The sequence below is a fragment of the Epinephelus fuscoguttatus genome, linkage group LG17 (genome assembly GCF_011397635.1).
Source record: "Epinephelus fuscoguttatus linkage group LG17, E.fuscoguttatus.final_Chr_v1".
NCBI lineage: Eukaryota > Metazoa > Chordata > Actinopteri > Perciformes > Serranidae > Epinephelus > Epinephelus fuscoguttatus.
The window spans coordinates 11,263,004-11,397,412 of NC_064768.1; the positions used below are offsets into that span (position 1 = coordinate 11,263,004).

General features: G+C 40.5%; 5 protein-coding genes across 8 annotated transcripts; 2 read left to right on the plus strand and 3 right to left on the minus strand.

Moving 5' to 3' along the window:
* Positions 1-16,664: 16,664 nt before the first annotated feature.
* On the minus strand, positions 16,665-66,656 carry LOC125904692 (CCR4-NOT transcription complex subunit 3-like). 2 transcript variants are annotated; one of them, XM_049602278.1, is made up of 19 exons: positions 66,492-66,656; positions 58,560-58,622; positions 50,204-50,271; positions 49,144-49,218; positions 46,916-47,005; positions 42,953-43,081; positions 41,968-42,063; positions 37,531-37,653; positions 37,177-37,267; positions 36,786-36,919; positions 32,834-32,890; positions 30,238-31,243; positions 30,040-30,145; positions 29,503-29,650; positions 28,301-28,397; positions 27,740-27,941; positions 23,917-24,049; positions 23,434-23,559; positions 16,665-22,104 (listed from the first exon to the last, which is right to left on the minus strand). In XM_049602278.1, the coding sequence occupies exons 2-19, from the start codon at positions 58,582-58,584 to the stop codon at positions 22,006-22,008; spliced, it is 2,805 nt and encodes a 934-aa protein (XP_049458235.1). In that variant the 5' UTR covers positions 58,585-58,622; positions 66,492-66,656; the 3' UTR covers positions 16,665-22,005. The 2 variants fall into 2 exon arrangements, with proteins under 2 accessions (XP_049458235.1, XP_049458234.1); XM_049602277.1 differs by having other exon boundaries at positions 37,531-37,659.
* Positions 66,657-70,108: 3,452 nt separating this feature from the next.
* On the minus strand, positions 70,109-79,922 carry LOC125904674 (coiled-coil domain-containing protein 106-like). Of its 3 annotated transcripts, none has more exons than XM_049602254.1 (8): positions 79,779-79,922; positions 74,733-74,897; positions 74,230-74,421; positions 73,827-73,979; positions 73,482-73,688; positions 73,204-73,266; positions 72,883-73,043; positions 70,109-70,894 (listed from the first exon to the last, which is right to left on the minus strand). In XM_049602254.1, exons 2-8 carry the CDS (start codon positions 74,887-74,889, stop codon positions 70,739-70,741), a joined length of 1,089 nt encoding a protein of 362 aa, XP_049458211.1. In that variant the 5' UTR covers positions 74,890-74,897; positions 79,779-79,922; the 3' UTR covers positions 70,109-70,738. The 3 variants fall into 3 exon arrangements, with proteins under 3 accessions (XP_049458211.1, XP_049458210.1, XP_049458212.1); XM_049602253.1 differs by having other exon boundaries at positions 79,576-79,848; XM_049602255.1 differs by lacking the exon at positions 73,204-73,266 and having other exon boundaries at positions 79,576-79,848.
* A 46-nt stretch (positions 79,923-79,968) lies between these two features.
* On the plus strand, positions 79,969-84,924 carry tmem238a (transmembrane protein 238a). The gene is made up of 3 exons (XM_049603253.1): positions 79,969-80,122; positions 83,400-83,557; positions 84,480-84,924. The coding sequence occupies exons 2-3, from the start codon at positions 83,407-83,409 to the stop codon at positions 84,641-84,643; spliced, it is 315 nt and encodes a 104-aa protein (XP_049459210.1). The 5' UTR covers positions 79,969-80,122; positions 83,400-83,406; the 3' UTR covers positions 84,644-84,924.
* Positions 84,925-97,197: 12,273 nt separating this feature from the next.
* Positions 97,198-104,123, plus strand: LOC125904712 (recoverin-like). Its single transcript, XM_049602310.1, has 4 exons — positions 97,198-97,230; positions 99,447-100,033; positions 102,363-102,474; positions 103,198-104,123. The coding sequence occupies exons 2-4, from the start codon at positions 99,653-99,655 to the stop codon at positions 103,281-103,283; spliced, it is 579 nt and encodes a 192-aa protein (XP_049458267.1). The 5' UTR covers positions 97,198-97,230; positions 99,447-99,652; the 3' UTR covers positions 103,284-104,123.
* An 8,409-nt stretch (positions 104,124-112,532) lies between these two features.
* On the minus strand, positions 112,533-124,913 carry LOC125904735 (germ cell-specific gene 1-like protein). The gene is made up of 7 exons (XM_049602345.1): positions 124,192-124,913; positions 120,691-120,885; positions 118,149-118,208; positions 117,813-117,971; positions 115,506-115,617; positions 114,785-114,987; positions 112,533-114,553 (listed from the first exon to the last, which is right to left on the minus strand). Exons 1-7 carry the CDS (start codon positions 124,385-124,387, stop codon positions 114,366-114,368), a joined length of 1,113 nt encoding a protein of 370 aa, XP_049458302.1. The 5' UTR covers positions 124,388-124,913; the 3' UTR covers positions 112,533-114,365.
* Between the last annotated feature and the right edge of the window lie 9,496 nt (positions 124,914-134,409).

Below are 134,409 nucleotides of genomic sequence, written 5' to 3' on the forward strand. Positions count from 1 at the left end.
TTTCCTATGGTCTCTGTTCTAGAGCCTTTTCACCCTGAATACTTGTGACTTTTGGCACGACAATTATGAGATTTAAAAATAATACGCTACAAACCTTCTGAAATATGTGAGCATTCATGTCAGCCTGATATGTGTATAACAGAATCTCTGCTGCACTGTTCACCAGATCAAGCCATTCTCATCAAGTTTGCTGTTTTTACATCAAGTTGAACTTTAAAAGTTATCATCCATTTTCATGCAAATGAATATTTTATTCCAAGTCTGTAGGTTTAAGCGGAGAGAGCGGCGCTGACCTCAGTTCAGCGGAGGAACCGCAGATGGAGAAGCTACATGTTGGTCTCTGCAGAAATAGCCAGAGGAGTTGGCACACATCTACCCAACCGTTTGCCAGCTGTTCCCTGACCAAAGACAACTCTGGTAATCCTTTAATATATATCTCGTAACATTATATTCATATAACAGCTCACAGCAACAACACATGACAGATTCATAGTAGAATAAAATCCCTGCAGATGTTTTATACAGTAACAGTATCACCGTGATTCAGCTTCAGCTTGTCTGCAATGGGTTCACATAAGAAGCTTCAAGTATCAATAGATCAATACCTTCACTTAACTTGCAATCAATGCACAGCTGGAGATCAATCCTGTGGAGCACACATGCAGGGGGTTTCTGTGTGTGTGTGTGTGTGTGTGTGTGTGTGTGTGTGTGTGTGTGTGTGTGTGTTCAGACATCACCATGAGTTGCTCATAAGGAGATTTGATTTCAAACCATTATTTAAAAAGCATTTGGACAGATTTGGTTTCAGTTGTCAGCGTTAATCATGTATGGTACTCATGAATGTTTAATGACGAGGAGGCTTTCACTGGTCACATTCTTTAAAGGGAATCTATGCTCATTGGTTGGTTGTACTGAAACAAAGCTGTCACCAAATCGCAGTGTGAACAGAAACCTTAAACTTAAAAACAGTCAGAGATCTCTTAAGGCCATCTGATCTCTAAACATTGTGTGAGTCTACTTCCTGAGGGAATAGAACACCACTGCTTTTGAAGAAAAATTAATTATTAATTATTATTAGAATTGATTTATAAAGAAAACAAATATAGAAAACAAAAGATTTTGATAGTTAACAAATCACAAATTCAGCATTTGAGTCATGGAAACATTTGACTTTTTATAAAAAGGTAGACATTAAATCACACACACAGCTACAATATGAGATCTGAGATAATACAAAAACATCCAAAACTTATTTCCATTATACCAGTTTACGAACAATTCTATTCACATTCTGCAGTGCACGATTATTGTAGACTTTCCTGCAGGAAACAGAGAGTTCAAATCCTGTCATAATCCAGCCAGCCTGGTCTCACTCCCTAAGCATCAAAATACACCACTTGGGCAGTGAACCCACCGTCACTGAAATGACACAAGGGACACCATTTAGTGCCTGTGTGAGACACCCTGGGCTTTCAACCAACCCAAATGTAAACCCATCTGTGTCATTATTAGAAATTCAGAGCAACGGTTGTAGTTTGAAGAGTATGAAAGTGGGTGGGTGGATGTGTCCAACAAACACCAGACTTTGATCCTGGACAGCAGAGTTTGAAACTAACAAGCAACAACATCAGTGCAATGTTTGTGCCACTCAAAGCCGGGTGTCTTTTAGCAACATTGAGATCTTTTCTAAACCATAACCAAGTTTTGTTGCCTAAACCTAACCGCCGACCTCTTCTTACTGCTGACCCCTTCTGCGTCCACATATATAACCTGATATTAATCAAAAGTTTTCCCAGCGTCACTTTTAGTAACTCCTTGTGCCCAAGTGGCAAAATGGTTATAAAACACCCACCTTTCTCTACCTTTAAGAATGCACTCAGAAAAATAAAGGTGCTTACTGGATCCAAGCTATCACGTGACCAATGTGCTGTAAGCTCTACGAATTGAATTATGATGTATAAGGTATCAAATAAGCATACAAGATCACTGTAGTTACCATGTGTACGCTATACACTGTAGACAGAAATAAAGTTAAAACATGTTGGCATGGTACATTAAAAAGACATTATCATCAAACATACTGCAGGGCTTTGCAGAATCATTCAAATGCCAACAACTTGTCTGGGGATGTTTGATGTATCCTCACACAGCGATTTGCGTGGTCCTAACGAATCAGCACCCCATGAATGGCATTGTCACGTTACCAACTTGATGTAAAGTTACATACTGAATGTAAACTTAGGTTAGGTTTAGGAAAAAAAAACATGGTAACGATGTACCTTAAAAACAACTCAAAGTTGACTTGTTTTCGCACGGAACACAAACACCAGTCTTTTGGGGGAAGTCCTGTGTTTGTTTGACCCATCCACCACCCCAACCTGCCTTGTTATAGGGACTTTGATTGTTTATACTTCTTTCTTCTTGACTCCTGATTGCAGCCTTCCAGATTTACGTGGCTTATGTACGAATTTTGGTGCATTACATTTTGTAAATATATGTACGAACAGTGCTGGCAACAGCCTGGTTTGTTTGTTGGTTTGTTGTCTGTTTGTCAGTAGGATTACAGAATAAATTCTATAAAACTTCAAGAGAGAACCACTTAAAGTTAGTAGTGGACCCACATCAAGGGGCAGATATGAGAAGTATTTTTCCCCTTCGATAACAATGTGAGGCATTTACCCTTTAGGTTGTTGTGTTAAGTGCAGTTATTTCAAAATAAACGGATAGTTCTTGTACCAATAAAGTACTGAATGTTGAAAATATGTTAAAGTTTTCTATTGCTGTATATTCTAGAAACAAAAAAATCCCTGTAGAGATGATAGTACCTTTTGTGTTTTATGAACTGAATGTAAATATCTTATAAGAAATACCATTGATCCTGTAATGTTTCATTTCCATGATGAGGCATGATTAGCATCAGGTCTTGTCCTGATTACTGTGCTTTTTATTATTCAGCAACAAATTATTCAGCGTTAAGTATGGTTACAAGTGCGAGGTACAGATGTCTGTTAAGCATGTCACAGAGCATATCATAGAACATGAAACAACAGTTTATAGATCATCATCAGTAAAGAAATGTGGTTGAAAATGATGTTTCTGTGCATGAAAATGCAACAACAGAAAGCTGTAAAAGAAAAAAAGCCCAACAGAGAGGGATTTTTTTTTTTTTTTCAAGAGCAAAATTAGAGCATGTGGAGGAGGAAGATATGGCCGAGCAGATATGATTCAGAGGGGGCAGCATGATGTGAGGTACTTCTTGAAGAAATGAACCTTTAATGATCCCCTTGGGGATTCAGTCCGCCCGTCAGCAGAGGATGACCACACGGCGTTAGTGGACACCTGATTTGTTTTCTCTGGCCTTTCTCAACCTCCTCACTGTCTCCCCCACTCTCTCCTCTGGACAGGAAATCAGTAAAACTCCCTGGAGGCTTTCTGCTCTCAATACGGCTGCTGTTGGTGAGTGTGGGAGAGAGAGAGTGCCGTCGTCTGCAAAAGATACGAGGACCTAATCTGGACTAAATGAGGCCTATATTAGAATGTAACTAAATATCTGACATAAAAGGTGTTTTATTACCAAGTTTCTAATTTAAGTTTATGGTAGGGACACATTATAACACCAGGTAAAATAGGTGGACATTATGGGAAATAAGCTTACTGAATTCATGCAGAGAGATAACACCTTTGCACACCAAGTCCGTATTATTTGTCAAAATAGTTAAAAACATAAATATGACCCAAGGTTGTGGTGATTCTGCAACTCCTTTATCGGCAGATAAAACTGTCCTGGCTCCAGAAGCCTTCTCTGGATGGAGCCAATATTTTCTCTGTGAAGGGACCACAATATGCTCCTCACTGCTCAACAAATCCACTTTGCCTCGTATTGTACAGTTTCATAAATAATAAAACAATACGATGAATTGGACTCAGTTTGCAAGGTTTCTGTGTGTAATGATTTTTATGCAATAATAGATTGGAAAAACATAGAAAAATATGGAGTGCAAAGGTCATTAGAAGAGAAGTTCGGTGTCAGGTACGGTTACATGATGGCTTCTCATTCGTAATGAAATCAATCTGAATGAAGTCATTCAGAATTAAAGTTTCTCCAGGTAGTTTACATGGGAAATATTCATTCCGAATGAGGGTTTACACGGGAGATCAGTTTAATCGCCTTTATTCGGGTCCACGCAAGGTTTGGGGCAGGGAAGGTTTCTGATTGGATAGGGGGCAGGGCGGATGTTACGTGTTTATGTTTACTGGAAGAAAACACTGTAGTCCTTGTTCCAGATAACAAGATGCTTGACGACGCCGTTCTTAGTGCCATTTTCTGGCTTGTTTTGCTTATATTCTCGAAGCAGCAGTACGACAACAACCTTGTTCTGCTAATGTTTCGTCTGTTGAGGAGGAGAAGGGAGGTAGAAGGTCGAAGAAGGGAGATGGAAGACCATGCTGTGGCGAATGGAAACCGGTTCATGCAATGAGTTGCATGCATGCTACATACGTCATCGTGCCAGAAGGGCAAGGAAACGAGCATGCGCAGAAAGACCAGAATGAACTTAAAGAGGAATGAGTGTATACAAGTGCGAGAAATTCTTTCATTCAGAATTAGAAACGGAATATTCCAGCCCCTTGCATCGGAATGAATTTTCAATCGCATTGGCCATTTTCATTCCGAATTAGGTGTTTACAAGATCACTTTTAATAGGAATGAACTTTCATTCCGAATGAAAAGAGGATTAAACTGTCCATGTAAACGCACTCACTGCTTTGTCTGTATGTTTAGCATGAAGCTAGAGCCATGAGGCAATTAGCTTAGCTTAGCATACAGACTGGGAGTACGAGGAAACAGCTAACCTGGCTCTAACCAAGATACAAAAATTTAAAAAAAACTCTTTTATACAGCATCTTTGCTAGTTGCATAGCCAAATGTTGATTGCCAAGAAATAGTTACAGTACAAGTGTGAAAAGACTGCTGCTTTCCTGAAAAATAACACAGGCGATGCGTAGGGTGGTTATGCCTTGAGAAGAGAACACCATAGATCAATATGATTAGAAATGAGGCTTTGCCACACACAGCTTTTAATTGTTTGCCTTTGTTGCTGGGGCAAACAATGCTAAAGCTAGCTCAGTTTGAATAAGCTTCTGTGGCTCAGTTAACCATCAACATTTCAGGTAACAGCAACCGGAAACACATCCCTGGTGTTACTACCAGGCACAATACCAGCCAGATTTTAATGTTCACGGACCTTTAAAACACGATAGAAGTAAAGCCTGCCAGCCCAAATCCATTTTTTGGCACATCTAGATTGTACCCAGATTGTTTTTCTAAAAGTGTGGACAGACCACATTTAGAGCTGGGTTGAAATGTGGATCAAATTGGATTTCTTGCAATGCAGCACACAACTATGACGTCAAATCCAGAGTGACGGAGGTGCTGAGCAGAACCCATGCTGCTACTATCACAGTGCTGTGGAGATAAAAACATAGAGAACAACAGTCTGTGAACAGATGACAGAATGAGTGGTCTGCAGGCAGCTCCAAACAATCATGCTGCAGGCAAAATTGACAAACCTTCATTTCTCATGCGTCCACGCTGGAACGCCTGTCACCAGCATAAGTACTTAATTACCGACGTCTACGTCATTACTACAGCAATTCATGCACGTAGGTTGGTGATGTCTGGACAAACACAGCCAATCTGATTACTTGCAGCTGTAAAACACAATTTAACACAAATGGGGAAGAAAAGTTAAGACATAATAATTTCATATTTCTAACAAAAGAAAGCCTACAAGAGTTATTACCAGAAATGCTAAATATATATCCAGCACAGAAAACAATGAATTTTGAACCATTATTTCAAAACCTCACACAAAAAAAACAAAAAAATAATAACTTTGTCAGCCAAGGTCTTCGATTGACTCATAATTTCATGATGTTCCACAGTGTTCTTTTCTTTTGTTGCCATGTTGTCAGAGCAGGTATTAGTTTTTTACAAGGTGCAAACAACCCAGGTGTATCTCAGATGCTGGACAAATTTCAAGATATAAACTCTTTGGTAATCAAATTACAGTACATGTAGTACATGTACTAGATGGTGATGTAAATCTTGTCTTTGATCCCACAGATCCTTTGTGTTTCTCTTGGTCATGAAAGAAATCAAGGCAATAAATGAGTTGTGTTATTCAAGCATCAGTAACAGCAGAAGAAAATGCTGGAATTGTACATTTCTACACAACACAACTATGTTACATTTGTATGTAATATGAGTATTCTAGTAAGCGTTTGAAAACTGACATAGGCAGCAAATTTGGATATTTTGTCTACCCATCGCTTTTCCACAGACGTTGCTGCTTTTCCTTGCAGAATAGTGGCCCCCAAAAACAATTGTTTTTACTAAGACATCACTGCTTTTCCTACTCAGATTGTGTCCAGAAAAGCAGACATCACTGCTTTTTTAGCGAGACACTGCAGCTTTTTCTCCCGGGATAGTGGCCCAAAACTTGTCTGTTTTTTATCCAAGACCTCACTGCTTTTCTTCTGGGAATAGTGGCTCAAAAAGTCTTTGTTTTACTGAGACATCACTGCTTTTCTCTTGGGGATAGTAGCCCCAGAAGTGTTCGATTTTTACTGAGACATCACTGCTTTTCTCTTGGGGATAGTAGCCCCAAAAGTGTTCGATTTTTACTGAGATGTTGCTGCTTTTCCTCCTGGAATAGTGGCCCTGAAAAGCGGATGTATTTTACCAAGACATCACTGATTTTCCTACCCTGATTGCGGCGCAAAAAGTGGCTGTTTTTACCAAGACATCACTGATTTTCCTGCCAGGAAAGTGGTCCCAAAAACTGATGTTTTCCTACAATGACATCACTGCATTTCTTCCCCAGATAGTGGCCCAGACATCACTGCTTGTCCTGCCAGGATAGTGGCCCCAAAACAGTTGTTTTCCTTTTCCTGCAGTGACATCACTGCTTTTCCTGCCGTGGTTGTTTTTTTTTTAACTGAGGCATTGCTGCAATTCCAGCAGGGACTGTTCCACCCAAATGGGGTATTTTAAAGCCAAAATGTGATCTTTTCCCTCCCATAACCAAGTAGTTTTTGTGCCTAAACCTAACCAAACTTTAACCACAGCGTTGTTGAAACAGGACGTTTTAAGGTATCGGCTACATAACAATGTACAAATGTAACATATTCATAGTTTGCAGAAATGTTCAATGCCAACATTTTTTTTTTCTAGCAACTGGGTTGTCAGGAGACTGTAATGGGACAGCTTGTTGCTCTCTCTGCCGTCCTGCTCTGATGTGATGTCCTGTGATTGAGTCATAGTTTAGTCTCCCCTGCAGGCTGTTTTCATGGCACCCTCCGATCAGAGACTGGAATAACACAGTGCGAGCCTCGACGGTCTGAGGTGCAGACTGAATCTCGACCTGATCCTATTCTTCTATCCCCCTCTGTCTACACACCGTCTCATAAAGCTTAGAACCGGACTCAGAGAGGCTGCTGAGAGGATTTGTGGAGCTGTGGTTTTCACAGTAAGCAGCTGTGCAGAGCCTCCGGCAGCTCAGAGTGTGATCGCTGGGCTGGGAAACTTTCTCAGGGCATTTTCCAATGTCTGCTTCAGCACCACTACCTCCAACGCTCATCTCTATAGTAACATGTATGAACGGATGAGCGTCAAGACAATAGAATGTAGGTCAAAGCAAAGATGGCGTCCATTAGCACACAGTAAGGTATGCATGAGAGCAATGTTCTTGAAAATTAAGAGGCTTTTTTTAGACACGTGCTTTCTATATTTGAGACAACATTAAATCTAATTACCTTTAAGCACTGATCACCTGTGTTGATACAAGCAGTGTTCTCAGTCACAGTACAGTGCGTTCTGCTTTGTGTTTCATAAAGCGTAAAGTGAAGGAGGAGGAGAATGCGGTCTTTGTTTCTGTTCCTCTTGTTTTCTCCTTTTTTTTCTCATTATATTCAGCCTTTACATCACTTCCTGCGGGGCAGGATGGAGGAGTGGGGGGGTGTTTGACGCTGCAGTCGGCACAGCCCTGCTCAGTGGTGGACCTGCCAGACCTCAGTACAGTCAACAGACAGGGATGAGTCAAAGTGTCCTCTGGCCAGCACAGAGTGCGTCACTCATACACATGAGCAAGCACATAGATGCATGCACACACAGATATACACAATACAATACATATGAAAGGTGAAAACCACGTATCTCCACAATGAAACCAAAATGTTGCTTCGCTTTCATTAGGAGCATTGTGAGACTTCATTGTGTTGGTTTTAAGCAGGTTCTCATGAAGCGCGCTGGTCTTTGAAGACAATTTTAAGTAATAGCCGAACAGCAGAATTACAACTTCCAGTGTTGTTGCATGATGCCATTGATCCAAAACAGACTTTTTCCAACAGACTTATATTATTAAAGAGAAGTCTGTAAACCAGTAGTTAAATTCTTTTGAGTGCCACAGCCACTGGGAAATGACACGTTTTACATTCAGCAACATTTAGAAAATCTACAAGAACCGCAAGATTGAATCATTTTATCCTCATTCAAGGTAACAGGGCGCTAAACCTGAAGTTAGTTGCTGGACTTGAGAAAGTCTGCGGTGTGCTTGCTCTGCGGGCCCAGTGATGTGAAAAATCTAGAAAAATTTATACCCAGGAAGTCCAAATTTTTGGCTTCATGCACCACAGAGCAACTTGACCCTGACCTGAACGCTATATCCAGTTTTTTTTTTTGTACATCCATGATATTAGAAGCAAATGAACTTAAATCTGAGTGAAGACAAGTTGCTTCTCAGAAAGAAAAAAAACTTTCCATCTATGCACATTCAAGGGCACTTATTTTGTTTTTCCTAATTTTTTATATTATAATGTTACAATGGCCGGCACGGTGGTGTGGTGGTTAGCACTCTCGCCTCACAGCAAAAGGGTTTCTGGTTCAATCCTGGGTGCGGGAGCCCTTCGGTGCGGGGTTTGCATGTTCTCCCCGTGTCAGCGTGGGTTCTCTCCGGGTACTCCGGCTTCCTCCCACAGTCCGAAGACATGCAGATTGGGGACTAGGTTAATTGGTGACTCTAAATTGTCCGTAGGTGTGAATGTGAGCGTGAATGGTTGTTTGTCTCTATGTGTCAGCCCTGCGATAGTCTGGCGACCTGTCCAGGGTGTACCCTGCCTCTCGCCCAATGTCAGTAATCTGCTCGCAACTCTCAAGAGGATGAAGCGGTTAGAAGATGGATGGTTGGATGGATGGATGAATGAATGGATGGATGGATGGATGATGTTACAATGCAAGATGTTCATATTAAATATGGCCAAAATTTCGAATAAAAAGTTAAATGTCTGTAAAAAATAATTTCTGTGAGCACAAACCTCCGAACACTTTGTTTCCAACCTTTTCCTACTTTCATGGCAAGCTAATGACAGGTTGTGACAGATTTCTTTATATGGTATTCTGCTCTAGTCAAGTGTTACTGTATATTACACAGCCTACACTGCTACATGTAGCTACATGCCATCATCAGGGAAACATGTAATCTGGGTTGCCGATGTTGTTCATGTTCGATGTTGTGGATCATATTCCTGCTGGAACATGTCTAGTTGTGACGATTTCGGTGAAAAAGCTTTTAGTGGTTATTTCTCACAGTAGAAAGTACTGCTGTTTTCTGTTACAGTCATTCCCCGTGTGCTATGACAATACAGAGACACTGAAATACGGAAGACCAGGAAACGCTGACCAGTCAGAGCAGACTGGACATTTCTGGTTGCTCCATCATTTTGGGGGGCAGGTATCAGTCCGTGTGGAGAGCAAAACAGGCGGAACGTATTGGACAAAATGTATTCCCAGAAACCATCACTATCATCTGACGACAGTTTAACTTTTTAAAAAAGTATCTGCATTCAGTTGCATCTGTTTATAGTGATTAGCCAAAACTACTGGCACACAGAAGAGGACGTCTTAGCCTGGATATCCGGTTGCTACACCAGATCTCCTGCAATATTGGCAGTTGCTCTCAGAGGCTTGTCGTCATCACGCCGATAGCCAGTGGGCTCCAAGATTGCATTACCTCTAATAACAAGTCAGATAATATAATATTTTAGTTGTTTTCGGGAATGTACTGGTACAGAATCAGCCATTAATGCTCTGAGCAGTAAAATACAACACATCTTCTCTGTAGCATTGGTGTAGTTTCCACATAACCACTTAAAACCTCATAAAAACACAAAAATCGAGAGATCAGGAAATGGGACCATCTGCGTGGCATAGTTGGTCGCGTCATGTCACATAGGCAGAGCAAAGCTGGGTTTTTCACCTGCTCCACAGACTTTTTGCAGCATGTGGCTGCTGCCAGCTTCACTATGTGTGTATTTTGAGTTTTACCAAGTGATAATGCAGTTGTTTATGCAGGGTTTGGAAGCATAGGCTATATTAACTGGTACTAAAGTAATGGACTGGATTGTTTAAACTACAAGATGCATGAATTTGTTTGTTTTATTTCTATGTAAATGAATGTAATAATCTAAAAACACATACAGGGCTGCTCTGCTGCTTAGCATTGCCTCTGGTACAATCTGGTTTTCATCTTTTGTATCGTTTTGAAACAGATTGTGTTCATTTTTTATACAATGTTATATAGGTTTTACCTGTTGGAGGGCCGGCGAGCCACGAATAGAGAAGGAAAAATAGACCAGCCGCATAAAAATAACATTGAGCAGTGTGGTGCAGTGCCCGTGCGGCTTTCGTGGTCAGTGTAGCAGCTTCAGTTGATTATAATGGACTTGCTCTGGCAGACGTGTCATACCGTGACCATGTCCCAAGTACTTTTGAAAGCAATGTTTTCCTCTGTCTTGGCCCCTTGTCCACACGCCCTTTCCGATTTTTCAAAACTCTGTTACTTTGTATGCATGTGGACATTTAAAATGTAGTGTTTGTGAAACAGTGAAGTCATCGCCTCAATTTGCACATGCCCATTGTTGCTCTGTGTAATGCGCCACAAACAATAAAAACATGCTTCATGCTTATCTCATCATCCGTCCACACGAGTCACATTTCAGTTTCACCATAGCACCATGGAGATGGTACCAGACAGATGCTGAATAAACAGGTATGTTTTAAAAAAGAAATAATTTACTACACATGCTCAGGATCTCTATCTCTGGTATTGGATGTAGTGTTGACATTGCCACCCACTGGCCCAGCGAGCGTTTATGTGTTCTAGTGTGGACAGACTATACATTCTTTCAAACTAGGGGAAAAAATATCAGTTAAAAACATCCATATACAGGTGGACGGCACCTATAAGAGTATTGCTTTATGACCTCAGTAACGTTCAGACAACATATGGCTGCAACATCACCTCATGTATGTAGTGTTCTTACACACTCCCCTACAATTTCACACACACACTCCTTCTTGATGATCCCTTGAACCCATTCACGCATTCACACACACACACACACACACACACACACACACACACGCTTATATTTTTGCCAGCGCCCCTTAAAGTCCACCCCCTCCCAAAAAAAGAAGATATAAAAACATCTGCAGGCGGTGACCCAGGGTAAGTCATGTTATGATGTGGCGTACATGCAGCCAGTCATCCAAGAAAAAGGGGAACGAGAGCCTCTGCAGCAAAACACGTCCATATGGCGGCAACATCTCCATATGTTGCGGTTTACACGAGGTAAAACAGTGTGAGGAGTAAACAAGCGTCGCTCAGGCACATGAAAGCAGTCAGAGTGTAAATAAGTGGGGCGGTGGAGGCCCAGAGGTGAGGGAAGAGGTGGAGGAGGGAGGGGCAGGGGGGGCAGCATACCACTGAGGTGCCCTTCAGCAACACAGTTAACTCCTGGTAGCTGCGAAGGAGTCGCTCAGTGGACGACAGAGAGCGCTGCAATGTGTTCTGGGGAAAAAAAGATGTGAATATATGTGAGGAAGAGGAGCATCTCTTTAAAGGAGCTATATGTAAGAAATCTAAAGCAAATAGTCATAAAATCATCCTAATATGTCAGAGACTAAGGAATAATGATCATATAACATACTGATCTCACCGACAACAATAGTACAGCCAGAATATTCGCATTTAAAAAAATATTTTACGGTCCGCAAATCATGTTTATGTTTTAAATTTGTGTTTTGGCCTGTTGCACCACCCACCGCCGTCTACCAGTCACACAGTCAGTAGAGTCTCAGCATCAGTTACAGTTACGACTGAGCTACAGCAGCACGGCAGTGGCAGTATTTTGAATTTGAGTGCAGTAACCGTTTTGGCCACATTCTTACATATTCTTACAGCGCCTTTAATGAACGAAGGTTAGGAAATGATCAGAGTTTATCACTTAAAGCTGTAGCTGCTAACTTCTAAATTTTTTGTCACTACATGCACACAGCAGTACATGAGACAGATAATCTGCGAAAAACAAAATCATGTTTCTCTTGTAGTGCTTCTAATGGCATTTGCAAGAATCCACCACACCTGAACATAAATATCCAATCAGCGTGGGGAAGTCTCTAAGGGGCAGTACACATGCGGCGCCTTAACCGCCTGACATATGCAAGGTCAGGTGCCAGGTGCTACTTTTGTGCCTTTTCTGGGCCAGCTTTCAAGAGCGTGATGGCAGGTTGCGTCTGAGGTTGCTAAGCAACCTCACCAAGCACTATATCATAGCCTATTTACCTGAAATCCTGAGTGCAGAGCTGATCTTCTTCCAAGCGCTGATTATAAGGACAGATGTAAAGCTCTGGCAGCTCTGCACTAAAATGATCAACTACTTCTCCATATTTTTGCACAGACTGATACGGATAAAGGGAAAGATATCTGGAGACTGTGATTGGTTTGTCCTCATCACAGTGTGCGCACTGCGATGGCATTGCTCTGGTGTTTAACCCTTTGAAGCCTGAGCAAAGTGGCTTGATTTCTTTCACAAACATGGGAAGAAGGCAATGAGCAATGAAAGAAGAAAATCACCCCAAAAAAATTGTAAAAAGAGAAAAATAAAAACACAAAGTTAAAAAAATAAAGTTAAAAACAAACTAACTAACAAGGGAATGACCTGGAGTATTCCAGTTGCTTAAATAAGTTGCAAATTGCCTTTTTTTCAAGTCTCTGAAAGAAATCGTATTAATTTGCTCAGGGTTCAGAGGTTTCAATACTTGCAAAAGGCATCTGAAAACACCACAAGAAAAGTGATGTCGCTCCAGGCTTTGAAGGCTTAAATATTTGTATATTTATATTACATACAGACATAGATACCTTTTTTAAAATAAATTATAACATTTAATAAAGGTTTTACAACACACCTTAATGTAGCTGTGTGCTGAACCTTTAGGGGATTTGGAAATACATACAGTATCTTTTAGTAAAATTCTGGATGAATGATTTAGAAACACGTGCTTGACTATTAAAAGTAAAAGAATACAGTATGCAAAATGGTCTTGGAATGGAGTGTCACATTACTAATGCATTACATACTGTGTAAGTACATTTACTGTACTGTATGTTTTAATATTGCAGCAGGTTCAAGTAGAGCTGATTAGAACTGGGGGAGACCAGGGGCGTCAGTGGCTTAGTGGTAGAGCAGGCGTCCCATGTACAAGGCTGTTGCCGCAGCGGCCCGGGTTCGACTCCAGCCTGTGGCCCTTTGCTGCATGTCTCTCTCTCTCTCTCTCTCTCCCCCTTTCACACTTCACTATCCTATCAATTCAAGGCAAAAAACGGCCATAAAAATATCTTAAAAACAAAAAAAGAACTGGGGGAGACCAGGGTTGGGTGTCACACTTTTTACTCTTGTGTGAATTGCTCATCATCAAAATATTTCCTACATTAAATGAAAGCTTAGGGTCTCGGCTCTGAATGGGTATCTCTTTTGTTTTTACAGCTTATTGTAACAAGAAGTCATTAACCATCAAAGACACTCTGACACATTGTGACAACCAACCCCACCAAAAGATTAAAAAAAATGTAACTTTTTATTTTTTTTAAGATAGAAGCACCAAATAAGTTTTGAAATGAATACCACCTCTCTAATAGTACTTATTGGTGCCCCTTGCGTTTAAAGCATGAATTTAAACCAGGTGATTGTTTGTTTGAATTGTCCTCTGTCATGGCAAGTAACATGACGGAATTTACAGTGCTGAAAGAAGTCTAGTCTTTATTAAAACCGTTGTGTCATAACAATTTATTATGAATATAACATTAAATGAAACAGTGAGATTGGAACCAATTAATCTCCGTCACAATATGACCAAGAACTTTAGTTAAAATGTCAAACAGCCTAAGTTAAAATCAGATCAAAGCTATTACCTTCAAATTTTTAATAGTTTTAATAGTTTTTAAAAGTGTTTGATTTATAAATGACTGATAACCTACAAGCTTGTAATACAAAAACAAAATATCTCCTCACCTCAGTGTTTGTGTGTGTTCCACAAAATGACCAGTGCAAAATAAGCAGGATGTCAGGTAGGGCTGTCAACGAATATTCTAAATTCGAATTTAAATTCGAATTTGAAAAAAAAAAAATGGACCTTCGAATGTGAAAATTGATATTCGATTGTGGAGGAAAAAAAAAAAAAACACCACCGCAACTGTCCTCTTTGCGAGTGGGCGTTGGCATCAGACGCGCATTTCTCCAGCCTGGTCGACAAGCGGTTCTGCTCCCAGCTGTTGTCTCCGTCACCCAGCTTGACACATTCGCTCGCGGTTCGCGCAGAAAAGAGACCAGACACCGAAACGATTGCTGCAGGGCGCGAGCCAGTCACGGTCCGGCGCTTCGAGGCTATTCGCAGCGCTTCCGCTGGTGTTGTGGCCACGGGTCAGAGAGGGGGGGCGAGCGAGAGGTCCGCGGTCTTTTATAACGTAATGTTATGTCATGTTATCATGTTAATGATATACAAGTATGTTTCCTTGTATTAGTTTGCCCTCTTGTGGACATAATGCGAAAAAAAAAAAATATTCGAATGGTTCGAACCTATGAGTTATTTTTAGAAGGAATATTTGAACGTCATTTTTGAGCAATTTTGACAGCCCTAATGTCAGGCCAACTGTTTGACATCAACATAATGTCACAGCGCCCTCTAGTGTAGCTATAATAAGTACTGTAACGACAAACCCATGTGACAACCAACCTGTGTGACAACCAACCCCAGTCTCCCCCCTACTTAACATAGTGTTTTACTGTATATTTTAATGTCAGTACAAGCAAATGCAAAAACAAATGCAACAAAGTAACAGTATAGAATAGGCGTACAACAGAATACAACTTTATTGTCCACAAAAATTGAAAGACGTCTTTGGGAGTGAAAGCATACTGTTGAACAAGGGGGACACTGCTACATGTAGCTACATGATAACATCAGGGAAACCTGTAATCTTTGTTGGGACAGGTCCAGTTGTGTTTAGAAGCTTTTATGGCTTATTTTTAATGGGAGAAACCCTCTGTGCTCCCTTTCAGTCATTCCCAAGCTGAAAGTACACTGCTACATGTAGCTACATGCTAACTTTAGGGAAACCTGTAATCTTGGTTGGTAAAATTATGAATTTCTTCACAATTTTTGAATCATTTTCCTAGGGGAATATGTCTGGGTGTAAAGATTTTGGTTCTTGTCACTACTGGTAGCATGAGGCGGCACCTGCAGCCCAGTCAGGTTGCACAGGTAGTCCAGCTCCTCCAGGACGGCACATCCATATGTGCGTTCGCAAGAAGGTTTGCTGTGTCTCCCAGCACAGTCTCAAGAGCATGGAGGAGATACCAAGAGTACAGGTGTTAAATGAGGAGAGCTGGACAGGGCTGTAGAAGGGCCCTACAAAATGACCTCCAGCAGGGTACTGGTGTGCATGTTTCTGACCAAACTGTCAGAAACAGACTCCATGAGCGTGGCATGAGGACCCGACGGCCTCTAGTGGGACCTGTGCTCACAGCCCAGCACCGTGCAGCTTGACTGGCATTCACTAGAGAACACCATGACTGGCAGGTATGATTTGTCGCGTTGTAAGATTTAAGGGCTCCCTTAATTTTTTGAGCAGGGTATTTTTTATTTTGAGAGTGTAAACATATTCGAGTAGAAATCCAAAATACAAGTATGAACCTGGAAAATGAATGTACATTGCTACTTTCCACTTCTGTTGACAACAAACCATCGGTGGCTGCAGAAAAGAGTCAGAGCAACAAAGATGGAGAAATGTGTCCTGCTAATGTGTTTCTCTGAGAACAAGCAGGATGTTCCCAGCCTCTCCCACTAAAGCTTCATTAAAGCTTTATTGTTCCATACAGCACCACATAATGCAGTCACACTTACAGTATGACAGGTACAGTATAACGCTCTGCTGTTCACCGGTGAAGTGACAGGTGCAGCAGTAATGTGCTGCTGCAGAGTGTTTCAGAGCCAGAAGTGCAGCAGCAACAGCAGGACCATTGTTGAGTTAACATTAATGCTCACTGTTGGAGAGTCAAACGTCTCAAAGGGCTGAGAGCTGTGTATCACCTCTGATGGTCACTGTAGAAGGATAAGACCTTTTGATACAATATACAATAGTCATCAAATTAGCAGTCTGAAGTGTACGTCATGTGACTGACGTCCACACATCTGCTCTTGGCAATCTATAGACCTGTTACATCTCTATATGTTTATCTTATTAACGTGAACATATGTGAAACTGATCACAAACCATCACACGAGTGCGGTTTTCTGAAAAGTACTTCTTTTATTAATATTTTACAATCCTTTATTCACGGTTATGTCATTATTTACTTTGTCAGCGCCACTTTGCAAGTGTCATTACTCCATGCTGTCTGACGACAACAACAAAACAAAAAAAAACAAAGGAGAGGTTTGAAGAATGAGAGTCTATACAACACTTTTTCCAAGGGGCAGAGAGAGATTCACATTTCACCTCTCGGATTGACCTCTCATCCCTTCCACTTGTTTTTTAAAAAAAAAAGTAAACACAAAGGTTAAAAGCAGGACTGTCAGTCAGTCAAGTGAATAAATGTAGAGTTGTCCGTCTGTCTGTCTGTCTGGCTATAAAAACACCCCACACTCCTCTTGAGAAGTTATTGATCTTTTTAAAAAAAGAAAAACACAACAGGGGTCCTCACTCTCTGGGTTTTAAAATGCTTTCCCCGTCTCTGAAAAAATAATCTACTACAATTAATCCAACAAAATATAAAGATGGTCTCTCGTCCAGGTGCTCCAAACATTGGAGGATAATATTTGCATTTCAAAAAAAGCTTTTTTTGGTGAAATGGAAAGGGACACTGGCAGGTCAAGAGAGTGATTGATAACAATTAAAATTTTGGTACGAAATTGTCAGGGAAGATTAATTTATTTGTTGTTGTGCTGTGGAGACGGAAGCTGCTGGCGGATACATTTCCTCGTTAAATTGATCTATCAAATACTTCCTGAGAAATAAAGGAAATATCTACCATGAAGAGAGGAGGAGGGAGCTGGCCCACGGAGAGAGGAAGAGGGAAAAACTCAAAGTGTTTGGGGTGATAAAAATAACAAAATACAGAAAAAATATGCTGCTATGTGTTGGCAGCAGAGTTCAGGATGTGGAAAAAAGCTAACACCATGACTTGTTGGTAGTGAGAACTGGGCAGTGTGTGTGTTTATTGTGTGCCCAGTCAGTGTGTAAACATGAAGCAGAGAGCTGGAGGACAGAGGAGATGTGGGCAGCAGTGCTGGTGTTGCTCAGTTTGTGCTCTTCAGCACAGAGAGAAGAGGAGGGAGGGAGGGAGGCTGGTGGGAGACTAACAGGACTAACTGTCCATCCAGCTGCTGGTAGCATCCAACACCCACGCACACAAAATAATCACCAAAAAATACTGACGGTAACGTTTTCCTACATACTGCTAGTTGTATGTAATCATGCAGGTAATTCTGCTTTTATTCGTCCAGGTTTGAGATACAAACAGTGTTGGCATGTCAGCAGCAGCATGATGGGATTTGTCTGCTCTTTACCGACTGATTAGCAAATGTTAAAGGGGTAGTCTGGATTTTTTTAAGTGGGGCTGTATGAGGTACATATCCATAGTCAGTGTACTACATACAGTTAAAGGTGGTCAGAACACCCCCACTTTGGAGAAACAGGCATGCATGCTGACACAGAAGCTAAGCAATGTACTGCTGCGGATGGGGGCCAGCAGCAAAACATATTTTAGCCACCTAAAAAAAAAAATCCCAGCTAAAACAATCAATGTCAAAGTGTACGCAACACTGAGAATACTTTCACCGCTTTACCTTTTTGTCAGACAGCCGGTTACGACGAGGAAGCCAGTAACGGCTTTAGCTCCCCATCTTTTCTTTCTTAATGCCAGACTCTATTGACAAAAACAGTGATTTTACTGTGTGAACACGGGAGCTGCTGGTCTACCACTGCCTCAATCTGTTTGTTAGTTTGTGATATTGTGTGACATTGGTGCATCCGAATTAACTCTTTTAAATGCCAAAGTCACACAATAACACGAACAAGATAACAGATTGAGGCAGCGGTAGACCAGCAGCTCCTGTGTTCAGCAATGTTAAATCACTGTTTATCTCAATGGAGTCTGGCTATGAAAAGAGAGTAATGTAATGGCTTCATCCCATTGGAAATCACTGTCTCACAGAAGGGTAAAGGAGTGAAAATATTCTAAATATAGCATACATTTAATAACATAAGAACAGATATTGACTTCTTTCAGGTGGCTAAAATAAATTTTGTTGCTACCTCACGTCCACAGCAGTACATTGCTTAGCTTCCATGTTGGTACTCCAACCTGCTTCTCCAAACTGGGGACACGTCAACTGACACTTAATGTATGTGATACACTGACTATGGATAAGTACTTCATACAACAGTTAAAGAAACAGTTCAGTCATTTTGGGAAATGCCTTCATTTGCTTTCTTGCCAAGAGTGATGAGAAGATCGATATCACTCTCAGACATGAGAGAGATTTCAATCTACTCATCTATCTCGCTTGGCAAGAAAGAGAGGACAGATTTCTTCAAGATGACCTCCACTGTGTTGCAGACGAGGGAGAAATCTCATAAATACCCCAGTTTGTGTATGACGACATACCACTGGAGAAAAATGTGTTATATGTTCATTTTTTTAATGTAATTTGGGTGAACTAACCCTTTAATTTAAAGCCCCAAACACTTGTGAAAGCTTGAGGACCAAACGCAGAGCTTAAAATAAAATTCTGACATACATCCTAATTTTCTAAGTGTGATCTCTTTCTTCTAAAAGTGCTGTGACATAACACTGCCCACCAGGTAAAAGACAGTTACTACCAACACCTCTCAGGCTGTGTTGTCACACTCCTCCACTGTGGCTCGATGGGAGGAGGCAGGGCGGGATATTTTTACACTGCAGCAACTGGAGGATTCACAATATGAACTAGCCACTTTTACCACTCCACCTCTGAAAGATTAAGAGTTAGAGAGGCCTGTGGTGCCACCTACGACCAACATTTACCCACATTTGGCTGGTGGTGGTGTTTATTTTTGACCCTGGTGAGCAGACGGATGTGTCTGTGTTACGTCTAAAGGCAGTCGGGTTGAGTCGAGGCGAGGCAACTGCACACCAGAGGCAGGTTTGCTGGTTCAAGGGTCAGTTGTGATTCATTAGTGTTGAAGCGATGAAGCTCAACAAGCTCTCGTTGTGGCAGCGCTAGGAGGGCAGGAGAGCAACATTATTTAGGTACCACAGAAGTGTAATGCATTCACTTTTCTGAATTGACAAGATTATTATGTCAGAATACTGAGAAAAGTTTTTATAGGGGAGGAAAATTGCCCTTTTTTTCCCAGAATTAATGAGATCTTGATGTTTTCTAATTTAAACCTCAACAAAAAAGCCTGTGCAGAGCCACAGAGATGATTTGCGCAGCCGAGATGCACCGCACAAAATGTGACTACACGTCTGGTACTGCAGACATCACAGAAGCTTGATTGGACATCAGAGCTCCAAACAGTTCTGGTCCCATCACGCATGTGTGAAACCACGTTACGCAACCTGTCACTGTACCACGTATGCCTGGGGTGCACAAGAGGAGTCTGCACTAGGCTGCACAGCATGCATAGGTGCACAGCTGCAGGAGTATAAATCAAGCATCAAAATGCTGCTTGTTTATTTTTTTTTCCGAAAATGAGAATCTCAAAAATGCTTGTTGTTGTTTTTCTGAATTAAAAAGATTATCTCATTAATTTAGAGAAACAGGGCAATTTTTTCTTTTCAAATGAACGCATTAGACTTCCGTAAGCTTCCTTTTATCTACCTCAACTTGACATTTACCAGCCCACAGGGACATCTGAGCGCAAGGTTGATCATGTTTTGTGACCTGAATCGCACAAAAAAAAACCCTCATTCACTTTATGGATGATTTGTTTAGAGATCAAACTTAGAAGAGAACCCTTATAAGAACTTAACAACCCATAACATAAGATGTAGACGCTTTAGGGAGTGACTGCTCAGGAGGCGGTACTGACGGTTCTCTCAGGAAGGAAGGACTGTGGCTGTGACACAGCAAACACTACAATTAATAATACAGGATATGTTTTTAGATGTGGAAGTTTAAGGAAGTTTAGGTTTAGGTGTTTTGATGCCTCGATATGCCTCTCTCCGTCCAAACTGATTGTTTGCACAGCGTTGGAGAGTCCATTATCTACAGAAGGGAAATGCATTCACATGAGAAAAAATAACTTATGCTGCCCCTGAAGTCCTGAAAGAGGATATTTTGTGTGATATTTTCATTTTGTGCGCACAAAATACAAAAATATCACCTTTTGGGATTTTAGGGGCGCCGTCAGATCTCAGAATTCTTTGTTTTTTCTGTATCAACAAGATAATAATCTCATTATTCAAGACAAAAGCAGATTTATTTCTCAAGTGAATGCATTATACTTCCGTAATAAAGCTTATTTACATTACTCAATGATGTTTGTGCATGAGATTTTTCAAAAATTATGTAACATTTCCAACAGCGAGCTAGTTTTACCGCAGAGTAACAAGTAACTTTTTCGAAGTTTTAAAATGTTTTGACTACTGAGAGAGCTGTTCTATTGATTTAATACTTAAGCCTTAAAAATCAACAAATGTAAATGCAAAAGAAAGTTCATATTAGCACCACATTTCTATTGTCTGTAGCACCGCTGAGAAAAATGATATACTGCGTTAAAAAAAACACAGTTAGCCCAGTTATTCCTCGTGGCATCGCCTTTCCAATGACTCACACTCAGATGCTGGTTTAATAGCAATGTGTGGCTCATACACTGGCAGCTGATCCTCGACAGGTTACGGGTCGTTAAGTTCCTGTAGTGGGAAAGACCTGGCTGATCTCGAGTCAGTTCACATCATCTGATCATCGCCGGATTTACAGAAGTCACATTTTTCAACTGAATCCTACCCTGCTGCTGCAGACATACTATAGCACCGACACAGATTTAGTGTGTGTGTGTGTGTGCGTGGAGGCTTCTACACTCGCTCCCTGTTTAAGTCTGTTCAGAAAGGGGACAGAGTCTGTACTGTATGATTAACCAATTATCTTTGGTTCCTTAATGGGCTAACATAAGCAAACATTTTAAAGCCAACACAAGAAAATAACACAGAGGGGAAAAGCACACGAACGTCTGATTATTAGGTGTGTTTTCTTGTGTCTTAACTGCCAAAACAAACCAAAGTCTTGTTGTTTTAAAGAGAGTCCCAGTTCATGAAAACATGGAAATAAAAGGCCTAGAGGAGGGGTGGAGAGGAGGAGGAGGATGGATAACAGGGTTGGAGGAGTAATCACTGCCGTGGTGAGGATGATGAGGCAGAGTTGGAGGGTCGGAGGGAGGGGTTGTCTTTGCAAACCCGCTCGACCCTCTCCATTGCGAACATCTCCCCAACCAGCTGAGGTCAAATCCAGGAATGTCCGCAGGTGGAGCACCCTTCTTCATTCGTGTGTTCTTCATCCGTCTGTCCCTCTCTCACTTCCTCAGCTGTCTGCTTGTCTGTCTGTACGTCGGTCTTCCTCTCTGCAGGTCACTGGAGGTCTCGGTCTTCTAGGTACCGGTACTCAAACGTGAAGCCTTCCTTCTTCCGCTGGCCCCATTTCTCATAGTCAAAGTAAATGTATGTTCCCTGAAGAAGAATTTAAAAGCATGATTGAGTAACTGATGAACGACCTGGCAGAAATACAATCAAACCTGCTCTGGAAAAAAAAGTTTTACTATGAGTAAGATAACTCCCAGCAGGGAAACACTGGACATTAACAGTCGATCGCAGGACTTCAATTGAAAAAATGTAGGAAACTGCACATTCTGTGTTTGCACGATTTATACAGAATGCCGAAGTGGAATAACTACGCAACACTCCCACCTTCAGCAGGATGTATTTATAAGGGGCTTGCGAGAGCCCTCTCGTCTTTTCTCATCCCCCTAAAAGGCAAATACACTTGCACCGTGTGCATCTTCCCCCATGCCACCTCTACTGAGATTTGACCTCCTTCATGTTGCCGGCCTCGGCTCTGCAGTATATTGAGCACGGCCTGTCAGACACTGGTGGTTCTATGAGTCAGTTTATAAACAAAAACATTATATAAATCACGTTGTCATATTGCTTTTTACTAATGCAATACAAGTTGGATTTAGCACTGTGACGCCATCAGTACAGGCTGATAACTGTAGGCTACTTTTTAATTTTGCCAGAATGTGTCATGAGAAATGTCGGTTCTAAATAAAATCTAACTGGTTCAAGCTTGTACATCGGATGGGACTGGCAAAAAACATTTTCTTATTTTCAAATGAATGCTGTGCAGCTTAAAATTCTGAAAGTATTTTTTCTTCTGTTTCAGACAGTCATTGGTTTCCATTCATAACCACAGAGTATAAAAATCAATCAGCAATCAATCAGTTCATGAGGTGTTGTTATCCATCTGCATTAATTGTTGTAATGGTAAATACATTTATATATAGCGCTTTTCTAGTCTAAGCTAGCAGTCGCTGCCTGTGCCTGTGCATTACAGACAACATTCACATCATTCACCCACATTACCTAGTGGCCGACGCTACTATGCAAGGTTCAACCTGCTCAGGAGCAATCTGGGTTAAATGGCTGCTCTACCTCCTTGGCCACAGCCTCTCCAAAATCTTATCAATCTTATACTGTGACTGGTTAGTAATGCAGTTTATGTGCAAGGTTAAAATTTTAAATGTTAAATATCTGCACTGAACAACTTCATATTCTCTGTGGCACACACAAATTGACATATAGCTCTATTGAGAGGCTCTTAAGAGATGTTCATAATGCACAGAAATGGACAGAAACCAGCGACTGCCTACAACAGCAAAGACTTCATCAAATTTTCTGAAACACCACAATATGGTTTAAAAAGGCTTAAACATGCAGAAACACTGGTGTGGGCCTGAAATGATCTTTCTTATCACTAGAGGTGGAAGATGTGAAGCTGACCTGCTCAAACTCATCTGTAATGGTCTTGGGTTCTTCGTGCCTCTGAAACCACATCATGTACTTTGTATGGAACCTCCATGACTGCTTCTTCAGGGCTTTGGCTGCCAGATACTGGGCCTTAGTGCCCTGCAGAGAAGAATAAGAAGAGGAAGAGGAAGAAGAAGAAGAAGAAGAAGAAGAAGAAGAAGAAGAAGAAGAGGATGGGAGAAACGGGAAAAGAAAAGCAAAGATAGGTGGCAGAGGAAGAGAATAGATGCAGAGAGTAGTACAGAGAGAAAAAATGTAATTAGTAAGAACACGAGCAAGTTTTGCATAAAATGTTCAATAACACATTCCATTAATTATTTGGAGATTAACATCTGTATTGTGCATCTTTGTACTCTGACATTGAATCCTTTTCTCTTGCAGCAGAACATTAATCTCTAGAACGATGCAGCTTGTGTTTTGATATCATGACTCCGACACTAAATCACACAGGCTTACCTCCAGGTAGTAAAAGATGAAGAAGAGAGTTTCTGTGGAAAGCCTCTGGTAAAACTCTACAGTGTCAGAGTGGGGCGGTGGCACCTGGTGGTGGAAAGGCAGGGTGGGGCACGGGTTCCTCATCAGGTACTGCCTGTAATATCCACACAAGGGGACGGTTAGTGGGACATCACTGATGAAAAGGAAGAACATGGGCGTTTTCAACAGGCGTGAAAAAACAAGAGCACGCAATCTGTGAATCAAACCTGCTGGTTCAGGATTTAAATAAGGAGTCCAATCAGTGACTGTTCAGTGATGAAATAAGTGCGCCACGCAAGAAGCAGGTAGTGTACATAGTGTTGTACACTGAAGTGTACTAATGTAAGTATGATGCGATTTGAGACACACTCGAAGTCAGTCCCCAACTGAAAGTACACCGATACACCTAGCTACATGCTAACACCAGGGAAACATGTAATCTTGGTTGCTAATGTTGTTATTATCTCCAAGACTTTGTATTATATTCCTGCTGGTTGTGAATTCACTAACAACAAAAGCTGCATTACTCACAATACGATGTGTTTGAAGTGTGTTATGCTAGTAGCAGCTAATGTAGCCTGGAGCCTGCAGCAGAAATGAGGTGTGACCTACAAAGTCAGGTGAGCTCACTTCTTTCTAACCCCACAAATTTTTTTATTTTCAAACTTAAAATCTTCAGTTCAACCAACACTGACTGAGTTTATCAGTTTTAATGCAGCTGGGTCATTCTATGACAAGACAAGAAAGGCTTTATACAACTTTTTAGTGCTCCCCAACACCTGTAAACAAACTTTAAGAAATCATTATCAAGGGTTGTAATATTACAGTGTTGTGACTTTACCTGTGAATCATGATTGCAAAAACAGACTATAGACTGTAATTAGATTTAAAAAGGCTATAAAAGAAAGCAGACTATATATCATCATCACACTGCCTCAAATCTGAGGTAGACTAATTTGCTAATCCAAAGCCACACACTCACTAAATGTCGGTCAGGCTGTATTGAATGTTTTTGATGAATGTTTTGGGACTAATTAACTGATCCATTAGTCAGACGGTCAGACAGATTCTCCTCTCTGATGGGAGCAAAAGTAGGAAAATTACCTCAGTGGAACTCACTCTGCCCAGATGCACTTTTCCATCCAAACCATGTATTTTTAGATCAGTGACAAACCCAGTTTGTCCTTTCTGCTTCCATTAGGCTGCCAGGTCAGTGTGTACCAGTACTAATGATCTAGTGCCATGAACAAGCAGGAAGTTTGAGACTGATCACTAGTGAGTTAAAGTATCTGACTAACACACTCCTCGTGTACCAATATGATTACTTAAAATTAAGCAGTATGAATAACAAAGTGTGTTGAAAAAAGTAGTCAGAATATCTCACGATACGATATGTTACAGACACAAATGTAACAAATACTCAGGTACCAAGTCAATGACAACATTTGGAAAGCATGACGGTACTAGACTTTTTTTCCCTCAAGTGCTGTAGTTATGGGGGATGCAATTCTTCTGAAGCTGATCAGACAGCACATACGCAGACATGTGTTTTAGTCTGCTGTTAAATGCCAGAGGAAGAGGAAGAACCCCCACCAGCACATAAGAACATGCAAAAAATGGCGTCAAGTGCAGCTGCAGCGACAGCTCGGCCCCGACTCAAAAAGCATTTTTCCTGAGGCCTGCATAGTTTGTTAATTCTTTGCATTTGTGAGCACCATGTGTTTACACAATGCTACAAACAGCAGCAGTGTGACGAGCGCTGTATGTCTGCAGTTGTTTTTCCACGTCAACTTTGTATGAAACACTGCGTTCATCCCTGTCATTTTTTTTCCCAGCCATCCAATCACAGTAGAGGAGGTGTGAGACTAAAAACCTACCACAAAGACCAGCCATCACATCTTACAGGTAGAAGTGCTGAACAACAACAACAATGGAGGAAAAATATGTTACCTCACATACCTTTCTGACCTACAAAATCTCATGAACTGTACTGTACTACTGTATCTATAACATATTGCAAGAGGAGGTGATACAAGATGTTCATGTGTAGATATTTTGTCCATCCTTGAGTTGGAAATTAAGCAAAGTTATTAAGAAACGTGGGAGATTTCACTCGACTGTCGACACCATAGTCTTGTTTTAACACCAAAGAAGAAATCCCTGCAGGCTGTGTGTGTGTGTGTGTGTGTGTGTGTGTGTGTGTGTGTGTGTGTGTGTCTCACTCCTCTGGCTGTAAAACAACAGGTACTGTGGGACAAGAGGGTTTGAGTGTTCAGATTTAAATGTCAATTGTATCTGTGTGGGCTGACTGCACTGTAGATACAGAACCAGCATAATGTCCTCCGACTGTGTGGAGGTATCTGCATTACTGCATACTGAGGGTATTAGACAGCACTAAATACATATCAAATACAGTGGTGTGATTTTCATTATGTCCACATTATTCCCTGTATTAAATAACTGCGTGCTGCGACTGATTCGAGCTGTGGCTCTGTGATTTCAGTTGGATGACAAAGAAAAGCTGCAGAGTCTGGAACAAGTTCTCTTTAAATCTCTGCATCATGAAAGCTTCGACAAACAATGGAAATTCAACAATTAAATGCAGAAGATTTTTCAAGGATGTGTATTTGCTCAGATCAGTGATTGAGGCTCTTTGTCCTGTCTGAGGACAGATTTTATGTTTCATTATCTGAGTCAAAATGAAACAACAAGGTCCTGTAACACGTGTAGCTCCCAGTAACAGAAAGGGAAATAAGCTGCCCAAAAAAAAAGTAAAAAACTTCAGTAACTATTAAACTGAAACACAATTTGAGACGCTGTGTTGTGTTTATATCATATATCATTTTTTTTTATCAGACTCTCACACATTCTTTTAAAATTTAACATTAAAAGTGATGAAGTCTGGGAATTTCTAGAATAAGTTAGCAAGTTAGCAGTATGTTAGCTGCAGCTGTTTCATTAGAACGAAATGACCCAACGTGAATAAATAGAACATGGATAAAACTTTAATACATCAACTTGTCTGTGAAGATGATTTCTCTGAGTCACATCAGATAGGAGGTAATTATCCCACGCTACTTTACGATGTCATCAAAGTCCATCTCTTTTTTTTTTTAAATTGAGAAATGGCAGAAATCACACACTGTGCATTTAAAACTACGAGATACTGAGCTTTTTCGTCTGTCAAATCATTTTGTTAAAGTTGTCAGCTTAAACATTTTCAAAATGTTTTAAACCATCTGTGCAAAGACTTCACATGCTCCTGATCAGAATTAAAATTTCTTACATTTGTTTTGAATCTACCTCAGATTTGTAAAATGTTTCACTGTTTGGCAAATATTTGTTGTGTTCGGATAATAAATGAAAGTTAGTTAACAGTATTGTTAACACTATAGTTTAAGTTTCCTGTCCTTGATGATATTTCTGTTGTTCTACGTATTTGGATGCATCATGGTATTGATACTTTTATTCAAGTTAAGAGTCTGTGTACTTCCTCCACAACAGTTTTACCTGACGAAGGCCTAAGGACTGAAACATTGTGTTTTTCTAAAATAAACTTTATTCCAAGTTAAAGGACAATGTGCAGGAATTCTCTCCTCTCTTCCCTTTGGACGTTCTCTCATATGCAGCTGTCTACAACAAACGTGTAAGGAGCCTTCACAGTCAAGATTTGACCTCATCCTGCTGGCAAAGAGTGTACTGTTTCCAACTATTTTGGCTGAGTGCAGTGTGTTTATTATATATGTTGTTATTATTATTTTATTTTATTATGTGTGTGGGGGAAAATGTAAATATTTGACTGCACCTGATCCTCTCGGAGTCGGACGGGTGGGGCATGTGCGTCCACGCTGCCTCCTCCATGGCCTGTTGGTAGAGCTGGTCTTTGGACAGGGGAACCGGCCCCAGCGGGCAGACCCCCAACGATGGGGGGATGCTGACCTCTGACTGCGAGGGCTGAGGTGCTGACGGGGGGCCTGAGGGGGCCGTAGTGCTGCTGGGAAAGATGTCTGAAAAAAGAAAGCAGGAGACAGAGACTTAAAGTCAGAAAAGCAACAGGGAGAGGTGAAAGGGGTGATGGTGAAGGAAATTAGGTATTTGGAGAAGTGAAAAAAGGATGTGCAGAAGGGGGAGGGATTTGGGATTTGAAGTCAGAGAGACAAAGAGTACAGAAGTTGAGTCAGGGCTGATAATATCATCAGCAGTTTTTGTTCAGAGGAGGCTGAGAGTGGGAGGTGAGATGACATTTTGTTCCATTAAACTACTGCTTTTCTATTTCTGCTCTGTGGCAACCCTCTATCTCCTTTTATCAAGGTACGTGTGTGTGCGTGTGTGTGTGTGTGTGTGTGTGTTGGAGTGTGTGTGTTACCTGGGGTGAGGTGCAGAGAGGGCATGTCTCCCTCCATCCCTGAGCTGAGTGCTGCTCGCTCGGCCATGGACTTCAGGCTGCTCAGAGGCTCTTGGGGCTGATGAGGACAGACAAGGAGACTCATGGGAAAACAGATTCTACTGGACTGTGAGCACACTGTTAGCGTACCTGCCCCTACGGAGGAACTCCAGCTCCCGCACCAGTGATAATGTTGTCATGAAAATCACTTTTGCTCTTCGTTGTTTGTTTCTTTCTGTCGTCTCCTTTCAAAGATGCTTGTGATGTAACATCAGGCACCTGAGGAGCGAGAGTATTTCATACCCGAATGACACGGAGAGCAAAAGAACTACACTATATGGCCAACAGCAGACAGTGATATTTTGGACACAATTGTGCTTCCAACTTTGTGTCAACCTGTCTGGGAAGTTTCCTTTCCTGTTGTAACATGACAATGCTTCTGTGAATAAAGATAACGGTTTAATGTGGAAAACTTGACCGGCCTGCACAGAACTCCATCCAGCACCTTTGGGATGAACTGGATAACCGATTATGAGACAGATCTGATCACCCAATGTCAGTGCTGCACCTCACTGATGCTCTTGTGGTTGAATGGGAACAAATCTCTGCAGCTAGGCTCCCAAGTCTTCTGAGAAAACTTCCCAGAAGAGTGGAGGCTGTTAGAGCAGCAGATGAACACTCAGGGTTTTCAAGTGAGGTGTGCAATGCTCACACATGGGTGTAATGCAAAGGTGTCCACATACTTTTGGCCATGAAGTGAGCCTGAATGTTTAATATGCCAACTGGAAAAATAACCAATGACACATAATTCTAAAATGTTTTGACATACAGCACAAGCTCTGAGCCGTCAGAACTGCTAAAAAAACCCATACATATAAAAAGTTGTTTAAAGGGACAGTTCACCCCACAAATCAAAGACACATTTTATTCTTAGCTGTAGTGCTATCTATCAATCGCAAAACACAAAGATGGAAAAAAAAAAAGTTAATTAAAATGACATCATTATAAATCAGCAGTTGTAAGACTGTGAGACAGTAACACAGAGTTTATGTTAGTTGCCCCATTTACACTTGCCATAAAAAACAATCTGTATTTGGATTATTTGGATATAGAAAAACACGTTTTAATACCAGTTACAACCGGGGCCTGAGTGTGTGTGTGTGTGTGTGTGTGTGAATTCCCACCTTGATGCTGTCGGAGGACTGTGAGTAGGACAGTGGCCCGTTCAGAAGGCTGCCGCCGCTCACCGTTTTGGCCTCGCTGTAGAAGGCTGGCGACGGGGAGCTGGATGACAAACTTAGTGAGCCCAGTAAACTGGGACCAGTGTCCTTACTGGAGAGAGAGAAAGAGAATGAGAGAAAGGATGAAAAAAAGGGGAGACCCAAATAAAACCCAAGAAGAGTGGGAAGGTGAACCTGGGAAAATGATGCGTTTTTTTTTTGCTCACGCTTAAGTGATATGGGATGTTCACGAGATTTATTTCAACATGAGATTTTTAACCCATATTCCCATAATTCTATATGACAGTTACCTTAGCTAGTCGGCACCAGAAATACTAGTATATTAAACTTATTATTAAATTTTTTTTGTTATTAATGTACACTTTTAAATTATATAATAATACATGTGCTGATGACTGATTCTTTCTTCCTCTTTAACATTGCGGACATAAGTTGTTAGAAACATCCCTACTGACAGGTAACTTGTTTTGTCATACTTACGGCTGATTGGCTGTAGAGGTCAAAGATGAGGGTTGGCTGCTTTGTGATTGGCTGGCACTGGTGAGGGCGGAGTCTGTTGTGCTGTCTGCTACCACAGCGCTGTAACCTGTGATGTAAGAAGAAGAGTAAAAGAGAGAACAAATAAATGTTAAAGAATATGAAAGAGCACTGATCGTTGTCCTTTAACTCGATACTCACTAGTGCTACCGTTCTGCTTCTGTTGGCTTGGCGGCCTGATGGAGAGTGACGAGCTTCCTCCCACCACTCCGCTCCCCCCTGATCCCGAGCTGCCTCCGTTGCTCCCGATGACTCCCACTCCGCTACCCGGCGCTAAACCTCCTACTGGGCTCAGTGACACCAAGGAAGACACCTGCACCCCTGACTGAACGGAACTCAGACCCAGAATCCCTGAGCCGACACTGGTCAGCCCTGGAGCTGGGCCCAGCAGACCTCCTGTTGAGGATGTCGGCCCGCCGACTGTGATGCTTCCGCTGCCGATGGAGCCCACTGTGCTGTTGGTTGTCGTGGGGCTGATGCCAATGCCGCCAAGAGAGCCAGGCAGGCCAGAGCCGATTGCTCCTGAGGCAGCTGCCTGAGCGTAGGGTGCCGGGGTGGAGCCCGACAGAAGGCTCGCCATGGTGCTCAGGGATGCCGGCATCCCTGACAAGCCAAGGCTCCCGGACATTGGGCTGGTGGTGATCGAGCTGGACATGCCGCCTTTCCCCAGCGAGAGGCCCAGACTGAGGCCAAGACTGTTGGAGGTTGGTGTGTGCCCAGAGAGAGACTGGGGCTGGGAAGTTGAAGTGAAGAGCCCCTGTGTGATGGCGTTGGGTGGAGAGGGGGCAGAAGAGACCAGATGGCTGTTGGTGGAGGTGATGGGGATAGAGATTGGAGTTGAGGAGGTGGAGCTAACTAAGTTTTTGGCCTGTTGTTGCTGTGCTGACGGGTGCGGCTGCTGCTGGGTGGCATTGCTGTAGCTGCCAGCGGAAGTGTTGGAGAGGAGACCCCCCGAGCTGCCGTGATGACTGTTGCCCCCAGAGCTGCTGAGCCCTCCTGCCGCGATGGTCGCCATAGAGACAAGTGAGGATGAGGTCAGTCCCGAGACGGAGGAAGAAGAAGAGGAGGAAGAGGAGGAGGAGGAGGAAGAGGAGGAGGAAGAGGAAGAGGATAATGAGGAAGAGGGGTTTCCGTTCTTCACAGGTGACTGAAAAAGAAGTAAGAAGACATTAACATGTTTGTCTTGTTGGAGGTGCGTCATGTTGTTAGTTAATGATATATTGTTTTCTACAGGAAACATCAAAGTTAAAAACACACAATGTCCAACTCAGACTACGTTTTACCAGCAAATTACGTTTTTATATCGGCTCATTATAAAATTATCTAAAATTTCACAAAACAAAAATAAGACAACACACACACACGTATATAACAGGCTGTCTACAGGTATCAGACACTTAAATTTAATGCTTCAAAAGACGTTTTTAAGGTAATTTTTAATCAAACCTGAGACTGATTTTTGGGAAAATAAATTTTTGTTATTCTAGCATTGCAGGTAAGATAAACAGTGAATACGTGGTTAAACTCACTCTAATGACTGTATTCCTACATAAAATCCTTCCTCTGCACAGTAAGTGTATGTATAAAGTAAAAGACAGTATTAGGTTAGAGGTAGGTTTTAAGATTTGTAACATCAGAAATGTGGATTTTCACACAGAAGACTTGACTCATTTTGACAAAAAGAAATTTGAATGTGATTAATATCAATTTGAATGAATCTGATGAAAAAAAAACAAAACAAAAAAAAACAAAAAACAAATTGGAAGTGCCAAAAGCTGTAATTCCTTTGATGGCCACTTGAGGCTGGCTCCAAGAGCAAGTCAATCCCGTCCAACTTTACAGCAGAAATAAACAGTTTAGCCTGGTACAAAAAATGTTTTTTTCTCTATAGGTAATTTTCTCACTCATGACAACTGTATGGGGTGTGAATTTTATATAACTCAACTGTTTAAATGGTAATAAGGCTACCAGTTATTGCTGGTGTAGCTGCTCTGAGTGACAGGTGGGTAAGTCGCTAACAAGGCAACAATGTTGGTTTGGTAACATAACCATAGCGTAACCCCAGATTAACAGCATAGGTGTAGCCATAGCTGTCATTATTTCAGTGTGTTTTATAGTTTGTAAAAGTTAATTGTATCATTTAGGTTGTCTAAAAAAAAGTCTTGTTCAGACTTTGGTTGTACCAAAAGACCCTATAAGGAGCCAGATGTTTATTTTTTTCTGGGAAGTACATTTTGTTGTAATGGTTTTAAACCTCTTTTTGCAGCATGCTACAGGGTTAAACTTGATAACTAAAAGCAGTAAGGAGAATTTTAGTATGCTGTAGTATATTAGTGTATTAGGGCTACTATATCAGGACAATAATTTTTATTAATAATTGATCTATCAAATAAAATGCCAGAAAATACTTTAAAATACTCCTTACACATTTCTCTGTCACCACGGTGACAAACTGCTTTTTTGGTCCCGGCATTAGTCCAGCCCCTCAAAATATTCCATATATATTATCACAATACTGAAAAAAGGCACCAAAATCTCAATTTATGAGCTTGAACCAGCAAATGACTATTCATAACTGACTTAATCAACAATTATCAGACTCTTCTCATTACATACAGTAACTCCTTGTCATGATTAGGTACATGACTTACTGGAGCTCTGTGTTTCTGGGGGCTGAAGACATTATGCTGACATGATCTAACAGGCAAAGAGGTAAAATAAGTGTCATCAGACTCACCTGACTGACTTCACTGTCTGTTGAGCGTCCCCTCTTTTTGTCATCTTCCGAATTCTCCTGAAAACCACAGATGAGGAACAACATGAGGCCACAAAAAAACACGGAGTTTATGGTCATTATGCTTAAAAGCTGTACCACAAGACTGTGGGTGTAAGACAGGAAAAACAAGAATTACCGCCTCACAGTTGTATGCCTCCGTGAACCAGTCAGGTTGCAGTTACAGTTTACATCCAGACTCATATGTATCCATGACAGAAGACAACGTTTCAAAAATGGATGTGTCTGAAATTAAACTATAAACTCCAGAACTTGGATATTTCTCACATCTTCAACCTGGCAGCACAGTGGATTTATTCAATCAGCACAGCTTCAAGGTAGGAACCCAAGATTAGTGTCACCAGTTCAGCACCTGACCAAGTGTCTCCCCTTCTGTTCCTGAGATACGATGTCGAATAATGACCAGAAAAAAACAAAACGTTTTTGCAGAACATTACGATGTCACAGTGAAGTTGGCATTTGACCTTTTGGATATAAAATGTCATCACTTCATCATTTTATCCTATTAGACATTTGTATAAAATTTTGTTTTAACTAACATCGGAATTCTTGGGTTCTGGCCAAAAACATGTTTTGTGAGGTCACAGTGACCTTTAACCAATAAAATCTAATCAGTTTATCTTGAGTCCAAATGCATGTCTGTGCCAAATTTGAGGAAATTCCTTCAAGGCCTTCTTGAGATACTGTGTTTACAAGAATGAGACGGATGCAAGATCACAGTGACCTTGACCTTTGACCACCAAAAATGTATCAGTTTATCATTGAGTTCAAGTGGATATTTGTAACAAATTTGAAGAAATTCCATGAGACGTCCTTGAAATATCGGGTTTACAAGAATGGGACGGACAGACAGACAACCCGAAAAAATAATGCCTCTGGCCACGCCTATCGCCGGTGCAGAGGCATAAGAACGAAGCCAAAAGAAGCCAGATTGACATAAATTCATGATTTTCCCAAATAGCTTGTGTCTACGAGGGTGCTGATCCAAATCCCTAGCATATAAAGTGGAATGACAACCATTCCCATAAACTTATCTCGGATAATTAAAAGTTAAACAATACCAACTGAACTTCACATTTCTCAGGAATCACTGCGGCTTAGATCCTGTCCTTTACATTCCCTTTCATGTCAGCAGCATTTATCAAAACCACGCCTTCTATTCACACATCACCTTTAATAACTACTCTCACTACACTTCCCATGTGGGCGGAATAACAGATGATATAATGACAGTAGAGCAGAACAATGAGAGCAGATGGCAGGGCACTACAATAGCAGATACAAAGGCAATTATCTCACGTTTATATTTTAGATATTGACCTGACTTGACTTGAAGTGAACAAAACAATACGTTTAAATTTCAGATATTACCAATATTGCATCATTATAGGGCTGGGCAGTATGGAGAGAATCAAATGTCACTGTATTTTTAACCAAGTATCACTATTGTAACAACATTGCAGTGTTGACTACTGGCACTATAACAAAGTATTTACACAATGAGATTTTTAAAAATAATCCTAAGTATTGTGGATATAATGACTAGGTGGGGAAACGCTAGAACAGTCTGGTGAGTTCACTTAACTGTAATGGAGCCTTTAAATTCAGGGAAAGACAACACTCATGATACTGTGTGTACAAAATCTATGACGATATCTAGTTTCATATCACCATATCAACATGATATCAATATATTACCCAGACCTACATCATTACTGCTATTACTGACTATTTTAAAAGGTCAATGAGAGATAACCTGACAGGTTGCTTGTCACTGATGGGAAAGCAGTGGGTTGGTTGTTTTATCATTAATTTAATTTTAAGGATTTCTACTTTTCAAGAACAGTGAAAAGAGCAGATGAAAATATGTGGAATAGTTTGACCTGGTGAGCAACTAGTATGGTCCAAATTAGTTTTAATCTATTACAATTTGATGAAAATCTCCAAACCTTTTTTACAATCACTGAATTTTAATCTCTTCGACTCCCCCTCCCTACCATAGACCTATTTTTTGTGGTAGGGTATTTTAGGGAGGTAGCAGGTCAACAATCTATGTCACATAGAAGTGGTATGAATCATCTGAAAGCTGGGAACCTGAAGATTAACTTTGAGATGCAGGTCAGTGTTATGTGTCAAGTATGTTTTGGTTGGCGCTGATTCAAACTTTAAAAATTTAGAGTATATAGGGGCTCAGAACATTATGACAGAATATATGATGGCCATTCTCATGCTCAATTATGTCTCATAAGTTGTCTCAGCATTTTTTGGGTTGATACCATTTGTTACAGTATTGCTGCTGAACATAAGCATTTCTTTTATTACTCGAGAATTAATAAAAATTGTCAAAAATCCCTCAGAAATACCACGCTAAGACATCAAGCTGTGATTTGGTATCAAAAGCTTCTGACATCTCAGATTTCTGTTAGAACTGCAGTTTTTGGTGACTGGATGGTGAGCACTTCTATTCTGAAAACTGCAGAGAAGCCACGCTATTATCAATACACCTATTAAAGCTAAACATTCTCTGGATGCTCAAGGTCTCTACTTTGTGGTTGTAAAGTTTCACGAGGCTGTGATTATCTTAGAGGTCACTATAGGTCATTTTATACAGTTATGTCCATTTAAAAAAAAAAATTGCCTCACTACCATAAAATGGCTCATATCGGGGCTAATAACATCACACAGGAAAAAAAAATATACTCAGTGAAGCCACAATTCCATACATATCAAATTATGCAATTCCAAAACTGGTGGGTTGTGGTCTAAAAGTGAGTCTTGGGTCTATTCTAAATAGACCGCAAGTGAAAATGTGTTTTCAGTGCAGTGAATATCCGACACAGAGCTTTTATTTTGAAGTGCTGTTTTCTGCTGTAGAGTGAGTGACTAATGAACAGCAACTTGACAGAGACAGCAAACTAGCTTGTGACGACATACCCAGCCTCAAGTATGACACTGAACACATTTAACTGTGTGGACCTTGTACTAATGACTGTGGAGAAATCTGCACCCTGTGGCTGGACCAGTTAGGAACCACTGGTTTAGGGACCCTTCATGCAATATTCAAATACAGCGGGGAAAAAAACACATTTGTACTGCATGCAATTAACTGCATGGTTTTTGCCCAATACTGCATGGGACAAGCATAAATTGGGCATGTCGGTAAAGGGGAGACTAATGGGTACCCACAGAACCCGCTACTTCCGCCTCTGAAAGACAACAATGTCAGCTGAGGACAAGTCCTGGTGGAGTGGAACAGGTTTAAACCCGCAAAATTCTAGGGTGTCCCCTGAAAGTTGGAGATTAGAATCATCAGTCAGAGACCCTTCTGTTGACTGAGACTACCAGTCAGTGTGCTGTGCAGTGTACTTCTGGTTACATTTTGGTCCCAGATTGAGCTACGGAGTGAGTGCTCTTGACTTTGACTATGCTCTTTGGCACAGTCAGCTGTGGACAATATGCAGCAGCACAGAGGAGGAGACTCTTAGAGATACCATCATCTTGTCTCTTCTGCTTAGAAGTGGTAAATCTACAGCTCACAGCAACTTATTACGTCACAGTCTCTGGCTTTTGTTTGATATCTAGTGTCGAAAAAATTTTATAACATATTTCTGATCCATCTTTAGCGGAGTAAGCTTGCTTGCTGTATTACCTGAATGCTGCTATCACACTGAATGTACAACTGAGACTATTCAAAACCTAATATGAAAAAAGAAAGGAAAAAAAAAAAAAGAACAGTTATATACTTACGTTAAACTGTCAAATCTTATTACACTGACGTAATTCTGAGTTGGGTACAGCCCTACAAAATACATCCTAACACAAGTGCAACAATGTCAATTTACACGCTGACAATAAGGTGAAACTTTTGGGTTAAGTTTTGTTTTTGTTTACTTACCGTAGTGCAAGTGGCAGGCGAGGGAGGGATGGGTGAAGATGAGGTGGTGGAGGTGGGTGTGCTGCTGGAGTGCTGGAAAATCTCATCCTCCATGTGTGAGTGTCCCGGCGGGGAGGTGGCGACTAGTGTCTGAGCTGGAGGTGAGCAGAGACACAGAGGGAGAGGAGTTCAATGACAGTCAACTCTTAAAAGGAAAAAAATGGCACCAATATGATTATATTTATAGTACTGACTGTTAGTTTGGTGAGTTTATATCTTCAGTTTACTTTGGCATTTTTATTACATGACAGAAAATGAGGAACAGCTAAAGGCTCCCTTTATGACTACTGAAGCTTTTTAAGTTTTTCTTTTCTTACATTAGTCATCACCAAAGATTTCCTTCTCTACTTACGGATGTCTTCCAGGTCCAGGTCGTCGTACAGAAACTCATTCTCCTCAAAGTCTGGATCCTGTGACGAGTCTAGATAATACTCCACATCATCCTTTATAAAGGGAGAACATAAAACAAGAGAGAGAGAGAGAGAGAGAGAGAGAGAGAGAGAGAGATAAATAATGTGTATGTGGTTCAGTAAACAGACATATTGTATATGATCTTTTCAGAAACAACTCTTTAATTTTCCACAGAAAAATAAATCTTATAACGTGGCACTTAACAAACTGCTGTATTTACATGTACAGAAAAATAAAATCACTACAACTAGTAAGAGCCGAAAGACTTGATAGTCTGATAAAGACATGAGTGAACCTTGATCTTCCTGATGGCGTCCACCTGCACTGAGTCATTGTCCAGCATCCTCAGTATGGTCTCCAGCATCCGGATGTGGTGCCGATGTTTCTCAATGAACTTCTTCAGCTCCTCAATCCGATCCTGCTTCTTTACAACAAAAAAAACAGGGGGAGGGGTGGGAAGATAATTCCACTGTTAGTTTCAAACAATTTTTCAGGCAATAAACACATCTGCAACCTCTTTTGTTCCTCCTCAGAAACAGCTACAGGAAAACAACCTGTTAACAGGGTTCCTACACATTTGGAATTTCAAAATTCCACACTTTTCTGTGTATCATATTTCACATCATATTTAATTATTCTTAATAGGCGATTGTAGCCAAGTACCATAATGACATGCAAATAAAAACTCAAGTAAGTTCAATGTCTGGGCTGAGGCAAAAAAGTTGGGACTCTGGGTGCAAGTGGTGCAGTAACAAGACGTCTGTGTTTTTTCCTTTCATGTGGCTCAGAATCGCCTTCTCCCCAATGTTGGCGATGTCAAACGATTTCACACAAAGCTTGCATCTAGCTCTGTGTGTGAACTGGGAATCCTTGGCCAACCAGTATTTATATACGGTATTGTCAAGCCATCCATCCAAAAACTTGCATCTACCCATTGTGAACCACGTGAAACTCGTCTTCTTGTTGAAGGTGCAGTGTTGGAGTGAAACTTGATACCTTGGGGGGCTGGAGGAGGGTCATGGGGCAGCGGACTGGACGTACCACTTGTCAATCAGGTAAAAGGGGCGGGATGTTTTCTGAGACAATTGCTCTCACACAAACTGTGCTTGGCCCGGCATAAAACACGATCCCGATTGATTAAATTATTTTTGGAAATACATAATTTTCTATTTTAGAAAACAGTATTTTAGAACAGTGGTAATAGTCTGGAAACATAAATATTTTTCCATACTTTATTTTTCATTTTCCATACTTTTTAATACCTTGAAATTGATCAAATTTATTTCCATACTTTTCCATACTTGCGTAGGAACCCTGTGTTAATGCTGTAGTCAAACTGTCTTGTATTCACACTAATTGCTCAGTTGGGTCATCAGTCTGTATCTCAGTGGAAAATGTAATGTCCCTCTTTGGTCTACATATTTGAGTTGAATGCCTTTCCACCCAGATAAAAAAGAAATTAAAGTAGAAACTAGGGATGTCAACAGTTAACCATTAATCGGTTAACTGTTGAGAATATTTTTAACTGGTTACGCATGTTGGTCTATACGTTAATTTGAACACACACACACACACACACACACAGCAAATGGCTTGAGAGAGACCCGTTGCCGTTGGTGTAAACTGGCAGCTCCATCATGCAATTTCTGGGATGGAACAACCACAAACTGGTGTATCTCAACCACTTGCCTTTGACTCCCAACAGCCACAGACAGACAGACACAGTCAGAAACAGCCTCTGATTGGTTCGACAAAAGCATCATGGACAGCTAGTGGAAAATTGATACATTTTCACAGATGACATTCAGTGTTGGATATATTATTATGGATATATTCTACAATGTCTCAAGAAAGACAATGCAGTTCAAGGCTGGATTAAAAATCTTTTGAAAGGGATACCATTGCACCGGAGCCCTTGTCAAAGCGGCACTACAGTTATCTTCTTGTCAAAAAAGTAAGTCTCTTTCACGTGCAGTGTTTCAGACATACTTCACATAAGTAACGTGTGTAGTGTGAAACATTGTCAACCCTAGATTTATCATCTAGTGTCCAGTGTGTCAGACTTTTCTCATGAGTCTGTTCAACACTTGGTAGTGAGACAGATGTACGCAGCTCAGCTGGAAAAGCGCAGTTTCAGCGATACAGTACGCAGGGTTTTTTGTGTTTTGTTTTTTTTCTTGCTCCATCGGACAACTTCATAAGGCACAAAGACAGAGGCTACTTGAGGCTACTAGAGCCCTTGCGCTTCTTTTATTCCACATCATTTTGCATTTTTTTATTGTTACAAATTAAGTGTTAAGTCATCTGCTAATTGGTGTCGCACTTTTTTACTTTAATATTAGGCATAAAAAAATGCTGAACATGCTGGGGATATATAGGACCTTATTCCAATGCAATACACAAACAGTTGAATCAATTATTAATTGTAACAGCAAGGAAAGGCATTTTAAAAGAAAAACTGTTTACAAAATGAAGAAAAAGCCATGTTAAAATTTTAAAGTTATACATACAGACGTTAGGAAACACATGAGAGGTACAGCAGCTACATGTGCACTTTATGGCTTTATGCATCGTATAACACAGCCGCAGCACCACTTCTGATTTCAATATTTAATTCTGCTTTTCCTCCACAGTTAATTCATGCATGTTCTGGAGCACTCAAGCACTTCAAATTATATAGATTTTTTTTATGTTGATGTTGCCATATGTGTTCTAAGAGTTACTTGGACAAAACTAAAAGTATCAGGATGTTTCTTTTGGATATTAACATTAACAACTGAAACACGTGTAGCTCTGTGGGTCACTGGCTGAACTGATGTGATTATAAAAGCACATGGGCATGACCACTTCTGATGTATGTTGTTCGGCTGCTGCTGGACTGCATTAGTGGAGGCAGCAGGGTGGAACATATTAATGTGTTTCATCACAATACATATTAATGCTGCAGCAGCACATGTCAGGAACATGAGGACCTCTCTGTGCTGCTGAGTGCACTCAGGCTCGAAAAGGCTAAATTTGATCTCTTAATGTCACAACGGGTCAAAAATACAGTACTAAGAAGTAAGGAAAGTATGCAACTGAATAATGTCTCATGCAGGCTAAAATGGCATGGTTTTATTAGGATCTTTTTAACACGTGACTGTCAGCCACAACCAGAAGAAGCTTCTAATAAACATTTATTACTCACTGAGTTTGGACTTTTGATTGTAGTAACAAGCTTTTTTTTTATATCCACACTGAACCAATGATCTGTTCATCTACTGACTATAACTGTGTTCAACCAACTAATGATGTTTATGAGTAAACACATCAGAAACACCATCTCTCAGGGCTGCAGGAGTCCAGTAACTCTGAAATGCAGAAAATAAACTCCTCATTTATAAAATATGTTGATGTGCAAAACAGTTTGAAACTCATATAAAATGTAACTCTCCCCACTATTTTACTGGCCTAATTATTATTATAAACTTTTCAGGGAATATGCTCAGTTGGTCTGAATATCTTGTATGACGGGCACCACTAAATGGAGGACTGCAGTCCAGACCCAGACTGAGTGACGCTTCTACCTGGATCTGTGACCAGTTTAGTCTTTTTTACCGACAGTCGCAGCAAAAGAGTGCTGCAGGAGTAAGCCCTAAAACCATAACAATTTCAAAACAATAAAACCTAGTCAGCACAGCAGGTGATGTGATGAAATATGCGCCGAAGAGAAATTTCACAATGTTTTCGGTTGGCCATTTTGAGGCCTGTGTGTGAAACCTGAGACCAGAAAACTCATATCAGCACTTCAAGATCTCCACTGAGAAACACGGTCCTACGCTTTTGGCCAGCTGAGCTAACTGCAAAAGCAACAGACAAAAATAAACCCCTCTGGCTGTCATTTATAAATTGCTGCTTTCCACAAATTTTAGACATAAGCAAATTACAGAGGGAGTGATCCTGATGCCAGGAAACAGGCTGCAAATATTTTCTATGACAACAAAAGTCACTTTCCTGACACTGCATGTGCGAGGTATGAACAGTGTACACAGACCTGCTCGTGCTCGTGTTCTTTGAAATGACTGGCCTTTCATCAAGGATAAAGTCAAAGAGGTTTTTCTATAAATAAGGCCCTTGGAGAGGACGTTAGAGGTAAAGTGAGTAAGAAAGAGAGGGAGTGAAAGAAGAAGTGGTCAGCAAGGTTATCCTCATCAGGGCAGAGAGAGAAGATAACTGTAGGACACACTGTGTGACCTCACCACTAGAGAAGAGAGAGGCTGAGGGCCGACTGACCGACTGATCAGTGTCAGCTTTATACTGAGAAAAATAACCAGCAAGGAAGAAAAATAACCAGAAAAAAAAAATACACTCGGCAGAGAGCTGATCTCCACCAGGCAGCTGCTGGAGCCGATAGTGGCCACTCTCGACAAAACAGACTGAGTTGTGAATAAGTTACTCAGAAGGATATGCAAGTAAAAGTAAAAGTAAAAAGGGCCAGTATAATAAGTTTAAGCTTCAGCCTACACCTTTTTGGTTTCTATATTTAGTTTCCTTTTTTTGTGATGCATTATTGTCATTTATTTTATGTGCATTGTCGAGGTGTACCGGCACAAGATTCATAGTTTGATTTGATTCGACATAGAGGTGTCACGGTTCAGTGCGTTTTCATTACAACAAAAAGCAGAAATACCAGAAAATTTTCCTCATTTTTAACATTTTAAATGTTTAATTTACTCTGGAATAACAGACTAACCTCCTTGTCTCCTTTCTTTTTTCTCGTCTGGACTGAAAGAGACTCCACTTCGCTCTCAAACTGGTCCACCTGCATGTTCAATGTGTCTATCGTATTCTGGAGGAAAGAGAGGAAGAAAAAGTTAATATCACAGTCACAGTGTCATGACACTCCTAAACAATTGGTTAAGTCAATTATTTATATTTTATTAGTCATTAAAATCTTTGAGATCTGCCGCTGGACAAAACAAGCAGTTTGAAGATATCAGTGTATCTTTCAGATATTTCTTTATTTTCTGACTTTTTTGAAAAACCAAATGTTTAATTGATTAAAATAATCTACAATGATGAACACAACAGTTGGTTGCAGCTGAAGTTCTGGATGATGTAGGTAAAATTAAATTAAGATATCACTGATGATACAAAACTGTCAGAATTATGGTCAAAAGACATTTTTATGCATAAAATTTATGAGAAAAATAAGGATATGAGCTATACCTTCAATGCAGCCTGTGCAACTACAAAAGGAAACATCTTAATAAATAAGCAGGAATGCAACTTAATCATTTTCATTACCATTATTTTTTATGTCTGCATGTCACTTTAATGTTCAGTCTATAAATGTCAGAAAACAAAACAAAACAGAAAAAGCCACATGTACACTTTGACACAACACAAAGAAATTTCAGCATAATTTGTTTTGTCCCAGTATATCACCCTTGTTTAAATAGAAGTTTACGCTTTGTGAAGACACAGCTGTGATGTATTAATGTCAGTGGCTGCTGGTTAATGAGGTTTTCAGTTCTTGTTTTTGTGAAAGTCGAGACAATGTTCTGTCTTTATTCTGGTTTTGGTTCCACTTTTACTTCAATCTCAGTTCCAGGATTGTTTAAAAAACAAAAATTAAAAACATTCCCAGCAACAAACTCTCTTATGAGAAGGGTCCCCTCTGACTCACACCACTTTCTTACTGTTAAAGATACTAATTCTGAGACACTACCACTCACCGTTAGCCACGTGCCGACCTCCTCCTTTTCCTTCTGGGCCGGGTCCACCTTTTGGGCCAGACCCAACCCTTCTTTCGAGTACGCTTTCGTCTTGGTTTCTCTCTCCACTATTTTGAACCGCTCCATTTGCTGCAAGCAGATACAAACACAGACAAAAAGATAAATCAGACAAATCAGCCATACTTGTTGACACAACAACAAAAATACAGAAGAATACAAGGGGAAATACATTCTCAGAGGAATTTCAAATACCTTTCCACTCTACATAATAAAGGAAATAACATTTTTTCCCCTGTTCTTAAATAATCTTAATGATGGAGCTGTAAAATAGAAGAACTCAGCAATAATAAATGGAAGTCTGGCATCCAGAGGAGCCATTAAAGCACACTCAGCAGACCAGAAATAGGGCAAGACCACATGCAGTCTGTTACTGATGGTCGTTAGAGCCTCCTCTCTCCTGAGGGAAAACCACAGCAGTTACTTTAACACCCAACTTGTATTCTACATGTCTGCGGCTCTAAACTGAGAAAGTCATTTTATGTATCTGTATCTCTGTGTCAAAACCCTGAGGAGTCTGATGTTCTTCTTTCCTGGCCAAGACAAGATGTTGCTAACTAACCCCGGCTGCTTCCTGCAGGATGCATAATTTCAGGTCGACCAACTGAACCACAGGAAGTCTTGAAGAGCAGCTTTTAGGATAAAACCGACTCATTGAGATCAGAAGGAGCTGGCGAGTTGCTCTCATCCCTCATTGTGCAGGCAGGTGGCTCACATTCAGTCCATCTCAATAACCCTCATCAAAGGATCATGTGGCTCTGTGTGCTGATGGGCAGATGAGCTAAGCTGAAGAACAGGTGTTAGATATCGGACCAGATCCCATGTTTACCAGCTCCCTGTAAAGAATGCCATAATGAATCTCCTGGGTGGAGTTCTTTATTTAAAGGGGTAATCTGAGAAATTATTTGACAGCATTTTCAGTCTCTTATTCTGTATCTTAACTAGATTATGATGGTGATTTTGTCTTTAACTGTGTCACCTTGGTGGCTATCTCTGCTCACGCTAACTGCCAAGTTCCTTTTCTTTAGTGAACAAACATAAGTGCCTTAAATACATCGCTTCCTGGGCAGCTTTTACTGAAATGAGTGGGTGTTGAGGACGAAAATGTAAAAGCTTTAATAACTCCAATAGCGAGGCCGTGTCCCTCCCTTTACAGTGGACCAACATGGGAATTGATTTCAAAATTATTTTTGATCCCATTTGATTTGTGTCATGCATTACACATATCATTCCTGTCCATTTAACAGAATCTTTTGCAAGACTAGAAAGTCGCATTATTATTTAAAAGGCTCTTTCTTCCTGGGATACAGGCTATATGAAGCTAAGATTTGCTTGGACAAAAGATTAGCTTTGTTTGTTTTTTATAATCATACGTATTAGTCCATCACTAGGTTCCTTGTGATGTGGACTCCACTGTGCATGACATCATTAAATAAGTTTTTCAAGAATCCAGACAGACTCCTGGAGAGCGTTCAGTCCAGTCAGCTATAGATCACAGAAGGTTACTGCCAACACTGACGCTGTACAGTGACACTTGTACAATAGGATGTGTAATTTGGTTATAGCTCTTGATTATAAAATAGATATGGCAACTAGAGCTTGCTCTAAAATTAAGAGGTTTAGAGGCTTTATTTAATGACGTTTTCATGTACTGTACTTCCCCAGAAAGAGCGAGAGACAGAAAGAGCATGTTGACAACTGAGAAAAGCGAGAGGAGACATCCAAGTATGGACAAAAGTGTAGATGTTATACAAAACTTTCTTTGATCATGAAGCCCAATGTTATATCCTTTCCCCATGAAAATAAGGGCATGTATGTGGGTTTGGTTGGTTGTTTCTTTTCCAGCTGTAAAGGGGCTTTGCTATACAATGGCCCATAGCTGTCAAGTCTCCCATTTTGGCCGGGAAACTACCGTATTTTACCCCTCTTTCCCGCCGTCCTCCCGTATTAGTATTTTCCTGTAAATCTCCCGTATTATAATATAATTAACAAAAAAACAAACAAACAAACAAACAAACAAACAAAAAAAACATTCCTCTGCCTCTCCAAACTGAACTCTGTCAGTAGCCTCGCGAGAACTGCCACCTGCAGTAGCTTGGGTGGCAGTTGTCGCGAGGTTAGTGTCGACAGCGGGTCTGTTTGACAAGTGGTTATTTTAGATTTCCTGTACACCCAGGGACGGGTTTTGGTATGGCAATGTGGGCAACCGCCCAGGGCGCAATCTATGTGAGGGCACACGAGCGCTCTCCAAAAAACCCCAAAACAAAACAAAACAAAACAAAACAAAACAAAAAAAACCTCGCCAGTTTTCTAGATGACCGCTCATTTCCACGCCAAGTTAGTGGAGTGGGCGCTGGGGCGCCCCTATTAGCAGAATCCTGGCGGTTGTGGGTTGAACAGGGGTCACAGACAGGAATACGGCGGAGGCTCATAGTGCTCTGCGGTGCAAGATAACGGCTTACCGGCGACAGAGAAGTCCGACTCCAGATCCAGTAATTTCCTCTTTCGTGGGTGTCATGACTGCCCAGTAATACCTGGACAACCGAGCCGTGGCGGCACACAGGTATGTGACGTGTAAGAGGAGAAACGAGCCGTTCACATTTCTCTCTGTGGCAGGTAACGGCCCACAAACCTCACCGCACTTTAGGGACTGTTCTTTACTTATGAAGGGACTTGTCAGGGGAGGAGGGTGGCTGGTTAATTTTTATTTTACTTTTTTATTTTATTTTGACCCCCCCATGTTAATCACTTATTGATGCTGTTTTTGAAGTATGAATAAGTCAGTAAGTAATTTATTCCATTGAAATATCATTGATGTGTTATAGAAAAGTGATTTATCTTTTTATAAATGACAAAAGGCACATCTGCCTCATTTTTGTCGTGGTATCGTGATACTACTCAGAACTGAGATACTTTTGTACTGTTAATCAGTTCAGTGTATGAACTACACTGTAGACTGGATTCTCTACTGACTCACCTAAACAGTCCAATATGGGTTGAATCTGTGGTCTACATCGTCACTGCTCTGCATTGTTATAATCTGTGATCACCTGGTCATGGGTCACAGATGACCCGTGTGTGTGTGAAGCACACACTGCCTCTAGATTTACATTCAGCAACTACTATTTTTCTGCTGGGATTTTTTCAGGTTTTTTGACCATGGAGGCTCGCCATGACCAAATGTTACTAGGGAAAACACTGGTTCAGGAACATAGATGAAAATAAAACACCAGTATGCTGACTGTTATCAGTGTGTTAATCCAGTTGTTCTCAACCTTTTTTCATATCAAGGACCCATAAACTGATACAAATGAGGTCACAGAGGTCATCAGAGACCTCCAACAGAAAAGATTTTGGTTGTTAGATTTGATTAAGACCAGATTTGCAGTTGTCTAAGACAGTTGAGGAGATAACTGTGGAGGAAGTGAAACCAATGATCTAAATATTCGCTTAAATGATTCTTACTAACACTAGACTCACTTCTACAGTAAATTAAATAGTAAAAATAAACTATTTCCAATTGTTCTGGGGACCCCCTGGAACTCCCTCTAGGACCCCTGGCTGAAAATCCCATTATTAGATTAAAAACATTTTTTGGCCAATATTTGTCTTGCAGGAATAAATGGGTTTTATAGATCCACAACACCCTTTCATTACAGGAAGACAAATACTGGTCAAAAACTTGTTGATTACCTGGTAATCTATAACCTGATGTATCAATGCTATGTAATAACCTGATGTATCAATGCTATGTAATATATAGAATACAGAATTCAGACCTAGAGTTTGTTAAATACATTTTTTAGACTCTTGAAGACTTTCCAGAGTTGAGAACAAACACAATCCTCCAGAGTAAACACAGGTCCTGGAGGGAGTGTTATAATGAACGTGATGTGTCCTACTCACCGTTTCTATGAGTTTGCGGTTCTCTACTAGCTGCCTTTTGTCTTTGATCTCGTTGGATGCCACCCACGTCTTGATCTGGTCTCGAAGACGCTGGGGGACCAGAAGAAGAAGGAGAAGAAGAAGAAGAAGAGGGAGAGATACAGAGCGGGGGAGGGAGAGATATTGGGAGAGATACAGAGAGAGGGAGATGCAGATACATCAGTGAATACATGCAGCGACTCGTCCTCAACAGTTATGGATGGTGAACTTGGTGTCTGCATGCAGAAAACAGGCTTGGCTTGGAGTTTGGTCCTCATGAAAACACTGTGATGAAGCACACACTGCTTCTGGCTGACCAGGGTGATATTTAATACTCCACAACGCATGCACGCACACGCACACACACACACCTCTCTGTGTGGGCAGGTTAAACAATATCACATCAGCAAACAATCAATGTCCTTTCATCTAATTTCAGGACGCAAACTGAAAAGACGTCAGACCTCAACCAGTCAGCTCTGGCTGTTTCTAGCTGTTTGTGTCACCTGCTGATTGGATAGAAATTAAGACCTGATTTACACCTGGTATTGACAAGTAACCTGTATCTGGATATCTGATGAAAAACACGTTTACACACAGGTGTAAATTCACACAGAGTGCACTGCAGAGTGGAGTATGTCTAGTTCACATGGTGATCAGATCTCAGCTCAGTGTAAATGAAATGAATTGTTATTTCCAGGCCCAATGAAATCTGTACAGTTTAGCTACTTATTAAGAAAATATCCCGTGTACCAGTTGAGACAGAAAAATTGCTTCATTTTGTTAAATTCTGTTTTTCAAAGTCAATGAGATAGAGTGAAGCTTATGTTTACATTTACATTTTTGGGTGCTTTCCCTGTGTCCTCATTTACTATTGCTCCGCAAATGTATTAAAGCTGATGTAGGCAGTTTTATTTTGACACCACTGGGCAAAAATCCCATAATAAACTTTGAGCACATTGTACACCAATTGGTCAGAGAGAAAACTACTTCTGTACCTCCTCTTGGCTCTGCCTTCAGGTTTTAGAAAATCTAGTCCGTAATGGGAGACTTTGGCCAATCATAGGTCATTTAGAGAGAGGGTGTTCCTATTGGCTGTTTTAACAAATGCAGATGTGTGTGCACGTCCCCTCTGTGAAAACCCGATTCAATGGTAGAGAATCCCTAAAGAGAATGTTTCTAATCAAGCACTGGTAACAACTGCCTACACTGCAAATCAACTCAAAAAAAGGAAGACAAACTCATCAAAAAGAGAGTCTGACAATAAGCAAAATAAAGCAGCAAAGTGTTTCTGAGATGGAGAGAAATGTTGCTTATAGTTTCCCCTTCTGCTAAGTGTAGCCAAAAGCTCATGGCTGTGGCTTCAAGTTCACGTTTGTGTATCTAACGTTAGCTAGAGCTTCGAATCACAGTGTGTCCTCCCCCTCACTCCCCGCCACTACAGACCAACTCGCTGGTAGGAGAGCAGGCAGCAGCTCCGCAGATGGAGCCCCAGTCAGCTGCCACAGCAATATGAATGTGGTCAGCACAAGCCCCAGGTCTGGGGAGCCTGACAGCCCTGACAGACTAGCAAACTTTCTTATGCTGCTGTTACACAGGTTGGACCCAGTGCTGCTAGTGGCCACCAGCCTGCTGTGACACCCAGCGCTGGCTGAATTTGAACCTCAACAGCCGCTGACCAAAGGTCCAAAGCTACTGCCTGCTCTCCTCCTAGGGTGGCAGTCCACAGCGGTGGGAAACAAGGCAGAGGGACAGTGGGGTGGCTAACAGCTAATTCTTGTCTCATTTATGGTCTGATACACAGAAAGAGCGAACAGAGAGGCTGTTTGCAACTCTACCATTAGGCTAAGTAAGATTACATAAATCAATGTATGGGAAACACTCGGTTACTGTATGAAGCACCTGCATGTGCCCATGGTCGTCTGGTGGAGGGGCTTCGGACAGAGAGGAGGGAGCTGCTGGAGGAGGGTGTATTTTTATATTCTGCCTTTTTTTTTGTCTTTTACAGATTTCTGCAGAGCCCAGCTTAAAAGAAAGCGATCAGCTTTACGGACTCACAGTGAGTCCAGATACTGTGAGTTACTTATTTAATTTTAGGGGGAAGACCTGCGAGCACTTAAGCTCCATCAACTCTTTGATCGGAAATCTTCATTTCCAGGTGTTTCAGGACTTAAATTCTCATATGTACATCATCTCTCTCTGTATATTACCTGTAGCTTTTTAATCTCTTTCTTGAGGTCTGCTTCATATTTCTCCTTCTGGTTTGCATTGGCTGCATTGTGAAGCTGTGGAGGAAAGGAAACAAAGGGGTCAAACAAGTTCCAGTCAAAAAAGGATGCAGTGCATGCCCTTGTTTTGTCCACTCTGTAAATATCGATTACGCAATCTATGACAAGTTTTACAAGCCCGTCAATGAGGACTTTGTTCATACTTTCAAAATTCTGTGATCTGTTTTAGCTTTGTGCCATCAATTAATTTCAGGACATATAATGGTCTATAAATTAATATAGAGAAACAATAAATGTAAGACAAATAGAACATGAATATCTGTGGGGGTAGTGATCAGCATTAAACTCTGACAAATACAACCACAGCAGCACAATAAATACAGGACAGGATAATGAAGGAAAAAGGGCAGCTGGGATATTTGGTAACTAAAACACTGCCTCTTTTTGCCTCTTCATTAGCACAACAGATCTGCACTCTGTGCCTCTGTATTGCTGTTAGGTCAGGGCCCAGCGCCGTTTTAATAACAGCTCAGTTTATAACCAGTATCATGAGTATAGTTAATTCTGTCCTAGTGATGGTAAAATGTTTTTAACTACTGTGATCGCAGAGGCCTTTTGCCCAGCTATCAGCAGTCTGATGAATTACACTCAGAGGCAGATAGGGCAAGAAATTCAGTTTATTCTATGACAAAATTCTCTGGTTCTGGCCTCTAAAATGTGAACATGTGTTGGTTTTCTTAGGCTTAGATAATTTTTAACATAGTACTGTCAAGTTTTGGACACAACAAGACATCTGAAGAAGTCACCTTTGACTTTTTTGAAACATTTTCACAATTTTTTTGACATTTACAGACTCCTGGTTCCAGCTGAATGTAATCTGTTTTTCTCTGTTTTAAACCATTATAAATGTCATATTTCTGGAGTGTGGATTGGACATAAAAAGGGCTCTGGGAAACAGTGATGGGTGAGTATTCTCTTACAATCTTAATGATTAGTCCAAACAATAATCTATGAATCAATCCCTGTGACGAGCCTTCCTCACCTTTTGCCAGATATCTTCAAACTGTTCCACTCCCTCCGCTACTTTTTTCAGACATCGATCTATTTCCCCTGCAGGAGACAAAGAAGGGAGCAATAACAGAGGATTAAAGAAACTACGAAATGATATTACCCATGTGAAGGTGAATGTAAACATGTCAGAACAGTTAGGGCCAACTCAAAGTAGATTAGCTGATTATCTGGAGTAAAAATATGTATACCCAACATGCGAAGTAATCCAGGTACCAAAGTAAACCTACTTCAGATCACGCACGCACGCACGCACGCACGCACGCACGCACACACAGCATTCCATATAATAGCAGCGCATTTACAAATTGTGTTTGACATCTAATAAAATATGCATATCTTAAAAGGTACATTATGCCTGTAAGTGAGAGGTTACACACAAACAAATATCCTGTGCACACCCAGCTGCCAGTTTATTGGGTACACTGAGCTCAATCTAATGCAGTCTGCTATAAATCTTCCCTTAATATAAAGGTCATTAATTAATCAATATTTGCCACATGAAATCATACAAGATACAACAGTGTGAAATGCAATCCTGTCAGCTTCCTTAACTTGTGCAACTTGTGGAATTCAGGTTGCTTTCAAACCTAACCTGTTTGGTTTGGGAAAAAAACTCAGGTCCGTTTTGCGCAGTTAGTATGGTACGTTTGGCTGTTTCGAAAGCTGTCAGTCGAACCCTGGTGTGGATCAAACAAACAAACCAACATCGCTTCTAAGTGGGTCTTGGCCCACTTCCATACAGACTCTGGTGCGGTTAGTTTGTGGTGTGAAAGAAAACGAACCAACCACAGGATTTTATGACAGCAGATATGTGATCTTAACATGATTTCAACAGCCAAACTACTACTAAATCCATCTGCTGATGGTGAAATCTGTCCACAATCTCATAATTGATCCGGATATAGATTACGTATATCCCATAACCTATTTAAGCTAATGCATACATGCAACCATGGCTACACGTATGCACATCAGTGTGGGTATTTTTCCTGATTAAAAAGTCCATTAAAGTCCATTACGAGTCCATCAAAAAGTGTGTGACAGTGACCTCACAGTATTAACCCTGAATCAATACTGTACAAGCAACCTCCTTTTCATCCTGTGGTAGTCATTATTCATGCCATGCGACTGATTTGCAGTCTAATAATAGCTCACTAATGATGCTTACAATCAGTTATTTCTCTATGAGCTCTTTGAACATAAATATAAACACTGTAGAAGCATTAAAGTGCTGTTGCATAAATTTCTGTCAGTCAACAGAGTTTGATTTGCCCACATGGGTCCTGATGCAGGATGACGAACACCTCAATGGTCCACTCAACAAGTTAGGTTAGGAGTTTTGTAGGCTGCTGCTTTATAATTGTCCATGGCTCCACACAGGCTGCAGAGTGTGATTTTGTAGCTTCCTGGATTCACTGATGTCATCAGTGATGTTGACACTGGTGTCCTGGAATGCGTTCCAGACTCTGATTGGCTCCATCTCTTCCATAACTGGAGGGATGCGCTGCAGATTGTTATATATCTCCATCTCATCAAGACCGCTGCATGGCTGCTCCTCCTGAACAAGGGCAGCAACTCCGCTCTGCAGCCACCTTTAAAAGCGTATAGCAGTGATCCAGAGCAGGAGCAGTACAACACCTCACATTCCGACTGTCACACCAGACCTTATTCACCATAAAGCACATGCTTCCTCTCCTTTTCTCTCCATAGTCCTCTGCTCAGTTGGATCAGCATATAGAAAAAGAGTCACCGAGTTGAATGGTGCTGTCCAGGATTAAGCCTAGTTGTGGTGAATCAAAGGACGTTGCAGTTGTGGATATACCGCCAGAAACTGATGGGGGCATGGAGTTTGTCCAGTTTATTATCCCATGCCTGTACAATGGCTTGCAGGATGCTAGTTTGGCTGGTGCCCATCCTCTCCAACTTTTCCTCAGTATTTATTGATGTTTACATTTGGCCAGCTAGAAGAAGTTGGCGGGGGGTGAGTTTGCAGACTGGTGAGTTGAGTTGATTTTAATCCCAAAAAAGTGACTTGCAGCCAGACGCCACCACCGTTGAATGCCAACCACAAAAAGCACCACCAACACTTGCAAAAGAGACATCTGTTTCAGAGAGGTGTTAATTTAACTGTATGATCAATTTGGAGCATGCAGTTTGTGGTGCATTATGCAGAGAAGTGTTTGTTATTTTGCCGATCCTCACCGATAAAAACGCCACATAAAACTGTTGAATCTGCACCCCAGTGAACGGTGAAGACTGTGTGCGTCAGATAAGAGGAGGACAGATGCCCCAGATTTATGTTCACACTCAGCACGTGACATACATCAGTTCTTCGCTATTAAATGTACACAGGGAAAAGCTCATTATTTTTTAACTTTTCATATTTCTGACTTGGACCACACCAAAGCAAGTATTTTTATCTTCAACACGCCACAGAGCTGACGGCTTTTTTCCTGCATTTCGCGCTGCGCCGACTATATTCTAGAATTGAAAAACAATGGTAGGCATTCTTGTATATGATCTAAACTGGAGTCCTGGTCATGTGACTGCAGTCAGAACAGTAAAATTATAAATTGCTTGGTTCTTAGGCACGCTCCACAGTCAGGAAAAATGTTTGTCCTTGTGATTTCTTGATGACAGAAAATCCTGACATGTTATGTCTTGCACGTTCTTTGAGCTCATGATTCTGAAATTTCCCACAGCACCACGAAAGCAACATAATGTTTATTAGTTTCGTCGACTCAGTCACAGTGTGCACACAATTATCAGTCTGTCTCTATCAACATTTGTAGACTAAAAAAAAAAGACGGAGGCACAGAGCCTGACCACTACATCACATGACTGATTATCAGTAGAACATACATCACATACATCATCAGTGTAAATGGTGTCAGAAAAGCAAAGTGAAATCACGTATGTGCATATCTGCAACCCACATCTATGTTAATCCAAGCTTTAATTGGCTACAGACAAGTTTTGTGCTGTAACTTCTTCACAACGTAATGGCTATAAAATAGTGACACCATCTGCGTTTAGATTGGTTCCTTCTAAACTTTGCTTTTACTGCACAACTCTGGCTGCCACCAAGGATGATCTACAGGGAAAATGAAGGCTGACTGGTGATCAACTCAGGCTGGCGCTGTTACTGTCTTCCTTAATGTTGTCATTACAGACATAGGCTGCATTCCTTTTACCTGAAAAGTCTGAGGTTGGCGGTGGCTAAGACATCATCTCCGTGTTGACCTTGTTCCAATGCAATGAGTTGGCAAACCAAGAAGTTGTTTGTAAAACCAGTTCTAGCCAGGTTAGTCATTGTTATCAATACCAGTTGGCAACAACGCATTATGCTGTATTTTGTGTATAAAAACACAGTAGCAGCATGTCCACACCCAGGTTTGACTGAGTGCACAACTTTTTTTATGTGACCAAAATAAACTTCTACTAAGAATTACTGTTAAGCAGTGTTCTAATACTGTTTTCACTACTGGTGATGTGCAGGGCAGCTATGTTAGATTCTGAGGTCGGGAATGGTGAAGTTTCTCTGACTTTTCAAGTCAGACATCCAACTTCAGGGGGTGCTCAGATATTTGGATGATAGGACGTTGATTGTTTGCTGATGTGATATTGTTTAACCTGCCCACATAGAGAGGTGTGTGTGTGTGTGTGTGTGTGTGTGTGTGTGTGTGTGTGTAGTAAATTACCAGTTACGTTGTTGACTTTGACATTAGGAAATAAATCTTATCTATTCTTGCTGCCATCTTTAATAATCTTTATTTTCAAACTGTCAGAACTCTTTATAACAAAATCTTGGTGTGCCAATAATGTGTGTATATAAACTAAGTATATCATTATTACTGCTTTTTTAACTCTGACCGTTAAGGTGGGCTAGCAAACTTCCTTTTGTTTGTGCGTGTTCCTCTGTGATCATTCTGTGTCCCCTCTCTAAATTCAAAGGTTTTTGCAGGTCCGTGAACAGGCAGAGCACTCAGATCGGTTGATTAGAGGAGCAACTGCTGCAGAGGTGAGTGAAAGCACACTTTATTTTGCTGATTAGACCCAGCACTGGACTACGGGGTGTGTGAATTCCATGGGAACGCAGATGGTTTCATCAAAAACTCTTGAAAAAATGATAGACGGCACTAAAATAATATGAATTAATGAACTGTTAACTTTTACTTTGATTTCGCTTGGTGCTCTGCTGTGCTGTCTGTGCCCAGAGTAGGCTCTGCCGTGCACACATAGTTTGAGATAGAGAAAAACGCAGCTCCAAAAAAAAAAAAAAAAACTAAATGTGGTGGCATATGCTGATAATATGGTGTCGTGCCACAGATAAATGAATGAGTGGGATAACCTGCACTGCTATTTACATGGGGGATTCCCCAAATTGGAAAAGCAGGTGGTTTCCTGCTGAGAGCAATGTAGAAGGAGCAGTAATGTCACTGCAGCAAATATTGTGGAACTCTTACGCAAAAAACTAAAAACTGTAGTTTTAAACTTAACAGAGGAAAAAGAACTAAACTTTTAGCTTTTGAAATAATCAGTAAAGTTACGCTGTTCCTTTAGACCAGGTTTTTGTTGGTCAATGGCACAATCACTTTCCGCTGCCACAGAACAACAACATGCCAACAATGGGCCTGACCACACCTCATTTAAAGACCTACACACCCATGGGCACACAGATGGGTGCAAGTACATCTGCTACTTAAAAAACATGGGCACTGGCCGTGAACATGACAACTGCGTTGGTCTAAAACTAGCCATGACAGTTGCGCTGCGCTATGTGCCGCTATGCACCAGGTGTCAGATAGGGTCCTAAATGAAAGTCTGTAGGGCACCAGAGTTCCTGTGTGACAACCTATCCAACTCACTAAAAACAGCAGATGCCAGGTCTCAATACTTTTACTATCAATACTTCAAATCAATACTTCAGTCTTATTGCTTTTCTAATTGTTCAAATTGTATCAATGATGCTGTCGCTGATGGCGCAACGAGGAGTGACAAGGAAAGATGCAGCAGTCGGAGGAGTAGAGAACAGATTAAGTTATGTGAACAAACTCTTGTTTGACCTTAAACAGCCTTGATGTTAAGATTCTGCCGCGGGTGAGTTATTTTTAGATGAAAGTCTACATCCTCGGTAATAATACATTACAATTTGACAGAGCCTAGTCGGTGCTTCATCTTTTCTTCTTCATGCAAAGATTTTAGGAGCGGTACATGTTTTGTTTTTATACAGACAGCCGTTGAGTTGCAGAAGTGACAGGAGCTCACGTGACAGGGTGAGTGATGGTGACAGAATCATCAATCCTGTCAAAGAACAGCACGTTTTCAGCCTGCGGTGACAAACGTCACTTGAAAATAACATCAAAGTAAGGGAAAATTTCTGTGGGACAACAGAGCCTCGAGGTTTTCTGTCTTTACACAAAGGTCTGGGTTGGGTTACAGAGCTTGTTGTGGTGGGTGTGAAGGTTTGGAAGCATTATCAACGGCGTCCTGTGAACAGTTTCAGACATCAGTCAACACCAGCTTCACTGGAAACGGTCATGCTGTTTAAATTTTTAAAAAGAAAAGCAGTGAGAGCAGAGCAGAGGAGCAGCAGAGGACTCAGATCTTGACTGTTCTCACTAGAAACACAAAGTGAGTCTGTCTGAAGTCTGAAACATGCTCTGGTGTCTGTGAAACTCTGTGAAAGTGTGCCAGCATCATGAGCAGACTTTAGCACAGACGTCTGCCAAAACACACGGACACAATGTCACCCTGTGCACAGTGTCACATTTACCAAAGAAAAACAAGAAAAAGAAAATAAACAGAAACCTTTATATAGAGATGAACAACATTCTCAATTCTCATTGAATACTGCAACATTGATAAATATCATAAAATGCTACATTACCTAGAAAATAAATAAATAAATAAATAAATAAAAAACCTTTTCATGGATTTTCACTGTTCCACCTGACAAATCAAAGTACTTATCACATTAGTTGGGATTTCACCGAAATGAAGTGCAAATTTTGACCACATTTTCAGAAAATTGGTGAGGAAAATGTGCATTTACGTGCTTTTCTATCCACTACTGTTATGCCAATTTTGGGGGTTGGTTCATTGAGATTAGCGGTAGGTAGTGCTAATTTTCCAGTCGGGTGCCAGGTTAAAAGAACACCACTTAAACATCAAACTAAGCAAAACAATAAATGTACAATAGCGGAGAGTACAGTGGACAACGGAAACAGAGAGTTTTGAACTAATAATATTACAGCTATGTGCTCCTTGAAGAGTCCTGCTTTACCGACAAATACTGGATGAATACAATGAACTGTATCTACAAATGACAAGCAATGGAAGTGTGCATGACTGCTTACCTGCAATCTCTGGACCTTCTGTTTAAGACCTTTTATACCAGTTAAGGCCTTATTTTTTAGCTTAATTAATTTTATGACTTTTAAGACATTGTAATCTGGGGCTACTCTGTTATAGCACACTGAAAATGCATGTTTCTGTCTTCTCCTACACTAACTATGGTGCATTTTTTCGGGGGATAGACAGGGCTAAAACAATTCCTCGATGAGCCTGGGTAAATCCATTAAATAAAATCATCAATTCAAATTCTTTGCATCGAAGATTCATTTAATCCATGTGTTTTGCACGGATGATGATTACTTTTGATGACGTGGTTGCAAAATGGAGCAAGAGAGAGAGAAAAAAAGAAGGTTAAGGAGTAAAGACAGGCCGGGCAGAAGACAGAAAGGTCAAAGGGTACAGTTGACCCTGGCCCAAGGCCAAGGGGGAGCACATGAAAAGGTCTATGGTTGTGCCTTGAATGAGATCAAGCACAATTTACTTACTGACTTAAATCACTGACAATACAAGTTACATGTATTGTCATGATAAATAAATATATTTTTATCATTAAACCACATTTCAATGTGCCGTCTGATACTCCCACCCCCTCATAAGTATTGTGAAATGGTGCGGTCCATCTGACAAAGGGGGCAGTTGCACATCTATGTGCAAAACACACAGCTGACAACGTTAATGTAAATCGGACTGCAGCCTGATTATCTAAGTCGGAACACAGGGTCACACAGGAATCAGGGTCCCACTTTGGAAAATGTTGCCCAAATAGCTGGCCTGCCTGTCACCACATGTTAACTCGTGTTGCCTTCCAAGAAAACAGTAAAGGCTCATGTTATGCCTGAGCTGTAGTAAAGCTGCACAATTCAAAAGCAACTTTCATGTGTAATTCATTTTTTTGTGTCTTTAATTTTAGGTACTTAGTACTTTAATTTGCTTTTGTGTTTCATTTTTGCATGTTTTCTTTAGGATCAATAATATAATCCGGCACTTAAATGCACTGAATGGATTTAGTTTTGACAGGTAACATTCCTGTACGTAATTCAAGCAATACAAAATGTGGAATTAAAAAAAAATAGTAACCAATTACTTGTAAATTTTAAGATAACCTGTCTTATTTTCCCTTTTATGTGTTTACTATTGCTCTTTCATAAAGCAAAAGTTTTTTTCTTATTCAATTACTCCATTAACCGATGGAATAATCTGTAGAATACTCAATTACTAAAATAATCTACAGCTGCAGCCATAGATAGAACGTTATCCAATCCCAGTGCTATAAACAACCACAAAATGCAACGTTTTTAAGGAAATATATCAAGACATATAGATGCAGAAAGAGTGAGATACTGAAACTGGAAGTCCATGCATTACAAAATCCACTAAAGACCACTGCTCCTCTCCAGTTTTTTCTTTATGCGTTCTTATTTGAGAAGGTAAAAAGTGTCAAAGAGTTCAGGTAAATCCATCATGTTTGAGCTGAAGCTACAGAAACCAAAACACAATGTATTTCTCTGACTCCCTCTGCAGCCAAAAACCTCTAACCTGGCAGCTTGCACGACTCGGTAAACAAGCTACTTGTGAGCTCATGTGACTTCTGTTTACAACGCCCTGCTTCTCTTTCAACCACGCAGCGTGAAACTAAAAGTATTTCTTTCTCTTGAGGTCACATAAAAAGACACAGAGTAACCAAACAGAAGTAGGTGTGATCACAATTGAGCTGTAAACAATTTTAGACATTTGTCTTGACCGACTTTAAGTGACAGATGGGTGGAGTTCATCAACAAAGATGCCAACAGGAGACTTTTAAATCAAAGAAACGTAAATTACTCTGAAATATGTTTCTGTGATTGTGATGCTACCTGTTTATATAATTTGTGGTAAACCTCACCCACTTGGCGCCTGATCAAACCACAACAAATCCTAATTTGCATCGACTCAGGTGTTTGATGCAACACACAAATGCTCAGAAATCTCACCTTGAAGTTTCCTTTTATCGGCCATGACTGATGACTAGGATGATGTCTTCATGCCTTCTTTCACTGTAGAAAATAGAGACAAACTGGGTTTATTTGTGTGTTTACTCATTTATTTAATCAAGGACAATGCACATTAATAAACACAAGCAGTATTTTTCCATAAACTAAAAATATCAAAGAATATGCACTGACAAAATGGTCACGAGGACAAGCGGAGACTGATGGAAAGATGGGAAAGAGGAGACAAAAGGGTAGAATATGCAAACAGTTTTTCTCCTTATTGTTAAGTAGCTGCCCTGCTGGATTAAGTTTGGGCATCACACTGAATCCTGATGATAGAGGAGCAGCTCTGCGGCTCAATCTGACCTTTATCCTCTGAAATGTCCCTACAGGAATGAATTGTAACTAAAGGAAACATCCTCTCTTAAATACTTTTGTTTCATTAATCTGTGACGTTCAGAGTGCCCAAGGACTCATTCAAGTGTTGCAAAGTAGCGTATCTGTTGAACAAAACCTGCCGCTCATCGATGATTTCTACATACATTTTTATCACGTATTTTTCAACAACACAAGGAAGCAAGTTTGAACTTGTTGCATTTAATGCTCCATTTCCTCTGCCTCAGTATAAATGTGTCAGCTGCATCATGGAGTTCATGATCATATGCATATCAGCTGATTTGTGAGGACTGACAACAAAAATGTGAAGATAATTGTTTATGTTTATAGCTGATGAATCCTATTCTGCAATCCAACTCCGATGTGGCTGCTGGAAATTTTACAACATGACTGATATGACATGATATGCTTGACTAGTTTAGCTCAAGATATGTCATCAAACGACAAACTGGACCAATGAATGAACTGCAGACAAGAAAGGTATGACAACAGTGCTTTTTATGGACACACTTTTGAGTACAGAATTCGTGGCTTCTTTAAGTAGTTGGAAAGTGGGCTTCAGGCGTGAGGCATCAAAGCTTAATAGTTCACCCCAAATCAAAATTATATACCGGTATGTTTTATCAATCAGTCGAGACTGTTTGGTGTGAGTTGCTGAGCACTGGAGATATCAGCCAGACACTGCTGTTGAGTTTTCCAAATGTTTTTTGAAACAAGCCGAGTGCCATCAAGTTCCATTATATTGGAGAGAAGGCAGACATCTCTGCGGCCCATATCTCCAACACTCCGCAACTCACATATGAAACAATCTAGACTGATTAATAGCACTACAGGTAAGAGGAAAAATATGTATTTTTCATTTCTGAGTGAATGGTCCCTTTCAGAGTCTGCAGGTTTTCAGACGGTGCTTGATAAATTCATAAGTTAAACTTGAGTCTTCCTTCACATTTTAACATTGTCTTCTTTAAGCTAGCATAGAGTCAACTACCTTAGTCTCAATTACTTCACTGTGCGTGCAACAGTATAGAAAGTATGCAAGCAACATGCACACCAGCACATGGCCTGAGTACCATCAAGGGTCCTTGGAGGAGTTTCAGTTTATGATTTAATTTAATTTAATTTAGTTTGCTGGAGGTTAAAAGACCATGCAAACATGTACAGAAGGCTGCCACCTCAACATTAACCATATCTTCCAGCCAAAAAGACTACTTTTTTGGGGGGATAAGACCCTTATGAAAATAGCAATCCAAAGCCTAATCTGCATATTGGACGTCCTTAAAAGAAACCACCAGTTGTTTTATGTTACAACTTGCTTGGTTTTCTGAAATGCAACTTACACAGTGTGAAATCTGTGGCCTTGGCTCACAACAATAAGGTGTATAAAAATATGTGGATTCAGCGGTAATGTTTTGTAAGATGACGCAGTTTAAGACGTGGAGTCACTACTTGACAAACACTTCAATTTTTCCCCTGTATGGTGTTAAAACACTCAGCCGAGGGACAAATACTCCTAAAATAAAAACACTGAGCACCTCATGAAGGTTTCTCATTTGCTGCCTGTGAAAGTTTGATTTTCTTTCTGTGCAGGAATGAGTTTCAGCACATGTTTTCTTGTGATGAGATGAGCCTTGAGATGTTTAACTGTGCAAATTCCTGCTGATGCAGGAACAATGTACAACCCGCAAAACTGAATTTAACTAAATAAATACTGCCGTTTAAATAGGTATGTCACTCAAAGAATTACTGTATATTTCTGCTGTTAGAAATATTTCACATGAATATAAAGTCTCACTGTTAAATGTATTAAATTTGACCAAACTCTGTTAGTATGAAATCAAGAGCGCATACTAATGTAGTCACAGCCCTGTGTTGTTTGTGGTGCTGCTGAAATGTGTTGTGTCACACTGAGAGGTGTTTCAAAAATTTGGTCCAACCCATTTAAGTCAACGAAGGCAGAATAAACATGTGCACATATTCACAAATGTAGGATTTATTGCAGGGCTGTCTGTGAGATTAGTTTTAGATGGCACTGTGCCGCACAAGACCAATAAAACGCTCATGGGTAACATTATACGACTTGCCTGTCCGTTAATAAAATGGCAGCTAGCTGGTAACAAACAATCTCCAATTAACGTAAAACTGTTTTCTGAAAACATTTTCAACGAAAAATACGAAATGCAGTATCAGAATCTTTCACATTTTATCAGTGCTGCTTAGTTTTACCGTTTGATCTTATTTTTTCAGCCTGTACGTAAAACAACACAGGAAACAACATGGCGCCCACTTCATGTTCACAAACTCTCATACTGAGAAATAGACAATTAAGTAACAGAATCTTGGTTTATAGTTGATCAGCACTGCCTAGTTTCACCCTCTGGACGGAGTTTGGTCTGAGTTTGAGAGAGAGGAAAAAAGAGGGTTCCCACATATTTCTATTTTCAAAACTTTTCCCAAATATTTGATCCCATTTCCATGACTTTATTCAAATTATAAATAGTTAGGTCTATATATAAGTTCATCTTGGTCTGGCCCCAGGCTACGTAACAGAATTGATTGTGCTTTTGCCATCATGGCCCCTCAGCTTTGGAACGACCTGTCTGTGGACATAACGCTCAAAGAATCTGTGGTTTCTTTTAAATCACTTCTTTAAACCCATTTTTATAGACTTGCTTTTATTTGTATCGTCTATTTATTTATCTATTTCCTTTTAATTTTGTCCTTTTATTGCTTTTGGTCTGTTTATTTGCATTTATTTCACTTCAATTTAATGTAAATTGTATTCTTTAAGCCCAATATCACACATCACAATCTAATCACAAACTAAAAAAAAAAAAAAAAAAAACCCTTTAACAGGGGGGAAAAAAATAACACAAATATTAATTCATAATGAAATCAATAATATATACATACAGTGGCGGAAAAAAGTTTTCAGACACCCTTAAAATTTTACACAATCTCAAATATTATCATGAAATATTTGTGGAAAAATCTTTTTTGTGTTTCAAAAGGTGTGGCTGCATTAGACAGATACAAACAAATACAAATTATATTTTTTTGTTTATTGTTTACAAGAAAAACTAACAAAACTAAATTCCTGACAGTTTCAATATGTCAGTTCTCAACATTGTCGGTATCAAAGTCAACAAATAACAGAGAATGTGTTCAAAACTGAACAAAAAATAAATAAACCATCACATCATCAAATTAATATTTAGTAGTCCTGCCACTGGCATGTAGTAGAGCTCTAATCCTGGCTGGCATGTTCCCCACGAGCCTTTCACACTGTTGAGGGGTAATCTTGTCCCATTCTTCTTGAATTACTGCTTTTAATTCTTTTAAATTCTTTGGTTTATGCTTTGAAACAGACCTTTTGATAATCCACCACAGATTTTCAATGGGGCTCATGTCCGGGGATTGAGCTGGCCACTCTAAGACCTGGATACTGTGCTCCTGCAGCCAAGTTCTACTGGCCTTGGATGTGTGTCAAGGGGCATTATCTTGTTGAAACATCCAGTTTTTACCTCAACGGAACAGTGCACACGCAGAAGGGAGCATGTGGGTTTCGAGAATGGTACAATACTTGGTAGAGTTCAATGTGCCATCACAGACAGTGAGATGACCAACACCAGCAGCACTCATGCATCCCCAAACCATGATACTGCCTCCACCATGCTTGACAGTAGGTACTGTACATGCTGGAGATAATGCTTCGCCTGGCCTTCTGCTACCCTCACATTAGTAGGAGGAAGATAAAGCTGGAAACTGGACTCATCTGACCACAAAATCTTCTTCCAGTTCCTGGCTGTCCAGTTCTTGTGTGCCTGGGCCCAACGACGCCGGGCTAACCTCTGTCTCTCATTGATCAGGGGCTTCTTGATAGCTTCGTAGGACCTTAAGCCATGATCTAAAAGTCGGCCACGTACAGTGCGGGTGGAACACTGGACACCAGTTTGGTTTGACCACTGCTGCTGAAGCTCCTGTGATGTCATTCGGCGGTTTTGCCTGCACATGCGGATCAGGATGCGGTCATTTCTTACTGAAGAAACCCTTGGACACCCAGATCTTGGTTTGTCTTCCAAGCTGTTGGTTCGTCTGTATTTCTGCAGAGTGTATCCAACTGCTGAAGGACTGCATCTGCACTTCCTGGCTATCTGGCGGCAGCTGTACCCTTCCTGGCTGAGAATCTTTATCTTCAGGCGTGTTTCTTGTGTTAGGTTCCTTGTTTTAGCCATTTTTGTGTCTGAAGAACTTTCAAATGTGCTGGCTTTATGTAGACATGAAGCTTGGCAACAAAAATTGTGTCTTTTAATAAAAAGAACGACCTTCGTCACTGGTACCAAAATGACCCAATACTCAAAATTTCTTATGTATTTTTATGGAACCAATCAATTTTTAGTTTTTAATGGCTTTTTTAGGATTTATTTAGTATTTTAGCTGTGACTGTACTAAAAGAAATTGCTCTTGAAGACCTAAGAGTGATTCTTAATGCAATATTTCACAAATGCATGGGGTGTCCGAAAACTTTTTTCCACCACTGTATTATTTATACTGACATTTTGTGTCCTACATTTTGCATTTTTTGTCCTCTTGTTCTTTATCCTCACTCAACCCTTATTTTGTCTCACTTATGTTTGGTAGGACTATTCGGCGTTCTGTTGTTGTATTGCCTTCTGAGTATCTTGTTTAGTCTCGTACTTTGCTTATCAAAGCACTTTGTAAACTCAGTTTTTAAAGGTTCTATTTAAATAAAGTAACTAGACATTCCCATCGCCAACTAGCTGCATATGCCAGTAGACCAGACTTGCACATACGCGCACTTCATAAAGTCTTGGTTAACCTGCTACACAATGGCTTTTCATCATTTTCCGGTTTTCCTCCTGATGTGACAGCATGTTTCTTTCCCTCAAAAGGGGGTGTAGCCTTGGCGATGATGCGATAATGCGATGACGGTCTGGTCCATATGTATCACGTGACACTAGTGATATTTCAATGTTCATGCAGCATAGCACGAGATTTCAATGAGCAATACAAGGAATGTTTTTCCCTTAAAGTTTGACATGTTTTGAGGATTTTGATGAACATAATTTAAATAATAGCCAAAACAATGTATATCCAAATCTGTCCCAAAACATTCTATTAATACTAAACCTTTCCAGGCCTGGAAAACTGTTTTTCTAATTTCATAACTTTACAGAACTTTTCATGTCTGTGCGGCTTAGGGATGCTGCGATCCAACTTTTTCACTTTCGATCCGATACCGATACCACAGCCCTAGTACCGATCCGATACCAGCGCATATTTCTATCTCTCTGTTCTGACTCTCTCTCTCTAGGTTCACTTTTTTTTAGTACTTATTTTGTAATGTGGAATAATAGAAAAGGCTTGATCAAGTGCTATTACTCAAAATGAGAATAGCATACTTCCCGGGATGAGTAGTCCACAACAGTAGGTTATTTTGACAAAACATGAGCCATTTATTAGATACTTAAATTTTTACACATTTATACATTTAATACACGTTTTGCATTCGGCCATTCTGTCTTTTTCGCTTTTCAGAAGGAAGTACTGCCACACCGCTGACATTTTTTTCAACTATCCACGCTGTTTTTCACCCGGTTGTTGTTATCACGTGACCTCCCCTCCCGCTCTCCTCTCTTCTTCCTGTGTTACAATGAAGTGCTGGACGGAAAAGCTGGAGCGGATCTGTGGAATTGAGTGCTAGTATCGCAGTGCTAGCATCGCACTTTTCCCCTACAGTGCGATCCGATCCGATCCACGTTTTTTGGCTGGATCGCAGCATATTTTCGATCTGTGATCCGGATCGCAGCATCCCTAGTGCGGCCCTCATTCTCTATCTCCCTCTATCATCTCGGTGTCCATGGTGGCGGCAGGCACACAAACATGAGGAATTACAATTAGTGGTTTGAGCAACAGCCTCCAATGACTGTAAACGCGCCACCCAGCAGATGACTGGGCTCTGGTAAGACAGCCTTGAAAATATCCCAGTGCAGATACATCCATGGTAATCTCATGTCAGCTGATAGTGACGTCTAGTGGGATACATTAAATGGTTGAATTTGGTCTTTCCATGGAATTTGTTGATAAGAAAAATACGAAACACTGCCAACCTTTTGCGTTAATTTCTGATTGTATCAAGGTGTCCCGATGGCCCAAGCATTTAGGATGATGACCATATAAGCGCAACGTCACTGGTTTGAGTCCTGATGTGAACTTTTGTTTCCTGTCACCTCTTGCCCTTCATTTTCCTGACTCGTCTCTACTGCTGCTGTCAAATAAAGTAATAAGATCCCCAGAAATATACAGAAATATAAACTGAGTCCTATGTTATAATCATACAGATGTGATCTTTCCCATTGATAGCACTACAGAGTATGATAATGGAATGTATTATGATGGCTAAAACCTTGGCCTAAATTACTTTTGTTTACACCCATACACTTTAGGTAGTAAAATTTAGATATTTCTGTTTTTGTCTTGATTCTTTTATGGTTTGTCTGATATAGGCCTGCAGCTCATTATTATTTCCATCATTGTTTAACCTGCAGTATAATCTCAAATTATCCCTACTGCCAATAAAATATCAGAAAATAGTAATATGCCCTGTGTAATTTCTCAGAGCCGAAGGTGATGTCTTGAAATAATACTGACCAACACTCCAAAAATCCAAATATTTTCATTTATCATTTAAGGACACGAAAAAGCTTTAAATTCTCACATTTTAAGATGCAGGCTACTTAAGAAGAAACTATTTTATTTTACTCGACTAATCAGCTCTGGTGTGATGTGTAATTAACTTAATACACTGGTTCTAAAGAAACACTTTGTCAGCTTAGCTATTTTCTTAGAACGGAACTTAGCTTTGAAACAATCGTGTAGTTCAAAGTGTGACTTTGACACAAAGCACACCTGCATGCCCTGGTTTTGTAGCTGCACCACAGCTAGGTTAAGAAGACTTAAACAGACAGAACTAAAGAGTAAGTTAGCTTTAACATTACTTTTCCAAACAGGTGCAAACATCTGGACACAGGCCCCCGTGTCCTGCTCACATACGTCCACACTGCCCAGTTGAGTTTGGACTAACTGACACTTTTACTGCCTGATTCTCGGACATTTTATTGCCTAATCTAAAAGTAGACCGTTCTCCGGAGAGCTAGCTAACCCCAACAACCAAGCCATGCTCTCGGACCGAGGGACAAACATTTGTTAGCCCGGGATGTTTATAAACAACGCGGGCATCCTAAGTGCCAACAGCAGCCCGAGGGCACCAACATCCGAGCACATACACTTCCAAACAAACTAAAGTTTACACACGGCGGCGCCGCACAGGAAGTTGTGCTTTTCCGTTTCTAAAGTGCAAACACACAAGTTGATGTGTTGTCAGTGCAAAGAGCTGCAGCTTCCCACCGGCTGCGCTGTTTGATGTAGAAGACACAATTTGGAAAGGAGAGAGAGGCAAAGAGTGAAAGGGGGGGGAGACACATAAATTCATCACCTCTGAGTCCGCCACAAATTTACCTTTATTTTCCCGAGTTGCGGAGTATCTCTTTCCTGAGTCGCCCCACTCCGGCGAATCTTTAGCGATTCGGTGTAAAGGATATTCTTCTAAAAAAATAAAAAATCTTCTCGCTAAACAATCACTCCGCACATCCAAGATGGCTACCAGGAACACCTCCTCCTCCGATGCCCTGTTGGACAGGAGTCCCGCCTACCTCACCTGTGATTGGTCCGCTGCGGCACTCCCGTACTCCTATTCGCTGAAACTCGCTGTCCGTCAAGAGAGGACGATTTTACTACTTCCAGGATAACTCCCGCTCTGATTGGACTGTTTGGAAAGGTTAAAGGGTAAACTCACTGAGGCTAGGTTCACGCCCCCCTCTGTCGGCCGCAGGGTGTTGTGGGAGATGGAGTTCCCCTCTGCTTTAAGTTCTTGATTTTAGATAGATAGATAGATAGATAGATAGATAGATAGATAGATAGATAGATAGATAGATGTAGCAGGAAATGTTGCTCTGAGTCCACTTGTCTCTGAGGACAGAGACGACACAGTCTGTCTTCTCTAAACAGCCAGGTCTGCCTGTGTCTGCCGGTCTCTGTGTCCAGGCTGTGATCACTGAGTCAGTATCTTTCTCAGTTTCTGATCTGTTTTGGGCTTTTGTGGTAGATGTCCAATAATTGATGTAGTTTTCTTTTTTTGTTAATAATAATTTTATTAGGCTCTTTCTGTGACAGAGACACAGCAGCAGGGCTGAAGTAACCACAGAGGTCAACAACTGTCAGCACAATGGAGCCTTTAAAGTCTGATCAATAACTGGCTATTTTCATCAATCACAATAACATCCAGCACCTGGCAGCTGGAGCACACAGGTCAACTATAAACATGTGAGTTCATGAATCATAATGAGGGTCGCTGACTGCAGGTTCAAAACCAAACTGGTTAACTATGACACTAATTTTCTTAAATGACTCCATTATGTCTCAACATGGGAATAGTGACGGTGGTCTGAAACATCCCAGAGTTCCTGCTGACAGTGCAGTTCTGTGCAAGGCATCCTATGGCGTCCTATGACTCAGTGTCAAAGGTCTCTGGAAGCTCGTTCATTCATGCATTAATTACAAATTCAGGGAAGTCTAGTTCGTTTTCATAGTAAAACACATGCCGTTTAAATAAGAATAAAGATTAAAATATTAGTATTTGGTCAGGGGGCTAAATTGCAAAATTTCAGGGTTTTTTTTTTCATTTTAACTATCCTTTTTATTATTTATTGTTATTATTTATCTCTCATATTATTTTCCCTAACTGGAAAGTTTTAACAGCATTTTTTTTTTAAAATAATGGTTGTTTTCCTTGTCTTTGTTTTTGTAAATGACTCAACATGATTGGAAATGGTTGCCCCTCAGTGATCCCTTGATTCTAAATAGAAGTTGAATGAATGAATGATAAAACCCCCAACCTATTGAAATAAATAATGAATGAATAAATAAATGCTACTACTGCTACTACTAATAAAATAATTTTTAAAAAAGTAAATAAATAAAAAATCTACTTAAAAATGTAATTTCTAAAAAGTTTCACTGTGTCATGTTCCTGCAGTGATTTATAAACCTTTTATAACCGACTACAATGTATTGAAGTTGGTGTTAAAGAAGTTACATCTGTTTTGGGTCCCAAATCATAATTTCAGACACCATTCATCAGGTCAGCCTTGACTTGTTTGTTGTAACCCTGTGAATTGAACCTGTACATTTCTTCCATTGGAGGGCGCTGCAGTCTGCAAGCTGCCATGAAGTACACACTGACAACTCACAGTAGGCTACACACCAGCATAAATAAGATATTTTCAGCAAAATCTGGCAACCTCATTTATTTCCTCAGATCTTGATCACTGATAAATTTTCCAAATGTAAAATCTGGTTTCGTGATGCCGCCACTTCATATGGATGTGTTGTCTGAATCACTGCCAGTTGTTGGAGTCACCTTCAGAGTTCCTTGACAAGAGCAAAATGTAAAATGGAGTCTAGCGTAAAGTGGTTGTGGCATTATTACTCATATTCGTATTTAAATGCTAGACTCAAAAGGCTGAATCCATATTTCCATTTATATACATAAATCAACCATGAAAAAATATTGGCACCATGGATAGTTACATTTGCGCATTATTATGTAGCACAATTGTTGAGACTGTATGTTTCAGTATTGCTGTGGTTAATGTGTGCTTAGTTTTAGGCACAAAAAACACTTGGTTAGAGTTAAGAAAAGATCATATTTTGGCTTAAAATACTGAGATTAGGTTGCACAATCCTCGCTGGAAAAGCAGCAGTGTCTCTGTAAAAAGCAACCTCTGTTTGTCCAGTAACAGGTCCTTAAAAAACCCAAATCTGGGGTCTGAAAAGCTGCTGGAAACACAGCAATGACTCACTGAAGACTAACTAGTTTTGTTGTCTCTAACAGTGGTCTGCAGCATGGCAGGCATCTCGTCTAGGTGACACGCAACCCACCATACCCCTCTCCTCCTGATGACTAAGTCAGCTCATATACTAATGAAGTTAATTTGTTAACTTAGGATCAGGAGGTCCATCTATGTCCCAACCCTCACCTATGTCTGTGAGCTCTGGGTAGTAACCGAAAGAATGGGATCGCAGATACAAGCAGCCGAAATTAGTTCCCTCAGAGGGGTGTCTGGGCTCAGCCTTAGAGATAGGGTGAGGAGCTCAGACATCCGGAGAGAGCTCGGAGTAGAGTCGCTGCTCCTTTGCGTGGCTAGGGGTCAGTTGAGGTGGTTCGGGCATCTGATCAGGATGCCTCCTGGGCGCCTCTTGTTGGAGGTGTTTTGGGCATGTCCCACTGGTAGGAGGCCCCAGGGCAGACCCAGAACACGCTGGAGGAATTACATAGGCCTATCTCATCTGGCCTGGGAATGCCTTGGGGTCCCCCAGGAGGAGCTGGAGGAGAGGGATGTCAGGGGTGCTTTGCTCAACCCCCCGCGACCCGGCCTCGGATAAGCGGATGAAAATGGATTGATGGATGGAGGTTCAGGAGCAGGGCCGTGCCTCAACCACAACCCTGATTACCTGCCCACTTAAGCCTACTTATACCTTGTCAACCCATCCTGCTCTGTTTGTCTCAGACTTCTTGACCCGCCCTCCGTTTCCCTTCCCTGAATCTATCATCCACCCTCCCTAAATTCTTCATCCTCTCTTCCCCTCCTCCATTATCTCGCCATATTCAGTCTGGTGCATACCTCTCCCATATCTCATTCTAGGTACCGTCTGGGGGCCTGTAATCACCTTGGGTGGGAAAAATGCCTGAAATGGAACCTTCGAACTGAGTTTCCCTCCGCCCGATCTCCAGTTCATCCTCCCAGACCAGCCTAACACAAGACATCCCTCTTCCGCCTTCATCCCCACATTGCTCTGATGTGCATGAAACTTGAAAATATAACATAGTTGTGGTTTGCTGAAATGTACAATGTCAACATTTTCTTCTGGCGACTGGGCTGCATGAACTGTGTCCTGATTTAAAAAACACCCCACAACAACTGAACATTTAAAGTCATTTACTTTCTTGCATAATGTGACATTTTAAACCTTCTAATATCACACAGTTCAGAAAATTTGATCAGCATGCTCATCTGGCCAACTCAGATTAAATATATAATTTGTATATTAACATATGTTCTTCTTAACGATACATATTAAATGTACATATTTCCCAGAATAATCATTCTGACACAACAAAATTCTGTTGCAAAAATTAATAAAGCAAATAAATATTTCTCCCTCTTTTAATACAAAACAAAAAGATGAGGGCCAGTCCTTCTAGAAAACAAACATCTGAGCTCTGTAAATACTCCCAAAGCAACAATATTCTACAAACTCAAAAAGTCAGTATGCTTCGAAATGAACATCATAATTCACAATATACTGTGTCTTCTTTGACTTTGTTCATTCCTGAGGTAAAGCAAAAAGTAACTTCAAATAATTTCAACCTCCAGTGAAAATCACAATCTTCAACACAAAAAAAAAGGTTCCCACCATATCAGCTGCACGAAAAAGAAATAAATCACAAGTATAAATCAGGCAGCATGTTGGTAGAAATGTTCAACTGTTAATCCTGTAATTTGGCATCTCACATTTGTATTTTCACATTTCCTACATCTTCTTACTGTACGGAAACAAAAAACAAAAGTTGAAAAAGTGCATAACAAAAATCTGAAAACAAAGTTGAGTGCAGAAACCTTCCTCTTCCTCATCCCTCCTGTCAGTCAGTTTCTGAACCTGTAGGAGATCGGCAGCAGCTTGTGGGTCTTCTTCATGGCCTGAACCTTGGCGTGCGTCTGGTCGTCCATGGTCTTGTAGCACCGCCGGGCGTAATCCAAAAGCTTCTCCTTCGATGCCTCGAACTCCCCGACCTCCACCATCTGCAGGAACAGCACAACTGTTCATTAATTCAAGGGAAATTTCAATTAACTGGCTATAATCCTGCTGCGGAGGTAAAAACTTGACTTTGTTTAAAAATGTTTCAGTAGAATTGCGGTTTTTATTCTTCTGCTGCATTCATCATGAGCCACTCAGAATCAATGTGGGCATATTTGCTGAATCTGCTTCCATAGCACCTAGTTGCATTTTTATTGCTTTTACTGATACACCAACTTTTCCACCTCCCCCAAACATGAAAATAGTTTTACGATATTTCAAGTTATTTCTTTGAAGGTTTGTTGTTTCTACTCAGATTTTTTATGCGCACATTGCCTAAAACATGGATGGAAACAAGATGTACTTGTTAAAGAAAGTTAATTTAATAAAGAAAGACTAACTAATTTGATCCAATGAATTTGTTTTTTTCAAATTGAAGATTTTGTTGGAGAATTTTTTATTGTATTTGAGGTGATGTCCTAAAATATGACGACAGACATTCAAAACTTTATTTGAAAACCTCAATAGAAATTTCAAATGTTGAAAAAATGACAGTTGGTACAGCAGACAGTCAAATATTTTAAATATTCTAGCAACCAGGAAAACACTCAAACTCTGGCTGTAATGAAGACAGCTTCTTTATAGGGAGCAATTGTAATTTAAGGACAGAAATTGGGCTCAGTTGAGTATTTAGGACCCTTTTTAGCAGCCATCTGTGATATGACAAGTGATTAGAAAACTTTAGTTGTAATTTACTAAATAATATGGAAGCCTTGGATAAACTAAATGCCTACAATGTCACATAACCTAACGCAGAACTCTAATCGAGTAATAAATCTGCTCCCAACTACAAAAAAACAACATTTTTCAGTGTGTACTTTTGTATGAATGTACCTTCTACCTTCTACCTATGCCAATCCTCAATGCCTATGTGCAGTTTCACATAGATTGACCACATCAGTCAGTAGAAAAACATGGGACACACAGAATGACTGACTGACAGAATGACACACTGTCAGTTTCTGTGATTATGTACAGCAAACCATACCATGACTTAATCATACCAAAAATGAGAAAAAAACGCCCCCCAAACATTTGGCCACAGGGGGAGCCACAACGATCAGTCGCATTTGAGCCATTTTTAAGCATTTTTCTGTTGTTATAGCACCACCCAGTTGCCAATTAGAGTTAAATTTCTCCAGTCACCTTGAGGCGTCCTGTTCTACATATCTACCAAGTTTAGTAAAAATCGATATGGCGGTTAGGCCTAGATAAGAAATTAGCTCTCTAGCGCCCCCATTTTGTTTGATGGGGTCAATAATGGAGGGGTCCCCTCAGATTATGTGTGGTCATATGCCTACAAAGTTGCGTGGTGATCAGTGAAACCCTTGAGATGTTATACACCTTTATGTGATACCCTCCGCAATATTCATTGCCTTATAGAAGCTCAGTTTTAGTAAGTTTTCCAGCTTTTGCCAAGAGGGAACTTTAGATATTGGTCCCTAGATTATGTTCACCCAGTTTCATGCAGATCGGTCAAACTTCCTAGGAAGAGATCGATTTTAACTGTTTTTCAAAAAATTCAAAATGGCGGAAAATCTATATAACCGGAAGTTATGGGTTCTTGAGGCAAATTTGTTCCTCATGAGGAGAGGCATCTCTGTGCAAAGTTTCATGTCTCTGCAACATACGGGGCATGAGATATGCCCATTCACAGTTTGCAATTTCAATCGGTTGCTATAGCGCCCCCTTTGGCCAATTGATGTAATATTGCTTCATTCCCATCCTCCCATGAGCCTCTACCACTGTGCCAAATTTCACATGGATTGACCAAGTCAGTGAGGAGAAAAATGTGGAACAGACACACAGAGTTTTCGTCATTATATAGTAAGATGTATGTAGGTTGCTAGCACTATAAAGAGTAATTTTAGTGGATCACTTAGTCCAAATACGTGTCAACTATCATGAAGAGGAACATTAAAATAATCGAGACCTTCTCTGGAGCCACCAGCAGCAGCTCGGCGATGGGGGAGGTAGAGGCCATGGTGTTCCTGTCGACTCCGTGGATATGGAAGGCTCGGGACATGCTCCTCACCCGCTGGTAGGTTGTCAGGATCTTCTTATAACGAATCAAAACCCCCTCTGGGTCTTTGACTGAGGAGGGGGACAGAGAGAGGAGAAAACATAGAGACTGAAGCCCCTTTCACACATGTGGTGTGTCTCTGAAATGTTCAGCAACATTTCCTGGATGTGGTCATGTGTGAATGGGAACAGGGATCAATATTCAGAAAAATCTGTATCACCAATTTCCTACCTTTTGACCTACATTTCAGGGAAAATGCTGGTACATCTGTTGTTGTGAATGAAAGCAGTACCACTGCGGGGACAAAACAGTCATTTTACCTTGCTGAACACAGGAGCTGCTGGTCTACCACTGCCTCCACCCAGCGGAGGGGCGTAAGAAAACAATTTTCTTCACAAATTCAACACATCAGAGGGTGAGTAACTGATATACAAATGATCATTGGTGGGTGGAAGTCTTCCTGTAAGCTATACTGTATTGGGTACACAGTACAATAGTGTAGTACCCACCTCTCTGTCTCTCCCTCCCATGGGTGATCCTGAAGATCCTCCTCATCTTCATCCTCGGCTCTCCGTTGGCTCGCCCTCGGCCCTTCTTCTTTGACCCCTTCTCCAGTGACGAGTCCTCGTCTTCCTCCTCCTCCTCCTCCTCCTCCACATACTCGTCCTCAGTGTAGTATTTATCCTCCTCCAGGTGAAACTCCTGCTTCACTGTCGCTGTGAAATTTTGAGCACATCAACAAAAAGTCAAAACTGGAGAAGAAGAGTCAAAAAAGAACTTTTGGATGTCAAAGTTAAATATTTCTTACAAAATAAAAAGCAATAAATGATTATTTAACTTGTGTGTCAGCTCACCAGGGATGGCGGTGCTGCGGCGGGGCCGAGGTCCTGGTCCCTGCTGCCGTTTGAGGGTCATGCCAGACCTGGTGGTCATGGGGGAAGGAGGAGAGGGAGAGGCGGACGGCTGGACCTTCACACCACGCTGAGATTCTCCACACCACTCTGTCACTGTGTGTTTGTATAACAATACTGGTGAGAGGTCCAGCAAAACAAAATACATACATACAGAAAAATCACCTTAGTCTCTAAGAGTAACTCTATATATTATAGAGTTGTTAGTGTTATTGTGTGTTTTCTGTAGCTATGTTTATTGTTCTGCATTCCCATCATATTCATGTCTATCTATCTATTTATTTATTTATTTATTTCTATTTCAGTCTAACAGCTTAATATGACAGATGCAGTGCTGACTCCTCACCCTCCGGACCTCTCATGCTGACAATGAAGCGGTCCAGCTGACAGCGCAGGAAGTTGCGCTCCTCTTCGAGCTCTTCGATGCGTTTCTGCAGCCAGGCGTTCTTCTCCAGAGTGACGTACAGGTGAGCTCGCAGGTTGGAGACCAGGATGAAAGGGCTGTATTGAGAGTGAGGGGGCTCCTGCACCACGGGCTCTGCAGGAGGAGATCAGATACATTAATATACTGTAAGTGTTCCCCCCCGACCTCAGTGACAGTTCAAGAAAATATACGTGCACACATCCATTCAGACAACAGCAGAGCACAACAATGTCACAGTATCATCATTATGATTCTCTCTGAAACTATTCCCAAGTTTCCTTTTTAGTAGATGACCGAATTTTATTTTCATTAATTCTGTTGAATGCAACATTAAAAACTGTTACCTGCTGATTAACCACCTATCTCAGTATGTTACTGCTACATTATGAAACTGGTCATAAACATGTGTAGTAGCTGTGGCATACCCTCCATCACCTGCTGACCCTGGTTCAGGTGATATGCGGGCGGTCTTTCGATGCTCTCCTCCAGAGGGAAAGAGACCTCAAAGGCATCCAGATACAAACCACCTCCTCCTCCTCCTCCTCCTACGCCTCCTGATGATGATGATGATGAGTGGGGCATGTAGTGCTCTAACAATAACACACAAGACAACAGAGAATTAGCACATTAAACCTGCCACAACTAACAATGATTTTATTAAAAATTAATCTGTTGATTCATTTTTTAATACTTGATTTAAGTCTAGAAACTAGAGTTTGCCCACAGTGTTTTATAGCATGAAACAGAGACCACCTCCTCTGCTATCATCACAGAGCACAGTATCAAACATCAGTTATTATTTAGGCTAAAATCTACTCAGTAAATTGACTGTAAGACAAGATGTATCGTGATCTGTGTTGCTAAACACCTCTGCAAAACTCATGAAATGTCCAAAAACAACAAAGATACTGGTCATCACAATTTCCTGGAGCCCAAGGTGATTTACTTTGATGTCTTGTGTTGTTCTACTGTGCTCTACCATTGATGAGTAAAGAAGAAAATCCTCACATTTGAGAAGATGGAACCAGAGAATGTTTAGCATGTTTGCAAAATGAAATCACTGACTTAAACAATGACTCAGCAAGTTGTGTCAGATTAATTCGCCCACTGTTTACTGGCTAATCATTTCAGCTCTAATAACAAAGTTAATAAAGTTATAACTTATCAAGGTCGTTCCTTTGGTGCTCATGATTCACATAAAATAGATAATAAAAGATAGATGAAATAAGAGAAAACAGAACTTTATCTAGTGGGGATGTACAATAATATCAGCACGTCATCAGTACTGGCTTTAAAATCAACTATTAGAATCAGCCAACATGCTTTTGCTTACTTTGTACAATGAATAAATATTACAAACATTGAAAAGCATTGTATTTCATGTCTCCACCTGCTGGTGGGCCATCACAATAAGAGTATGCATGTATAACGTAATGCCACTAAAGCAGACTTGATGATCACTAAAATTAGGTAGGGAAAGAAGTGGATGAATTGATATTGGTATCGGTTATTCGCCAAATGAGTTGAAATATACTGGCAAAAAATCCAATATCGTGCACCCCTATTATCCAGAGCACTAGGCTTTGCAAATATAAATAATGCAAATATAAATTATCAAGTAAAGGTGCAAATATAAAGATAGCAGTAAACAGATAAAAATAACACCAAATAAAAATACTTAAAAAATGTATTTCAAAAACAAAACATGTGGAAATAAATAAACAAAACAGAACATTGGTAAAATAGCCATAACATAGAAAACAGTGAGATCTAAATGAGATATTAAGGCATAAGAAACGTGGCCTAAAATTGATCAGCTTATCAATAGTGATGATGTTTGAGAAGCAGTTTAGAGGCAGAAAACGATTATGATGAGCCCAACCTCACCGTCACAGACCCCATTTAATGAGATTTTGCTTCATGGACCTTCATCTTAAAAGATTTTGGTTGTTAGATATGATTATGACCAGAACTCACAGGCAAAATACACTCAATTAAAAAAAATGTGTTATGATTGGACCTTAATTGCACGCTGTCAGCCCTAAAATACACCATTCCCCATTTTCTGGGACACCCTGGAACTCCCTAAAGGACTGTTGGGGCTCTAGGACTGCTGGTTGAGAACCAGTGAACAGGGTAGGGTAGCCAATAGATGGCGCTAAATCTACTCTCAGCACATGTATTAAGTGGCTATGCTCTAGTAGTGAATTGTGACATTTCATCTGAATTGCTGCATTCTTTAGATTTATTCCACCAAAACCATTTGAGAGTAACATGATCTGTTTTTTTGCAACTGGATGATACTGATCTATGTATTTATATTAAATTGTACATAAAAAGCTTTTATATATAAATGGTAATCAGTGTTAGGAAGGATGCATTTAAATGTTAATAGGTTACAGATCACTACTTACCCTGTTACTTTTCATTATAGTAATGTAACTTATTACAATTCATTAGCCTACTTTTTTTTATTACTTTTCTAGTAAATGCTTTAAACTGGGCAATAAAATTGAAAAGTCCTAACACATAAGTGCATGAATCCTGTTGTCTGGAAATATGACGAAAGGAGGCATTCCTGCACGGCAAAAATAGCAGGACAACAGAATGAATGTTATACTCTGCATATTACTGAGACTAAAAAGAAAATTATTTGTAATGTAATGTAATCCTTTGGTAATCACCAATATTTTGTTAAGCAACTGTAATTAAATTTCATATTTTTTCTCAGTAACTGATTACAATTACATTTATGTTGTAGTTAAATTAGCCCAGATAACTCTGTTACATGTAACTAGTTACTTAAAAAAAGGTAAGTTAGACCCTTGGCAAGAAGCACCCTTAGAAAAGGGCCCTTTTGCCCCTATAGCGATCATTAGTATTGCTAGCTGTCAAGACCAAGCCAGAAACCTTGGTGTAGTCATGGTCTCACACCTGAACTTCAACAGCCACATTAAGACAATTACAAAGTCAGCCTATATCACCTGAAGAACATATCAAGAACAAAAGGACTGATGTCTCAGCAGGATCTGTTAAAACATGTCCATGCATTTGTCTTTACTAGACTTGACTACTGTAATGGGGTCTTTACAGGTCTCCCTAAAAAAATCTGCAGAATGCTGCTGCTCGAGGCCTCACTAATACCAAGAAAGTGCATCACATCGCTCCAGCTCTGAGGTCTTTACACTGACTTCCTGTCTGTCAGAGAATCGACTTCAAAATACTGCTGTTGGTTTCCAAAGCACTGAATGGTTCAGAGCCCAAATACCTTTCTGACCTTCTGCTACACTATGAACCATCCAGACCTCTCAGGTCCTCTGGGACAGGTCTGCTTTGTGTCTGCAGAGTCAGGACTAAACATGGAGAAGCAGCGCTTAGTTCTGATGCTCCACATATCTGGAACAAACCCCCCAAAAACTGCAGGTCTGCATCATCTCTCACTTCTTTTAAATCAAGATTGAAGACTTATCCATTTGCCGCTGCCTTTTATCAACTCCAATATTTATTCATTTCTTGCACTGCACTGTAATTTTTTTTTACTCTAATACTTTTATTGATTTTAACCGCACTGCAACTTTGTTAAACTCCATTTTAAATCATTTTAAATAATCTTTTTATCTTTGCACCTCTTGTCTGCACTTTTGCTTTTTTATGGTGATTTTTTTTTTTAAATTCTTAATATTTTAGTAATTAATTTTACCTTACCTTTTATTGTAGATCTGTATCCTTTATTATGTTTTATGTTTTATTGCTATCGTAAAGCACTTTGAAATGCCCTGGTGTATGAAATGTGCTACACAAATAAAGCTGCCTTGCCAATCTAGAATTAGCCAACATTTTTAGCAAGCTTGCTGGAGGAAGACATCCTGAAATGAAAACAACGTGCCTGAAGGAAAGGCTTCAGGGCCTCTACATAATAAATTAATGGGTCAGGGTTGGGATTTTGGGCATCTTGTCACTATAGTGGGGGAAGATTTTCTTATTTCTCCAACAGTTGGTTTTGCATCATCATCCTGCACATGCTAAACTCATAGCCTGTCCAAATATTTTTAAATTTGCTGTAAATTTAGCCTACTTTTTTCTTAAGGGGGTGTCTTTCCCTATATTATCCTACATTATTGTCACCCGTAGAGCACCTGTGTCCCTGTAGTGAGCAAATCAATGATTGGATGCATCAAAATTTTCTCCAACTCAACATACGACCAACATAATTGTCTTTGGGCCACAGAAAGAAAGACAGAGCATGAGCTCTCACATTGAGGCCCACTCTCTTACAATTAAGAGTCATGCAAGGAACCTTGGTTTTAACCTGGACTCTGATTTAAATGTCTACAACCACATCAAATCCTTAACGTCATCTGCCTACTAACATCTGAAAACATTGCTACAGTCAGAGGAATAAAAGCAAGACCTTGAAAGGCTCACCCAGGCCTTTATTTCCAGCAGTTTAGATTACTGCAATGGTCTGTTTGTAGGCCGTTAAAACAAGCTGTTTGGCAACTTCAGCGTATTCAGAATGCTGCTGCTTGGGTCCTAGGAAACATGACCACAGTAGTCCAGTTCTACAGTCCTTACACTGTCACTCAGAGAACTGATTTCAATATCCTGCAGCTTGTGTATAAATCACTCTGTGGCTCAACACCCAGATATATCTCTGACATGCTAATGAACCTCCTAGGACCTTGAGGACATCTGAGGCCAGCCTACTGACCGTCCCAAGAGTTAGAACAAAACATGGTGAGGCAGCGTTTGTTATCATGCAGCACAAACCTGGAATAATCCCAGGTGATGTTAGATCAGCACTGACTCTAACCACTTTCAAGTCAAGGCTGAAAACATTCCTTTTACACAGTCTGCTCCACTCTGTAATGACTGCAAACTTATTTCTAAACTCAATTTGAAATTATTTTAAATAATCCTTTTTTAGCTTTGCACCTCTTGTTTGCTGTTGCTCTTTTCAATGTTGATTTTTAAGTAATTAATTTTACCTTTAACATCTTTTTTTCTTTACCCTTTTATTGTAAATCTGTACCCTTCATTAAGTTTCATATGTTATTGCTCTGTAAAGCACTTTGAATTGCTCCAGTGTATAATATGTACTATACAAATGAAGCTGCCATGCCTGACATTATGGAGAGAATTTCATCAGACAGACAGTCTATGAACAGAAGTTACATTAAGGTTACATTTCAAAGTCATTTAAACGCAGTGAAACTTTCAGTATGTGTGTAGCACACGGTGGATACGCCATTTAAATGCTGCTGTTACCTGGCGGGTGTGTATCGTCTCTGTTGGTTGGAGGATTCATGACTGAGAGCTCCGTCAGGTGAGCAGCACTCAACAGTAATAAGTGAATTAAAGTGGTAACCGTGTTATTATTAGTCTTGAGTAGTTCTGTGTGCAGTTATACTCCTGTAATACAGCCTGAAATAACCCTCAGCTACTGCGACCACATCCGCAGCAGCAATTACCTGATTATAAGTGGCTTCAACAGGTGTACCACGACCCGGTATGCGCATGCGCACAAACGGTGTTTCCCCTGAAGAAGAAAAAAACTTTTAAGTTCTGTCTAAAACACCTTCAACACTGACTCCACCCTATTTCTATCTGTCTGTCATGAAAAGGTTAAAGGGTTGAAAGTATATGAACGCGTCCGACCGGAAACGCGTCACCGGCGGGGCGGTGCTCAGGTAGGTGCAGAAGGTGACATCTGAGAAGGTAAACGCGGAAGAGAAAAAGAGGAAACCTCCACGGGAGAGACGTCAGAAAAAGACACAACGGTCTCGGTTTTATGCTGCTGGTCGAACAACAATAAGTGAGTCACAGTGGGAGTATTGATTAAAGGTTTTGTTTAATTTTATGACAGAATAATTTGAACGTCCTTGTGAGAAACCTGAGGGAGCTGCTCTGCAGTGATTGTGTTCATGGAGCTGAGTGAGAAAAAACTTTAAGGTGATCAGGGCCCTATTTCTACGGAGACCGGGAGGTGACATCTGTAGGCCTATGTTTTTTTTTCTTATCGCGCGCGCGTTTTTTTTTTTTTTTTTAAAAAAAAAGATAGTTGAAAAGGCTGTGCGTGCAATATTGGTCCATTTGAAAGAGGGGGATGCTACGGAGCAGAAGGAAGTGTTTGTTTTAAATGCTCAGGTGGACCTGATTAATGTGAATGATGAGGGTAGAGTGCGGTAATAAAGAAACATCAACATGTCATATGAAAGTTTTTTTCAACGTATTTACTGAAAAGCTACACTCAAATCCAGGTTACAAAACCTGTACAGATGCTTCTGCCAGAACCACAGTATAAGAACATACATGTCAAACATGTAAAACAATGGACTACACAGTGAATTAATGTATCTGTCTATGCTCAGGCATAGACAGATGGTATCCGTCCTCTTGATGTCCGTCCTCCTGCTGCAGTTGGTGGGAGTATGAGGCGTTGATAGCCAGGCACGCATGCGTTTTAATAAATCGCGCGATTTATTAAAATGAGCATGCCTTTTGTAAAACGCGCCCGCGAAATAGTAATAAAACATGCGAGCGAGCTAAAATGGGAGCGTATCTATGTTTCCAGGGTTCTATGTTCCCCACTTAACCCTGCAAAAAAGCTTCTATGTTCTCCACTTAACCAAGTGGGAAACATAGAACCTTTTTTGCAGGGTTAAGTGGGGAACATAGAACCCGGGAAACTTCGAACCCTGGAAACATAGGGATGACCCCATTAAAATGAATGCGTGCGTTTAAAAAAAAAAAAAACAAAACATATGCATGTCTGAGAGATCTCTCCTAATCCTGAGCCTGAGCTGAGCCTGAGCTGGGAAACTCTGAGTTTTCGGTTGCAGAACAGCTGATCAGAATCAGTTCAATCAACTCTGAGTATGTTCACATGAAAAAAAAATCTATTACGTCAGCTGCAGCTAAACAGCGTGAGGTGTGATGGGAGAAGACTGTAATGTGATGTGCAGAACTGGTTTTGTGAAACATTAAAACTCAGAGTTTCCCTCATCTCAGGCTCAACATACTCAGAGTTTTCACTAATTCTGCCTTCTGAAATAGGGCGCAGGTCATTATTTGGACATATGCACAATGTATTGTTCAGAAAACCTACAGACATTATGAGGTCCTGACTAAATCATTTCATACATCAAAACTATCTAAATTGAGCAGAATCCCAGTGGAGTTAGGTAGCTGGTAGTCCATTAATGGTAGCTAATATTGATTCGAGCTGAAACAGTTAATCAGTGGTGGAGAAAATTTTCAAATCCCTTTCTTGAATAACAGTACTACTAAAAGTACCACATTGTAAAATGACTTTGTTGCAAGTAAAAGTCCTGCATTTATTTAAGTAAAATCAGAAAAAATCAGAAAAATAAAATAAATAAATAACATTCGATACCACAGGAAAAATTGACATTGAGGGTATAAAATGTATAATTTTTAACAACAGAGAAATACATAGTGATAGTGCGCAAAATGAGTATTGAAATATGAAACATTCAGAATCGATATGTATCGATAAATCGATATTTCTTTAAATTAAACACTATTGTGATGACGCTGGACACTTCCTGTTGGAGGTGTTCCAGGCACGTTCCACTGGTAGGAGGCCCTGAGGTAGACCCAGAGGACACTGGAGGGATTACATATCTCATCTGGCCTGGGAACACCTCGGGATTTCCTAGGAGGAGTCAGAAAGCGTTGCTGGGGAGGGGGACGTCTGGGGTGCTTTGCTTGGCCTGCTGCCTCCACGACAAGGCCCCTAATAAGCGGATGAGATGGATGGATGGATGGACTCTTGTGAGGATATTGTAGGGTTGGCTATTGGTGCTTTCAAAAATATTAACATGGTGAGAGTTTGTAAAATAATCACCAGTAATGTGGATATAATGACTGAGTGGGTAAGGCAAATAATGTCAGATGAATGAACAGCCGCAACAGTCTGGTGAGTTCAGAAAATCACATAATGTAGCCTTTAAAACCAGGAAAATACAACACTTCCAATAATGTATATATATATGTAGTGTCAGTGTAGCGCAACATCATTTTCTCAGTCATGCACAATGCAGCTTCCCTGTTATATCATATTTAGTGTAACAGCAGTCTGTTTCTTCCCACCATTTTAGTTTTTTCCACTGTTTTAGTTCATTTTTAGTAACTCTTGTACCTGTCTTACCCCTACTGTTGGGGCGGCAGTAGCTCAGCCCATAGGGACTTGGGTTGGGAACCGGAGGGTCGCCTGCTCAAGTCCCCGTCCGGACCAAAATATGGAGCGTGGAATGGTGGCTGGAGAGGTGCCAGTTCACCTCCTGGGCACTGCTGAGGTGCCCTTGAGCAAGGCACCAAACCCCCCAACCACTCGGGGCGCCTGACCAAAGGGCAGCCCCCTCACTCTGACATCTCTCCACTTTGTGCATGTATAGGTCCTGTTTGTGCATGTGTGTGTCTTTCGGACCTGTGTGTAATTGACAAGCAAGAGTGAAAACATTGAATTTCTTCTCAGGGGGATTAATAAAGGAAATAAACTTAAACTTAACTTACTCTATTAAGCAGTGGTTTTTGCCTCTGCTCCTTGAAAACACATCTATCTTGTATATTTTTTGACATTTGTTTTTAATTTCAGATATTTAATACTAATGTTGTTCTAAAACTGGGCCCATTGAGTGACCAGGGGAACCCGCTGGTTGTTACAGGTTGTGAATTGTTAAAATTGTGGTTACTGTACTTAGTGTTATTGTAGTGTAGTAACTGCTTAGTGTATTTGAAGCACTCCTGGCACAAGAATTTCCCTTGGAATAAATTGAATTGAATTGAACTGAATGCCCAAAATCTTGGACAATATTCTGTTTCATATACTGATATTGATATACTGTTTAGCCCTAGTCTTTAGGTCAGGAAAAGGCAGGTTTCATTACAGACTTTTTTAGATACTAGAGTCACACTTTCAACATCATACTGACAACAACAGATTGGCATTTTTCTATGTTCTGATAAAATTAAATTGTCCTAATAAAGCAGCAGAAAGCTGCAGTTTTCATGTGTTTCCAATGTTCTGCTTATAACAGTCTTTTTTCCCCTTTTTCTCTCCTCCAAAGTTTCATTATGGGCCTGTGTGACGGCCTCTCCCACTGTAAACTGGCTCTGGCCTTTGCTGTGTTCATGGATTTACTGGGAGGAGCCTCTCTGTTGGTGGGAGTCTTTGCCCCCCTGGAGATCAAAGGGCAGGACTTTGGAGACTTACTGGTCTATACAGGTATGACATAACGGCCCCAGCCTCAGCAGTTACAGTATAAAGCAAGAAAGAGTGCAAATATAACATTTTATTAAAAAGAAATCCACAATATTCAAAATAAACCAATCAGCCACAACTTAAAAACCACTGACAGCTGAAGTGAATAACATTGATCATCTTGTTATAATGCAATGTTCTGCTGGGAAACCTTGGGTCCTGACATGCACCACCTCCCCAAACAGTGCTGCAGACTAAGTACAAGTCCCCTGATGGCAGTGACCCCCCCAGCAGGACCATGTGCCACACCACACTGCAAACACTGCTCAGGAATGGCCTGAGGAATGTTACAAAAAGATCAAGACGTCGACCTGGCCGCCAAATTCCCCAGATCCCAATCTGATCGAGCATCTGTGGGACGTGCAGATATCCAACCTTGCAACCTACAGTGCTTAAAAGATCCCTCACTCCTCACTCGACAGTCAGATGCCCCACTGTTGATTGGACTTGGATCTGACCTGGTGAGGCATGGACACAGGACCTCTCTGGTACAGGCACATCCCATAGATGTTAGATCAAATTGGGATCTGGGCAATTTGGAGGCCAAGTCGACGCCTTGAGCTCTTTGCAGCAGAACAATGCATTGTAACGAGATGATTCATGATATTTACTTCACCTGTTAGTTGTTTTAAAGTTGTGGCGGATTGGTGTATATACATTGCCACTACCGGCGGAAATAATAGAACAAGTAAAATTACACATTTTAATTAAGCTACTCCATGAAACAGGGATTAAGTGGTGTTTTTTACTGTATTTACTCATGCAGATGTATTATAATGATGTTTCTGTGTTTTTTTTTTAACTACTTGTCATGTTATCCAACTGTGTGTATAGTGATTTATAAGATGTGCCATCATACTGATGATCTGATCTGAACTGTGTGCAGGAGCTCTGTTTGTGCTGATGTCTCTGGCCGGCTGGGTGTTGTGGTACAGCGGAAACATCGAGGGTCTGACGTCCAAAAAGGAGCTGGGACACATCAGCAGCGCTGTCGACCGGCTTGCTCGCAGACTCAGCCGCAAGATCCGCACGTACAGGAACCAGCTTTGAGCCATGGACAGGAAGTCTGAATACATTTCAGTGTAAAAGTCTGTTAATGCCTATGTTTGTGTCAGTATTAATATGAGACACAGGCACTGAATGAAACTCTTCTGGTTTTAGTGTTAGAAGCATGTCAGAAACATTTCAGTTACAGATGTGCACCTGCTGTTCTGTTACATAGTGGTGAACTTGATGTTTTATTTTTATCAGTATTTGTATATAGTTTTAGATGTGACTGTCATTCAGCAAAGCTGTGGTCTCTTCTTTCAATAAATGCTTTTTTGTAAATTATAGAAATGTCTGTTTATTCCATTTTCAGCGATATAAAAATTCACAAGAAAATATTTAAAAAATAGACTTTTTACAATTGGAATTAAAAACAGACTGAGTTTAGTTTTAAAACCACAAAAATATGAGAATTTAAATATACTATATTATAAAGGACAGCTCCTGATTCAATGAAAGTTTGGATGCTGTGTAAAAAAATTAAAATAACATGCAATGATTTGCAAAACCTTACTGACCTATATTCAATTGAATAAAGTGCAAAGACAAGATATTCAGTGTTAAAACTGATGAACTTCATTGGTTCTTTTTAAATATACGCTCATTCTGAATTCAATGCCTGCAACATCTTCCTAAAATGTTGGAACAGGGGCATGTTTTGAAGTTTTCAAAGTGAAATTTCTCAAGATTCACAATCTTCTGTAATGTATATATCTATAACCTGTATTGACCTCTGCTGGTGACCAGCAGGAATTACAACAACAGCAATTAGAACATGTAGTCATTTGTGGCCTTTGTAAGAAACATCAGAGCAAATATTAAATCAGTAATATCAGGAGAAAGGGTCATATATCGACTTGTAAATATGATGCTCGTAAAATGTGTTTGTTTTCTATCTTCAGGTCACAATTTTCACTGCAGCTTCAGGGTGGATTACAAAAGTAAATTAAAGTTGTTTTTTTCGGCACAAGCTGATGAATGAACTCCACCTGAACTCAAGATTACAGCATCATCCATACAAAGACGCTAGTAGAGAGAGGAAGTGACCTGGCAGCAGATTTTCCCTCCACCGAGAAAGAAGTTCCCCTACGACACAGCTTGGCTAATCTCCTTCACCTGAAAACACCGGCCATGTCGGGGTTTACACTGTAATGCATTACTCACTGTGGGATTATTGTAACCTGTTCCTTCACAGTAACTGTAACAGAGCAGTTAATCCCAAAAACAAGTCATTAGGTCCATTACAGTGTCAGTAAAACAAATTGATGTCAGGTCAGACAGAAAATAGTTTTGCTGTGTGGTTTCTTAGAAAGGGGATGCAACATTTTATAAAATTATTATAAAATTGTCCTTGGTTATAGATCACAGTGAAACTTACTAGAGGAAATTTAGCACCATAAACAAAGTAAATTTGTTATAATTTGTAGGGAGCATTCATGTGAAACAGGCATTGCACATTTCTGCAAGACAATAATAAGTTATATTTCTACATTTTGCGATGTAGTATATGAGCTGTTATTGATAGAGATTATTTGGTAGAATATTTAATGTAACATAAAACACAACATAAAAAACCCTAAAACCTAAAAAAAAAAAAATCTCCACACAAACACATGCAACCTTTCTGTGAGCTTTCAGCCACAGACCTTTATTGAAGCCTGATTAATAAAAGCTGATGTTAGATGAATTTGTTGCACCAATCTGAGTGTGTTTCTCCTCAGTTAACTTCTGTTTATAAGCTCTAGCACCTCTTGGGTCAAATCTAATCTATATGAGGTTCAGTTCAACTTGTGGGTGTGTAGGTTCACCAGACTTTACCTGAGTTGCCCTGATATGTTAAATCCCCCACCATGTGGTACAGCAAGTGGTTTAAATCTGAACTACAGCAAACAGAATTTGCTTTTATTAGTGCCAGGTTTGCTCTAAACTCAGATCTGTCTCTCACTTCATTTACAAGATACCCATCATGAAGACTATGATGGTGTTCCTCGACAGCTCTGCGACCTTCTGTATGCAAACTCCCCCTCAACCCACTGCCCTGAATGACCTGATATGAACCTAGCGTGCACAGCGTATTCCCCTGCAGACAGCCGTTGTACCATGAGTAATGGGATTATGAGGACAGTTAGCATGTTTTCACCTGCCTTGCTCTGAATATCGGCAGTTGAAGTCAGGTGACGACGATGTCCTCAGAGACGTCAAGTCCAAGTTTCAAAATATCTTGTATGACCCCATATTGCCTGAATAATAATGACTTATAATGTGTGGAATGAACTCACATGGGGAAAAATGTTTTAATTTATAATCACTTAAAATGTTCATGTTTTCCTGACAAGCATCCACTGGTGAAGGAAGTACTCAGATCTTAAAGGCGCTGTATGTAAGAATGTGGCCAAAATGGTTACTGCACTCAAATTCAAAATACTGCCGCGAGTCGTGTCCGCCCCCCCTCCCCTACAGATTCGAGGTTGCTGGACAGCAGCATGCTGGAGACTGATTTGTTTGCCCACGGGCGGCTGCCGTAGCAGGGCCGTGTCGCCGCGTCCTTGATCTTCGGTTTTCCAGCGAACCGGGACCGGGACCGTTCAAGCAAGCCGGACTTGCTCGATCGGTCCTGGTCCCGGTTCAGGAGCCGGCTGCTAATGCTATGTACTGGGACACTGCTAATGCTGCTTGCCGTGCTGCTGTCGTAACTTTAACTGATGCTGAGACTCAACTGACTGCGTGACTGGTAGACGGCGGTGGGTGGCGCAACAGGCCAAAACACAAATTCAAAACATAAACATGATTTGCAGGCCGTAAAAATTTTTTTTAAATGCAAATATTCTGGCTGTACTATTGTTGTCAATGAGATCAGTATGTTATATGAACATTATTCCTTAGTCTCTGTGACATATTAGGATGATTTTACGACTATTTGCTTTAGATTTCTTACATATAGCTCCTTTAAGTAAAAACTGAAATACCTCAGTGCAAAAACACTGTTACTGAAGTGAAAGAACCAACATATTGGCATCAAAATATGTTTTAAATATTAAAAGTAAAAGAACTCTTTATACAGAATGGCCTCTTTCAGTATAATATATCTTTTATCACTGAATACTATTGATGCGTTATGTGTTCATCACTAGTGTTGCAGCTGATACAGAAGGAGCTAATGTTAATTAGCCTACTTCGTATACTGATGAGTGGCTTAATCAAGAACTATACATCATAATTTATTAGGTTTATGTTTTGTATTAATAATGTGATGTAATCTGCAAAGTATCAAGTAAAGCTAAATGTTGTACAATTGGTTTCCAGAATATAGAGTAGGAGAATAAAGTAGCATAAAATGGTATACTTAAGTAAAGTACTAGTATCTCAAAGTTTTATTTAAGTACTTGAGTAAATGTACTTACTTGTACGACCTCTGTTAACGTGAGAGAACCTTTTGAGTCTCAAAAATGCCCCATATAAATTAAAATACCTGCAAAGACAGTATAGTTGTAGTTTTGGCCTGTTTAAAGCAGCTTCAAATAATATTTTCATTTATAGAAGGGATCAAATGACAATGTGAAATAAAACACGTGTCGCTTGCAGTAACAAACACACAGAGGATCATAAACAGACGCAGTTCCCCTCAGCTCTACAGAGCATTTTAGCATCCATCAGCTCATTCTTTTGGTTTTTCAGTTTGTTATTTGCATTTACTCTCGAGGCTCTCATGAGCAGGAAGCAAGGGACAAGCTGGTGAACATAGAGCCTGTTCAGACCTGCTAGCAGATGCATGATCATTACATGGCTAATGTTACCAAAAGGTTGTTAACAAGTTGAGCTGTTTTGCTGTTGGTGTGAGTTTGTTGGGACTGTTTCACAGCTGCTGCTTCTGTGTTAGCTTGTGCTAGCCTGACAGACATTGAACTAACCATTTGCCAGGAAGAGAGCAGCTCTGGAGAATACTTTCTGGGCAACATCTAACCTGTGTACCAGCAGCAACAGAAGGTTTTAAACAGATCAATCTTGGAACCCAGTGGCTATCATCTACCAACTATATAGGCCAATATGTTGGGCTGACTTACCTACCATGCACTGCTCATCAGCTAACTAGCTCTTTAGCTATTCTCTGTATTGTCTGTAAACAGATATCTGCATATGACTGCAGTTAAATTTTTAAGAAGCTAATATAAAGCTAAATCCTTGTCAAATGATAGCTGATGGATTTCGAGATTACATTTCAGCCAATGCAATCTGCTTCTCCACATGGACTGTTTACCTGCTGTTCAAATGTGACTGGTCAATACTCCACAGACTACAAACGGACAACAAACTGAAACCAGAATTCTTCTGGTGCCAAAATCTTGTCCCGTTGTCTACAGATTCTGCATACATGTGCAGATATCCATTTTTAGAGATTACAGTTGGATAAGCAAGAATGCCATCTGAGTAAGTGGTCCTTCAATGGTCCAGGACACATTAATGCACTGCAATAATAATGTGATCATAGGTGGCCCAGACCACCTCCGCATGCAACCAAAGTGACTGAATCTCAAGACACATTGAGGACACATTGGGTGCATTCAAACCTGTACTAAGAGCAGTCCACTTGTGGTCCGGTCACCCAGGACACATGTTAATACCAGGTGTAAACAGGGCCGTAGTGGAACATTTAGCAGCTGAGGAGTTGGATCTCAAGAGTTGGTAGAGACCCAAAACAGAGCTAAAAGAGAGTAAATGTTGGACTTAAATTCACCAAGTGAACACAAACACAATTCTGAATAAATCATTAAGTAGATCCATAACTTGTGGATGTGTAGATTACGCAGCTGCCAACAACTTGAAAGGAGGTGATATGTCAACAATGTGTTCAGAACTTCTTCCTGCTGCCAAGCAACCAAAAACAAACAAAAGACAAGACAAGACAAAACAAACCAAAAAAATCAATTAATTCAGCTTTAATGAGCAAATAACCCAAGTTGTCATCCCTGAAATGGCCTTCGGGAATGTTCAAACTCTCCGTGTTTTAGATGGAAGTGTCACTTCGTCCACATTGCAATTACTTTAATTATTTGTAGAGGATGAGCAACCATTTACCCGCAGATGCTGGTCATGTGACTCTAAAACATCATGAAGAGGACGTACATCTGACCTCCCGCTGCTCCCTCGGCTAGTGCACTATCCTCACTGGAGGCCATGAAGTCCATTAAGGTGTCTAGATTAAACTTTCCTACTCTGGGAATAGATTCCTTAAGGCTGGTCCAAAGAGCTTTGATGATACTTATCAGCCCTCTTCTGGTCACCACCGATTTTCCATTCCCTGTATTGACTCTCTGTCTGCTTTGCATTGCTGCCAAATCCTCCTTAGACCGCCTAACACCACCACCTTTACTGCTTCTCTCTCTATCTCCTTCTTTCCCTCCACTTTAATCCCCCTCTCCTCTCAATTAAAGGATTCTCTTTCCTAGAACTCGATCTAAACAAGGTTGGGGGTTAAAGGTGAGATTGCGTCAGATAAAGGTTTGTCTCAAGAGCCAAGGGACGAAAACTGCTTATCCAGTAAATCCGGATTCTTTAGTATTTGGAGCCTGAAGGGAAAATCCCCAATCTAAAAGAAGACAGATCTGGATGATAGACAGACAATGAAGTACAAACACTGTGAGGATCAGTCCCAAACATCAGCTCAAAAATGATTGACAAGAAGATGTTCATGGTTTGAGGGGAATCATTTAGTTCAAATTAGAGGAAGAAAGTATGAAAAAGCATGACGACTGTCCGCAATTCTTCTCAAATAGCCCCCATGTTATTCATATTCATGATTTCTGAAAGTCAATATCGAGGTCAAAATTGTCTGCAAAAAAATCTCGTTAATAAAAACAAAATGTCTTAAGTGACAGTGTTAAACTCTTGCTTAACAGTGGCCACTGTGGCTAAAAGTAACAGTTACAGTACTCTTCAAGTGGCAACCTTGGGGGCTGCTGAAGCCAACCCAGAGGTGCCAAAAACTGCAGTTCCTCTAATGGCCACTTGAGGCTGGCTTCAAAAACAGAATCAGTCCTCATTACCCTATGATAAAATGCCCAACTTTAGAGCAGAAATAGAAATGTTTATAGCCTGGAAAAACAAACAAACAAACAAACAAACAAACAAACAAACAAACCTGTTTTGGTCTCTGAAGCTTATGTCCCCATTCATGACAACTGTACGGAGGGTGAATTTTTATATAACTCACCTGTGTAACTGTTATAAGGGCTTAAAATTTTGCATAATTAAGAGCGTGGCTGCTTTGGGCAACAGGTGGGTGCAGTCCGATAAGAAGTTGATGCCACAGCGACAACATTTGTTAGGTAGGCCTAATGCAACTATGGTCAACAGAGTATAGGTCAAGGTAAACTTTATTGTCCACAAGGGAAATTTGGCTTGGGCTTCCAACCCTGCTGCAGCCACACAAAACAGCGACTAAAATATACAAAAGACATGGGCAGGACCATATAGGCATAACTGTAGCTGTCGCTGTGTCAGTGTGAAAGCGTTTGGCTGGACTAAAGGACCCTCTAAAGGCCCATTTATGCTCAACGGTAAATACGGATACGGATACGGATGGAGCCTTCTGTCCGTGCTCAACATTCATTTCGTACGTATTTCTGCACGTTTCCATAAAGCTTACGGATACGGGCCAAACGGAGCAGTACCACTGGAAACCACGGGGGCAGTGTTGCTGTCACTACCCGATACGTAGCTCTAGTGAGACACGAAGAAGAAATAACAATGGCGGAAGCTCACAGTTGCGGAACCCAGCTTGAAACTTGCTGCCAAAGCTTGCTGGCTGATTCCTGTAGTGAGAAAGCGCAGGGTGACAGCTAGTCGTTCTGCCTCACTCACAGGCGCGCTGTGCGACTCGTCGTGCTGAATGGGGGGGGCCACCTGGCGAAGCAAGTTATCGAATGCCCCGGCGGACATCCTAAAGTACTGGAAATGACGCTCGTCGTCAATTTCTCTCATCGGCAGTACTAGAGAAAAGAATTCTCCGTCCTCCAGTCGCGATGTATTTAATGGCCTCACTGGCCACCGCCTCCTACAACAATGGCTCTGTTTTTGTCTTTTATGCAAGAGGTACATTATCAATATCTCCTCCACAGTCGCCATGTTTGTTTTTGAGTTTGTTTTTGTCATAAACTTTTGACTCTGGGCTGCCCCCTGGTGGATATATTGGTTAACTTCCATGCCAACGTAAAGGACGCATGGAAGTATGTGGGCTGTGACGGTAACATCGTTTTCATACGTAAAGGGAGCATAAATGGGCCTTAAGGGGTTTAATGTTTAGTTGTCCCAATAAGTACCTTTTTTTTAAAAAATAGTTCTAAAGCTGTTTTTCCACTAACAAAAATTAATATTTTCATTTTCACATTTAACCATACACTATAAATGCATCATGCCAACCAAGCCAGCAGCTAGCAGCTAGGGTTATCTAAACCCTACCTTAAAATATATGCCACAGAATGAAACCATTGTTTTTGTGATAAAACAAGTGAAATGTTTATTTCTCTATATGACTCTAGGATTCAGTGTAACAGTCAGAAAGTCATCAAAATGTCAAAATAATGTTTGTTGTTACACAGCAACATTATCTAAAGCTTGCTAACTGAAGCTAGCTAACATTAGCCTGTCACTTGTGAAATCAGACCAAATGAGAAATAAGTGGGTGTGTTTTAGTGGTTATAAACTGAACTTGTATGGGGAAGACTGTGTTTTCCCTCTTCATTTAAAACCTACATAGTCTCGCTTTAGGCAGCTATTTTACTGAGAAGGTGACATTGATTTTGCATGTCCTCTGGCAGAGCTCTTCAAAGCCTCGGCAGGCAGATGGCAAAATCCAAATCACCTGTGGAGCCGTGACTGACAGTGCCAAGAGAGAGCCAGGGTGCTGAAGTTCGGCCTCAGCACGTCAGCAGAGGAATTAAGTTGTTTTATTTAATACAGAAGGGAGATCAGCGACTTGCCAGGAGAGCTTACTGTGGATGCTGCTCTATACTTGTCCTGAGATAAAGAATGGATGAAGCAGTGGGTGTGGGGGATGTCTGCAGCCAGATTGAATGCACATAGAGTTTGCTGTTGTCATTACCGTGCTTCATAATATTATCTAATTGGAGTCAGTTTCCTCAGCGTAAACCTCAAGTGGTGTAAGCAGATAGAGGGTTTTGGGTTCCAACCCATGGGCTCTTCTCTGTGGAGTGTACATGTTCTCCCCTCATTAGCATGTATTTCTTAAGCATCGCACCATAGTCCACAGACATGCAGCTTAGGGTTTATTGTGAACTCTAATACTTCCCTAATATCAGACAGAATTTTTGAACTTATTACATTCCACAGTGTAATGAGCTGACAATTTGAACTCAGCAGAATGGGCAGATTCAAAGGTCTGGACACAGGCAACCTTAATACCCCTTTTTTTTCATGGATACCTGGTATCTAACATTTTGTATTTGTTTCTATTTTGGAAACCGAGTTTTGGTTCCCAACCTGACTGTACTACCAAAATAACAAAGGCTGTAGTAGTAATGATTTCACTTAATCTCCACCTGTTAAAAACATGGTTGTGAACCATAAGTGTTGTGGGTTGTGCTGGACAACATCAGCCCTGGACCATTAGAAACCTCAAGGAACCCAAAGCTGCTGAACATGGTTCCCTTGGCCCAAGCTAACCTGATAAAAATAAAACTACGATTAGTGGGAAAGTGATCTAAGGGTAATGCAGTCAATTACTTTTTAGAGCCCTCTTGGGGGGGTTTAAATGAAACCCTGGAATATAAAAGGGTTCTCAATAGAACCCCCTGGGTGGGTTTTACAAACCTAAGTGAAGCTAAAATGTCTCGGATATGGCCATGGCCATCCTGCTCTGGTGACGTCATTTGGAGGCAGAGTCTGAACAGTCGATCTCCAGGGTATCAAGTTTCCCGCCCAAACACCCATCCAACCAATCGCATGCAGTGCCACTGAATGAGAACCCTCCAACTGGTTACACGGTTGTCAATCATGTTGTAAAATGCCCATTTTATACCATTAAATAACTGATTAAAATCAAACTTATCAGAAAAACACTTGAACATACAACAGTGTGATGTAATTACCTTAAATGATTAAAACCATTATTGGTAAAAAATAAATAAATAAATAAATAAATAAATAAATGAATGAATAAATGACTTGATGTGCACTTTGAATTTTCAGTTTGGGTCATGTCCCATTCACTACCATGGAGAAGGTGGGCTTTATGACCTATACTGCAGCCAGCCACCAGGGGGGCAATTAAGATGTTTCAGCTTCACTTTTAGGTAGCTGTCATGCTGTCCATCTTCATACACAGTCTATGGTTTTACATGAAACCCTCAGAAAAAAGTTCTTGGTAGAACCCCCTGAGTGGGTCCTAGACGATACCCTCAGAATATATAATGGTACTTGGTAGAACCCCCTAGGTGGACTCTAGATGAAACCCTTGGAATGTGAAAGGGTTCTCAGCAGAACATCTTGGATGGGTTTTAGATGAAACCCTTGGAATATAAAAGGGTACGCATTAGAACCTCCTGGGTGGGTTCTTGTCAGCACCCTTAGAAGACAGAAACGTTCTTGATTGAACCCACAGAGACAGTTCTGGATGGAACCACTGCGCCATAAAAGGGTCTTCTGTGAAACCTTTTTCAAGGGGTTTTGTGTGAAAACTTTCACAGATGGTCCTGGGGATAACCCTTATGTTGGGTTCTGGGTAGACCCTTTGAAAGGGTCCAGGAGGAACCTTTATAAAAGTGTCTACCAGGAAACAAAAAGGGTTCTTCTATTGGCACAAGTTGAAAAACGCTATATGGCTCTACTTAGCACTCTTATTTCTAAGAGGGTATGATTAAAGGACATGTTCACATTTCCATCTTAAAACAGTAACATGTGTATCTTCCAAAGTTACAATGTCTTTAGTATGAAATTCTACCTGTACAGTGTACAGGCAGACAGATGCATCTGAGTATTGTTTTGTTCCTGCTATCGTGTGGGTCATGACTTAGCAGTAAACCCACTTTAAGGCCATGGGATACATTAAAGTGAGCTGCTAGGTGAGGGAGGGGAGAAGGTAGGTCACAGTGGTTAAATACCACCCAGTCGCGACCCCTGAGTTCTGAGGAGGTCAGACATTTAATCCTGCGGCCTTCCCACCATGCTTCAGTCAGGTTTACACCTTTAGAGGGACCACCCTATGAAGCAGGTATAGTTTGGTGGAAGCTGATGTGTTATGTGTGTAGACTGGTTTACAGTGGCGCAGATGGTGGATCAGCAGGCAACACTAAGTTAAGCTCATTTAAATGGCAGAGCCACTCGCCACCGCTTGCTGGATTAAAACTTAAGTCTTTGCCTGCGTGAAGGCCCAAGGCAGTTTGGGGAAGGACTCACTTTTACTTTGTCACTTCACTTGATCAGGCTTATTTTTACACCAGATAAAAGCTGCAGCGTGCTCGTAATCAGGCAACATTTCTGTGCCAGGTTCAGTCAGCTGACTTGTTTTCAGCCTGAGACAGGAGTCAAGCTGCAGGGCAATCCTTGTACACCTAAGAGTTTAGTCGACCTTTAACCTGCATCACATGTCAAACCTCCATCTTACCCGTTATTCTCATTGTATATCTCATATTAATAGCATAACAATAACTAGGATTTTGAGACAGATACATATACTGAATGTGTGCTGAATACTAGCAATACTGACTATGCAAATATCTTTAAATATAACCACTCAAGAAACCGAAAATCATATGTTTCTCCTGGAGTTTTTTCATGAGTTTCACTCATGAGAAGGTGTAAAAGACTCCTGAACAACTATTTAACCATCGTGGGACACTAACAGTCTTAAAGAAAACCTTCACCCCCGCAAAATGACCATTTGTATATCAATTATTCACCGTGATACCTTGAATTTGTGACAAATACTTAGTTTTTCTTGCATGCCTCCATGGTGAATGGAGAATCCAACAAAGGTGAACTCAACATAGCTGGGACCGCACTGAACAACAGCAAAACCATATGAAAACATCCGTTTATAAACTCTCACACAACTTTTACAGTATGAAGTCTCATTCATCCAGCCTTTTGCTCACAAACAAACGTACGTATTTCCAGTGTTCTTCAATTTACTTTAGTTCATGAAGAATGATTGCCTTTTTTTGGATTCTCCGTTCACTGCAGAGGCATGTGAGAAAAACAAAGTTTTCTTCACGAATTCAACATAAACCATGATGAGTAACTGATATTAAAATGGTCATGTTGCGGATGACGTATTCCTTTAAAGAACCTTCCAGGAAAAAAGTCAGTCTATGATTATTCCATTTGGAAAAAGACATTTACTGATAGCAACTCCCCATAAAAATAGAAATTTAGATTTTTTCCCCATTTTGTTTTATCTATTGAAGTCAAAATTGACTTCAAGTTTATAGTTTAGTTGAGCGTACTTTATTAGGATTCTCATTAGCTTCTGCATTGCAGCAGCTATTCTTCCTGAGGTCCAGGATCAGGTCAGGATTTCTTTGAGCTGAAGTGTGATAATTAAACTAAACTAAGCTAAGCTATACTACTTTAGCTTCCACTTAAACACCCTAAAACAACATCTGGCTAAGCAACTTTGATAGAAGATGTGTTTCCCTTGCAGCCCAGAAGTTTACAATAACATATTATCTCAAATAATATTTTATACAAAAGGTAAATTCCAAGAGTGACCAGAAGAACCTCGCTCTGAAGTTTCTGTGCATGCACAAGAGGCCAGTGATATAACTGGAAACCAAACCTGTGCAGAATAAAGTAGACATACCTTCAAAATATGTCTGTGTCCCATTGATAATGTCCTTAAACACATAAATAAAGAGATATATAACCAACACATTGCTTTGTGCGGATATTTGTTTATTGATGTGTACTTGTTTCTTAGGTGCCTATATGATTCATAGTTGTCCTATTGAGTTGAAGTCATCTGCAGTGGTGGAAAGTACATTTACTTCAGTGTTGTAATTGTAATTTACTTGAGTATTTCCATTTTCTGTTACAGTTACTCTACAAATCAAATATCATCATCACAATCATATTGTACTTTTTATTACATTCATTTTCAAATTCAGATTATTAATACAAAATATAATAATAAATGAAATATTGTCACTAGCAGGGAATAAAATAAATAAAATTAGCACCACCTTCACCAAGTACTTTGACTACTTTTACTTTTGGGACATATTTTATGCTAAAACTTTTGCACTTTTGCTTGAGTTAAATCTTAAATGCAGGACATAAGTAAAAAATCTATGGACTTCTTCCACTGTTGGTCGTCTGTGATGCCCGCCTTGATATGTGTGTCTGTTTTGCTCTGAAACCTGTTTGTGAAAAACACCCTCTAGATAAATGTGACTTGGCCACTTGACTACAAGAAGAAAAAAATCAAGAAGCTCAGGGGTTCACATGAGTGCTGCTGTGGCTCCGCCTCAAGTTGATCCATCTTAATTGACTTATCTCAACAAGTGGAGGCTGATTTCTTCTGCTGCTCTCAGACAGATCATCACTGTCTGTCCTGGACTCCTCAGCTGCTCACACAGGTAGGAAAACAAACAGAGCTACACTACATTGACAACATGTAATACTGCGATTCTTAATGCTCAAGCAACCACTAGACCACCAGCAACCACCAGACTTTTGGTATTGGTAGTATTTACCTTAAATTAGGTTTAAGTGAGATTTTCTGAGGATAAAGACATTAAGTCATCATAGAGTCATGACAAAGGAAGAGATATTTTTTTTGTTGTTGTGTTTTGCTGATTGATCATTGTCTGTTTTCCATCCAAAACAATGAACCGCAAAGAACATTTTCTTACTTAGATGATGACGACATGCTGAAGAAGAGACTAGAATGCCATGATAATCTTAATCATCTGCTGTTACCCATAACCTTTCAAAGATTTTTTTATCTAAACATGCTGTATGTAACTCCGGTGAAAGATTGTTGATTACTGAGTCTCATTCCCAGGTCGCCCAATACCGATGCCTTGGGTTGGTGGACTATCATTCCCAAGCATTGGTATTTGAAGACTGGGGAAAGAAACTCAACAGTCAACTATCTTTTTCCAGAATTACATATACCACTTTTATATGATGAATTTCATAAATATTTATTGATGTTCAAGATGCAATTAAAATTGGTTATTTTATATTGATTTGCAATTTACCATTGAGAAAAAGATGAGACACCTCTTCTTGTTTTATCAAAGTATAAAGTACTTGAATTGGTTTGTTAATTGGATCTATTTAAAGTCACCATAGTGCTTTACTTCGCTCCCCAGGAGATTAGAATATTTTGTCTTGATTGTCGCAGATGGAAAAAAAAAAAATGAGTTTGCTCATTGTGTGATAAGTCTAATTTTTTATAGTAATGTAAGTGTATTGATGTTACTTTCAGTCAGTGGGGGTAACAAACCAAGGCACTGATTTTTAGCATTGCATTGGATGGATTGCATTGGATTAGTAGTGATACACAAAATATAATGAGTTACCCTTCACCGCTAACTGAGCTGGAGGCTGAATTTTACCATTTGAAGACCTTGGGGATGTTGGTGGACACTAAGGCTGGGTATTGGTAAAGGTATCAACCAAATTAACCCAGTTCTAAGTAGCATTTAAACTTCTCCAGTCAAACGATACCTGCATTTGATTTTTTTTTTGTACTCAGATCTAGAAAACAATGACTAGTTGTATGCATTAGCTTGCAGCCAATCTCTGCAAGCGTTCTTCAATTTAATGCAACGTGTAATTTGCAGCTACAACCTATGCAGTCTGGAGTATGCTAAAGCTGAGTTGGGTGAATTTGATGAGTTGTTTGTACAGTTATTTATCAAATACTTTTATGATTTGAACACTTTTCTAAAATACATTAATGTAAATATCATTTGGGTGAATGCATCCTTTCACATGATGGGTATTGGATAAAGACATAAAAAAATGATCAAATGTTTACTTCATCAGTATAAGGGTATTGTATTCTAATTTTTTTTTAAATTATACCCCGCCCTAGTAGACACTTACTGCTGCAGAAGCAATTCAGCCTGTATAGTTGTAATTACGGCCTTTCAGAGCCTTTCAAAACTGCTAAAATTTGAATGTGGACAAAACACAGGATTTTAACTCATTGCCACTGAAGCTACAAAACCATAGCAAATAAAAAAAATTAATTAATAAATGAATTAATTGACAAAATTTAATTGGGTGGGAGATCAGTAGAGACAGTCTCTACTCTACTTGTTGGCTCATAAAGCTGGGCTTACTGTGGCTGATGAAAATATATTAATTGGCACTTAAGAATATGGCTCTCCTAAACATCTTAAATATTCCACATTGATAATGAGGAAAAAAATACCTCATGAAATCAAAGCTTAAGTGCGGAGAAGCCATATTCCTAAATGTCACCCAAGACCTTCCTGAGTCATACTGCTCAGGTCCTCACTGCTGAGTTGTCAGGGTGCAGTGGGAATCAATTCTCACAGATTATTTTCCTCACACTATTTGTTGTTGTGCATATCAAAATTTGACACAAAACATCTTATATGGCTTAAAGAACTGGTAACATATTGCAGTCTGCTAATTCTTAATTGCAAACAGGTAGAGAATACCAAAACCATCTAAAGCATCACACTATAAATGCCAGTAAACAAACACTTCAGCCTTGACCTGGGTTGAACCTTGTCCGTGACACCTCTTGTTGGTATTACTGATGGTCGATTGGCTTAATGAGCTTACCAAGCAGCTTCTGCTCTTTTCACAGCATATGCTTCTGTGGACTGAACTGTAGGCCAGGACCAGGATCAAGAAGGATACTGCAGCCACTCCAGAGGAATAGTCTTCTGTTTACCTCTTTGACAGAGTAGAGGAGGTGACTCCCTAGGTTGAATCTGTGAGTTAATTGCCCTAGAAGAGCTTAAGGGCTACAAGTTCACACTTAGCTCTAAAGCATCACCAACACCATCAACAATGGGTAACAGCAAGAGCGGCGCTGTGTCCAAAGAGATCCTGGAGGACCTGAAACTCAACACCAAGTTCTCAGAGACTGAGATTGTCCAGTGGTATGAAAACTTCAAGAGGCAGTGTCCATCAGGGCGCATCACAAAAGAGGAGTTTCAGAGCATCTACAGCAAGTTCTTCCCAGAAAGTGACGCCCAAACATACGCCCAGCACGTCTTCCGCTCCTTCGACACAAACGACGATGGCACACTGGACTTCAAGGAGTACATCATTGCTCTCCACATGACATCAACAGGGAAGACCACCAGGAAACTGGAATGGGCATTCTCGCTGTTTGACGTGGACAAGAATGGATACATCACCAAGTCAGAGGTCAAGGAAATCTGCTCGGTGAGTTTTGGAGAAAGGGGAGTTATGTAGTGGCCTTACAAACAACCAGCTCTTGTAGGTTGCTCACTGTTTGGCCTCCAGATGTTTGGGAATTGTCTGAGGGAACAGTTAAGTGCTTTGAGTAAAAATGATGCATAGACGACAGCTTCATCTGCATAGAAGTTGATTGTTCTGTACTGTATTTGTTAGTGTGGTGGGTCAGGCATTAGCAGGTTTTGCAGACCTCAACACTGGGTGAATGAGGTTTAAGAGGGTGTAGGTCCCTCTGTATACTGTCAGACTGGGACCAGGACAATTCAATTGACAGGTAGATAAAGGCATGGAGGTTAGATTGCAAGAATCACAAAGGGAAGGAACTGTGATTGACATTTGCCGTGCAGTGAAGGAAGTTATATTTACAATATTGATAGTCAGATAACACAGGAGCTCGCAGGAGTTTAAATTAAGCATGTGATTGTCTGGAAATGTGATTGTCTGTTGTTTTATTTGGACATGCCACTCAAACTTTTTGTAATTTCTGATTCTACCTCTATTAGCACCCACTCACTCAATAGTAGCATCAAATTCCCTTCCACCAAATTTACCTGCAGCATTGAAAGCTATTTTGCATCTCATGGTATTACGGTTGTTAGGTAACTTTTTTTTAGACACAAGATTAGACTTGATTGATTGATTGATGCTGATAAACAGTTTAGGATTAATTAAGGGCTAAGCCTACAGAGCACTTTGGAGTGAGGAGGGGAGGATATATATAAATACAGAATGAAGAGTATACAGGAGTCATGCTCTCATCCTATTTTAACAATTGTGGATCAAAAGAAATGTGACATGGTAATTATTGAAACTCAGATTTGAGTTTGAAAGACTCAGTAATCTACCTAACCGATTCTTAGTAAACTATGGCAGCCACTTGTTTTTTGAGTAGACATCACCCAAAAGGAAATGAAGTGTAAACAACAGTATCATCTGCATACAGGATGATTTGGGACTGTCACATACTGCACCTTTTGGATGACTTCGCAACAAAGGTTGGCGTTGAAAATGTTGCAGAGTTTAACAATACAGTGAATTATACAAATTATTAAAGTTAAAGTTAAAGTTAAAGTTAAAGTTCCACTGATTGTCACACACCTGAGTGTGTGAAATTTGTTCTCCGCATTTGACCCATCCCCTGAGGGAGCGGTGAGCAGCAGCAGTGCTGCGCTCGGGAATCATGTGGTGATCTAACCCCCCAATTCCAACCCCTGATGCTGAGTGCCAAGCAGGGAGGCAATGGGTCCCATTTTTATAGTCTTTGGTATGACCCGGCCGGGGATCGAACCCACAACCTCCCAGTCTCAGGGCGGACACTCTACCACTAGACCACTGAGCTGAAATTATAACCATAACACCTATTTTTTTCATTCAAAACTTTTCAATTGTCAGATATGAAGTTAGTAACATTTAAATTCCAAATAATACATCACCAGTGCCACTATTTTGGTTACGTTAACATAACTTACTTGCGTGTACTTCACTGAATTAGTTTTCAGAGAGCAAAATGGCAGAAACTTATTATTATTATTATTTCTATTATCTCTTTATACAGTTTGCATTGCAAAAATAGCCAGAAAAGACTAAGTGACGTTAACAGTAAAAGTCACTGAAAAAAAGCCAAATCCTGCTTCAGTCTGACTGCAGTAGTCTGAATAAGTACTAAGTAATTTTGCCACTGATTTGACAGCTTGGTCATTTTTCCACAGTAATCTTTTCATTAAGCCCTGTAATTGTGATTTTTCTGTATGTGATGAGATTATTTAATGTCTGTGTTGAAATGTAAAATGCTCAGATATTAATCCAATTGGTCGGTATTCCAGGAAGTCATATAGAAGCGGTTATAAAGAGACAGGAACCACCAAACAGTATAAAGATTATAAACTATAAAAGGGCAGTTTGATATTTCTGTGTTATTTCCAGTATAGCTCTCAATAATATCTAGCTAAAAATATCCTATTTTTGAGGGCTTTGGATTTCAGTTTAAAAGATTTGAGGTCATATAATCACAGAACAAAGCTAGAGAGGCCAAATGGCTGATTGGTTAATCCCTGGCACCACAGCAGTTTGTTGCTGTTTTTGTCAGTAGAAACATGATCAGCTCATAGGTGTGGCAAAATGGTTAAGATTAAAGGGGGATTTGGGTGTGATGTTTCCTGTCCATTAGTTCTGACTGTGCTGACTGGGAAGAGTGACTAAGGGGGGAAGTGGCAGAGGAGGGATTTCAAAATGTGAAATATTTGAACGCTTTCTTCTCTTTTACCTTTCTGTGTCTGCTGTTCCTTTCCCCTAACAGGCGATTTTCAAGCTGATTCCTAAAGATGAGCTGGATAGTCTAGCTGATGACGAAAACACAGCCGAGAAGAGGGCAGACAAACTCTGGACATTCTTTGAAAAGGGTGATAATGGTGAGAGACAACAGTGTGAATGGAGACATGAATGTATAAATATGAGACTTTTGACAACCTTGGTGCCCTTGCTTTGAATCGGACAGGAACAGGAAATACATTCAACAGTTAGTCATGGAAAAGGCCTTAGTTTTTTGGGGTTTTTTTAGATATTTTTGGGGCATTTTTTGCCTTTAATTGATAGAAAAGTGAAGTGTGAAGTGGAGAGAGAGAGAGAGCATGCAACAAAGGGCTACAGGCTGGAATCGAACCCGGGCCGCTGCAGCAACAGCCTTATACATGGGGCACCTGCTCTATCAACTAAGCCACCAACACCCCAGGAAAAGGCCTTAGTTGAAATGAATGAGCAAATATTCATGTTCAGGATTGGGTTTGGCCTTGCATCTGTTGTACCAGCAGATGTTTTGGACCTTTCTCAAAGAGGAACCTTTAAGAAGCCTGGTTGAAAAAAGTTGCTCTGCATATCCTCCATAGCAGTATGCAGCTGTACCAGCTACTCCTTGGGTTGAGGACAGCAAACATCTCAGAGATAAAGCTCAAGCAAACTAATAATCTGCAGTCAAACTGATTTTGTCTGAGGTACTGGTCTGATTTCACTAATAAAGGCAACAAATTAATCAGTGTGGTCCAGTGTTTTTCCCCTTGGAACCTAAGTGTTTTTAATGTCGTGTCATTTCAAATACCTGAACTAAACTTTTTCTTTTTTTCCTTTTCTGCCTCCAGAACGAGTGGCAGAGGGAGAGTTTATCCAGGGAGTGTTGGATAATGACGACGCTCTTCGTTTGATTCAGTACCAGCCTTCGAAGTAACACTCTCCTAGAGATTCATTATATCTCTCTCCAGTCCTGTCATTTCCACTTTACCCTTTACTCTGCTAATGCAATGACACCTGACAGCACCTTCACAAATGTGAACACACAGCAGGTGTGACGATAACGCCCCATCGCTCAAAATTAATGATGCAGAATCACCTCCAGGGTTTAATAGCATTTGTTACCAATGTATGTGTGCTGCCTGAACAGCTTTCTTCATCATACAGGAAATTAAAAAAATGTTAAAAACTCCACGATGACTACTGTCTGTCTACCACAAAGTAGACAGTAATATCCCCTCATACATGACCTAATTGACATTTCCCCACAAATAAATAAAATGTGCATATGCGTTTCCTGCTAAGTTTAGCCTCCTTTAGATGGAGCACATACATTATTTCTGAAACTGTCAATGTTTAGTTTACATTTCTTAAGAAAAATGCGATAATGGTGTGTTTTAGCAACTCAAGCACACATTTTAATATGATTTAATATGATAACAATATGTCATGTGCTTTAGTTAAGTAACATTACCATGAAATATGTTGTTTTTCTTTCTCTTTTGGGCAGCCAATGCTGGTCTCTGTAGTCTCTGGGATGTTTTTTAAAACCCTGACCAACATGTAAATGCAGCGAGGTGTAACTGTATCTGGGCCCTTCCTATTGTCTAATTTTGTGTCTTTTACAGTCTTCAATTCATCCATGTGGCACAGTCGTACATGTTTGATGTTCTAGTTAAGTGGTGCACTCTGGGGAATAGGTTGTTCATGTACAACAACATGTAAAACTAAGTGTTGGTCCCAGATTTCCCTTTACGATAAATTCAATAAAACAAACCCATGAAATTGTAATAAAACTTAAGTTGTTGGAAGTCTTCTATAATTCTTCTTTTCAGCTGTTATCATATTTATTATGCAGCTTGCTAACACGATCACAATACTAATGCTAATATTCGGTCCTGCAGCGAGTAATGCTTAGCATGTTCACCATCTTAGTTTAGCTTGTTGGGATGATAACACATGTTAATTAGCACTAAACACAAAGTACAGAATGTTCTTAAAGCTACAGTTTTTATCATAAAAAATAACTTCTTGTCTGCTAAAACTGTAACTATATCCTGAAAGTAGTACATAAGACAGATGATCAGTGGGAAAAAAAGTTGTAGTGCTTCTAATGGCCTTTACAAGAATCCACCGCGCCTGAATGAAAACAACCAATCAGAGCCAAGGAGTCTTGTGAACTGTGGTGGAACTGTCAAACTAGGCTGCGCTGATCAAATATGAATCAAGATATGGTTATCATATTGCCTGTTTCTTGCCTGAGATGTTTTCAGAAACATTCTAGTGTTTAGCTGTTTAGCTGTACAATGAAAAAGTTTAGTAATCAAGTGTATACTAGTCCATACCCATTGGTAGCTTTGTCACCTTCTACCTATGCCAGTCCTCAATGCTGTGCAGTTTCACATAGATTGACCACATCAGTGAGTAGAAAAACATGGGACAGACAGAATGACTGACTGACGGAATGACAAACTGACAGTTTCCGTGATTATGTACAGCATACCATACCATGACTTAGTCATACCAAAAATTAAAAAAAAAAGTTTAGCCATTTTTAAGCATTTTTCTGTTGTTATAGCGCCACCCAGTTACCAATTAGAGTCACCTTGAGGTGTCCTGTTCTACATATCTACCAAGTTTAGTAAAAATCGATATGGCGGTTAGGCCTAGATAAGAAATTAGCTCTCTAGCGCCCCCATTTTGTTTGATGGGGTCAATAATGGAGGGGTCCCCTCAGATTATGTGTGGTCATATGCCTACAAAGTTGCGTGGTGATCGGTGAAACCTTGAGATGTTATACACCTTTATGTGATGAGCCACGTCCTTCGCAATATTCATTGCCTTATAGAAGCTCAGTTTTAGTAAGTTTTCCAACTTGCCAAGAGGGAACTTTAGATATTGGTCCCTAGATTATGTTCACCGAGTTTCATGCAGATCGGTCAAACTTCCTAGGAAGAGATCGATTTTAAGCGTTTTTCAAAAAATTCAAAATGGCGGAAAATCTATATAACCGGAAGTTATGGGTTCTTGAGGCAAATTTGTTCCTCATGAGGAGAGGCATCTCTGTGCAAAGTTTCATGTCTCTACGACATACGGGTCATGAGAGATGCCCATTCAAACTTGCAATTTCAATCGGTTGCTATAGCGCCCCCTTTGGCCAATTGATGTAATATTGCTTCATTCGCATCCTCCCATGAGCCTCTACCACTGTGCCAAATTTCACATGGATTGACCAAGTCAGCGAGGAGAAAAACGTGGAACAGACACACAGACACACACACAGTTTTCGTCATTATATAGTAAGATAAAGAGAATAGAAATGGAATTTGTCTTTTGTCACTGTACTGGAGCAAAATTCAAGCCCACTGCCTCAGGAGAGCTCAAAAATTCAAGATTTAAAATAACAAAAAAATTGAAAAAGGGAATAAAAAAGTATAAATATTGTCTTTAGGGGGTGTCATTTCAGTGCAGGGTTCAGCTTGGTGATAGTCTTAGGGTAAAAACTGTTTGTTTTGCATGTTTTGACCAGGTTTTGATGGGCCCGTAGTGCTCTTCTGAGGGCTAAAGAGCAAACAAGTCTTAGGCAGAGCAAAAGAGGCCCTTCCAAAACAATGTCTTCCAGGACAAGCAGGTGTCTGTTCTTCTGGACTCTGATGATGACTCTTTGTAGAGCCTTCTTGTCAGCCACAGAAGTGTTTACCATACCACACTAAGATCCCATGTGTCAGGACAATGGAGTGATGACAGACCGACACTAGCACATGTTGTGGCAGACTGACTTTCCTAAGTGTTCTTGGGAAGTGAAGCTTCCATTGTGCCCTCTTTACCAGACTCTATGCACTCTTTCTCCTTGTTCAGCTTTGTTGTCCTTGCGTTTAGTTATATGTCTATCCTGTATATGTTAATATTACTGCTGACAGGTTGCTACAAAACACTGATGGATGGAGTTTAAAAAGCTGCTGGAAGAACACCTGCACACTGCAGGACTGGGTAGGCTACTCACTTTAATGTATTTTTCTTGAGCTGGTAAAAATGGCTATATATTAATGTAGAAACAGTACAGGAAAACAGGATGTATAGCCTATATATTCAAATATTATCTTTTTAACTTTGAACACAGTAGGCTATGTTTTCTTTTGCAATAAAGAAATTTGTGCGTTTTTCTGGTCAGCCACTAGTTTTTATTTTTAATTGATAAAGCAGATTAATGATGTATGCACGTATGGTGTAACATTGCGGATAGGCTACAATTAATGTTCTGTGTGCCCTGAACACATCCAAAAACACAAACTAGAGTTCTCAATGGACCTGAAAATTACAACTCGACCCTGTGGGTTTTTAAGCCCAGACCCGACACACCAACATTAGCCTAATTGTCTGCCCAAAAAAAAGGAAGCCCGAGGCCTGACCCGGCCCGAGTCATTTGCATATTTTTTGGCCTGAACCCGCGGGTCCAGTCGGGTTTGTCGGGCCGGCCCGACCCGTCTGGGATGATTGGGCCATGTAGGCAGTGCTTGCTAACCACTCGTATCCCCCCTTAGTATGCAAAATATTAGATGGACCCAGTCTGACGTTCCACTCTGTGCCACTGCCACCTGCGGCTGCGTTTTATGGGGTAAAAAAAGGTTCCGACCACCGGCCGGTTTGGCCTGGAACAGACCGGCCGTTCGGGAATACTCCCGAACCTCCCTATGGCCAGCACGCCCCTGAACAGGTCACTACAAAACACCCCTGTTTGGAACCTAAGCAGAAAAAACACAGGAAAAACAGAATGGTTGCTACAAACTCCAATGTTTGGAGCCTAAAAAGCTGCTGGAAAACCACTGACAGGTGGCTTTAAGACACCCATGTTTGGAGCCTAAAATCCATTGGAAAAACACAGATAGGTCACTACAAAACACCCACATTTGGAGCCTAAAAAAACACTGAAAAAACATAGACAGGTCACTACAAGACACCTATCATTGTGTTTTTCCTTTGTTTTTCTTGCTTGGGTTCCAGATGGGTTGCTGCGAAAACACCTGCGTTTCAAGTCCAAAAATCCACTGGAAAAATACAGACAGGTCGCTACAATACATCTATGTTTGGAGCCTAAAAAGCTACTGGAAGAACACAGATGGGGTTGCTTAGTGTTTCTGTAGCACATAAACTCTGCCCTCCCTGCAGCACCAATACCTCTTTTCACAGGTGCAAATGACGTTGGTCTACATGTGCTCAACCCACTTTCTGACCTGTTTACACAACGAAAGACTGATGTCTGTCTGTCACAGGTTAATCTCCAACAACAGAGGAATTACAATCAAAAACTGTTCTCCAACAGATAATCCACATACCCCACAGCTCTGATTGGTAGCAATTTTCCTTCTTTACAGTGAGGTCTGTGGATTATCCCGACTAACCAGGACACTATTTTTTTTTTAGAAAGAGATGTTGCTGTGAAGACTGTGAAGATAACATGGTAGTCTAAGATCTGAAAATATCCTGCAATAAGTGTTCCTTTATAATTTGTTTCTTGAATATAAATTTACATTTATTGAACATATTCTTTTTTATTTTTAAGAATATAAGAGCCCAACCCCTTGCCCCTTCCAAACTCTCCAGATGTTCACAGCTGGCCTGTTTTATTCAAACAATCACAGATAATAGTCCCTATATAAAAGATTAACATTGTTTCATAATGAGAAGACATAGTTTACTTTCTTGCCCCACTTTCCAGGGGACATCTGCTGTGGTTTTTTAAGTACACAATTGCATGCTGCTTATTTCATTATGAAGCCCAGTGAATTTCAAAGCATCTTTTAGTCGTCGTTCAAAACAAGGATGTTTATCTTAGTGGGTTCCTCCAAAAAAAGAAAAAAAAAGAAGTGACACAAGGCACCATTCTCATGGAACTTCCTTGAATGGGTCCTATTGTGCTTATTTTCGGATTTATACTTGTACTTTGGGTTTCTATGAGTACATTTTTACATGCTTTAATTGTCAATGTAAAACACTTTATTTTCCTCATCCTGCCTGTGTCAGCAGGAATATGATCTGAAATCTGTAAGGAATTAACAACATCAGCAACTATGTTTGTCTTACGTTAGCATGTAACTACAAGTAGCAGCGTTGGCTACTTGCAGATGGGGAATGTGTATAGCAGCCCTTTCTCCCATTAAAATCACCAATAAAAGCATCTAAACACAACTGGACATATTTGAGCATGAATATGATCCAAATTAACATCAGCAACAGAGACTGCATTTCCCTGATGCTAGCACAGGCCCACACTGGCCGTCTGGAATACTGGGTGAATAGCCCATAGGCTGTACCTAATTAAAAATGCATAATGGCCAGCAGATTAAAAAAAGAAATCTTTAGGAGTATTGTGAATACATCACGCTGTGTCAAATGCCCCCAAAGCAGCCAGTAAGGCATGAAAAGGCTGGGAGCGCTTTAAGGTGGATTGTGGTGGAAAGAAGAGGAAGTGGAGAGCAGAGAGGAAGGAAGATATAAGAAGAAATTATCTTGCGGGAGATGCTGTCAAATGCAAACCACTAGTCAGTGATTAAAAATAAACATGCTACCTAGCTAACGTTGGCGATGCAGCATCATCATCATCATCTCTTGTCAGGAGCCCTGTTCTAACCTTTACTGCCTGACAGACGCAATATGTCAAAGTGCACATCTCCACACATCTCTCATTTGAATAACTCATGAACTCTCACAATGCTGAAGTTGACATCCAATTCCAGCTTCGGATTCGCCTATTAAGGGGAAATTTAAGGGGAAATCTGCCTTTTCCAAATCCACCTTGAATAACATTAAAAGGGCATAAGTATTGTCAGCTTGATGTAGTTTAAAGATTGCAATAAGTAGTAGTTTGGTCCCTCTGACTGATATATTATTAAATATGACATCAGTCAGCTTAGTCCAGTGGTTCCCAACCTAGGGGTTGGACCCCTCCAGATGGTCACCAGATAAATCGGACAGGTTGTCGGATGATTAATGTGCAACCTATAGGTAAGACATTTACTTAAATTTCTTTGAGAAATTACTATTAAATAATAAATTATCATTTCATAAATACTGGTTAAAAGTTAGTCATTGTGTCGTCTTCCTCATTCACCATATGTACCTTTGGTTTCATTTGAGGTTAATAATGTACTATAAAGTTGTTGGCTCATTAGTTTATGTGTTTTACATGCACTAAAATTCACCAGAATACAGGAAAAGAAGTCTTTAAAGTAACATTTTCCTGGTGAGGGACCCTCAGGCCTTCTGTTTAAAAAGTGGCCTGACTGGGGCTATATTACCCGCTATTTTTCCTGGCCCAAATGATTTTCCCAGTCTGGCCCTGGGTTAGCACGTAGCTACATGTAGCAATGTACTTGCAGCCTTGGAATGACTGTGTTTAATGGCCCTTACTGGCCCTTTCTCCATGATTGAACATCCATGACTGTAATATTAGGCTATATGATGAAAACTCTGTCTGTCTGTCTGTCTGTCTGTCTGTGGGTGTGTGTGTGTCTGTTCCACATTTTTCTCCTCACTGACTTGGTCAATCCATGTGACATTTGGCACAGTGGTAGAGGGTCATGGGAGGATGCGAATGAAGCAATATTACATCAATTGGCCAAAGGGGGCGCTATAGCAACCGATTGAAATTGCAAACTTTGAATGGGCATATCTCATGCCCCGTATGTCGTAGAGACATGAAACTTTGCACAGAGATGCCTCTCCTCATGAAGAACAAATTTGCCTCAAGAACCCATAACTTCCGGTTATATAGATTGATACTTAAAATTGATCTCTCCTAGGAAGTTTGACCGATCTGCATGAAACTTGTTGAACATAATCTAGGGACCAATATCTAAAGTTCCCTCTTGGCAAAAGCTGGAAAACGCACTAAAACTGAGCTTCTATAAGGCAATGAATATTGCGGAGGGCGTGGCTCATCACATAAAGGTGTATAACATCTCAAGGGTTTCACATATAGAGACATATGACCACACATAATCTGAGGAGACCCCTCCATTATTGACCCGATCAAACAAACTGGGGGCGCTAGAGAGCTAATTTCTTATCTAGGCCTAACTGCCATATAGATTTTTACTAAACTTGGTAGATATGTAGAACAGGACGCCTCAAGGTGACTGGAGAAATTTAACTTTAATTGTCAACTGGGTGGCGCTATAACAACAGAAAAATGCTTAAAGGGAAATTTCGGTTTATCTCCTATCGTCCTAAATTTGTTTCAAGTGACTTGTCGCATAGAAATAATAGTTAGCATGTTAGCCGTTAACCTAGATACAGCCGGGGCGCATAGTAGCGTCAGACCTGTTAAAACGTAAGTGAACGGGCATACCTTCAAGTGCAAAGTTAGTCCACTAAACTTTTTTTTTTTTTTCCCACAAAGACCACCTCATATCGTTAGGATAAATGTCAGAGAACATATAGAAAACGACATGTAAACATGTTGTCTTACCTTACCAGTGTGGTGCCATGTTAGATCTGCTTTCCAAAGCTCGGCCGAAATATATCTTGCGAGCTCTAGATAAAGCCCAGCTGGATACTACTCCAGGTGGAGGTGTCTTGTCCTCGGTCACACCCAGACCTTGAAAATAAGGCTGCAACATAATAATAATAATAATAATAATAATAAATCTGAATATTATTCGAACTCTACTAAATTAATTCGAAAACATTCTAACTCAATTTCATGGTGCTTTTGACAGCCCTAATACGCATATGACGACAGGAGGGGACGGCGGTGTGTGAATGGATTTACCCCTCCCACTTGTGGTAGTTATACTGATATTTCTTATCCCGTGCGAATTGGCCATTAATATTACCGACATCCTGTGGTTAAGTGACATTACCCCACGCGCACATGTAAAACTAATCCCGTCTGAATAGTGCTCTAGTCATGGTATGGTATGCTGTACATAATCACGGAAACTGACAGTGTGTCATTCCGTCAGTCAGTCACTCATTCTGTCTGTCCCACGTTTTTCTACTCACTGATGTGGTCAATCTATGTGAAACTGCACATTGGCATTGAGGATTGGCATAGGTAGAAGGTGACAAAGCTACCAGTGGGTATGGACTATCTGTCTATCTGTCTGTCTATCTGTCTATCTATCTATTACTAAATAGATACTCAATTACTAAAATGTATATAGTGTATACAAATTAGATGACTAATTTTATGACAAATGGAATTCTCTGAATTAAATAAAACATTAAGTGAACGAGTACATGTGTTAGCTGTAATTACACACAGACAGACACACATTGAACATATAAATAAATGAAAACCTTCATGTTCCATAGGTTGTGTTGTCTGAGCTAGATCACCGCAGTGATGAGTGGCGTGAGAGGTTAATCTTACATAAACCGTTGTATAATTCAACTTAATTTACATTTTTAATTACTTTGAACAAACTGCTCAGTGACCTGGCAGCCCAGTTTATCTCTGCCTCACTGCCTTTATTATGTCAGTCTCTCTCTTTCACTCACTCTCTCTCTCTCTCTGTCTCTTTCTCTTGTCTTATTCCCCTGACTGGGGAGATTATTGACATAATCTTCTCTTCAGCATTTGAAAGCATCTGTCTGAATTTCCACATCTCCCTGTTGCTGTAATCTTTAATTCTCGCTTTTCTTTTTTTCAGTAGATAAACATAAACATGGGAAAACATAAAAAAAGACAGTATAATGGGGTACAAATACTCAGGTCCCATGCAAATCATGTATTTAGGCTGCAGGTAAAACAAATCTTATTTGTCATTGTGGAGTCTTAAAATGGTTAGGAAGAAGATAAAACTGTAATGGAAACAGACATAGGAATCATATCTTACCACATTGCTCTCTTGAGTCGTTCCAAAAATCTTACATACAAAGTACTGTACATTTGAAATTTTACAATATATTATTGAGGTATTTTCTAACTGTTCATACTGATTATTTAATTGAGAGTTTCATGGGCATCTGAGTCAAGAAACTGCGTATGAGAAAAATAAACTTTTAATAAAAAAAACCTTAGCCAACTGTTTCACATGATGAACACTGGGTTTCATAATTATAGACATGTCTTTATTTTTTTCAAACAACCTAAATAGGCTCTAAATAGGTTCTTTTTTTAATCATAGTTGCAAAAGTCTCAACTTACAGCAAAAGTGAAGATTACGTGATCATATGGAATCTGTGTATTGATAAGACATCATCAGAAAATGTGGGTTGTTTTTATTTATTATCTTACTTGAAAGGATTTTCATCCATTCATGCAAACATAAATCAAAACGTACAACAAAAAATGTAGCCTAAATAACGTCAGAGACCACAGTCATTGTCGCTGTTGTATCATCATCATCATCATCATCTCTCAACACCCTTTGAGTTACAGTCTCACATCCTCTCACACATCTTATGAGCCATAATGCAATCCCTGAAGTAGTCACTGTAAGGCTGCATTTACACAAGTAAAGAAAACTTAAGTTTATTTTTTTGTTTTTGGTAATACTGATGCTCAAAAAAAATGGAGGAAGCTTGTAGCACCACAGAGCATCAGTCAACTTTCCCCTTTCCTGTTATACTTAGCTAGACAGGCTATATGCTAGGTTCGTCTATGTTTCAGCTAAAGTTCGTCAAATTTTGAGGACGATTAAAATATGTGGCGGGCGGACTGTCACAAGCTTCACAGACACATTACATCATAGTTAATATCTGCAAAATGCTAGCTAACTTCCTGGTTAACATATAGGAACATCAAGATGAGTTAGCCTGATGTCAGATTAGAGATATCCACCAGGTTTGCCTCCTCATTTTTATGGTAATGTTAAAGAGATTTAGAAAAGGACAGTGAGTTTGGTTGCTGACATATTGTTAAGATGGCATGAATTATCGCCAGCAAGAAAGGATCAAAGCTAATGTTCCTTTGTTTATATAATCTATAAGGCTATGTGCCACCCCAAAGTCGCCTAACGAACGCAACGTTCTACAATACAGAGAGACGAACATTAGGTTAGCAACACGGTCTGTATTTTGAAATGAATACAAAGAGTACTTTACTGATCCTAAGACAGGGAAGCAAAATTTCTGCCTCTGATTGGCTTATCCTGACATTCTGGCCCTAATCACACATCTTCTTGCCCAAACCCAACCAATCAAACCAACAAAGGATAAGAAGTCCTAGCCAATCAGAGGGAGAGTAGGGCAGCTCATGCCTTTGCCATCATTGGAAAACATACCCAGGAGTGCAGGAGCAATGTTGACTGATAGTCTTGTCATCCTCGATTTCTAGCTTCTCTTGTTTTCATTGAGACCAGAAGCCTAAATTTGTTTTGCTTTGCCTTGTTTATAAAAGTTAACATTGTGAATATATCCTTCCATCACACTCTGTAGTCTTTGCTGCTGGCTTTTTGAAGCTATAGTGCCCGACACCGAGAAACTATCTAATAAACGCTGCAGCACCTGGCTCAACGGGACCATGCTTCTTTTTATCAAGCTAGTCCGACTCAGCAACAGCAAGAGGGGCGGGACTTAGAATTAGTCAATTGGTTTGGTTCCTCTGCTTCACTGAGACTTGGTAGTCTCAATGCTTTTACCAACCTCCCTCGTGAAAGCAGAGGTTTGCAATTATTGCAATGGGATGATCATGTTGCTCTGGGTCTGCTTGATGTGTAAGTGGGCGATTCTTTGCTAACTTGTTACCAGTAAAAATGTTAAAAATAAACATTGGAGCTTTGGAGCTGTTGGCTTGTTATGAAGTCTTTCTGCCTCCTGTGGTCCAGAAATCAAATGACATTGCTTGACACAATCTTTGTATAACTTAAAAATAGTAAAGAAATGCTACAATTATCATTCAAAGCTGCATATATACAAATAATAATAATAATAATAATAATAATCATGTTAATAATAATAATTTTTGAAGGTATGTGTTTAAGTGTTGTAGTCTTGGAATGTAGTTTCAATCAAATACAATGTGTAGATCAAATCCTGACAAGATGTTTGTCACAGTCCTCTGTCCCCAAAAGTCTTAGCAGAGTGAGTCCTCTCTGTCCTCCTGCAGAGCATAATCTATCTCGTCCATTTCCCGTTCACAGTCTTCACATCCTTCAGCACCACATCCCTCCACCACCACCATACCATGAGGGTCCATCCCACATCCTCCCACTCCCCCAAATGCTCCCATTGTTCCAAAACCCACTCCCCCGACTCCTCCTGCTGCTCCCATTCCCATTCCAACCCCATTTCCTCCAACTGCTCCTACCCCCATTCCTCCGACTCCTCCTACTGCTCCAACTCCTCCCATTCCAATCCCAACAGCTCCCATCCCTCCAACTCCAATCCCTCCTCCGCCAACAAGCAGCGCTCCCCCAGCGCCACACGCCAGAGGACCAACAGCTGGTCCCACTCCTCTAGGCCACAGCGGGTCCATGAGTGCCCCCTGCTGGCCGAGCTGAATTAGCTGACTGACGGAGTAAACCCCTCCACCGCCCGCTCGAACAACCTCCTCGTAGGAGGGGGCACGGGCAGCAGCGCGAGCCTCCTCCAGCCTCACCCGGGCGCGGTGCTTCATCTCGATGATGGTCTTGGTGTAGGAGTTGAGTGTGGCCACAGCAGCAGCCATGCAGCAGCTGAACGACAGCCACGCCATGCTGGAGAGTACAGGGAGGAATGAGTTTGGAGACATTTTAACCCTTTTCATCAGACCACAGGCTAATGCAATGTGTTGTTTGAAGGCCTGGTCACACCACAAAAGGCACAGCATAGTTCATCCATGTGTTGCTACCAAATATTTGGTACTAGAAGTTGGTTGACATGTTGACTACGTGCAGGTCTGGTTGAAAACTACCAACAACTGTATCATCAACTCATCTGTCTCATAATTGTCTCAAACTGTGTTGAAGTTGTGATACAGTTTATACTCAGACTTAGGAGTTTAAATTAAAATGATGGTGCAACACAGCCAATGAGCTGTGATAGCTTCCTCTTTTTTGAACTTTCTGACTCTCAGAACAGCTCAAATGTACAGGAAAAAATTGAACCTGTGAGGAAATCTTCGAATTGCAGCAAAACCTTTTAAAAGAATTGCTTCAGCCGCAAGATTTCATAGCTGGTTGTGACCAAGCCTGAAGTCCAATTTTTCAGGGGGGTTAAATTTAAACAAACTTACGCAAAAGACCATCCGTAGTCCCATGTCTGTGGCCTCCAGTCTTTGGGCCCAATGCTCACAGTCATCTGAAACACTGTGGTGTACATCATGTGTGCTACCATCCCCATCATACCTGGTAGAGGAGGAAAAGAAGAGAATGAGTCTAATCACTTAGGAGAAAATGGTTGAAGAAATGAGTAAGATGAAAGACAGAGGCACACTCAGAAATAAAGGTGTTAACTAGGGTTCTTAGACTTGTCCCAACAGGAGAACTCTTTTTGTTTTCTTGGTTGAATCTTTCATAAGGTTCCATCTTGAACCCTTTCAGATGGTTCTGCCTAGAGCCCAACATTAAGGTTTATACCTAGAACCATCTGTGAAAGATTCCAACCCAAACCCTCCTAAGAAAGGTTCTACAGAGAACCCTTGGTCTAATGGTTCCACCCAGATCCCTCTGTATCCAGACCCTTTCCACCATCTATGGGTGCTAACAAGAACCCATCCAGGATGTCTACCAAGAGCTCCAAAAATAGTTACTGACTACATTTCCCAAAGATCTCTCCCCCACCAACCATAGTTTAACAGGTTAGTGCAGGGACAAGGGAAACATGTCCAGCAGCCATCATAAAGATCCTTGAGGGCCAGGCTGATGCAGTCCAGCAAAACCCACAATACCCATGGTTCACAATCATGTATTTAGGGGGTAGAAATTTTGTAAAATCACTACCACTACAGCTTTTACTATTTCAGTGGTGCTGTAGAGTTGGTAAATGAAGCTCCAAGATTACAGTGAAATACAGTATAGCAGATACCCAGTTCCAATAAAAAAAAAAATAAAAGAATAAGAAAAGAAAATAAAGAATTTTGGCAGACCATGTAGTACTGTATGGCAGGTAATGATGGTAAAGATTTCAACTATGGCAGAACGCATGTAAAGTGAATTGATTAAGGGGATTCCAAATCCATCTACGGGGTAAACGTTTGAACATTTGAGGGTAAAAATCTTTTAACACCCATAATCTCCAAAAAAAAAGGTTCTTTGTAAGACCAAAGGTTCCATTAAGAACCCTTTTCATTTTCTTTTTTCTTTCTTTCTTTTTTTTTTTTTTTTTAAAGAAAATGGCTCTGGGTAGAATCTTAGCCCTTCAGGGAGAACCCTTTTGGAACTCTTATTTATAATAAGGCAGGAATAAAGATCATTTGAAAGTATTAACAATGGGAAGGTAAAATAGAACAAAAAAAATCTTCATGCCATCAGCACACCTGAGTCTACACTTATAATCAAACAAAGCAAACATCTAGGGCCCTATTTAGATGGTCTAAAATGCAAAGTGCCAGGCGTGCGGCATGTGGGCGTGCCCCAGTCACTTGCTAGTTAGACAGCGTGTTTTCAGACTGTGCGCCATGGCGGAGAGTATAAAAGGGTTGGACTTACTCTGTGAATTAGTCATGGCTGTGTTTTGGGCGTATCATTCAATAAGGCAATCAGAGTGTCACCTCTCATTCCCTTTAAAAGAGGCGCGATTGGAGCGCACGGCGGAGAGCTAGTTAGATGGCGGACCTACAGACTGGAAAGAGTGAGCGTTTTACAGCTGAGGAGACGATAAATGTATCTCTATATCGACTGTCCCGTCACATCTGATGTCAGATCAAAGGGGACTGGCACCGTTTGGCACATTTGGCACGCATAATGGAAACCCAACCATGCTCCGTGTGTGTCTGAGCAGAGTGCATGCGTGTTGTGCACCTGCCTAGAGACGCACATTACTAACTTGTTTAACAGCGAAATACTGCGCCGTTGACTTTAGACCAGGTTTTTGTTGGTCACTGGCACATTTGCTTTTCCTGTCATCTAACTAGCAACGCGCCATGACTGCGCCTGACCACTCCTCATTTTTAGATGAACACACCCAGAGAAGTGCAAGTTCATTTGCTAGTTAGACGACGAGGGCGCAGGGCGTGAAAATGACAACTGCGCCTGCATCTAAATAGCAATGACACCTGCGACATGGATTATGCGCCCTCCGCCGTCCACTTTAGACCATCTAAATAGGGCCCCTAGAGTTCCAGAATGGAAGAAACCATTACATTCAATACTGAACTGGCTGGCCACCTATCTTAACTCTTGAAAGTCACACTGTTTGAGGTCACAAAAAACTGAAGAGAATAAATAAACCCAAATGATCACAAATGTCCAAAAAGCCTTTTCTTCAAAGAAAATTCAAGTCTTACGACAGAAAACTATCCGTGTCCAATGAAACTGTGATTAAATTCAACAATTTGTCTGATGAGATCAAAGTCCCCCTCCCCTCACCTCCCCCCCCTCACCTGAGAGGACAGTGCACATGGCGGCGAAGGCATTGATCTTGAGGGCGTTCATCTCCCTCTTGGCACAGAGGCACATCACTTCCACACACATAAGCAGGAAGCCCATGGCCAGAAGACCAATGTACGTGAACTCACTGATGACTGAGAGCCAGAGGACACCTGGAAGCATTGATTGGCAGAAGAATACATTTTGTGTGACAGGACATAAGCGAGTATTTGATGGCAATGTATTCAAAAATAAATACATATATATGTGATTGATTAGATGTTTAGACAGTGGTGATGGAAATGTTAAATGGAATACCGGTTGTATTTTCTAAGTTTTCGGTCACCAACCTTGTGTTTCTCCTGGTGTCAGCTCTATAAAGCTGCGACACTTCTCTTCCTGATCCTCACCTGGAGGAACAATCACAACAGGGCTGATGTATCGACATTGTGATGGTGATTAACACAAATCATGATCAGAACATTAAATGCTTTGAATGTTAAATTAATCTTTCATATTTCAGTTGAATATCAACCATGTTTTAGGGGATTAAAGCAAAATATGTCTCTCTTTATAGCCTCTGCCATAACAGAATCACAAGGATTAGAGTATTATGTTACAACTGCAATATGTATTTTTTTTTTGGAGTGTGATGACATAAATAATCTTTCAGAAATGCTACGTCTATACTCATTAGGAATCCTGAAAATCTAACAGAATGAGTTGCTTTAAAGCTATGGTGCGTAACTTCTACAGGTCCGTTTCACCCAAGCCACTACTAGAGGAGATGACACAATGCTGATTAAGCCGATCGGCTCCTCTAACATCTCGCGGTATTTTTCAATATATATCATTTTTAGTTTGCGTGTAGACCGGCGACATTCCTGTGCTGGCGCACAGGAAATGCTTCCTCACAACAAGAAGGGAGGGGGAGGACGAGCGGAGAGTGTCATAGCAAGAGGTAGAGTGCAGGTAGAAAGAGAAAGCAACATGGCGGAGAAGCGGCCGAGACACGGTTCAGAAGTGGATCCTACCACAAAGAAAAAGCCTGGATGTTCGGCTGAAGGTCTATTAGCAAAGAAGGAAAGTGACCGACGGAGAAGGCAAACAAGGATTTGTATTGGTGTCGCTTTTCCTCGGTGGAGAGCCCTGAAGGAAGAAATTGGGCTGAGGGCAGACGCGGATGTTGCCTTGCTGCTGTTGGATAAGTAAGTGACTTGGTTTATAATTATATTATGAGTAGTATGTGTTGCTGTTGCATGTACTGGACCTAGTACTTTATTATTTTCTTGGAAATGGTACTATGAACGTAATGTAATGTTAGCAGCCTGGTGTTCGCCATGTTGTGTAGCATTGTGTACACGGTGTGAAGCGAGTGTTACTCTGTTTACACAGTGTGTGGCGACTGGCGAGTGTTAGTCTGCGTAAGGTCTGTGGTGAGTGTTACTCCGCTGGAAGGCAACAGAAGTTACGCACTATAGCTTTAAGATAAGTGATTGTAAGTGCTATACTGTAGGCAACTGGACTTGCTTGCCTACGATATAGCACTTATGATTACCATGACCTGGATGACTGAGAATCTTCACCGTTAAGCCAAGTGGTTCATGCGCACACTATGTCATTTTCTCTTTGACATTTATACAGTTAGAATTTTTTTGCAGCCAGCGGAGTTGCTCGTGTTGGCAATTAGTAAGAATCCAGGTTTAAGGCATTGGTTTCACTTTTCAGACCCAGAGTTAACCCCCTGTGTTGTGCATACTTGAGGATGGTCTGCATTATGACAAGCACTTTGAGGCTATTCTAACATCTAATAACTACAGTAGTCATTTATATTTTTTATCAAGGCAGTAATTATATTGCATATTCAAATACGCTCAAAACATAGACTGTAAAAATAATGGACATTTCTACTGTGACATCACCCATTAATTTGTGGAATCCTGTTTTAAAGTCTCAATGGCAGCCCTTCAGCTGTCAACACCTAGTTTTTTTGCAGCCAGAAATGACCATATTTGGACGAGAGGGTGGAGCTGTGGGAGCTCGGCAGACAGACTGACACACAAAGCAACCACGCCCTTAATTATGCAGAGCCTTAATGAAATGTAAACGGGTGAGTTTTAAAAAAAACATCACCCCCTGTACAGTTACATGAATGGAGAAATTATCCATAGAGACGCAAGGTATTTTGGTACCAGGCTGTACATGTTTCTTTCTGCTGTAAAGTTGGGCATTTTAACATGAGGGTCTGTGGGGACTGACTAGCCCTTTTTAATGTGCAGGAAAGCCCAATCAGTCTTCTTTCAGCATTGGCAATATAAAAACAAAATCGGGGAGTGCGGCAAAATGCCGCCTACCTACTTTTGTTTATACAGAATGCACCTTTTTTGGAGCAATGGGGGGCATGAGCAAGTAACAAAATGTGTAGCTCGGTGTGTGACGTAGACAGTGACGTGGGATGGAAGCCGCGGCTGGTCAGTCCTTCAGCAATTCTCTCATAAGTCGGCCCGTTCTTCACTGTCCCCATCATCTGATGATCAACTCGCCAATCCGGCTCTGTGTGTCTAAACGCTCGCAGCTTGCCGGCAAAATGGCCCAACATTTGTGGAAAATCTGGCAATGTAAAAGGGGCTACTTGCTCCTGGAGCCAGCCTCAAGTGGCCATTAGAGGAACTGCAGTTTTTGGTTTAATTTTTCAGCCCCGGAGGTTGCCGCTTGGTGTTAACACAGTATTAAGGAACATATTCTTGTAATCACACTACTTTCATTGCTAAAAAAAGTTCTTCATATGTCAGGTACTGAATTGGTACCATACAGCTGCTTCCAAAAATTAACCCTTTGTTGTTTGACCACTGTGTTCTTGTAATTATAGCTGTTTATGCTCTCATCACCAACCTTCATTGTGCTTCTCACAGGAGAGCCAGAAGCCGGTGTGGAAATAGCGCAGCATGTACTTGTCCTCGCCTGTTTCCCAGATGTAGTGGACTGCATTGGCCAACTGCTTCCTCTTTATCCTGGCCAGCTCCTCCCTCTGCAGCGGAGACAGCGTCACATTGGAGGGAGGGTGCCTCGGGTCCGGGGTGGGGGTCTCTGGATGGGGAAAAGAAATTAAGGAATACAGAAGTAGATAAGTAGGCTCAGGAGTACGAGATGCAGAAGTAGAGAGATACATTCATAAATGAAATGTTTTCCTCACTGCAGTTTGGGATCCTCTTTAAAGCAAACGTGCCAAAAAACTGTGACATAAATACTACGAGGGGTCTCCTTTGGGTCACAGCATGTAACACAACCCAGCCCAAAAACACTGTTCTTTAGGTAATCTGTCATTTTCTATGACAGTGAAAATTGAATACTACATGGAAACAAATAGGCTTAGTGCCGAGAGATAAGACAGCGGGTCAGTGAATCCTGATAACATGCAGTTGCAGATACAAAGTTCTGAGATTAGCAACAAAGCTGGGATTATGTGAATCTCTGCTGGTCAAGTCAAGTGTTAAATACTGGAATACGGGGTGCAGGAAAAATGCTGTGGATGCCATAAAATCCTGCAGTAGATTAGTGTTTGCTGTTTCTGGAAATATTAATAATGACATTATCATTATGCTGACAGATTTTCTAAGGGATGAAATATCAACACTTTTTTATTGTGACACATGTGATGGCAAGGCTTCACATACAGGAAGGTCGGAACATGCAATACATGTCAATATTCTACATGTGCAAAGTACACAGCATTTATTATGCAGCTTTATGTACAGAGTGTTTGTTTAAAATATGATGGCAGTATGTAGGTGCATTTTCATTTTAAATCATCCATACATGCAATATAGTAAAAAAAAAAGAAAAATTATAGTCAAAAAATCCAACAGGGAGCTGTATGGTCCCCTGGAGATGGGGTTTGCACTGACTATATTAAGGTGGCTGCAGCAATGGACTGGGGGTCAGTCTCCGCTGCTTCTGCTACCCACTGTCCTCCCTGGTGAGATGGTCTGTAGCGGTGGGGAGTGAAGTGAAGGACATATTGTTATTCAAGGCTCTAGCTAATGTTAGCGACAAAAACATAAACTTGAAGCTGCAGCCGTGACCCTTTAGCGCCAGTTAGCAGAAGGCTAAACTTTTAGCGATATTTTCTCTTCATCTCTGAAATGCTTCACCAATATCGACATGTGTTTTATTTTGTTTATTGTCAGACTCTCTTTAAGAATGTCATTCTTTTTCGGTTGCTTTGCAGTGTAAGCCATTGTTGCCAAGCTGGCTAATCAACTTTCTCTGCAGGATTCTCCGCCACTGAATCAGACTTTCAACATTTGAAGTAATGTACACATCTGCAGTTCTAGAACAGCCAATGGGAAGTCTCTCTCTCTACCTGTGATTGGTTATAGTCTCCTAACCCAGGCTAGATTTTCTAAAACCTGAAAACAGAGCCAAGAGGAGGTGCAGAAGTCTATTTTTCTCTCAGTCCTCTTGTTATACAGCTATTCTAGGAACTGTAAGTGTGCCCAGAACCCCTGTTGAAACTTAACATCAAATCTAAATGATAGTAATTGAAGTCTACTGCTGATAACCAGACAAACAAACAGGACTGAAAACATGATGGAAGGAATGGTAATGTTAGACCCTCCTAGGCCAATTTAGTGAAAGCTGTTTCACTGTGTAAAACATAACTTTTAAGTTCCAGATAAACACAGATTTCATGTTTTGGCAGCCAACAGACTTTAAGCTGGTAAATTTGTGGTGCATTCTGTTGAAAAGTGAAAGTTGGTTTAGACTTCTGTGTTACATAAAACTGTAAAAACGTGTTTTGATGAATCTGAAGGATATGCTGAAATATGAACATTTAAATGCTGTTGAAACAATTATTATTTATAATCTAGATGTGTAAAAGTTGGTCACTCTTCTACCAAATGTTTCTCAGTTTTAACACCAGACACACAGACTTACAAATACACCCATTTTGAATGTTATCCACCCATTACATAGCTGTTACCAGTGGTTATCAGCCTTGAAGGGACCTGCTACACCTGCATTTAGATAGCCATAACTGTTTGTTAATTGACCAATTTCAGATTCATTTTTTGTCAGGCTTAGGTGTCAAAACTACATGGTTGTGTTTGGAAAAAGATTGTGGTTTGGGTTAAAATAAGCATGTTTGTTACTTAACATTAAGTAACGAAGCGGCAACTTCCAGGGCTGAAGAATGAAGCAAAAAAACTGCAGTTCCTCAAATGGCCACTTGAGGCTGGCTCCAAAAGTGAATCAATCCCCATAGACCCCCATGTTAAAATGCCCAACTGTACAGCAGAAAAAAAACATGTTTACAGCCTGGTCCAAAAACAGTTTTGGTATGCATGACTAAGGTAACATGCATGACAGCTGTGCAGGGGTTGAATTTTTATGTAACTCACCCATGTAATTATTATTAAGGCTTAAAGTTATGCATAAATAAGGGTGTGACCACTTCAGATGAGGTGGCTGTTGTCCATTGACAAGGCGTAAGCAAGGTGACAAGTTTACTTAGGTAACATAACCATGGTGTAACCACAGATTCACAGAGTATAGCTGTAGCCATGGTTGTTGCTAATTTTAGTGTGTTTTCAGTTCATAAAAGTTGACTGTAATGTTTTAGTTGCCTAAAAAAGGTCTTGTTCAGCATTTGCTTGTACTAAAATGCCCTTGGATGAGTTGGATGTTCAGTTTCTCTTTTTGTTTTAAGTTTATATCCACTTGCAAAATATTTGCATTAGCATTTAGCGCTTGACCCAAACACCAGTAACAGTGAAGCCAGGACTCAGGAGATGTTGCATTCAATTTGGGATGGAGAAATATTGGGACAGTGGGACTTTATAACACTGGAAACAAATAGCAGTCACCAAGCTACAAGCTAATATTGGGGTGAGCTCCACCTCCTTGTCCAAATATGTTCACTTTTGCCTCAAAAAATCCAGGAGAAAATTGGAGTCCATAAACCAAAGGGTGATGCCATGGTGGCTATGTCCATTATTTTTATAAAGGTTTTTATACGGTATATATGGTTGTAATGTGATGTCAGTTAAGTATGCTACACAAATATTGACTTTAAGTTTCACATGGTACACTGACAGTGGCCTCCTAGGTGAAACTACTGTGTTTGTTTGACCCATCCACCGGCCCGACCACCTCCCTTTGTCACCCCTGACTTCCTCCTTAGCTTCAGTCATAATAACTATGCCCACTAGAGGTCACAGCCGAACAATAAACATGTTTGTATCCATACTCCCAATGACAACTCATAACGGCCATGGGCTGATTAATGACCTTCTGAACACAGTGGCTGGTTAAGCAGGCCCCTTCTAACCCATGCAGTGTGCATGAGGCTGATACCACTGATAATAATTTGATATTATCTCCCGGCCTCACCTGTGGTATACGGCTGGCTGTTGTTCTGCCCGCAGTTCTTCATCTTGACAGGTGAGAGGCAGAGAGGCTTCACCACCTTGTGTGTCCCCTCGCACCAATAGGAGGTGCAGAAAGCCGAGACGGACAAGGTGAGGGCCAGTGAAGTGAGGGAAAGTGACAGCAGGGAGCGGTTACGCCTGGACATGTTCTCCAGCATTGTTGCTTCTGGACTTGAAGAAACTCAGGGAGAAATGAGTTATGATGACCACAGAGTGTGCTTCAGCTTCACGTTGAATGTTGATCTCTTTTCAATACTGGCTGCAAGAGCATGACAGGCTCTGTTGATCAATCAGGATGAGGATGAGAGGAGCGAGGGGGTTTCCGTGACACTGCAGTAACAAGTCCAGATAAAGTGTCGCGGGTTGTTGTTGTGGTGATTGATTCATTGCAGACGGTTAAAAGAGAAAAGAGAGAAGAAGTGGGTGGAGGGGATCAGGGATGTTTGAGAAGTGGAACAAAGGTCAGAGGTCAGGTGGAAAGATGAAGGGAGGGTGGGAGCTTGAGGAAGGAGAGCAGTCGATGAGCGGAGGTCAGAGGACAAGGGAATGGAGGAAGATAAAGTGCTGGGATTTAATCACTTTGAGCGAGTAAGAAAGAGACAGATGTGTGGGCCAGAGGTTGCAGGAGGAACTCCAGCTCTCCTCCTGGTCCAGTTTCAAAGAAATGAGCAGAGTAGTTTAAACCTCCCCTTTCTTCTTGATATTACGGCACAAGCCAGGCGACATGTCTGATTCCACACATTTCTTCTCATCAAGCTGTAACCCTAGACCACGTTTCCTCTGCCATTATGACTCAGATCCTTTTCTGTTTTATAACCTTTTCTCCTCCTGGATGAAGATAGACGTCTAAATCTTATCCTGCGGATTTTGCGACTAATCAGTCGCGCTCTCAGGACTCATCCTGTTCTTCAACCTGTTCCTCAACCTCTGCGAGTGGGATTGAGCTCGCAAAGGAGTGATTAGTCCGGTATCTCAGGCCTACCTCTGGGTCTGGTAATCTGTGTTAATCTTGCAGGGTTAGGTGGATGAGATTAATGCCAACTGACTCTCATCAGCTGTTTTTGACTGGACGACCACCTAAAAGAAAAGAAGGGAGGGAGAGAGAGACAACATCTGGATTATGAGACGTGAGGAACAGTTGAGTCATGTCTGCGACTGAAATCTTTGTCTCAGACATAGTGTCACGTAACAATATCTTAATTACACCCAAACAGTCTTTCAACAAACTGTAGATGCCAAAGGGCACAATCAATAAGTTCTGTGTTCTTTAGGAACACTGTATGTAATGAAATATGATTTCTATCTGCAACAGAATTTAAACCCTTTAACATATAGTTTTCCAGCTTACGTAGATTTAAAGATGTAAAAATAGTTTTATATCATCTTATTTTTCATGACTGTACCACATCATGATAATATTCTACGTGTCTTGTGCATCATGTTGAGCACATGCCCCTCAAATTTAGCCTGACATATATGCTATCTTTGGAAACTTTGGAATCTTCTCTTGACTTTAAAATAAAGCTCTGTGGGTTTGAATAATGTTTGGCAGCACAGCATGAGTTTGTAATGAGAGACGATGGCCAATGAGAAGGGGTGGAGCCAGACGTTGTAAACACTGAGGGCTCAGCCCAAACCTAGGAGGGTCCAGGGGCATTGTTTCCCATTTAAGGCAGCTATTTGTCAAGCCATTTGAGATAATACAACGCCTAAAAGTCTGTACATCATATTGGAAAACCATGACCCATGTTGGCTTCATCCCATTTTGTATGTAATTGTTCTCCAACTGTCTTCATCACTTAGAAACCATGACACAACAACTGTTGAGGATTGCTAATTCCTTCATTCCTGACACCTAAAAAGAGGCAAAAAATTGTCTGATAATATAGTATTTTTAAGTTATAGATATGGTAGGAGTTTGGCATAAACAGCATTACGAATCTAATATGCTGGAGTAGAGTTCACAGAATGTCGTAGACACCATCTTAGTTTGTCACACAGTGTGATTGTTAGTATTTTTACCATCGCCGCCATTGAGACGGTGCTTTTCAATCCACACTGTCTCTGACCTGCATCCAGTGTCTCTGTCCAAGCAGCCGTCTGTCAGCAGCAGCTCTTGAGGAGCTGAAAGGACAGCGCTAACCTGCCTCCACCAGGCTGACTGACAGCAGACATTTACGAAACCAAAATATTTTCTCGTCAGCTCCACAGGAAGAAATCAACAGTGTTTTATATTATGATTGATGGATTTTATTTCCCAGCACACTGTAGCGAGTGAGGGGAATCTGCTGCTAATGGGAGCTAATCAATCAATGTAGATACGATTAATAAATTAAAAACACATATACAGATGGATATTTGTGTGATTCAAACAGCTGTCTGTGCAGATTATGCTCCACTAAATGGGAGAAATGGACTTGGAGCATAAGGGGGTCTCTGGTTACCAGGGAAACAACTTCTAACCTTTCACCAAATGATCAATTAAAACCAGACAACCTGCAATAATATGGTCTATGGGGAGTTAGGAAGATATCCACTCTGTACTGCAATTAAAAAAGAGAATTATTGGCTACTAAGGGAGGCTGATAGAGGGTAAAGAAACTAAATCAGTCGAATAATGTACAACTATCTGCTCAGGCTGCATAATACAGGTGTATATGTGTCACCATGGGTCTTGCAGATCAACTGGTTAAAACTAACTGATGAACAGAGGCTAAAAAAGGAGAGTTTGAACTGGAGAGGTATCTGTTGCATGACACCTAAAAGTACAGACAGGCTATTTGTAATTTTAGAGTAAATAACACCAGAAATCCAGAAGTCACTGGGAGATATAAAGGGCTGGACAGAAATCAGAGGATCTGCAACCTGTGTGATAATGATCCTGAGTATCAAATTTTGTTTGAATGTCTGAATGTAAGCTTGATGACTTACAGAGAGGGGTATTTGCCAAATTATTATTTAAACCGTCCATCTATGTTTAGGTTAATTTTGTTATTAGAATCAGATAAGCCAAAAGTCATAAACTAGGTGTTTTTTGAAGAATGTCCTTCCTTTGTTTATGTAACATTGGTTGTACTTTAGTCAAGCTGTGTCATTGTTTTGTTATTCTATGTAATGTTTGCACTCCATACCATGTGTTATGGTTGTGAGTCAAATAAATGAAATGAAATAAACTTAAATTAAATGAAAAAACAAACAAACAAACAAGTGAGGCTGATTAATGTATTAAACAGTGAAAATCAGGCTTAAATGTGATCTTCAATACTCTGAAATGAATATAACACCGAAGACACAGAACATGTACCCAATAACATTAGATTTCTTTAGGGTATAGCATAGATTTGGGGCTTTTGAGAAAATATTCAGAGCCGGAACCTCAGAAGCCACCTCCCCACTCCAATACGATTTGAGTTAACAGGTTATCGGTCTGTCCCAAAAAAGAGTTCTGATGTACTCATGCAGAAAAAACGTTACCCTCATCTTTTTCTCCCCTGATCAGAGGCAACGTCCTTTCATTCAAATCATTCTGATCATAAAGGTCATGTTCAACAAGGCTTTAATTTATTCCATCAAATCCTCTCCTGGTGTAAAACGATAATCCATACAGTACACTGAGGCTGTTAGTGTTCTACCTTTACTTAGTGTACATGTGTTGATATGTCTCCACACACCTGTCCATGTTGTCAGCATCTGACAGATTAACTGATGCAGGCAAACAGCTTTGAGACATGAAGTCAGTCTGCTATTTCACCCAACAGAACATTGATTTTTAGGGAGTTTTGTTTGGTAAATTCTGTTTTGACTGGTCTAAATGTCTCTACAGAGAGATGAAAACACTGAATATATTCTCTACATTAAAACAGCAGGAGATTCACAGTAAATAAATTGCTTTTCCTGTCTGAACTATAGAAACGGAATGGTACTCATTTTGTGTCTATGATTTGTATCATCTCATCATGATAAGCTGAAATCGTTCCCTTATGTGATTGGAAAAATCCAGCTGCTGTTAACACTAAATTTTTGATCAGCTTACACTCGAGCAACCAAATAAAAACACTTAAAAAACATTTGGACTCACCGTGTTTGAGGACTCTTTATGTTTCTTTCACCTCTCCTCCAGCAGAGATTCAGTTTCCTTCACCTTCCCTCTGCGCTCCCTCGTCACTCCCTCTTCTGTCTTGGGTGAGTTTCCATCAGAAACCACCCAGATTTCTCTAATCCTCACAAGTCCATCTGTTACTTTCCCTCCCCTTTGCTCTCTATAGTGTGTCTATTCATCACCAGCTCTCCCTCTCTTATTTTCTTCATCTCTCCTCCTCTCTCACTCATAACCCTCCTGACCTCTGCTCCTATAGTGATTAATCTGACAGTATGGTATGGAACAGCTTGGACTGAGATAAGAGTGACAGTGTTGTGGTCTCATGGTTCGTGGTGCTCTCTAAACTTCAACCCTTCTTAACACAAACCAGTACAGCTTTACAGTATAGCCTATACCACTGATGGATTTAGGCAATCCCATGACAAGAAAGTCATTGGTTTGAATCTCTGACTGGAAAATAAGTCATGAGTGCACATGCTGGAACGGCATGTTTGGAACAGTTTATGTACATATTATAAACACACATGTATACATATGTATATATCAAAAATCAAAAGAGAGTAACAATTGACCTTGTTTGTAGTTCAGGGTCTGCTGTCGACAGTTTTCCAGACGTCTCTTTTACAATAGTGTTTTTGCGTAAAATGTTTTTTGGGCTGCAGGGGATTTTTTTTTTTTTTCTACAATACCGTAAGTGGCCACTGAGAAAATTTGGAAGCAAGACTGTGCTGCTTTCCTGAGGGCCTGATAAATATACTTAAGGGCCACTTTATTAGTAACACTTAACTAGTGAAGGGGCTGAAAAATAAAGCCAACACTAAAAAATTGCAAAAATTGCAGTTCCTCAAATGACCACTTGAGGCTGGCTCCAAGAGTGAGTCAATACCCTTAAACCCCCATATTAAACCGCCCAACTGTACAGCAGAAATAAACAGCCTGGTACAAAAAACAGTTTTGTTCCCTAGAGGTAATTTCCCTGTTCATAAAAAGTAGGGGGGTTATATATATAACTTAAGTTGCTACCACAGCAACATTGGTTCGGTAAAATAAAGGCTGTGTAACCCCAGATTCACAGAGTGTAGCCATATCTGTTGCTATCTCAGTGTGTTTCACTGAAACCTTGTGTGTTCACTGACCTTTTGGTTCCATTTATACCCCTTTTCCACCGAATAGGCTCGAGCTCTTAACTGGTTCCATTCAGGTTTCTTGAAACCTTGGTGCTAGTGAAACAGCCCCATGTTTCCACCTGTTTTGAGTAGAACCATTGTAATTAATGAATCTTTATCAGTGGAGGGCATTGCACAATGTACAATGAAATTAATCAGTAGTAGCAAGATGGCCGATTACACTGATTACCTGCAATCTTTTGTTCTGTCATTACATCATTTCTTTAAATCCAAAAACACAAGCATGGACCCACTACTCTTTCCAAAATGTAGAATATGACGCACCCCACTGATGTGGTCACATTTCACACAGCAGGTAAAGGAAAACCTGCTATGTTTTGGTTCCAGCTGAGAACCAACTTTTCTGGTTCTGAACCAATTTATTTTTGGCCGAAATGCTCAAAATGGTTCAAAATGGCAGAAACCAGAATGGACACTGTTCCGTGTTCGTAAGAAAAGGGTATTAGAGTTTTATGCTCAGTAATATGTGGTGCATCCAACAAGGACTGTGAGGTGCCCTTACGTAAATTCTAAATGTTCTTCTGTATACCTTGGCTGTACCAAGTGGATATTTGAGTAACTGTTGCCTTTCAATCAGCTTTAACTAGCTCCAATCTGGCCATTCTCATATGACCTTTGTCATCAACAAGGCTTTTTTCAGACAACGGAGAATCCAGACCATTCTCTGTGTAAACCCTAGATGGTTATGCATGAAAAGTGTAGTAGAATTTCTGAAATAACTAAGGTAGTCCATAGGGCACCAACAACCATGCCACATTCAAAGTCACTGAAAACATATCTCTTCCCCATTTGGATTCTTGGTTCGAACCTCGGCAGATTGTCTTGACCATGTCTACATGCCTGAATGCAATTGGTGCCAATTGATTGACGAGATATTTGTGTCAACAAGCAGTTGAACAGGTGTACCCAATAAAATGGCCGGTATAACTGAACCAATTAAACAGCTGGTGTTTTGTTGTGCTTTGTTACACTGAACAAAAGTACTGATGCTCATATTTAGCCAAGAACACAGGAGAAGAAGAGCACAAGACAGGCCATTGTCCTTAGTTAATTTGCATTTGACAACAAGCTGTACTCAGAGCAAGGCAGACTAGAAGGACCAAGTTGTTTTTAGCAGTTCACAGTCAAGCTAAGGTGATGGAATGAGTGGAAATAGGCAGGTATATATACTGCTGGGGTGATTTAGTTATTGTGAAGCAGGTGAGTATGTGGGTGGTGGGAGGTCTGGCAAAGGGAAAGTTGGGAAAGGGATTACTAGGAGTGGCTGGATTTGAAATTACAGGAGAGTAAAGGAGGCACGAGTTACAATTGTCATGAAGGGATGTTTATCCATGTCTTATTATAATTGGCTTGAAATTTAAAATATGATCAGCATTTGTTATCTTGAGAAAAGAGGATAAGTTTGATCTTAAACTAATGTTGGTGTCATTCAGGTCATGGTAATCCTAAGTGCTTTATTGTTGCTGACTGGACTTGCTTGAGTTTCTTGAAGATGTGTCAGCAATAAACACATTTTGGCCAGAGAAGACAGATGGTTTGAAAGAAATGTGAAAGAAGCCATTTACAGCAAACTGTAACGACCATTGTTTAACAGAGAAGGTGGCCTACGACAAAGCTTATCACCCACCTACAATGCAGCCTTGGGATCCCTCCCCAGATGGCTTGACACCCATTCACACCTGGACCTATCTAACCCCAATGACACACATGATGGCTGGATGGGTCAACAATTTACATGTGACCTTTAACGACTCTGGAAGGGTTCACACCCACACAGAGTTTAAAGCCTGCGACTCTGCACCAGCCCATTAGAACTGAAGAAGCCTCTTGGATGAGAGGTGAAACGTCTTCAAGAAACTCAAGCAAGTCCAGGTGCCGATGATATAACACAGAATCTACCTGTAACTAATGGGTTACACATTTTTGGGAAATAACCCCAAAACAAATCTAATTGTCATCTTGCAAATAGTGACTCAAGATCCCCACTCTTCGCAATATCTTATAGTCTGTGTCTAAAAACCCAAATTGAAAAACAATTTGCAGCAGTTATCTCTCTGTAAATACAGATACTTCATTCACATTACGTAATCTGTCTTGCTTCTGTAAAAAAGGCATCACAGGGACTCAACTGACCATCATGTCCTAATGTAACACATGCTCACTAACTGTCAAATTCCCCAATCTCCCCCTCTTCTGTTTTTAGACACTAAGCTCTCTCGTCATGAATGGGGAGGCTCAGAGCTGGCTCAGCAGTCAATCCTCCATTTCCTCCTCTTCTCAACAAATTCTGTGATGGCCTTAACCGACTCCACTCCCCTAACTCTTTGGGGAAATACAGTGAATACAAGAATGACTAAACTGTAAATAGCAAAGTTTAGTTCAAGCTTCTCACCAGATGTTTTAAGACATATAAAAACTCTCTGCTTTGAGTAATAATTAGTGTTTAAGGTATTTTTGTTTTCATTAGAAGCTCAATTAACAGATATTTGTTAAGGCATATATTCTCTTCCTCATTGAAAAATACAGGATCTATAAATATACGTAAATGTTTTCTATTTTAAAAGATGTCTCTTACTTCAGTTTAAAACACTAGTGTATGTGCACTTGTGAAGTAAGCGGATTATCTGCTTTTAAGCACTTCAGAGCTGAATTTAATTTCCCTTCCACAGGACATTCTTTATGGTTGTGGCCCTATTTTTTAAATGTTTAATAATGAAGTGATGAAGTTACAGACGCCAACTGGTGGAACATTAAGCATTTCATACAGAGTAATATATTGTGTGCAGATATGTGAGTATTTATGGCCCTCTAGTGGTGACAGTAGGCAGGTTTTGTTGGGTTGCTGGACAAAGTTGAGTCCCACAAAATCCCCAATGAATAAAAAATGCAATTACCTGATTTACCTGCTACAGAAAATCAGATATACAGAAAGGCCACAGTGCTGAATAACACAGTAGGAACAGGAAGCCGGTCACTTGTTGTGTCATTTTATTTCTCAAATTTACTGTATACTGTCACAGTTTACAACACAGCTTTTTAAATACACAGCAAAATAAATTCATTTTATACAAAATTAAATTTGAGAAATAATATTATGGACTAGTTTCTCATCCTCATATTTCTCTACTACAACTCCTCTAAGCTTTCAGTCAAGTCTTTCACCAAAGTTCACATTTAAAGAAGTCATAAATACATGAAAGACACGTACAGGCCCATGAAACACAAAGAATGCTAACAATTTAAAACTATGTGACCTTTTAGAAGTCACTGGTCCTGTCTGCTTTCAGGGTGGCGACGATGTACTGAAATGTGAGGTGTTTAAGGATGATTAATCCTGCTACTGTTCATGTTTTCTAAGTCAAAATGTATCCTCAGCCACAAGAAAACAGATGTTTGTAGAAGAGGAGATGCAGGTGTGTATTGAAATATTTCGTTAAGCACTCTCACACCAAATAGACGAGGGGCAGAGGAGGATCCGCTCAGACTGCATGCACATTAAAGAGGTTGATATGTTTGTAATTCGGTTTTTATTTAGCCAAAGCTGCAGCTAAACGTCATACAATAATACATTTCTGTTCCATGTTTAATGCCAGGAGACGTGTTCGACTACACAGTGAATCCAGAACAAATGCAAACAGGGAAGAGAAAGCCACCATTGGTTACTGAGTTGATTGATAGTACAGTGTTTGAACAGCAGTATCAGTCCGAAGCCAATCAACATGTCAGACCAACCTGTCTGATAATGACGCAGCAAAGAAAGTTAACCTGAACTTTGTAGGAGGCCATTGCTGCATCAATAAATAATCAAGCAATAAATTAATCAATCAATAGATCAATAAATAGTTACTCATGAATGTAACACTCTGATATACAGCATATTTCAAGGTTTATCTGTGATTACTTCCACTATTTACATTAGCACAATATATACTGCACACACAGCCACACACACACTGTGTGCATGCAGGTCACACACACACACTCCGCCTTGTACAAACACATACACACTTAATGGAAACCTACAATGACGTCGTTCCCGGATCAGTTCTATCAATGTTTTACAGGTCCAGTCACAGAAACCATACAACACTCACATCAACGGTAGTTCTTCAGTATTTCCACAAAGACACTCACACGTACAGGTGCTCTCTGTTTCTCACACTTGTGCATGAAGATCGATCCAATAGATTTGATTCAAATAGAAGTACACAGTTCCACGTTTTGCATGTATTTCTCAGGGCTGCACAAGAGGAGTACACATTTTTTTTAATGTCAACTTGTGCAATAAACACATCATGAAAGAATGTGATGTTGCAATCAAGATTTTTGACTATGTTGAAAGATATCAGTAGAAAACTGCACCTTTAACTGTCACTTTTTTCCTTGTGCCTTTTGGGTTTAGTGTTCAATTTGTTCAATAAAAGAATGTAGAAATTTAGGGATGCATCGATTTATTGGCTGAACATCACTATCTGCTGATATTTGCCTTGTTGGTTGTCCTCAGCTTATCTGGAAGTAAGATGTCATTCACCGATGGCAGTGGGCAATGTTTCCTGTTGTGTTGCAGCAATTTTGCGCAGGCTAAAAAGAAGGACCTAAGACTAACAGTGTCGCATCATCCCGAAGAAAATAGAAAATGGGTTTGGGATGACCAGAGATCTTATCCAGGATGCCCTGGCGACAAAAGGACGCAGTAAACTTACTATCAACGTGCCCAGGGAAGTGCTAATCCCTAATGCTACATTGTAACAAGCAGTCGGTGGCCGGGACAGCTAACAGTTACACTGCACTGATTTACACTGTAATGCGTTAAAGCTCTGTTCAGTAAAATATGTGATTGGGCAAAGGTAAATTCTAACGATACCTTCATATGTTCAAATATAATCTTGTAAAA

Bases quoted from the DNA above. Each gene is read 5' to 3' on its own strand.
- LOC125904692 (XM_049602277.1), bottom strand. From the start codon at position 58,584: ATGGCCGATAAAAGGAAACTTCAAG. The intron at 28,398-29,502 runs GTGGGAATTCAC...TGTCCTCATCAG, and splicing joins AGTCCTCCGACAGCATCAAG to CCCCAAGAGCCTCTGAGCAG. The intron at 27,942-28,300 runs GTAACACACACA...TTCTTTTTTCAG, and splicing joins CTCTCTGCACCTCACCCCAG to ACATCTTTCCCAGCAGCACT.
- tmem238a (XM_049603253.1), top strand. From the start codon at position 83,407: ATGGGCCTGTGTGACGGCCTCTCCCACTGTAAACTGGCTCTGGCCTTT. The intron at 83,558-84,479 runs GTATGACATAAC...AACTGTGTGCAG, and splicing joins AGACTTACTGGTCTATACAG to GAGCTCTGTTTGTGCTGATG.
- LOC125904674 (XM_049602253.1), bottom strand. From the start codon at position 79,615: ATGAATCCTCCAACCAACAGAGACGATACACACCCGCCAG. The intron at 74,422-74,732 runs GTATGCCACAGC...CTCCTCCTGCAG, and splicing joins GGGTCAGCAGGTGATGGAGG to AGCCCGTGGTGCAGGAGCCC. The intron at 73,689-73,826 runs GTGAGCTGACAC...AAAATTTCACAG, and splicing joins CCGCAGCACCGCCATCCCTG to CGACAGTGAAGCAGGAGTTT.
- LOC125904735 (XM_049602345.1), bottom strand. From the start codon at position 124,387: ATGCTGGAGAACATGTCCAGGCGTAACCGCTCCCTGCTGTCACTTTCC. The intron at 117,972-118,148 runs GTTGGTGACCGA...CAATGCTTCCAG, and splicing joins GACACCAGGAGAAACACAAG to GTGTCCTCTGGCTCTCAGTC. The intron at 114,554-114,784 runs GCCAGCAGGGGG...GAATGGGAGCAG, and splicing joins CAGTCAGCTAATTCAGCTCG to CAGGAGGAGTCGGGGGAGTG.
- LOC125904712 (XM_049602310.1), top strand. From the start codon at position 99,653: ATGGGTAACAGCAAGAGCGGCGCTGTGTCCAAAGAGATCCTGGAGGAC. The intron at 100,034-102,362 runs GTGAGTTTTGGA...TTCCCCTAACAG, and splicing joins AGGTCAAGGAAATCTGCTCG to GCGATTTTCAAGCTGATTCC. The intron at 102,475-103,197 runs GTGAGAGACAAC...TTCTGCCTCCAG, and splicing joins CTTTGAAAAGGGTGATAATG to AACGAGTGGCAGAGGGAGAG.